The following is a 129,185-nucleotide window of genomic DNA, read 5'->3' as shown; positions in this document are numbered from 1 at the left end:
GAGCTATTCTGACGCTATTATAGCCTACTGATAATCCTCTTGAGCTGTACACCATCTGACATAAGAGAGTTTATCAAGACAATTTACCTTCTAGCTCTCGTAGGCCTTCCGCTTCGCATGGCAGGGGAAGACTTGAAAACAGCATGATTTCAACACAAGTATGCCAGTTGGATAATAATGATAGTTTGTTGACGCTGGATGGTGTGTGCAGGGTGTCCATTCTATCCTGTTTACTTCTTGCCTGTTCTTATGTCGGGAGTTTATACTGGGACACAGCAGTCCCAGTCCACACAGCAGTCTGTCAATAGTGTAATGTTGTGTACTAGTGCTATAGCAAAGCAAATTATGTGTACACAGGGACAGTCCCAGTGTGATTAAAAGGCGTTTCACCACTGTGTTGGTGGTCTCTGCTCTGTCACCTCCTGTCTTGAAAGCATGGGCAGATTGGGTGGGCATCATGGTAAATTGCAAAGATAGGAGAACCAAACCTCAGCATCCATCATGTTTTTCAAAGTTGCAATTAAGTCATTGATTATTGTTTATGTAGCCTGCTCTACAATTGTGTAGTCTGTGTACAGATCTATGTGTAAGACTCCTACTTAACTTGAGTTGAGTCAGAAATGTCTGGGTCGGTGGGAAATCAGTACAGTAGGCTTATTGAAGGCTATATTTCTATTCATATTGTCTTCTCTCCCCCTTAAACTGGGCCCCTCCCTGTGGGATGTAATGGGCATTCGACTGGAGGGCTTTGTGCCAGCTGCCACGTTACCCCTCATTCTCACCATGGTACTGGACCTGTTTTACATTAGACCCCCCCCCCCCCACACACACACACACACACACACTCTAAATATGAGTGTGAAAAAATCTACTATGTCAAACACAACTATTTAAATCTGAAACAAAAATCAGGAGGAGTGGTATCTTACTGGTATTGACTGCTATGTTACTGGTACGTTACTGGTATCTTACTTAGAATGTTGCTTGTATATTACTGGTATGTTACTCGGATGTTACTGCTATCTTACTGGGATTTTACTGGTATCTTACTAGTATGTTACTGGTATGTTACTGGTATCTTACGTGGATGTTACTGGTATCTTACTAGTATGTTACTGGTATCTTACTGGTATGTTACTGGTATCTTACTAGTATGTTACTGGTATCTTACTTGGATGTTACTGGTATCTTACTGGTATATTACTGGTATCTTACTAGTATGTTACTGGTATCTTACTCGTATGTTACTGGTATCTTACTGGTATGTTACTAGTATGTTATTGGTATCTTACTGGTATGTTACTGGTATCTTACTAGTATGTTACTGGTATCTTACTAGTATGTTACTGGTATCTTACTGGTATCTTACTTGGATGTTATTGGTATCTTACTGGTATGTTACTGGTATCTTACTAGTATGTTACTGGTATCTTACTGGTATCTTACTAGTATGTTACTGGTATCTTACTCGTATGTTACTGGTATCTTACTGGTGGTATGTTACTGCTATCTTACTTGGATGTTACTGGTATCTTACTTGGATGTTACAGGTATCTTACTAGTGTGTTACTGGTATATTACTTGGATGTTACTGGTATCTTACTAGTGTGTTACTGGTATCTTACTTGGATGTTACTGGTATCTTACTAGTGTGTTACTGGTATCTTACTAGTGTGTTACTGGTATCTTACTTGGATGTTACTGGTATCTTACTAGTGTGTTACTGGTATCTTACTTGGATGTTACTGGTATCTTACTAGTGTGTTACTGGTATCTTATTAGTATGTTACTGGTATCTTACTAGTGTGTTACTGGTATCTTACTTGGATGTTACTGGTATCTTTCTTGGATGTTACTGGTATCTTACTTGGATGTTACTGGTAATTTACTTGGATGTTACTGGTATTTTACTGGTATCTTACTTGGATGTTACTGGTATCTTACTTGGATGTTACTGGTATCTTACTACTGTGTTACTGGTATCTTACTAGTGTGTTACTGGTATCTTACTTGGATGTTACTGGTATCTTACTAGTGTGTTACTGGTATCTTTCTTGGATGTTACTGGTATCTTACTTGGACGTTATTGGTATCTTACTTGCATGTTACTGGTATCTTACTCGTATGTTACTTGTATCTTACTAGTATGTTACTGGTATCTTACTTGGGTGTTACTGGTATCTTACTAGTGTGTTACTGGTATCTTACTAGGATTTTACTGGTATCTTACTAGTATGTTACTGGTATCTTACTTGGATGTTACTGGTATCTTACTAGGATGTTACTGGTATCTTACTAGGATTTTACTGGTATCTTACTAGTATGTTACTGGTATCTTACTAGTATGTTACTGGTATCTTACTCGTATGTTACTGGTATGTTACTGGTATCTTACGAGTATGTTACTGCTATCTCACTGGTATGTTACTGCTATCTTACTAGTATGTTACTGGTATCTTACTGGTATCTTACTAGTATGTTACATCTATTTCACTAGTATGTTACTGGTATCTTACTTGGATGTTACTGGTATTTTACTTGGATGTTACTGGTATTTTACTGGTATCTTACTTGGATGTTACAGGTATCTTACTTGGATGTTACTGGTATGTTACTGCTATTTTACTGGTATGTTACAGGTATTTTACTTGGATGTTACTGCTATGTTACTGGTATCTTACTAGTATGTTACTAGTATGTTACTGGTATCTTACTTGGATGTTACAGGTATCTTACTTGGATGTTACTGGTATGTTACTGGTATGTTACTGGTATCTTACTGGTATGTTACCGGTATCTTACTATTATGTTACTGTATCTTACTAGTATGTTATTGGTATCTTACTTGGATGTTAAAGGTATCTTACTAGTATGTTACTGGTATCTCACTGGTATGTTCCTGGTATCTTACTAGTATGCTACTGCTATTTTACTGGTATGTTACTGGTATCTTACTTGGATGTTACTGGTATCTTACTTGGATGTTACTGGTATCTTACTTGGATGTTACTGGTATCTTACTGGTATGTTACTGGTATTTTACTTGGATGTTACTGGTATTTCACTTGGATGTTACTGGTATCTTACTTGGATGTTACTGGTATCTTACTTGGATGTTACTGGTATACTGCTATTCAATTATGCACTGATCAAATTCCGTGGTCACTTCCAAGTTCATCATTCTAACTCTTCTCTCAGCTGTCTTTTCTTGGTCCCCTGGCCCAGTCAGCTATGGATAACCCCACAGAAATGACATCAAGCCTTGTGAGTTATATCAACCATGTATAAGTGTCAATATGTCTGTGTGCATGCTCCTGTTAGTGTTGGTGTGTATATCCCCAAGAGTTGGCCTGGTGTGAGGGAGTCTGTGCAGTGTGGGTGGGTGTTGATACTCACCCTGCTTCAGACCCCAGGTCCTGGGCGGTGTGTGCGGGGGACCTGGTGGTGGCCCCACTGACTGAGGAGATGGTGTTCCGGGCCTGTATGCTGCCCATGCTAGTACGCTGCACAGAACCCACCGCTGCCATCTTCATCGCTCCTCTCTTCTTCGGCATGGGTAGGGCAATGCAGACGTTAGTAGACAGGTTAGGCCTGTCTCTTATTATTATTGTTTTACTGTTACAGTGGAAAATATCAAAATAAAAGCTTATTCCAAATGAAAAGAACACCCTCACCTCTTTGTCATGGTTTAAACCAGTGAAAGTTGAGTTAGGTTATTTCAATTGCATTCATCTATCTACTCTGCCTGTCTGCCTTTCTCTCTGTCTGTCTTGAGATATCACTAGCGAACTCTTAACATTGTATCAACTGGGTCCTGCCCTCAAGCGAACTTGCAACATTGTATCAACTGGGTCCAGCCACTAGCGAACTTGCAACATTTTTTCAATTTGGCCTTCAGTTTCCCGCGCCAATGAGCCCGATACAGACACCAACAGCTGAATTTGCATCTGTATTTCAGCCTCTTTTCAGGTATGCCGACTTTAATTTGTACAAAAAAGGTAAACCTGTCAGCAAGAAACGTCAATTAATTCACTCTACAAAAGTGTGTCATTACACTTTTTGGTGTTTTGTAACAGATGTTTCGTTCGCAGGTGCACAAATCGCAGGTGCACAGCGCACTGTTTGGATGCTGGAGATACATGCGCAGGTAGCATATTTACTTTTTGAAGTGATTTGTTTGACAATCAGATGTAAACATCATGGCTGATTGTGTTCATTTCATGCCACATTAAAAGGTCATACATTTTTACCGTTAAAATATACCTTTATTATTAGGCCCATTAGGAAGTCCCGTGAAAAAAAAGAGGACTAATACACGTGGATGCAATCTTTGAATTTGAATCGGAATGTTTTTCTCTCTGTCACACTGTTACATCTGTCCATGTTGGTGTGCTTTTGGTCTCTCCTCAGGCCATTTGGTGGGGCCAGTGTTGTGCCACTCCTTCTGTAACAGCATGGGCCTCCCTCCTATCAGCTCTGCCCTGGAGCATCCACAGTGTTGCTTGATGCTGTTCTCCTACCTGCTGGGTGTCTTCTTCTTCCTGAATCTCCTCTTCCCCCTAACTGATCCCTTCTTCGATGGCATAGCACCCATCTGCAACCTAGCGCCTAGCTCACACACTGCATGCTCCTGATGCCACCCTCAGCTCCATAGCAACATGGTTCGTTCAATCTATGTCCGCGGGGAGAGATTTTTTCGATAGCTCAAACCATTGGTACGTTGTCAAGGAAGACGGTCACGTGAGTCTCGAGCCCGGTATGGGGACAGGGACAGTGGAGGAAGCTAAACTGTTAGCAGCACACTGACGTTCGTTTCACATGTTATTTTTCTTTGTTAGAATCTTAATGTTTCGGGTCTTTAGTCACGTCTGCCTAAAACCATTTCTACAATCTCCATCCTATTTGGCCTCATATTCCACTGAAATATACTAGTGAGTTTAGCCCATTATGCTGTTAAAACCATACTCACGTAATGTGTATTCCAGCTCCCAGCATGACCTTTGCTCAAAAAAGAAAACAACTGTTTTCTACTTGGAATATTTATTTGTTGTCTCCAGAGTATTCTAAATGCCCATAACAAATCCATTCAGTTTGCCCAGTAGCTGTTTCACACATATGGTTGTTGGTGCATTCCCCTGAGGCCCCTTAGTGGGGAATAACGTCAGGTTTTACTGTCTGAACAGGGGACAGAGATTTTACCACAGGGTTAGACAGGGTCTAACAGGGTTAGAAACAGAAAACACTAAGGTCAATGGCTAAATTGTTTTCTTACCTAGATTGCCAAAACTGTCTGTAAATACTTGCTTTGCAGCCCTAAAATGATTCCCAAATCTCCAGTTGTATATTTATGCCCCTCTGTCCCCTTAATTGTGCTCATTATAATCAGCATGGCCCAGTGGGCTCCAGTCCTGCTTCTGGGTAGAATATCAGCCACTAGGAAGATTTTTTCTTGAAAAGACACAAAAATGTGGATTATTATACAAGCAGGGCACTAACTTATCCAAGCTGTGCAAGAGCAGACAGTTCCTTCATGTGTTAAAATATTTCCTGTGTCTTGTCCTATTGGAAACCGTACTGTCCGTTACAATGCACCACGGCTGTTGTACAATGACCCTGTGCCATGTACATTCTTTCTCTGCTAAATGGGATGGAATGTTATACACAGTGGTTATCGTGTTTCATTTTTCCTGTGTCAAGCATGTGTTTAGCAGCTGTCCGTTTCTGCCCAAGATGTACTTGTCTCCACAACAGAGTGGTTCACATAAGAATGACACTCATCAATTGACATGGGTTCAAATGACATTCATCGGTTCTGAGTGTCTATAAAGCTCTCTGAATGGACTCAGGTTGAGATGGTTGTTGCCTGGAAACAGGAACATTATTTCCATTCTTTTGATAGAACCTGGCTCCAGGAACGCTCGAGGTCCAGGAAACTTTCATTCCAGCGTCCTCATGAGGCACTGTGGAAACAGTACGAGGACAAAGGCGCCACATCACAGAGAATTAACTGGAGACTGCCTGGAGTTTATTACCATATGGCAACCATCGAGCTAAAGCCCCACTAATAGCCAGTTCACAGGCCAAGGGCCTTCAGAGACATCCTAGTGACCCATAGGCCAAGGGCCCTCAGAGAGATCCCAGTGATCCACAGGCAGAGGGTCCAGGACCACAAGCAGAAAGCAGTGGGGTGACCATGTGCATGCTTCTGTGTGCTTTAGTGTTTTGTAAAAAAAAACAAAAAAACATTTAGTCTATTTGAATAAATGTCCCCTCCCTATTATATGAATTAAACTCCTAAGATCAAAAATAGTATAATTGACTATGGGATGATTTGTGTGTAATGGAGAGAGAGACGTTTAGAGGTATACATATATTAAACAAATCAAGAAAGAACTGTCAACCCCTGTCATCAACAATAAAACAATTATCATCTGGCATATTTACAAATCTACAATGTTGAATGACTAGGTAAGAAATATGCATAGCTAGCACAATCCATCTGGCAGAATATAGTCCTCAAATCAACTATAGGCAAAAGGGTTTCATAATGCCCCACAACCATTGTATATTATTCCACAACCAACAATAAACCGTTACTACAGAAGCATTAACCATTTCAACAGGAGAAACAGAAGCAGAGTAGAGAGAGAACTTGGTCCTTTTGTGTCTCCCAGGGTGACTTAGTACCAGTCTCAAGGGCACCTTCCACCCTGTCCTTTAGAGAGAAAGGCTGTGGACTTCCACAGGCAGTCGTCAAGAGTCTGAGGCTTGGATTCCGGTAAAGCTTTCATGTGGCATTCCCTTTTCCGGGTTCACCTTCTATTGTTAATGCATTTACCAGGATCCAGTCATATTCCTTTGATAATCCTTCACGTTTATACGGCCATTTCTTCCAGCCCTCAGAAAGGCAGTGACAGACACGCTGATATGTGTGAAATATGGAAAAGCTGAGTCTATATCTCATCTGGTAAATGAATGGTCTATGAGTAATTTTGTACTCAGAATATTATCTTACTGCAATTATTCCCTTCAACACTATATAAGCAAGGAGGAATGATAGCCCTTTGAAAAGCACAGTAAGCAGAAGCTGTTACCGCTTCTGCTTACGGATGTAATAATTTGACATGAACATTTATTTATTTAACCTTTATTTTGACTTGGAGTCATGCTGAGGCCAAGGTCTTTTTCACAGATGAGCCCTGTATACACATCAATATACATTATACACATCGCTATACACATCAATACACACTATACACATCAATATACACTATACACATCAATATACACTATTCACATCAATATATACTATACACATCAATATACACATCAATATACACTACACACATCACTATATACATGAATATACACTATAGCCATCAATATACACTATATACTATACACATCAATATACACAACAATTTACACTATACACATCACTATACACTAGCAATACTATACACATCAATATATACAGTCGTGGCCAAAAGTTTTGAGAATGACACAAATATAAATTTTCACAAAGTCTGCTGCCTCAGTGTCGTTAGATATTTTTGTCAGATGTTACTATGGAAAACTGAAGTATAATTACAAGCATTTCATAAGTGTCAAAGGCTTTTATTGACAATTACATGAAGTTGATGCAAAGAGTCAATATTTGCAGTGTTGACCCTTCTTTTTCAAGACCTCTGCAATCCGCCCTGGCATGCTGTCAAATAACTTCTGGGCCACATCCTGACTGATGGCAGCCCATTCTTGCATAATCAATGCTTGGAGTTTGTCAGAATTTGTGGGGTTTTGTTTGTCCACCCGCCTCTTGAGGATTGACCACAAGTTCTCAATGGGATTAAGGTCTGGGGAGTTTCCTGGCCATGGACCCAAAATATTGATGTTTTGTTCCCCGAGCCACTTAGTTATCACTTTTGCCTTATGGCAAGGTGCTCCATCATGCTGGAAAAGGCATTGTTCGTCACCACACGGTTCCTGGATGGTTGGGAGAAGTTGCTCTCGGAGGATGTGTTCGTACCATTCTTTATTCATGGCAGTGTTCTTAGGCAAAATTGTGAGTGAGCCCACTCCCTTGGCTGAGAAGCAAACCCACACATGAATGGTCTCAGGATGCTTTACTGTTGACATGACACAGGACTGATGGTAGCGCTCACCTTGTCTTCTCCGGACAAGCTTTTCTCCGGATGCCCCAAACAATCGGAAAGGGGATTCATCAGAGAAAATGACTTTACCCCAGTCCTCAGCAGTCCAATCCCTGTTCCTTTTGCAGAATATCAGTCTGTCCATGATGTTTACCTGGAGAGAAGTGGCTTCTTTGCTGCCCTTCTTGACACCAGGCCATCCTCCAAAAGTCTTTGCCTCACTGTGCGTGCAGATGCACTCACACCTGCCTGCTGCCATTCCTGAGCAAGCTTTGTACTGGTGGTGCCCCGATCCCGCAGCTGAATCAACTTTAGGAGACGGTCCTGGCGCTTGCTGGACTTTCTTGGGCACTCTGAAGCCTTCTTCACAACAACTGAACCGCTCTCCTTAAAGTTCTTGATGATCCGATAAATGGTTGATTTAGGTGCAATCTTACTGGCAGCAATATCCTTGCCTGTGAAGCCCTTTTTGTGCAAAGCAATGATGACGGCACGTGTTTCCTTGCAGGTAACCATATTTGACAGAGGAAGAACAATGATTCCAAGCACATCAGCACCACCCTCCTTTTGAAGCTTCCAGTCTGTTATTCAAACTCAATCAGCATGACAGAGTAATCTCCAGCCTTGTCCTCATCAACACTCACACCTGTGTTAACGAGAGAATCACTGACATGATGTCAGCTGGTCCTTTTGTGGCAGGGCTGAAATACAGTGGAAATGTTTTTTGGGGATTCAGTTCATTTGCATGGCAAAGAGGGACTTTGCAATTAATTGCAATTCATCTGATCACTCTTCATAACATTCTGGAGTATATGCAAATTGCCATCATACAAACTGAGGCAGCAGACTTTGTGAAAATTTATATTTGTGTCATTCTCAAAACTTTTGGCCACGACTGTACTATACACATCATTAAACACGATACAAATCAATGTACACATCAAAATACACTATACACATCAATATACACAACAATATACACTATACACATCAATATACATTATAAAGGTCAATATACAATATACACATCAATAAACATTATACACATCAATATACACTATATACATCAATATACACTATACATATTGATATACACTATACACATCAGTATACACATCAATATACACTATAACATCAATATACACATTAATATACACATCATTATGCACATCAATATACACTATACACATCAATATACACTATACACATTGATATACACTATACACAACAATATACACATCAATATACACTATACACATCACTATACACAGCAAAATACACTATATACATCACTATGCTTATCAGTATACACTATACACATCACTATACACATCAATATACACAATACACATCAGTATACACTATACACATCAATATACACTATACACATCATAATATACATCAGTATACACTATAAACATCCCTATACATATCAGTATACACTATACACATCAATATACACTATACACATCACTATGCTTATCAGTATACACTACACATCACTATACACATCAATATACACAATACACATCGGTATACACTATACACATCAGTATACACATCAATATATACTATACACATCAGTATACACTATACACATTAATATACACTATACACATCATAATACACATCAGTATACACTATAAACATCCCTATACACATCACTATACATATCAGTATACACTATACACATCAATATACACTATACACATCAGTATACACTGTACACATCAATATACACTATACACATCAATATACAGTACCGTGCAAAAGTTTTAGGCAGGTGTGAAAAAATTCTGTAAAGTAAGAATGCTTTCAAAAAATTACGTGTTAATAATTTATATTTATCAATTAACTAAATGCAAAGTGAGTGAACAGAAGAAAAATCGACATCAAATCCATATTTGGTGTGACCACCCTTTGCCTTCAAAACAGCATCAATTCTTCTAGGCACACTTGCACACAGTTTTTGAAGGAACTCGGCAGGTAGGTTGGCCCAAACATCTTGGAGAACTAACCACAGTTGTTCTGTGGATTTAGGCAGCCTCAGGTGCTTCTCTCTCTTCATGCAATCCCAGACAGACTAGATGATGTTGAGATCAGGGCTCTGTTGGGGAGCCATACAATCACTTTCAGGACTCCTTGTTCTTCTTCACGTTGAAGATAGTTCTTAATGACTTTTGCTGTACGTTTGGGGTCGTTGTCATGCTGCAGAATAAATTTGGGGCCAATCAGATGCCTCCCTGATGGTTTTGCGTGATGGATAAGTATCTGCCTGTACTTCTCAGCATTGAGGAGACCATTAATTCTGACCAAATCCCCAACTCCATTTGCAGATATGCAGCACCAAACTTGCAAGGAACCTCCACCATGCTTCACTGTTGCCTGCAGACACTAATTTGTCTACCGCTCCCCAGCCCTTCGGCGAACAAACTGCCTTCTGCTACGGCCAAATATTTAAAATTTTGACGCATCAGTGAAGAGCACCTGCTGCTATTTTTCTGCGCCCCAATTCCTGTGTTTTCTTGCATAGTTGAGTTGACAGATCTCCCACAAGGCCATAAAAAACGGGGACGCGAACCCTTCAAGATCCCCCCACAGTTGGAGGGTTCGCGATCCCCCCCAATGCACCAACCTTGGGAACTCATGAGGAAAAAGACAAAAGAAAACAATAATCAAAAAAACAAACAAAGGACATCAAGGACAGCTAAATCATAACAGCAAGGCCAACTGTATATGTTTGAATGCATGTCTGGCACTATTTACATATGTGTGTGTCATTGTATGTGTATATGCATGTGTACAAACACCTGCACGGCATCAGCCTCAGGCAAACCGGCATTAGTAGTAAAAACACTGCCCCTCAGTGTCATTCAAACTTACTTTTTTTATACTTTATCTTTGACCATCATTCTATCTCCCGCCCAGCAACTCCACTCCCACTTGTCTCCAATTCCACATCCCAACCCTCAGCTTCCCTCAGCCCATCCCACGTATTTCTGCTGGCCACCCTCTTCGGATTTCTACGCAACATATATATTTCAACTATGATGTTTAACAAACAATTTCAATCTATCTAATCGAATAGAATCCACAGGCTGCAAGTTGAAGATAAATATGTTTACTCCAGATCTCCCAACAGTACTATTTCTAGGGTCAATTTTGGATAATTTTCAGCCATTCCTGAACCTGAAACCAGAAACAGGCTACCTGAGGGCAATACCAAAATAAATGGTCTATTGATTCTGTATCCTCACAACAAAATCTGCAGAGCTTCGATGATTTTATGTCCCAAATATTCACATTTGTTGGTGGCAAGAATTCTATATAATAATTTTAGCTGAAAAGCACAAAGTCTTGAATCTTGCATCATTTTATATATCAACTTATACACCCTGTACCATGGAATCAGTACATCAAAAATCTCTTCCCAATTATTTTGCAATCTGTATGGCACAGTTGTCAACATACTGGTCCTCAAATGAAAATGGTATACTTTCCTATTCATGCTATGTTTATTCCTCTGCCAGTTTTGATCCTTTATATTGGGCAGACAGACCAGTGCCCTACCTCCTCCCGCTGCCACCTGCCTCCTCCATTTTTGGGGTAACGCTGTAATCAATTGGTTGTACTCTTGGATTGAGCAGACCTTCCCGTACAATTCTGATAACTCCATGAAGGACATAACTCTACCATTCCAATTTACAATATAATTTAAGATCAAAATACCCTTTTCAAACATCTTTCCCATAAATACAGGTATTTTATCAACCAGCACATTTGAGTTCAGCCATAATATTTGTTGTAATATTATAGCTGACCTTGTTAGCTGTTTGGCTGTTCCTCACCCAGTTGTATTCCTCCTACACAGCTGTTTCTGTTTCAGTTAATGACTGTGTTTCAACCTACATATTGAATTGATGATCATTAGCACCTGTTTGGTATAATTATTTAATCATACACCTGACTATATACCTACAACATCCCTGACTGTGTGCAAGTGTACCTACAAGAATTGATGCTGTTTTGAAGGCAAAGGGTGGTCACACCAAATATGGATTTGATTTTGATTTTTCTTCTGTTCACTCACTTTGCATTTAGTTAATTGATAAATATAAACTATTAACATGTCTATTTTTGAAAGCTATCTTAATTTACAGCATTTTTTCACGCCTGCCTATAACTTTTGCACAGTACTGTACACTATACACTTCAGTATACACTATACACATCAATATATACTATACACATCAATATACACATCAAAATACACTATACACATCCCTACACACGTCAATACAAGAAAAGCATAACACAATCATAGAAAACAAACAAATGTGTCAGTAAAAAGGTCCACAATCTGAATTTCCCTAGAGGCTTTGAAGATTATTCGATAAATAAAGTGCAAAAAAAGTGAATGGAGATTTCCTTAACTCAGTGAAGATGGAAGGGATCTCCAGAGGTAGCTGAGACGGGGTGTGGTGTCTCCTAAATCTCTATTACTGGTACAGCATAGGGCTAACAGGCTTACTGTAACTCACTGAAATGATAAACCTCTGAAATCTATCCAGTACACAAAACATTAAACACTACATCCCATACTGCACTGTTGTGAAATAAAATATGTGCAACTGTGAGTAGAGCATGTACAGAACTATAAAGATGACATAAACATTTCAGCAAGAGCCCATCTCAAATGAGTTGACAAAATCCCGTGTGGAAAAGAGGTTGTGATGATATTGTTGTAATTGTTGTAATCAGACATTTAAATGACCTCTTCACGGTTGAAAGACAGAACAAATCAGTATACTGCTCAAGTAGGACAATCTTTATAAATCTCAGCAACCCTCACAAACATAAAGCATTACCTAATTTTCCACCAAAGACAAGTCTTGACAGCTAAAAATGTTGATGATGGAAACAGATATACCACACTGTGTCGGATAGAGATTTCAGTGTTGGCCAGGAATATGAGTCTGGTAAAAAAAAAAAACATTCAAACTATCTGGGAAGTATCGAGCACTGCAAGTAGAGGAGGTTCTTCATTTTCCTCTCGTTTTGCAAGAATTGAGACTGAACAGAGTTAAGACTGGGGGTAGTGTCTGCATTTCTGGTGGCTTTCATCTCAGCACTCAAAACATAAACACGTCTCATTACACTATAATATGGTCATCTTTTATAGGCTGTCATTGTAAATACGAATTTGTTCTTAACTGACTTGCCTAGTTAAATAAAAAAAAACAGGTAAAAAAATAGGCAGATATAGCCAGTACCCTCTACTCATATGTCCTAGCAGAAGTCCAGGGGGCTACATGTATTTGTACACTCACTATATCAGCAGCCTCAGCTAGCTGTGTGGACCATAGAGATCCTATCATTTATATGTCATTCTATGGTGTGGACATTAGGGTTGTATTTTATGGAGGTCATTATGACTCTTATGTTGTCACTCCCTCCCTGATGGGACCTCTAGGACCCGGTGGAATAAACAGGGAATTCCACAATGTACACATTAACTCTCTGAAACCTCTGTTCATGGTCAAGGTTTCAGAGTTGAATGACTGCTTGGTCTCTTTTTTAGTAAAGGCCCGTTGCAGTCAAAAACCTTTTATATATATTTCCACACTGTGAAGTTGGAATAATACTGTGAAATTGTAAAAGTTATTTTAATTTCCTTTTAGTGTAAGAGCTGTTTGAAAAGACCGACTGAAATTTCAGCCTGCTTTGGTGGGATGGAGTTTTGCCTGCAAGGTGACATCACCAGGCGGTAAATTAGTTAATAGACCAATAAGAAAGAGAGTTCCAAACCTCTGCCGATAACAGCTAGTTTTCAGTTTCCCCCTCCCCACTCAGACCACTCCCAGACAGTCCTAGAAAAATTATTGCTTGAGAAATTGCTCTTTGGTAAGAAGCTAATTTTATTTTATTTTTTTTACCATTTTAATTTAAAGCAATCACAGTAATGTACTTAATTGTTACCCAGAGATGATTTGATATTGAGATAAAAATGGCTGCATTGGACCTTTAATGCATCTGAATGTGTAATTACAGTGAGCTCCAAAAGTTTTTTTAATGTTGTTTTGGCTCTGTACTGCAGCATTATGGATTTGGAATGAGGTCGGTACTTTAACCTCATAGTCAGTATAGAGCATAGAGACAAAACAACAACATTGTCACTGTCCCAATACTTTTGGAGCTCAATGTATTTGTTGAAAAAGAGGTAGCCTGAAAACATTTGCTTATGAATTGCAAACGGTTTGAGACAGGGTAGTATAAGACGTGGATATAATTATCTTCTTTTTCCTTTACCCCATAACAAAATCAATGGGAATTTGTTCCCTACCATTAGTTGACCACATGGCTGTAGTTAATTGTTTCAGTATGTCTAATGGGAGTCCTCTGCATGGTGCCTGGAAGCCAACATGAAGGACATGGGCGGTCTGACCAACACAAGCAAACAGTGATACGGTTTACATCTATACAAGACGGCTGATTTTGAGCCCGAACTTTGCCTTTTTGTCAGAAGAGTCAAGGAACAAGACACCAGTAAATTAGAATATCCAAATATGAAATTATGAATAAAAGATGACAAAAATGACATGATTTAAAAAAAAAACAACTAGAAAGATCAGCTGAGAATACTGAGACTCAGGGAAGGTCTACTGAGTAACTAAAAACAGGTGGAGCCAGTCTGAGACCCTGAACTACTTTAATACCTCCAGGGTTCATACATACAGTAGGAATAGTTGGACAAAAGCAAGCCATCAATCACATTAAAAGGCAACGTTTTAATCTATTGTGCCTTAGCACTGCACTGCATATCAGACAAGGTCTGAGGTATGTGTAAACTGGCTGCCAGGTCCATAGAGACAGAGGCAACATATGATTTCCACATAAGCAGCAATAAGAGCAACACATGCTACATGCATTAATGGTGAGGACAGAAAGAGGAGGAGAGGGTATAAGAGAGGTCGTGGCAGTTTATACTACACCTGGGACATTTTCAATAGGATGCTAGGTCTCAGCATATTCACATAGAAGTGGAATATATAGAACCATGTCTGTTCTAACTATTGCAATTCCAGAATGCAACTCCAGAACTCCTCACTGAAAACGGCGAAGGCTGGATTTTGGCTCTTTGGAAGCAGGAGGGGCTAACATATCTGAGACTTTCATGCAGACTAATTGGAAAGCCAGGCGGAGTAAGAAATGGAGAAAGAGAGGGAGAAAGAAAGTGAGAAGGAGAGGGAAAAAGAGAGGGAGAAAGAGAAGATGAAAGATTAGCAAAAAGAAAGGGAGAATTAGAGGGAGAAAGAGAAGGGAAAAGAAAGGGAGAAAGAAGGAAAAAGAGAGGGAGAGGGAATAAGAGAGGGAGAAAGAGAAGGGAAAAGAGAGGGAGAAAGAGTGGGAGAAAGAGAGGGAAAAATAGCGTGAGAAAGAGAGGAAGAAAGAACAATCCCTACCACAAGACTCTCTTCCTGCCACAGACAATCTTTCTTTCCTCTGTCTGAGAGCTACGCCAGAGAGGTCCCCGTGGGTCTCTGGGCTCTGTCTGAGAGCTGGTCAGATTTATAAAGTCCTGGTGTCCTCCCTGCTGCTACTGCAACGGTAAGGTCAGGAGGAGAGATGTGGAACTGAACACCCCTTCATTTTTGGTCAGTGTCCCAGAGGGGTATAGATAAATAGTCTAGTCTGGTGTGTACTTGGGCAGAGGTCTGCTCTCAGTGGTTTCATTGTTTTACCATTCCTATTGGTTGGCTAGCTAATTCATAGATTGATCCAAGCCTTAGTTTGGGGAGAAACAAGTCTTTCTTGTGACTAAAAAAGGACAAAACGTTCTCTTTCACACACTGTTCACACAAGTTTACAAAATACAGAATACATTTTAAAAATCAACCACCGTGTTGGGTTTTATTCACACAAACCATAGCGCATTTGAGTCCTGTTACTTCTGTTACTTGGCTCTGTGTTCAACAGTTCAAACATAGCTGGTTCTGGATCACTGGTATTACATAACAGGAATACATGCTGCTGACCTTGTAAATTATGTGTGTCATGTCAGCCAAGCTAAACAAATCCCAAAGAACAGAATAATCTAATCAAATTTTATTTTTAACAATGCAGTTTTAAGAAAAATACAAAAAAAAGTAACAAATAATTAAAGAGCAGTAGTAAAATAACCGTAGCGAGGCTATATACAGGGGTACCGGTACAGAGTCAATGTGGAGGCTATATACAGGGGGTACCGGTACAGAGTCAATGTGGAGGCTATATACAGGGGGTACCGGTACAGAGTCAATGTGGAGGCTATATACAGGGGGTACCGGTACAGAGTCAATGTGGAGGCTATTTACAGGGGGTACAGGTACAGAGTCAATGTGGAGGCTATATACAGGGGGTACCGGTACAAAGTCAATGTGGAGGCTATATACAGGGGGTACCGGTACAGAGTCAATGTGGAGGCTATATACAGGGGGTACCGGTACAGAGTCAATGTGGAGGCTATATACAGGGGGTACCGGTACAGAGTCAATGTGGAGGCTATATACAGGGGGTACCGGTACAGAGTCAATGTGGAGGCTATATACAGGGGGTACCGGTACAGAGTCAATGTGGAGGCTATATACAGGGGGTACAGGTACAGAGTCAATGTGGAGGCTATATACAGGGGGTACCGGTACAAAGTCAATGTGGAGGCTATATACAGGGGGTACCGGTACAGAGTCAATGTGGAGGCTATATACAGGGGGTACCGGTACAGAGTCAATATGGAGGCTATATACAGGGGGTACCGGTACAGAGTCAATGTGGAGGCTATATACAGGGGGTACCGGTACAGAGTCAATGTGGAGGCTATATACAGGGGGTACCGGTACAGAGTCAATGTGGAGGCTATATACAGGGGGTACAGGTACAGAGTCAATGTGGAGGCTATATACAGGGGGTACCGGTACAAAGTCAATGTGGAGGCTATATACAGGGGGTACCGGTACAGAGTCAATGTGGAGGCTATATACAGGGGGTACCGGTACAGAGTCAATGTGGAGGCTATATACAGGGGGTACCGGTACAGAGTCAATGTGGGGGCTATATACAGGGGGTGCCGGTACAGAGTCAATGTGCAGGCTATTTACAGGGGGTACCGGTACAGAGTCAATGTGCAGGCTATTTACAGGGGGTACCGGTACAGAGTCAATGTGCAGGCTATTTACAGGGGGTACTGGTACAGAGTTAATGTGCAGGCTATTTACAGGGGGTACCGGTACAGAGTTAATGTGGAGGCTATATACAGGGGGTACCGGTACAGAGTCAATGTGGAGGCTATATACAGGGGGTACCGGTACAGAGTCAATGTGGGGGCTATATACAGGGGGTACTGGTACAGAGTCAATGTGCAGGCTATTTACAGGGGGTACCGGTACAGAGTCAATGTGCAGGCTATTTACAGGGGGTACCGGTACACAGTCAATGTGCAGGCTATTTACAGGGGGTACCGGTACAGAGTCAATGTGCAGGCTATTTACAGGGGGTACCGGTACACAGTCAATGTGCAGGCTATTTACAGGGGGTACCGGTACAGAGTCAATGTACCCGGTACCCCCTTTAAATCACTGATGAAGGATTTTGAGGCTGATTCCCTGACCTGTCAATGTTTTTAATTTGCTGTTTTTGATATTGTAATACTCTTGTGAATTCATGAATGGTTTTTACTTGATTACTTGTAGTTTTTCATGTTGTCTGTCTGTAATTTTTTGTAATGACTTGGTGCTGCCTATCTTGGCCAGGACGCTCTTGAAAAAGAGATTTTAAATCTCAATGAGCCCTTCCTGGTTAAATAAAGGTTAAATAAAATAAATGTGCAGGCTATTTACAGGGGGTACCGGTACAGAGTCAATGTGCAGGCTATTTACAGGGGGTACCGGTACAGAGTCAATGTGCAGGCTATTTACAGGGGGTACCGGTACAGAGTCAATGTGCAGGCTATTTACAGGGGGTACCGGTACAGAGTCAATGTGGAGGCTATATACAGGGGGTACCGGTACAGAGTCAATGTGCAGGCTATATACAGGGGGTACCGGTACAGAGTCAATGTGCAGGCTATTTACAGGGGGTACCGGTACAGAGTCAATGTGGAGGCTATATACAGGGGGTACCGGTACAGAGTCAATGTGCTGGGGCACCGGTTAGTCGAGGTAATTGAGGTAATATGTACATGTGGGTAGAGTTATTAAAGTGACTGTGCATAGATAATAACAGAGTAGCAGCAGCGTAAAAGGGGGGGTAATATAAATAAATAGTTTGGGGTAGCCATTTGATTAGATGTTCAGGAGTCTTATGGCTTGGGGGTAGAAGCTGTTTAGAAGCCTCTTGGACCTAGACTTGTCGCTCCGGTGCCGCTTGCCGTGCGGTAGCAGAGAGAGAACAGTCTATGACTGCGGTAGCAGAGAGAGAACAGTCTATGACGAGGGTGGCTGGAGTCTTTGACCATTTTTAGGGCCTTCCTCTGACAGCCAGTGTTAGGATAACTTCAATTAGAGCTGCACTCACAGTTTCAAACTATGTCAAGATAAATGATTCAGTGTTGCCAAATCAGTGATAGTCAAGCTAACAAACATTATTTATTTAGTTATTATTAACTTATGAGTAAGTTATTAGTTTTTTTGGTCATGTGTTCATCAACACCAGGTGTGGGCAGCTCAAGCTGCAGAATGGATGTATTCATTTATAAAACAATCAAGAAGAGAACTTGTAAACAAAAAAAATAACTATGAGATTAAAAGGAATGCATGCTCGATAAGCTCTGCAGAGTTGACCTGGAGCAGGAAGTGACCTCATAAGGCTCAAGTTTCCTATTTGTTTGCACTGAAACTCAAGCCAGCAGAGCAGGTCAATCTGATAGACATCTGGAACTCACTGAGCTGATTCCCCAGATGACCTCAATGAGTGTGTAGGCATAGGCCTAAACACTCAGTGATTGGAGGAGCAGACACTGTATTGATCAGTTTCCTATCACTATGTCAACAGACAAGGGCTAACCGAACCTTCACATTGGTCATTCCAAAATGAAGATGAAATGATGACAAAAAAAACAGGATATTCAAACAGTGTTTTGATACTGATCTGTTAAGTGTGTTTTGACATTTGTGGCGTCTCAGAAGGTCATGTGCCTGAAATAACCCACAATACAAATTCACCCAGATGTCAACAGCAGGAAAGACATATTCTTCTATGTGTATTATACTAAGTCCTTGGCACGGTACTGTATCTAGCCTACTAGCATTATGGAAAACACGATCTGGTAGCCATCTGGAAGGATATTGTCCTGAACCAGAATTGTTTGACTTGGAAAAGACCAGTACGATTTCAAACAGTTTGAAACATACTGTATTTTGCCCCAGGGATGGTCAAACATATCAAGCTAGGCTACCTGCTGTGACAGTGATGCAGTAGTGAGTCCCACAATATTGAAAACCAAAGGTGGACTTCATTTAGAGACTGTTGGAAAATAGACAAAGAGAACAAAAACAGCCATTGCTTGAACTCTGTGACTGGTGGATAACCTGTAAACTGGTACAGTGGCTGTTGTATTGGTAACGCCACAGTGAACGTCCTTGCTCCTTTTCATCCTGACCCTAAAAAGCTCTGCACACAAACTATTTGTCTGCATACTTTTCCATTTCCCACAGATTATGTAAACCTGCGTAGTCACACATCTTGGCCCAATCATCCAACACTGTACCAATGTTTCACATCTCGAGGCATCATGAGTGTGTCAAGAATGAACATCTATTCATCATATTTGTTTTTTTTTGTTTTTTTGGGGGGGGGATAAATCCAGCCACACGTAAACTCTATAAATGTAACAGCCAACAAACGTTTGAAAAAGAGAGACGATTTTATACGTGAATCTGGACATGGAATTCAGCACCTGAGATGGTTTGTTTTCACAGTTGAATATACATCAGAAGAGAATGGAAACGACTAGACTGTAGGAAAGATCAGTCTTTAGAACAAAAACAATGATTTGTTTTGACAGTCTCCACTCTTCATCCTTCTGAGAAACTGGGAAAATGAATCAGTTTCCATTATTGTGGCTGGAGCTGAAGTAGTTGTGGTGGGGGGTGGTTGGTAGCAGGGTTACGAGTCATTCCCTTAAAGTTATGAAAACCATACGGCACAAGAGAAAACCATCGTCCGGCACAGCAGCCCCCCCCCCTTCCTCCACACAGTCAGTCATTACTCAGCCCCTCTTCCAAAAACATACAATCCTTTTTCCTTTACGTACCCTCCTTCTTTCTTTCTCCCCTCCCTCCCGTCTCTTTTCTTTCTCCTGCAGATCAGTTAGAATGCTGCTACCAAGGCAGAGGTAGACAAGCAGGAGAAAGGCCTCTGACTAAATGTAAGAGAAGAGTTTTGTTTGGGGGAAAGTTGTGGAGTATTTTTTTTAAAGCAGAAAGAAAAAAAGTATTACTTAGAGAGAGGTGTAGTTAGGTGAGAAAAGACAATGGTACAGATGGGGAAGATGAGCTGTGCCTTGCGCTCCTGTGCTCTTCTGGCAGTCTTGTGTGCCTGCTGGCCTCCCTGGACTCTGGGACAAGAGCTGCAGGAACAAGATGCCCTCTGCACTGCAGATGGCTGCTACGCCGTCTATTTCCAACGTAAGACCTTCCGGGAATCTGCAAGGTTCTGCAAGGACAAACGTGGTTCCCTGGCAACCCTAAAGAGTTCTGAGGAAGCGGCTATGGTCCATGAGCTCCTTTCGTCGGTGGAGCAGCGCGGCCCTCGGGCCAGGGTCAGACTGTGGATTGGGCTCCATCGCCAGCCCAGGCAGTGCTCTGCCACACGCCCACTCAGGGGATTCCAATGGATCACAGGTGAACAGGACACCCAGTACAGAAACTGGCTGAGAGCGGACTCACCTAGTACCTGTGCCGCGCCCCGCTGTGTCGTCATAAGCGTCAACACTGCTGCTGACACCCGGGAGCAGCACGACAACTTCAAGTGGCTGGATGGCTCCTGCTCACTGGCTGTGGATGGATTCATGTGTCACTACACCTACCGGGGGATGTGCCCTTCTCTGAAGAGTGAGGGAGGCGGACCTGCACTGTACACCACCCCTTTCAGCCTGCTCAGCACCATCCTCACTCACATCCCCTTTGGTTCAGTAGCCACCTTGCCCTGCCAAGACCATGAGGACAATGTAGGAGACCAGTCTGTTCTTTGCATTCTGAGAGAGGATGGGAGTGTGGGCTGGTCAAAGGACGCCCCCCTCTGCTCTGATGGCCCCCAGGACTGGTGTGAAGAGGAAAATGGTGGCTGTGAGCATTTCTGTCAGAATGCTGACACACACTATTACTGTGAGTGTTCTGAAGGCTTCACACTGGCAGAGGACGGCCAGACCTGCCAGCCGAACCGTTCCTGTGGCACGGCCAACTGTGAGTTTGACTGTGAAGAGACTACTAAGGGATTCCGCTGCAAATGTCCAAATGGTTACCTGTTGGCACCTGGTGGACGCAACTGCCTGGATGTTGATGAGTGTCTGCAGGCGCCCTGCCCTCATATCTGTGTAAATTCTCCTGGGACATTTGAGTGTCGCTGCAATGAGGGCTACGAGCCCGATGAAGACGGAGAATGTGTGGATGTTGATGAATGCAAAGATTCCAGCAGCTGTGCACACAGATGTGAGAACACCCCTGGTTCCTATGCATGCCACTGCCGCCAAGGCTTCACTGAGCTGCCTGATGATCCAGGCTTATGCCAGGACATCAATGATTGTCAGATCTCCACAAGCTGCCACCAGAAGTGTCTCAACTATGTGGGTGGGTTTGAGTGCTATTGTGAGGCAGGGTACGAGCTGCAGTCAGACCAGTATTCCTGTATGGCCATTCCAGAGGGTGAACATGAGTATTCATCCACAGCTACCTCATCCTACCAAACCTCTTTCTCCTGGGTCCCCGAATTCCCAGACTGGGTTACCGACACCACAGCTTTGGAGTGGCTGACAGAGCAGACCAGCCTTGAGAGGCTTCCTACTGAGAAGACAGCCTCTATGCCGGTTCCACACAGGCCGTCAAATGACCATAACTCACACTGGGATGTTCTCACACGGAGAAAGCCCGCTCAGAACACTATCACACCCTCGCCCAGCTCATCCTCACAGGAAGATGATGTCACTCAAAGCCAAGCAGGTGATCCCTCAGTGGTGTCCAGCGTTAGTGACAGCCACCACCCAGCAGTCCAGAATGACAGGGGGGCTGGGGGAGTGGTAGAAACCCCAGACAGTAACTCTGAGGTTAAGGCCGCCACCACCCCCACCATCACACCCAGAGTCCCACTTCCAGCCCAAACAACAGCATTCGCATTAGGGTCAGAGCGGCCTGACAGTAAGGGCAAAAGGAAGCAGGACAAGAGCTGGCTTCTCGTAGCACTCCTGGTGCCCCTGTGTGTTTTCATTGTGGTGATGCTGGCTCTGGGGATTGTGTACTGCACTAGCTGTGCTGTAGAACAAAACAAGAGAATCACTGACTGTTACCGCTGGATCGTCACCTCCAAATCAGAGGACAAGAACAAGGCGAAATCTCCTGCTTGACCAATAGAGGGCATACTGACTTTTTAATGAACAGTTCTGAATAGGGGGGTGAATAAAGGGTTAAATAAAGGACAGGATCCAGACCACCCATCTGATGGCCTCTGCTGCTCTTACAGTGAAACTGAACCCCTGCGGAACATTCTAGTGTCTCTGTCTGAAGTTCATCTACAAATAGTGCTTATTAATTATGACAACATAAATGAAGTGCTGTTTTTTTTTAGGTATTGTAAAGATCTGATAAACGCTTCTGAAGACAGGGGAGATGACTTTATCGAGAGAAAGGGGTTCATATTTCACTGCTAGTGCTTCTGAAGACAGGGGGGATGACTTTATCAAGGGGAAGGGGTTCATATTTCACTGCTAGTGCTTATTTCGCCACCATCAGAAAAATGTCTTAAACAATTATTAATTTAGCAGGTGCTAAAGTGTATTGTAGACCTCGTTATTGAGGTTAATCATAATAAACAGAATAAACGTCAGAGTATTAATTTAAGAAACCTAGATGAGAAACAAGCCCATACATTTATTGAGAAGAAACACTGTGCAAGCAAAATGCTCCAATTGCAGAATATTTGGATATGTTGCCGTTTGTAATGTGTACCCACTTTTGTTAGTTAGGCCTATATTGAATTATGTCCTTCTAGATTCGTTGCACTGAGTATGCATTGGATTTGAATAAAATCAATGAACCACTTCTGTTTTGTTTGACTGATACACCTCATGCCGTGAAAAGGATGATGAATAGAGCAAGCCAGCTTGTAGTCCGAAAAACAGAAATGAGTTACCTCTGGTTTGTTCAGCCATTTCTATGGGGAAAATGAATGGGGAAAGAAGATGGTTTGGGGATAAACACCAAATATAAGGTCTAGGCTTAGGAGATCTTATATTTTTTTGTTCTATGAGATAATATAAGTCAGTTAACATGTCCTTTATGAATTATGAAGCCTTTATGTGCTTTTCTTTATAACATAAATGCTTCAACATTCATAAAGAGTGAAGTTGGCTGATGAAAATGATCGCATGGAACAAAATGTATAATAAGATCTCCTAAGTCTGTGTTTACCACCGACCTTATTTTCAGCGTTTATCCAAAAACCCTACAAAAACGCCATTCATTTCTCCATGGGCTTTGTCCAACGAACCAAATGTACACATACATGTTATTCAATCATTGCACCCACACTGCTTGCGCGAGTCAACGAGCATCTGAGTAGCCAGGCGCTAAAATAGAACTTGGTTCTATTTGTGAGCTTAATGCGGTGCAAGTCCCGCCTCTCCCATCTCCTCAATGGTTTTTAGGAGCATATACCCATGTGGGTGATTGAAAGATGAACTGAGCTCCACACTCCAGTCTATAGTGGTAATGCACCTTTAAGTTGGTTGCCAACCGCCATATGAAGTCCAAAGAAGAAGAAGCCTGAGGAAGGAGAGATTATTAGAAAACAAACTTTTACCCTTGTATCTGTGGATTAATTGTCTTGTGCATTTTAGGTAAAATAACAACCCAATGTTTATATTCCAGGACAAATGACCTAGCAACAACAAGCTAGCTAGCTAAATTGCCATAAATGTTGAATGCTTTTCGACCTGTCCCCAAATTAATATAGTTGGTCTGGTGTGGGGGGCCACAATCAACATACGCGCGATGGCACACGCAGACGCACGCGCGCGTGAGGTCTGGTCAGCTTGTTTTAGTGGCTACAGAAAGAGTCCGTTACAATTTCTCTATACCTGCCTCCTTTTGCCTTTTATTGGGTAATAGCGCCCCCACGCAGTTAGGGTTTAGGCCTACTTTTGTCAAATATGAATATTTCCATGTTTTCTACTGTGACATACAGATTAAAAACTGTATCACTTTCACTAACAAAAAAATGTGGGTGTCTCTTCGAACCATTTAAGATTAAACATAAACACAATCATCAGGACTTTTACTCAGCCTATACATAATAGTGTTGTAATAGGTTATCATATCCATATTCTTCTTTTTCCTAATTTTGGTAACACTTCCTATGAATACCGTATTATACGGATATCTGCATTATATGGACATTTAGAATGGTTATAGTATGCAAGCATTTAGAGTACTATATGAACAGGTTGTATAAAGCCTTAACTTGTCTTGCTTTATAATACAAATACTCTTATTATTCATAATTCACCGTTATTCTTGTGAAAAAATTGTAGATTCTTCGCAATACTTGCAAAAGTAAGCCTAATGGAGAAAAGGGTATTTGTCGACGAGGATGGGATTCGAACCCACGCGTGCAGAGCACAATGGATTAGCAGTCCATCGCCTTAACCACTCGGCCACCTCGTCGGTTGGAATCTTTGCGGAAAATATCTATGTTTATCCGTAGAAAATAATTTCGTGCGCGTTAATAATTAGCTATCATACTCAGCTTTTCGATTTATTTGCACCAGTTTACTACTGTAGTGAATATACCATTCCAAAAGTACGTTTAGTTGCTTTGGATTTATACAACATGAGGTGGGATTAGTCCCCATCTCCCAGACAGGTGCGATCGTAGCCACTCCATGGTGAAAAAAAGTTTAATCATAAACTTCCTTCACCGAAACTTTCACCATGGAGTGTGGTTTAGTCCGCTAGCGAAAACCTTTGACTGAAAGGCTAGCTCACATTAGCTGATAGCTAGCTAGCCAATGTTGTAAAGAAGTTCAGTAAATTCAAATGTAACTTGTTTTGAGATAAATATATATTTTTAACACAAATATGTTAGCTCGTGACCTGAGATTCACTTAAAAATACCTATCTTGAAGGTTGTGGTCGATGGTAGCTGGTAGGCCAGGTAGGATGATGTGCAATAGGCCTAAAACAGCAGAGAATCTTTGTATAACAGAGCTAGCTATATATGGCAGTTTTTGCCTGCAGAATCCGCGTGGATAAGAAAAACTCAAATAGATTGTAACTTGTATGGGCACTGTACAGTAAACAAAACAAAGATAACAGTTTTAATATTGATCATTGTAATAATGTGCTGTATTTAATAACTAGGCTATGCATCCACGTTTGTTAGTTAAATTGCCAGTAAAAGTCACAATATAGGCCTAGTTCAGGAGAGATTGGCACAATTCGTGGGAGAATCAAGTTCATGTTATCCATTCAGCATACGATGTCGATGTGCCAGAGCTGACTTCAATAGCTGATCTGGGTGCGTAACAAGGATGGGCATATTGGGTGGAGAGCTGATTTATGCCCCATGTTGTCATGTGTAAGAATCTGGAGGGGGCCTGGTCCAGGACTGAGGTGATCTCTGACCCCTGAAGCAGGCAGCTGGTTGGCCCCAGAGTGACCTCACAGTCCAGCCTGCTCAGTACTGGCAGGCTGAAAGGAACATGGCATGTTGACATCTCATCTATATGATTGGTAGGTGGCTGAAGGCCTGTGCTTGGGATTTTGGGCTGCTGTGTGTATTTCCACAACCCTTGCCTTGATCCACACAAGCAAGTGGATCCATCTTGTGGGTGAATGGGGAAATATTCCACGGTCCGGTAAGGCAGCCTAGCAGCAGCAGTCATGAGTACCTGTGGATGTCTACAGGACATGTGTTTCTCACTCCACAGTTCGTTCGGGACAAGGCCCTCCAATCCGGCATGGTCAGGGCCCTCCTTGAATACAGCACTGCCTCCTCTATAGACTGACTTCATATAGTCCCTGGAGAAAGAGCAGATGTTATATAGGACCAAGAAACATCTGAAATGGCAAACAATGACACAAGGATATGATGGTATGATTCCCTATATCCAAAGAAAACAATCAGCAACAATTATGCCACTGATGAACGGTTAAAGGAACAGTTCACCCAAATTACAAAATTGTTTCTTCACCTTGACAGCAATCCGTGATTTTGTTTAGTTTCCCTGGCACTGTTTCCAGAGTTTGAGCATTTGTGGCAAAAATCCCATCCAAGTACTGGTATCGATATTAGCATTTTTCACACATCATGTCCAAAAGTATCTCAAATTGATTGTGAAGCTCAACAAAGTCACTTATAGATGATTTTAACATGATGCAGCAAAAATGCTAATATCGATACCAGGACTTGCTTACACCTATTCCTTTAACATGCTTATACATGTTGACTGAGACTAGAAGCTTGTGCCCACACACAATGGTGCTTACCCGAACTCTGATTCTTTGACTGTATGTGATCCCCCTGAGTCACAAGGGGGCTCTATCTGCAAGGTTTTCATTTGATGTGTGGTGAAAGAACCAGCAGATATAGGGAACTTCCCCAAGGAACAATGGCCCTCCAAACCAGATGGAAGAACAGGACCTTCTATCATGGCCAAGATCCCATCTAAAACTGGAGTAAGGAGGAAGTCTTCTCCATCCATGGGTATGTATGGAGCCAACGAGTCCAGGTCCAGCTCACATAGTTCCTGCAGGGAGGAAATATGCAATTAAAAAAGGGATCGAAAAAGTCCACCATTGATGCTACCAATTTCAGCCCAGGTTTTACCCATGAGCAAAGAGATAGGTCTACTTACAGAGAGTGAGTTCATGTTCATTTGATCCTCTAGGTTGAGCTCTGCATATCCCTCATAGGTTTGGATCTCATTTTTGTGTTCTAGATCAGATTGGGAGGAACGTAACAATTCAATGCCACAAGTCTCTTAACACCTCTTCGGTTAGATGCAAATAATCGTCAGCTAAAGGGACAGACCTGGAGTTGGTATTTTTGTGTTGCGTAGATGACCAGCTGTCTCTGCTGCAGGATAGGCCTCATTCTGCAGGGTGGGCCCCACCTCAAGTTCAGAGTAACAGGGCCTCAGTAGCGGTTCTATTTGCTGCAGTGAGAACACCATCTCTGGTAGCTCCACCTCACTGTGGTGAGACAACGAGATAGGGCAAACGGAAAAAGGACAGAGAAGATATCTTTACACCAGATACGGTGCATACAACTTGGTAGCACAAGTAACAAGGCATTTTACTCGTAAACAGCTGAACAGATATCTATTCTAACCAACTTCTTATCCACACAGTCTTGGTAAGAGTTGTCATTCATTAGATGCTTTCATTGGACCCCGACCCCAACATCACTTCTCACCTTAGGATGTAGTTGATGCAGACAACACTCTGGGGCTGCCCAGTCTGGTTGTTGTACACCACCGATGCATCCGTCTCTGCCCACACATAACCACCACCTTTCAGCAGCAGACGGTACCTGCCCATGGAAGCCTGTCCCTTAGAGAGCACTGTCCCAGACACATGATCACATATCAATTTAACATGGTCAGAACATACTAGTGATATTAACAATATTTATATACACCTCATGATTCGAGGTAACTCACAGCTCTGGTGTGCTTTGTGAATGTGCTGGCAGTCAGATGTGTGGTAATACTGATACACAGACTGGCCCAGAAGTTCTGTTTCTGTATATCCAGTCAGCTCCTTGACACTAGAAACAAAATCATATGAAAAACAGTATGAAAAGTATTATGTAATATGCTTGTATTACTCGTCTCGTTTCATTAGCGTCACCAGATGAGTGTCGAGTTAGTGACTGTACCCTGAATGGCAGTAGGTGAACCTCATGTCCGGGCGATGTCCGCTCAGGAAGGTCTTGTGATTCAAGCTGGCATCCCTGATGATGCATTGTGAGATGGGTAAGGGTCGGCACAATAGGACAAGACAGGCTGACTCTGGAAGGTGAGATTGTTTCTTAACCCCAACGCAGTGAATCACCTGTGTGTGTGTGAGGGACAGAGAGAAAAGAGAAAGTGAAGTGTGTATTTCTACAACAGAGAAGAATAAAACTCAACATGTTAATACTCTGCTTCAAACTAGCATGAAGTACCGACCTTCAACATGTTAACACTCTGCTTCAAACTAGCATGAAGTACTGACCTTCCATCGTGTGTGTCTGTTGTTGACAGCTCGACCCTGAGAGGTCAGAGTGCTCTTCACACGGAGGAGGAAGTCACACTGCTGTTGTCTCTCAGTATCTGATAGAAAGACACGATACAGAAGATAAACAATATGCCTCTTTGCTAACTAATATCTTGTTTAAAATATGTGAAGTCCCCTTTACCTATCATTTTTGAGAGGATATCTCTGACTTCCCTCTGGTCACAGTGGTGCATGAAGTCAAACAGACTCCTACCAATCAGATCCATCTACACGTGAAATAAAAACATTTGTTGTTTAGAAAAATATTTGTCATCCATCTGTTTTGCCTTCAGTTCCAGTACAATATGAACACTCAACATACAGTTGAAGTCGGAAGTTCACCATAGCCAAATACATTTAAACTCAGTTTTTCACAATTCCTGACATTTAACCCTAGTAAAAATTGTCTTAGGTCAGTTAGGATCACAACTTTATTTTAAGAATGTGAAATGTCAGAATAATAGTAATTTATTATAATAATTTATTTCAGCTTTTATTTCTTTCATCACATTCTCAGTGGGTCAGAAGTTTACATACACTCAATTAGTATTTGGTAGCCTTGCCTTTAAATTGTTTAACTTGGGTAGCCTTCCACAACCTTCCCACAATAAGTTGGGTGAATTTTGGCCCATTCCCCTGACAGAGCTCATGTAACGGGGTCAGGTTTGTAGGCCTCCTTGCTCGCACACGCTTTTTCAGTTCTGCCCACAAATTTTCTAGAGGATTGAGGTCAGGGCTTTGTGATGGCCACTCCAATACCTTGACTTTGTTGTCCTTAAGCCATTTTGCCACAACTTTGGAAGTATGCTTGGGGTCATTGTCCATTTGAAAGACCCATTTGCAACCAAGCTTTAACTTCCTGACTGATGTCTTGAGATGTTGCTTCAATATATCCACATAATTTTCCACCCTCATGATGCCATCCATTTTGTGAAGTGCACCAGTCCCTCCTGCAGCAAAGTACCCCCATAACATGATGCTGCCACCCCCGTGCATCACGGTTGGGATGGTGTTCTTCGGCTTGCAAGCGTCCACCTTTTGCCTCCAAACATAACGATGGTCATTATGGCCAAACAGTTCTATTTTTGTTTCATCAGACCAGAGGACATTTCTCCAAAAAGTATGATCTTTGTCCCCATGTGCAGTTGCAAACCGTAGTCTGGCTTTTTTATGCCAATTTTGGAGCAGTGGCTTCTTCCTTGCTGAGCGGCCCATCAGGTTATGTCGATATAGGCCTCGTTTTACTGTGGATACAGATACTTTTGTACCTGTTTCCTCCAGCATCTTCACAAGGTCCTTTGCTGTTGTTCTGTGATTGATTTGCACTTTTCGCACCAAAGTACGTTCATCTCTAGGAGACAGAACGCGTCTCCTTCCTGAGCGGTATGATGGCTGCATGGTCCCATGGTGTTTATACTTGCGTACTATTGTTTGTACAGATGAACCAGGGCGTTTGGAAATTGCTCCCAAGGATGAACCAGACTTTTGGAGGTCTACAATTTTTTTTCTGAGGTCTTGGCTGATTTCTTTTGATTTTCCCATGATGTCAAGCAAAGAGGCACTGAGTTTGAAGGTAGGCCTTGAAATACATCCAACGGTGCACCTCCAATTGACTCAAATTATGTCAACTAGCCTATCAGAAGCTTCTAAAGCCATGACATCATTTTCTGGAATTTTCCAAGCTGTTTTATGGCACAGTCAACATAGTGTATGTAAACTTCTGACCCACTGGAATTGTGATACAGTAAGTTATAAGTGAAATAATCTGTCTGTAAACAATTGCTGGAAAAATGACTTGTGTCATGCACAAAGTAGATGTCCTAACCGACTTGCCAAAACTATAGTTTGTTAACAAGAAATTCGTGGAGTGGTTTAAAAACGAGTTTTAATGACTCCAACCTAAGTATATGTAAACTTCCGACTTCAACTGTATGTACATATACTGAACAAAAAATATAAACGCAACATGAGTGTGTTGGTCCCATGTTTCATAAACTTAAATTAAAGATCCCAGAAACGTTCCATATGCACAAAAAACGTATTTCTCTCAAATCTGGCGCACAAATGTGTACATCCCTGTTAGTGAGAATTTCTCCTTTGACAAGATAATCCATTCACCTGACGTGTGTGGCATATCAAGAAGCTGATTAAACAGCATGCTCATTACACAGGTGCACCTTGTGATGGGGACAATAAAAGGCCACTCTAAAATGTGCAGTTTTGTCACACAACACAATGCCACAGATGTCTCAATTTTGAAGGAGCGTGCAATTAGAATGCTGCCTGCAGGAATGTCCACCAGAGCTGTTGCCAGATAATTTAATGTTCATTTCTCTACCATAAGCCGTTTTAGAGAATTTAGCAGTACATCCAACCAGCCTCACAACCACAGACCACGTGTAACGACGCCAGCTCCACATCCGTCTTTTTTACCTGCAGGATCATCTGAGACCAGCCACCCAGACAGCCGATGAAACTGAGAAGTACAGTGCCTTGCAAATGTATTCATCCCCCTTGCCGCTTTTCCTATTTTGTTGCATTTCAACCTGTAATTTAAATGTATTTTTATTTCGATATCATGTAATGGACATACACAAAATAGTCCAAATTGGTGAAGTGAAATTTAAAAAATAAAATTTTTCAAAAAAATAAAAAACAGGCATATGTATTCACCCCCTTTGCTATGAAGCCCCTAAATAAGATCTGGTGCAACCAATTACCTTCAGAAGTCACATAATAAGTTAAATAAAGTCCACCTGTGTGCAATCTAAGTGTCACATAATCTGTCACAAGATCTCAGTATATATACACCTGTTCTGAACGGCCCCAGAGTCTGCAACACCACTAAGCAAGGGGCACCACCAAGCAAGCGGCACCACGAAGACCAAGGAGCTCGCCAAACAGGTCAGGGACAAAGTTGTGGAGAAGTACAGATCAGAGTTAGGTTATAAAAAAATATCAGAATCTTTGAACATCCCACGGAGCACCATTAAATCTATTATTTTTTTTAAATGGAAAGAATATGGCACCACAACAAACCTGCCAAGAGAGGGCCACCCACCAAAACTCACAGACCAGGCAAGGAGGGCATTAATCAGAGAGGCAACAAAGAGACTTGCAGCTGTATTGCTGCAAAAGGTTGCTCTACAAAGTATTGACTTTGGGGGGGTGAATAGTTATGCACGCTCAGGTTTTCTGTTTTTTTGTCTTGTTTCTTGTTTGTGTCACAAAAAATATTTTGCATATTCAAAGTGGTAGGCATGTTGTGTAAATCTAATGATTCAAATCCCCCAAAAATCTATTTTAATTCCAGGTTGTAAGGCAACAAAATAGGAAAAATGCCAAAGGGGGTGAATACTTTCGCAAGCCACTGTACTTCTGTCTGTAATAAAGCCCTTTTGTGGGGAAAAACTCATTCTGATTGGGTGGGCCTATACCCACCTGCTCAGTCATGGGAAATTAGGGCCTAATGATTTTATTTCAATTGACTGATTTCCTTATATGAATTGTAACTCTGTAAAATCATTGAAATTGTTGCATGTTGTGTTTATATTTTTGTTCAGTATAATATGACTGTACCTGGTTGATGCCAGTGTGTGTCCTTATGTCCCCTGTAGTGAAGATAACCTGGCCGTTCTGAGACACCAAGAGCATGAAACCCCCAACAGCAGACTCCAGCACTGTCTCCACAGAGAAAATCCCAGCCATTGGGTATCGGCCTAAATAACACAGAGGACAATGCCTTCTACTATATTTCTAAACCCTTGAACACTCTAATAGCCTTGTCATTCCAAACGCCCAACAGAATGTTGTTACCGTGCATGGTGAAGTGGACTGTGTCAGAGCAGACCCTGGTCTCTGGTGTGACATTGTCTCGATGGTCTAGCAGTGCTCTCAGACGCAGGTAGTCCAGTGTGAGTCTGACGATAGAAGCCTTGTCTATGTGGCCAGTCAGACCAGAGGGCAGAGGTAGCCATGCTGCCAGCTCCCCAAACAAACGGCTCTCTCTCTCCCTCCTGCTCTTAGCTGCAACACGGGACTGGGCCCGCAACCGCTCCGTACTCACCCTGTGGTACAAGCAGTGTCATAAGCAGTGTCATACCATTAAGAGAGAACATTTCTGAAAATATTATGCAGTTGAGAGGAATGAAGAAATAGAACTACAGAGAGAGATAGGAAGTGAAGGGGCCTAAGGAGCAGGGGTTGGAACAGGTTCAGGGAACAGAACAGAAAACCGGAGAATAAATACATTTTTCAAGGAACAGAAACAGAACTTGGAATGAAAGTGATTCATACTGTTCTGGAACCGAACCATTATTTTTTTTAAGCATGGGAACCGGTTAATGGCTTTCTTTTACGTTCCAGGCATTTTTTTCTAGTCCCACAACAAAACGCAACAAAGCTCCTATGCAAAGCCCTCACTCTGTCACTCAGAAACTTATGCCCTGTTTACGTGACGTATTTAATCTTTCATCTTCACGGAGTCTTGACTGAAAAGTGTAGAGTTTGTAATTCAAGCTGGAGTAGAGCCTGTCTCTTGTCAGAGATCAAATTTATTTTAGAAGATTGCAAAATATGATCTGTTCATTCAAGACAGGATAAATATATTGTTTCTGGTAATAATAAAACATGTTTTGTTTAGTTACTTTTTCCTCAACTTGTTTCTCTACCTTTATAGCAAGTCAAGCTAGCTTGCACTGCAGAGCAGCTGGCTAAAATCTAGGCTAGGTTAAAGATACCACCGTAGCTAGCAACTTCCACCTAATAATTATAATAAAAAACAAACGTAATTGCAATAAACTTAAACAGGAGGCAACAGTCATATAATACACATTGGCTGTTAACACATTACTATTAAAATAGTACTTATAGGATAGGGTGACCAGACATCCCCGTTTTCCGGGGACAGTCCCCGTTTTTGGTGGCCTGTCCTCGGAAATGTCCCTGTTTTTTACAGTGCATTAAAAACAGACTGCAAAGTGAAATAATATTTTACGTGGCAAGAAAGACCGGGCAGTAGAGCCTACCAGTTGACTTCTCAATCGCGTTGTGCTTGTTTCGTCCAGCAGAGGAGGCTGCTCGCTATAGCAGCTTCATTCACTCTTCTTCTTCTACTAACTACTTGCTCCCGCTAGTTTTAGAGAAAACTGCTGTGGAAAACTCGGCCAGAAGCTAGCAAGTGTCAAGTGAATCCACAACATCACCACAAACGTCTTTTCAAGCCAGGTAAGTTACAATCGTTTGAGATACTAGCTAGTGATGTTAAAATGTCACAATTTATTATATAGATAGATGATCTGCTCTATAAGGTTTTAAATAGGTTATGCTAGCTAACATTAGCTATGTCGACTAAGTTATCTAGCTAGGTTAGCTAGCTACTGTCTTGGTAGCTAGGTTAAACAACGTTCACATGTAAACATGATTATATTAAATGAATGCACAATTAATTATGAGAATATTTAATATTTATTTGTAGATTACAATTTTAATGGTTTGGCATTATAATAAGTAACGTAAACTCACCCCATTCCGTACAAATGTGCGCAACCGCGACATTCAAACGAGCCTGCAAAGAAAACGAATGGGACTGTAGCGACTGTGTTGACTTCAAAATCTGGGGTGTGAACTACGTTTCTATTCAAGCGTTGATCGACATGGTAATGGCTCTATAGTATTGGAGAAAAGTTGAAAAAACGGACCCTCCATTACAGGTGTAGCACTTCGCTCATCGTTTAAAAACAAGAAATGGACAGTGACGGGGGTAAGGGGGGGATACCTAGTCATTTTTTGCGTCATCACTGCATGCGATCATGACTCTCAAAGCCGCTGTTACCTTCTGAAGATCACTTTAGCACCGCCCTGAAAACCCTTCAAATAGGTATGTAATGATACATTATATAAACTCTTTATAGTGTTTTGTTTACATTGTAGAGGCAATAAGGGGGATAAGTTGGACAGATCGAGTGAAAAAAAGCAGTTTTCCCACACGATAACTGTCCTTCTCACTATCACGCATTAGTTTCGCTTCCCCACCCGCCATTTTTAAAAAGACCCGATGGAGCTCATTGCCTTGTTGAATTATGCAGAAACGGGCAGCGTGGAGCTCATGTCATTGATTTTGTTTGAAAGGGGAGAAATTGTGCTTTACAATGATATTGACATTACAGTTGATCTGGAAGTATTACGTATTTGGGCCGCTAAAATAAGGTAAATTGTACGGACCAAGGCGATGTACAAAAGTGAGTGAGTTTACATTAGTGTGAAAATATATTTTGAAATTTTCATGGATAACATTAGCATAATATTTTCTGATAGAGTGGAGAGGAGGAAGACGATAGAAAGAAGAGTGAAAGAGAGAGGAGGAAAAGTAAAGATATGATTACAAAGCCTGCAAATGTATTATTCCAACCAATGGGAATCTGTTAACCAAAGTTTTTTATCTAATAGTGTACTATTTATTATTAAACATTGGAGAGGAAGGAGAAGGAAAAATGAAGGGTGTAAAAAGAGTGAAGCGAGGAGAGTGTATAAGAGTGAGGTGGAATGGTAAATAGAAGGAAGACGAGTGAAGAAAAGAGGAGAAAGATTGGAGCAGAAGAAAAAGTTAAGAGAGTAAGAAAAGCAGACAGAGGAGGTACAGGAAAAGGCGGGCCGAACAGGCCCCCAAACAAACAGGGAGTAGCAGCAGTGTATGGGTGGGGGGGTCAATGTAAATTGTCCGGTGGCGATTTTTATGAATTGTTCAGCAGTCTAATGGCTTGGGGGTAGAAGCTGTTGAGGAGCCTTTTGGTCCTAGACTTGGCTGTCCGGTACCGCTTGCCATATGGTAGCAGAGGAAACAGTCTATAACTTGGGTGACTGGAGTCTCTGATAATTTTATGGGCTTTCCACTGACACCGCCTATTATATAGGTCCTGGATGGCAGGAAGCTTGGCCCCAGTGATGTACTGGGCCGTTCGCACTCCCTCTGTAGCGCCTTACATGCTGACCAGACCGGACACGTCGCGTGCGCGAGCGTCGCAAAATAAATTTAGAAATCCATGTTATTCAATTATTGCACCCACACTGCTCGCACGGCCAACGAGCGTCTGCGACGCCAAGGGCTAAATTAGAACTCATTCCTATTTCTGACGCAGATCGCGCTACAAGTCCTGCCTCTCCCATCTCCTCATTGGTTTATAGAAGCAGGTACCGACGTGCCATCTCTTCATTGGTTATACCCACGTGGGTGATAGAAAGACGAACTGTTTTGCCGGTAGTCGTGGTAATACAATGAAAGTTGAGATGCGATCACCATATAATTTAAACAATGAAAAAGCCTGGAAGGAGGAGAGATGACTAGAAACGATTCGGTTGGCCGTTTTATGTGTGGATTAATTGTCGGAGTAGAGATCCTTGTGCAATTCAGGTAAAATAAAAACTCAATGTTTATATCCCAGGACAAATTAGCTAGCAACAGCAAGCTAGCTAAATAGGACAAATTAACGTTAGCTAGCAAGTGCAAGCTAACTAGCTAAATTACCATACATGTTTAATGCTTTTCGACCTGTCCCCAAATTAATGTCATTGGTTCAGAGTTTGTTTTGATATTTTAACCTGCGTGTCGTGATCGCGTTTGGTGTGGGGGGGCAAAATACATTTATGCATGATAGCGCACGATGGCGCAAGCGCGCAGCCGGTTTAGGCAAGGTGTTACGGTCAGATGCCGAGCAGTTGCCATATCAGGCGATGATAGAACCTGTCAGGATGCTCTCGATGGTGCAGCTGTAGAACCTTTTGAGGATCTGGGGACACATGCCAAATCTTTTCAGTCTCCTGAGGGGGGTAAAAAGGGCACGACTGTCTTGGTGTGTTTGGACCATGATAGTTCGTTGGTGATGTGGACACCAAGGAACTTGAAACTCTCGACCCGCTCCACTACAGCCCCGTTGATGTTAATGGGGGCCTGTTCGGCCCGCCTTTTCCTGTAGTCCACGATCAGCTCCTTTGTCTTGCTCACATTGAGGGAGAGGTTGTTGTCCTGGCATCACACTGCCAGTTCTCTGACCTCCTCCCTATAGGCCATCTCATCGTTGTCGGTGATCAGGCCTACCACTGTTGTGTCGTCAGCAAACTTAATGATGGTGTTGGAGTTGTTTGGCCACGCAGTCGTGGGTGAACAGGGAATACAGGAGGGGACTAAGTACACACCACTGTGGGGCCCCAGTGTTAAGGATCAGCGTGGCAGACGTGTTGTTGCCTACTCTTACCACCTGGGGGCGGCCCGTCATGAAGTCCAGGATCCAGTTGCAGTGGGAGGTGTTTAGTCCCAGAGTCCTTAGCTTAGTGATTAGCTTCGTGGGCACTATGGTGTTGAACGCTGAGCTGTAGTCAATGAACAGCATTCTCACATAGGTGTTCCTTTTGTCCAGATGAGAAAGGGCAGTGTGGAGTGCGTTTGAGATTGCATCATCTGTGGATATGTTGGGGCGATATGCGAATTGGAGTGGGTCTAGGGTGTCCTGGAGGATGCTGTTGATGTGAGCCATGACCAGCCTTTCAAAGCACTTCATGGCTACCGACGTGAGTGCCCCGGGGCGGTAATCATTTAGGCAGGTTACCTTCGCTTCCTTGAGCACAGGGACTATGGTGGTCTGCTCAAACATTTCAGGTATTTCAGACTCGGTCAGGGAGAGGTTGAAAATGTCAGTGTCTTGACAGTTGATCCGCGCATGCTTTGAGTACACGTCCTGGTAATCCGTCTGGCCCAGTGGCTTTGTGAATGTTGACCTGTTTGAAAATTTTGTTCACATCGGCTACCAAGAGCGTTATCACACAGTCATCCAAAACAGTTGGTGCTCTCGTGCATGCTTCAGTGTTGCTTACCTCGAAGGGAGCATAAAAGACATTTAGCTCGTCTGGTAGGCTCGCGTCACTGGGCAGCTCGCGTGTGGGTTTCCCTTTGTAGTCCGTAATAGTTTTCAAGCCCTGCCACATCCGACGAGCATCAGAGCCGGTGTAGTAGGATTCGATCTTAATCCTGTATTGACGCTTTGCTTATTTGATGGTTCGTCTGAGGGCGTAGCGGGATTTCTGATAAGCGTCCGGATTAGTCTCCCGCTCCTTGAAAGTGGCAGCTCTAGCCTTTAGCTTGATGCGGATGTTGCCTGTAATCCATGGCTTCTGGTTGGGATATGCACGTACAGTCACTGTGGGGACGACGTCATCGATGCACTTATTGATGAAGCTGATGACTGAGGTGGTGTATTCCTCAATGTCATTGGATGAATCCTGGAACATATTCCAGTCTGTGCTAGCAAAACAGTCCTGTAGTGTAGCATCCGCGTCACCTGAACACTTCCGTATTGAGCGAGTCACTGGTACTTCCTGCTTAAGATTATGCTTGTAAGCAGGAATCAGGAGGACATGCTGATAAATATTTGGTAAAACTGATTTAAGTTTGCCTGCATTAAAGTCCCCGGCCACTAGGAGCGCCGCTTCTGGGTGAGCATTTTCTTCTTTGCTTATGGCCTTATAGAGTTGATTGACAGCGGTCTTAGTGCCAGCTTCACTTTGTGGTGGTAAATACGAATAATACAGATGAGAACTCTCTTGGTAGATAGTGTGGTCGACAGCTTATCATAAGGTACTCTACCTCAGGCAAGCAATACCTCGAGACTAGCAATACCTCGAGACAAGCTAGCTTGATAGTTAGTGAAACGGTGTGCCTCCCACCTGCTGTGTACTGGAGTCCTCCTTAGGACTAGCTAGCACACAGTGTCCTTCGCTCCCGCCTGCCGAACACCTGCCATCGTTAACAGAACTGTGCGAAAACAATGCCTGACAGGTGGGGGCGAAGGACACTGTTTACCAGTGTATGGCTAGCTAGCTACCGTTGTCGCCCCCGCCACTTCTATGTGGTTTATCAGTGGCTGGCATCCAAAGTTATTGTGCATTAACACCACCTACTGTACTGGAGCAGCTCCGCCTCCCACCTGTCCTACTTAAAAATTGGCGAATAGAAGCAATAAGAGGGGTTCCTGCAGATGAAGGGGGGAGGGATATTTTTAATTAGCTAGAGAATCATGGATTAACTTCTTCACTGCTAGTTATGGATAATATAGGCGTATTTATCCCGTTTCACCTTGGATGTATTAACTAGAAAAAGGCAAGACGTGTTTTTAATTCTGGTGCAGCTCTGCACTCACAAACGTATGAGCTAACTAGCTCATGCTTGTTAGTTATCTAGCTAGCTCAAAGGACATTAAAAGTTCCTACAAAGAAGCCGCTCCTCCTAGGTATAATTCTGTGGACGTCATTCAGATAATGCATGACATAACAAGATGCCCAGCGCTTCAAGCCTCCTCCTCAAACAACCCTCTCAAGCTCTTCCCTACCCACAAAATTTCAGTCGCATCTTGCGCCAATAGTTAGGTTACACTTGTCTGTCCATCACGCATGTGAACACCTAGGTTGCCTGCTCTGTCCGCACTGATTGGGGAAGTCATTTAATGAGCTAAATGTAAAAACTGTAGATTTCAGAAAGGAATGATATAAAATGGTACATTTTTGGGGTTCGAACCGGTTCAGAACTATATTTTGCTGGTCGGAAGAGTGGAACGAAACAAAAAAAAATAGTGGTTCTGTTCACAACAAAATTATTGGAAAATAATTGTGTTTCCAACCCCTTCTAGGGAGAAACAAAAACAATGAGGGGATGTTTACATAACACTACAGTTTCCATGACATACATTCTATAGTTATCAAGCCCAAATCACAAATCACTCTTTGCCAGAGGGAAGCTGAGTGTGAACCTCCTGAGGAGATAAAGGGCGACTTTCAGCCATGGGGGGCAACAACATCACAGCTACGTCATGCTAGCTTATCACAACCAGTCTTGGTTGTCTGCTTCCAGAGATACAGCAACTAACTACTACGCTGTAGCATATCTGGTATAGCTAACTCTTGCAAAATGTTCTGAAGTGCATTAGAAATGTACCGAATTGTTTTGATCATATACAGTCAGGTCCATAATTATTGGCACCCCTGATAAAGATGAGGGGGGTAAAGTATAAAATAAATAAATAATACAAATACTGAGCTATATTGTATGAAACAAAAAAAGGGGGAATTATATTATTTTATACTAATAAAGCTGCTCAGAGAAAGAGGTTTTGTTTAACAAGTTATCAAGTCTGGAGACTGAGATAGCCATTGCAAAATGTTGATTTTGTGGTCAATTAACCATTTCTTTGTGAATTTGATGTGTGCTTGGGGTTATTGTCTTGCTGGAAGATCCACTTGCTGCCAATAGTCAGCTTCCTGGCAGAGGCAACCAGGTTGTGGTATAAAACATCCTAGTACTTGGTAATGTTCATGATGTCGTTGACCTTAACAAGGGCCACAGGACCAGTAGAAGCAAAATAGCCCCATCAAGGGTGCCAATAATTATGGACCTGACGGTATATGACCAAACAATCATTTCTAATGCAAATAAACAATGTTTTGTCAGTTAGTGATCAGTTAGTGCTAAATCCACTCCTGACTTTCCCATGTCTAAAATAAAAACCTTAGTAAAGTGGTGTGTTTGTTTTGTTTATTAGAGTAATTCATTAGAGAAGTAACTCACCTGCTTCTCTTCTGTCCATTAATTCTGTCCTTCTGTCTCTTTGTTTTGTGGAGCTTTTGATCACAAGCATCTTCCAGAGAATTTCCTAAATGAGGAAACATTATCCAAAATCTCTGAATGGACACTTGCTAGTAATCACAGATACATGCCAGTCATGCGGTCACAAGCATTTCGTCCCACTTGTACTTTTGGAGGTTGAACTAGAACAGGTTCCTGAACCAATGTCCAGTGGCAAGTCATTCATCTTTCTCCTGAGACTCCTCCTCTTTTGGACATGCCACCTCCCACCAGGGAGGGAATCTCATCCACTTTGTTTACAAACAATCTCCTTTGGGCACAGAATTATCAGTTAATGACCATTTACCAAATATATTACAGTAGAAGAAATGAACACGGTAGCATTTATCAATACATTAGTGGATTCTATCGTGAAGTAGATGTTTATCCTTTCTTAAAGTGAAAACTAAATACTAACTTGCTTAATGGTATTTTCTTTTAAATGTTGTCTTACCCATGAGGTGATGGACTAGGGTAAAGTTGGCACAGACATTGACCAACCCTAATTTTTGTGTTTTAAAAACATTTAGCAGGACATCTGGCATGATTCCTGATCCTAAACTGTGGCGCCAGTTGCATGCCTTATGCTGTAAACACTTCCTCCACCCACCCCACACACAAGGGTACAGACATACACATTATCTGCCTAATGTTGTGCAAGTGAAGTAAACACATACTAAGTAAACATTATAAACTGGGTGGTTCGAGCCATGAATGCTGATTGGCTGACAGCCATGGTATATCAGACCGTATACCACGGGTATGACAAAACATTTATTTTTACTGCTCTAATTATGTTGGTAACCCGTTTATAAGGCAACTCGGGTGTTTGTGGTTAATGGCCAATATAGCACGGCTGAGGGCTGTATCCAGGCACTCCGCGTTGCGATGCGCGTAAGAACAGTCCTTAGCCGTGTTATATTAGCCATATACCACACTTCCTTGTGCCTTATTGCTTAAGCATACTATAAAAAAGACACACTTTTATATAATTAACACTGACCACTAGATATCAAGGGCTGTTACAGTGTCTTTCCTTTATATCCAATCAACTTGTTAAAACAGAATTTATTCCAAAGGGATACAGTGGCTCAAAAAGGTTTCATAAAAGTGGCCAATTTATACAAGGCTGTCATCTCTGTAAGTTGTTTAAATCAATACTCAATTTGACAGATGTAATACATACACAAGCTGCTTTACACTTTCTTTTTCTTTGGTTGTCCACTGAATGGAGTCTTCTCACACTGGATGCTTCATGATCAAAGAGGAGCACTTCAGTCTCATCCCGTACAACAGGTTTTTAATAAAGGCAGCGATTAAAAAAAGCCATCTCCATCTGTTCTTTCTTTCCTTTCTTCTGCTTATTTCATCACGTCTTGAAACTGTGTTCATTATCCTTGGGATGTACCGTGAAGTACAATGTAAGTCCAGATGAGTCCATTATGAGTATACCCTGGTTATCCAGAAATCTGCAGGGACAAGTGAAGTAGTCATATAAAGAACATAGAATATAAAATATAGAACATAGACGTCTCCATCCATCTCTATTCCGCATCCAAAGAACTACTGCATTTCTGTCGCTGTCTTTCTCTGTCAGTCTGCAACAGTGTGCAGAGGCAGTGGGAAGCTCGGCTGTCTACCATTCCAAAAATATGTCAGGTAGTGGTGATTAATGGAGAGTGTCTTCCTGTGGTCAGCTTGGTTGGCATGCCTCAGTTTCAGTCCAACGCGGTGCACAACCCATAAAGCCGGATCTCTTTTGAGACTGGATCCTTGATACTTGTAGGTGATTCCATACACTGAACGCAAGGGTATGAGTCTTAGACAAGAGTAAGAAATATGTCAATAGCCTGGGGACAAGGGAAGCCAATCAAGCTGGTAGAGCCACTTGAACCAATATGCCTTCAACTAATGAGAGCAGCAGAATAAATGATGAGGGGTAAAACAGCTCAACAGCTCATAGGCCTGAGGTGCTAAAGCTCTGTTACAACAGGTCACAGACCATGCTCGGGTCATCCACTGGTTGGTCATGTAAAGTTATTGGCATCTGGAGCTGATGCAGTGTTTGTAGGATGGGAGAACGTGATGCCCCACACTGCAAAAGCGCCTGGTGCCATAACCGCCCAGGCCCGGAATCAACACAGAAACGGCATGACGGATGGGTATCGTGCCACCCTCGCTTCTATAACAAGTCACCTAGGGACCAGTCTGAGGGCCACAAGTCACGGTTCTCTCTTATCAGCATCCAACAATTAGCTAACAGAATGTTCCTAGGCAGAAAGTAACCCATGGAAAAGGCAGTCATCTATGACAAAAATACCTACTGTCATCATGAGAGAGAAAAGAACGACCACTTCATGAGCAGGCAGGCATGAGCGGTGTTTACTTATTAGAAACAGGTTGGAGAACTTACTTTTTTATAATAAGAAAATAGTATATTTGAAGACCCTGAAGGCATGTTGTCCTCCATACTGACGTGATGTCTACTGTACCAGTGAGTGGGATGAATGAGGTAGGGAGCAGCTGATTGTCACGATCGTCAATGGGAGAGAGAGAGGACCAAGGCGCAGCGTGTGGAAAATACATCTTCTCTTTAATTGGAAGAAGGACAACGAAACAAAACAACAAACGTGAAGCTATCAAAAGACTAAGTGCAAACATGCAACATAGACACAGACAATTACCCACAAAAACCTAGTGCCTATGGCTGCCTTAAATATGGCTCCCAATCAGAGACAATTAATGACATCTGTCTCTGATTGAGAACCATTCAGGCAACCATAGACACAGCTAGACTTCTATACTAAACATAAACCCAACTACTCTAATAAACCCCCTAAACCTTACAACCACCCTAGACACTACAAAAAACACATACATTCCCCATGTCACACCCTGACCTAACTAAAATAATAAAGAAAACAAAGAATACTAAGGCCAGGGTGTGACAGTACCCCCCCCCAAAGGTGCGGACTCCGACCGCACAAACTGACATAGAAAGGGGAGGGTCCGGGGTGGGCCCCATCATGGCGGCGGCTCGGGTGCGGGACGTGGCCCCCACTCCACCATTGTCCATACCCGCTTTGGTAGCCTCCTCCAAATGGCCACCCTCCAAATACCCCCACCTAAAATAATAGGCCTCAGCAGGACAAGGGGCAGCACCGGGACAAGGGGCAGCACCGGGACAAGGGGCAGCACCGGGACAAGGGGCAGCCCCGGGATAAGGGGCAGCTCCGGACTGAAGGACGGCAGCTCCGGACTGAGGGGCGGATCCTGGCTGGCTGGCTCTGGCGGATCCTGGCTGGCTGGCTCTGGCGGATCCTGGCTGGCTGACGGCTCTGGCGGATCCTGGCTGGCTGACGGCTCTGGCGGATCCTGGCTGGCTGACGGCTCTGGCTGGTCTTGGCTGGCTGACGGCTCTGGCTGGTCTTGGCTGGCTGACGGCTCTGGCTGGTCTTGGCTGGCTGACGGCTCTGGCTGGTCATGTCTGGCTGGCGGCTCTGGCTGGTCCTGTCTGGTTGGCGGCTCTGGCTGGTCCTGTCTGGTTGGCGGCTCTGGCAGATCCTGTCTGGTTGGCGGCTCTGGCAGATCCTGTCTGGTTGGCGGCTCTGGCAGATCCTGTCTGGTTGGCGGCTCTGGCAGATCCTGTCTGGTTGGCGGCTCTGGCAGATCCTGTCTGGTTGGCGGCTCTGGCAGATCCTGTCTGGTTGGCGGCTCTGGCAGATCCTGACTGACGAATGGCTCTAGCGGCTCCTGACTGACTAACGGCTCTGACGGCTCGGGACAGACGGGCGGCTCTAATGGCTCTGTGCAGACGGATGGCTCAGATGGCGCTGGGTAGACGGATGGCTCAGATGGCGCTGGGTAGACGGATGGCTCAGATGGCGCTGGGTAGACGGATGGCTCAGATGGCGCTTGGCAGACGGATGGCTCAGATGGCGCTTGGCAGACGGATAGCTCAGATGGCGTTGGGCAGACGGACAGTTCAGACGGCGTTGGGCAGACGGGCAGTTCAGGCGCCGCTGGGCAGACGGCAGACTCTGGCCGGCTGAGACGCACTATAGGCCTGGTGCGTGGCGCCGGAACTGGAGGTACCGGGCTAAGGACACGCACCTTTAGGCTAGTGCGGGGAGCAGCAACAGGACGCACAGGACTCTGGGGACACACAGGAGGCTTGGTGCGTGGTGTAGGCACTGGTGGTAATGGGCTGGAGACAAGCACCATAGGGCTAGTGCGTGGAGGAGGAACAGGGCTCTGGAAACGCACTGGAAGCCTGGTGCGTGGTGTAGGCACTGGTGGTACTGGGCTGGGGCGGGGAGGTGGCGCCGGAAATACCGGACCGTGCAGGCGTACTGGCTCCCTTGAGCACTGAGCCTGCCCAACCTTACCTGGTTGTATGCTCCCCGTCGCCCGACCAGTGCGGGGAGGTGGAATAACCCGCACCGGCCTATGTAGGCGAACCGGGGACACCATGCGTAAGGCTGGTGCCATGTAAGCCGGCCCGAGGAGACGCACTGGTGGCCAGATGCGTTGGGCCGGCTTCATGACATCCGGCTCAACGCTCAATCTAGCCCGGCCGATACGTGGAGCTGGAATGTACCGAGCCGGGCTATGCACGCGTACAGGAGACACCATGCGCTCTACTGCGTAACACGGTGTCTGCCCGTACTCTCGCTCTCCACGGTTAGCCTGGGAAGTGGGCGCAGGTCTCCTACCTGCCCTCGGCCCACTACCTCTTAGCCCCCCCCCCCAAGAAAATTTTGGGTTGTACTCACGGGCTTCCAGCCTTGCTTCCGTGCTGCCTCCTCATATCGCCGCCTCTCTGCTTTCGCTGCCTCCAGCTCAGCTTTGGGGCGGCGATATTCTCCTGGTTGAGCCCAAGGTCCCTTACCATCCAATTCGTCCTCCCATGTCCAGAAATCCTGTGTAGGTGGGTCCTGTTGCCGCTTGACACGCCACTTGGTCCGATTTAGGTGGGTAATTCTGTCACGATCGTCAATGGGAGAGAGAGAGGACCAAGGCGCAGCGTGTGGAAAATACATCTTCTCTTTAATTGGAAGAAGGACAACGAAACAAAACAACAAACGTGAAGCTATCAAAAGACTAAGTGCAAACATGCAACATAGACACAGACAATTACCCACAAAAACCTAGTGCCTATGGCTGCCTTAAATATGGCTCCCAATCAGAGACAATTAATGACATCTGTCTCTGATTGAGAACCATTCAGGCAACCATAGACACAGCTAGACTTCTATACTAAACATAAACCCAACTACTCTAATAAACCCCCTAAACCTTACAACCACCCTAGACACTACAAAAAACACATACATTCCCCATGTCACACCCTGACCTAACTAAAATAATAAAGAAAACAAAGAATACTAAGGCCAGGGTGTGACACTGATGAGAATTGGAGGTGCATTCTTAGAAAAAAAAGGTGCTATCTAGAACATAAAAGGGTTCTTCGGCTGTCCCCATAGGATACACCTTCGAAGAGCCCTTTTTGGTTCCAGGTAGAACCCTTTTGGTTCCATGTAAAATCCTTTCCACAAAGGGTTCTACATGGAACCCAAAAGGGTTCTACCTGGAACCAAAAGGGTTCTCCTATGGAGACAGCTGGAAGAACCCTTTTGGAACCCTTTTTTCTAAGAGTGTAGATCAGAGACCTGGGTGGTCAAGGTGTGGTTCAATAGTTGATTTTGTGTCATTTCCTGTTTATGGATGCACTTTTGAGAGTTTTTATTACATTGTGAAAACAGAATCAAGAAAGGAGGCATTGTAGTCTGCAATGTGATACAGGGAAAATACAAAAAATGATGAAAAGTTATCAGGAAAATGCTGCAAAGAACATAATGTACTGTATGTCAATCTTCATAAAAGCAGCACTATAGTTCACCAGCTTTGTGTCTCTGCATGACGTTTTATCACACTAGCTCAAGATAGTATAGCCTGATTAAATTGTGGTCTACAGATGTATGCTCTTAATTTGAGGAGTTTAATCCTGCAGCAACAGGAAATTTGAATTATTGTGTGGATTATAAAAATTTACATTTGTGTAGGGTTTGATACATTTTTGCTATAGCAAATAAAGTCTGAAATGTTAAAGTGGAAATTACAAACTTTAGAACCCTTTTTAAACCTTGAATACACAACAAGTTAGCATTTTCTGAAGTGCAGGAAATGTTCTTGCAACAACAGGGTCACCACATTAAGATCCTACACCTGTATGTTTCTGTGTCAAAGCCCTGCCACAGACTTCCTTCTGGTGCATGTACCCTTTTTCAGTAGAAAAAAGACAGATGATGTAGCTGATGAATTCTGGCAACTTAATTGAAGCTTAAGTAGTGAAACTGACACTAACTGGAACTTTAAAAAAATATTCATTTTTTTTTTTTTTACACAGGAACTTCTCATTTGCTTCAAGTTAATCAGTATCACCACAATGCATATTTATAGACAGCCTACTTTAAATTCAAAAGGATATACTATACTAAATGTTTGTTTTTACTCACTTTTGATTGTTAACAAACATTGGATTAAGTGTTATTTATAATCTAATTATGTACAAAGCTTCTGTGTTTATCGCTTACCTATTGGCTGTTAGTGAACGTGCATAGTTAATTTACTTTATAGTTGTAGATTATTAATGGTCTGTACAATCCCCCTGCAATGTTCTTTTCTGTAGTTTGTCTTTCTGTGTTTTTCATAGATTGAAGGAGGTGGCCAGTGGAACAGGAAATGTAACACACGGCTGTTTAAAAAAAAGTTAAACTAAAGGGGATAAAAGAGGAAGTCACTGAGCAGCCATACACAAATACATTAGCGTATAGCTAGTTACGTTCATTCCCACTGTCATCCATTTTGACATGAAGATGGTTGGAAGCTGGTTGTTTCTCCTCATCTCTCTCCAAGGATATGAGGCTCCCTCCACCCCCAGTAAGATTGTCCTGTTGGATGCTACACCTGTGATATTAATTTTAATGTTCATTTATTCAACTTGTTTAAGACCTGGTGCTACGACAACACATCCGGCCAATGTGCCCTCAACTTTTGATACTGTTTTTAATCTTGGAGAATCTTTGTAGGATTTATTATAATTTGTACATGTATTTGTGTTAATAAGATAGTGAGGTTTAGATTGTCTTCTGATCATTTTATCGTGTACTCATGTTGATGGATGGTTTCCGCTCAGTTGACATTTGTCTTGAATTTTTTTTCAATGTTCACATAAGTGTGTCAGCAAATTATATATATATATATTTTTCTCCAGTTATTAATAATTGTTTTAGACTATGACATATAGGAAATATAACCGTTACATTTCAAAAACTCTCAAGTTTTTGGTTGAGCTATATTTATTGAATTGATGTACATCGACTTACCTCGTACGTAATGTAATTACATAATGCCAATTTAATTACCTTTCTGTTTCTTTGGGAGTCATCAAATAATAAATAAATTACACTTTATACCAGGTATTATAGCAATTTATTTGATCAAACTATTACATAACTACCTAGAAACACAAAATAATCTGAAAAGTAAAGTTTCATGTGCCATTTCTATTGCTGATGCGACACCAAAAGTCCCCTGCTAGTCTGAGATTGACGTCAACTACTTTGGGGTTTCCTGTAACATGGCCATCCATCTTGTCGTATACATTCACATACTGATAAAATGATTAATTTCATTCAATGTGATGGTGGAAAAGTACTCTAGTCATGATATACATGAAGGTATAGACCCCTTAATATATGTTATCTGATTTGTCTCTTAAAAAACTGTAAACACCCAATGTAATTATGCAACTCATCTTGATATCATACCACATCTCCCATTTAAACAGATTTTCAATTTCTGTTCCATTTTTTCAGATGTAAACTGCCTGATCATTAATCTGGATTATGTCAACTGCATCTGGAGTGAACAGAGGATCCCAGAGGTCAACTTCACCTTTTTCAGCAACAGGTTAGTGCAATGTGATGGGTGTTGAGGTCTTTGTCCAAAATGCTTGCCGTGCATCACTGTGATGTGGTGTCACACATTGGTGGTGGTTGAGGTGAGTTTTCCCCTTACAATGAAAAGTACTTTGAGACTCTCTATATGAATTAATATATTATTGTTATTACACTCCTTACCATATGTATTTGTGGACAGTGAAGCTACCATTTTAAATGTGGCTCTAAACTCCAGCATTTTTAATTTTAGAACAAATGTTTCACATGAGGTGACAGTACAGAATGCCACATTTTATTTGAGGGTATGTTCATACAATACATACTGTATCTTTTACCATTTACAAATGAACACTTTATGTACAGGTAACTGCCAAAATAATTAAAACACTTGAGTAAATGAGGGATACAAAGTATATTGAAAGCAGGTGCTTCCACACAGGTGTGGTTCCTGAGTTAATTAAGCAATTAACATCCCATCATGCCATATTTTGACCACTATTTTGGCTACCATGGTAATGCCCCAATATGATGAAAATACCCTTATCCACAGGGCACACGTCACTGATTGGTTTGATGAGCATGAAAACAATGTAAACCATATTTCATGGCCGTCTCAGTTACCAGATCTCAATCCAATTGAACACTTATAGGAGATTCTGAAGTGGCGAATGAGACAATGTTTTCTACCACCATCAACAAAACACCAAATGATGGAATTTCTCGTGGAAGAATGTTGCCACATCCCTCCAATAGAGTTCCAGATACTTGTAGAATCTATGCCGAGGTGCATCAAATGTGTTCTGGCTCTTGATGGCCCAATACCCTATTAAAACTTCTCTAGGGTAGGGGGCAGCATTCGGAATTTTGGATGAAAAGCATGCCCAAATTAAACTGCCTGCTACTCAGGCCCAGAAGATATGATATGCATATAACTGGTAGATTTGGATAGAAAACACTCTAAAGTTTCCAAAACTGTTAAAATAGTGTCTGTGAGTATAACAGACCTGATTTGGCAGGCGAAAACCTGAGAAAAATCCATTCAGGAAGTAGTTTTTTTTGTTGGTTTTGTAGTTTTCTAATCAATGCCATTACAGTATCCATTGACTTAGGACTCAAATTGCAGTTCCTATGCCTTCCACTAGATGTCAACAGTCTTTAGAAATTGTTTCAGGCTTGTATTCTGAAAAATGAGGGAGTAAGAGCAGTCTGAATGACTGGACCCTGCCCGTGTCACAGAGCTTTTTCATGCGCGTGTGCCTTTCTTGTTTACCTTTTATATTGACGACGTTATTGTCCGGTTGAAATATTATCGATTATTTAGGCTAAAAACAACCTGAGGATTGAATATATACATCGTTTGACATGTTTCTATGAACTTTACGGATACAATTTGGATTTTTTGTCTGCATGTTGTGATTGCGTTTGAGCCTGTGGATTACTGAAGAAAACGTGCGAATAAAACAGAGGTTTTTGGATATAAAGAGACTTTATCGAACAAAAGGAACATTTATTGAGTAAATTATTGAGTAAATGAATGTCTGCTGAGTGCAACCATATGAAGATCATCAAAGGTAAGGGATTAATTTTATCTCTATTTCTGACTTGTGTAACTCTTCTACTTGGCTGGTTACTGTTTGTAATGATTTGTCTGCTGGGCTATGTTCTCAAATAATCGTAAGGTATGCTTTCGCCGTAAAGCATTTTTTAAATCTGGCACCGTGGTTGGATTCACAAGAAGTTCATCTTTAAACCTATGTAAAATATGTTTTGTTTTCTGAATTTTTATAATGAGTATTTCTGTATTTGAATTTGGCACCCTGCAGTTTCACTGGCTGTTGAAGAGGTGGGACGCTACCGTCTCACGTACCCTAGAGAGGTTTTAAGACACTTTATGTTGATGTTTCCTTTATTTTGGTCGTTACCTGTATTTAGTCCCCCCATTTGAAGAAATTTGGACAAATTCAATTGTAGTGTATTAAAGTAGTCAGAAGTTTAGTATTTGGTCCCATATTCCTAGCACTCAATGACCACATCAACCTTGTGACTCTACAAACTCGTTGAATGCATTTGCATTTTGTTTTGGTTGTATTTCGGATTATATTTAGCCCAATAGGAACTGAATGGTGAATAATGTATTATGTCATTTGGAGTAACTTTTATTGTAATTTAGAATAGAAGATGTTTCCGAACACTTCTACATTAATGTGGATACTATGATGATTATGGATAATCATGAATCCTGAATAATGATTAGTGAGAAAGTTACAGAGGCACAAAGATCATACCCCCTAAAAAATGCTAACCTCCCCTGTTATTGGTAATGGTGAGAGGTTAGTATGTTTTGTTGTAGCTTCTATAACCTTCTCACTCATCACTATTCATGATTTATTTTCTTAATCATGGCATTATAAGGATTAATTTAGAAGTGTTCACAAACATCTTATCACAGAAAGAAAATTACTCCAGTCATCATTCACCATTCAGTTGCTATTAGGCAAAATATAACTCAAAACACAACCAAAACAAACTGCAAATGCATCCAACAAGTTTGTTGAGTCACTTTTGACTACTAACTATAATACATAAGTTAATTTGCCCAAATACTTATGACTTCTTCAAATGGGGGGACTAGATACATAAAATGCTTTCATTTCTAAACTGTAAAATACATACATTATGTTTGAAAATACCCTTGAATAAAAATTGACATTCTGTACTGTTGCCTCATAGGAAACATCTCAAATCCAAAATATTGGAGTATAGAGCCCAAAACATTTATAATTGCTTCACTGTCCGAATACATACGTAGGGGAGTGTATCTCTGTCAAATCTTAAATATCCGTACTTTGGTACTAATTCTCATCCATCATTTTCACATGGTATGTGTTTAGGTTCATCAAAGATAATATGGAGGAGTGCACAACATATCTACAGGAGAAGAGTTATTCTGTGGGATGTAGACTGTCCTATGACAAGTCTGACAGGTTTAGAACACTGACAACCAAGCTGGTCCATCAGAACAACAGTTATGTGCAGACCCATAACCTGAAAAGCATGGGTAGGTTCTTTTTCTCAATCAAATCAGAACCTTACATACAGAACAGCATGTAACATGAAGAACAATAGTCATCTTACTTTAGGCTTTTTAACGCGTGTTTTTCCTATTTCAATCTTCATTTGATTGAAATGTCGTTAACATTTGACCCTCCTTAATGCTTTTTCTAGTGAAGCTTTACCCTCCTGTTAACCTGTCAGTTGAGATGAACAAAGACCCAGAGCTGAATCTGTACTGGAACAACAGCAAGAACACCTACTGCATTGAGAGTGAAGTTCGCTACAGAATAAACAGCGAGAAGTGGAAGGTGGGGATGGGTCAGGACTCAGGAGTTGGACCACTGTTTGGACACTGTAGCCTACTGGTCATTTTTCAACAAAATACTGGACAAATGTTTGAAAAAACTATCTCTCTCTCCTCCACTCTCTCTTTGTTCCTTTCTTCAGACATCTACTCCAAGCAAGGAACAGAAGTATGCTGTGGCTTTTCCGTTAAAGAGCAGTCGTTATGAGTTTCAAGTGAGAGCACGAGTAAACGACATGTGTGGCGAGTCCAAGTTCTGGAGTGAATGGAGTCAGCCCATTCAATGGGATTCCATGAAGGGAAATAACTTCACAGGTAAATACATACAAAATCTCTGCTTTGCTTTATGGTTATAAAGTTGTGCTCAGACTTCTGTCAGGACTTTGTCATGTCAACCTTTCTCTTTGGCCTAGACATATCTGGCAGCTCAATGTCTGTGTGGAAGCCAGTACTGTCATTAGTGGGTACCATGACACTCTTCATATTGGCCTGCATGCTGGTCTACAGGGAAAGGTGGGTTTGCCAACAGAAGTTAACACCACACTTACACCCCAAATAAAGACTAAAATCAAGGGGTATAGTTTACATTATAAAAAAATCAAAGTCTCCTCCATTCTTCCTCTGAAAAAAAGTGATACTCTGATTTTGAACTAACCCTATCTCTTTGTAGAGAACGACTGAGATTCATCCTCATTCCCATTGTGCCTAATCCAGGCAAGAACCTAGATGAGAATGTAGAGGTAATATTTATCCCTGGTCCCATGCATTGCACTTCATTATAATCTTTGTTTCTCTATTACTGTTATCTACAGTTTAAATCCCATCTTATATCTCACATATTACATGTAACCTTTACCTTTAAAGGCCTGGCTTCCCATCTCCAAGGACATTTGCTTCCAGCCTAACTTCACTGAGTTTGCCTGTCCTGTTCGTGAGTACAGTCTGGTTCCCCAAACTGGCAGCGTCAGCGAATCTGAGAGCAACTTCTCCATCCTAACAGACCAGTCAGATTGCCTGTCCACGTGTTCCTCCTCAGCTTCCACTTTTCCTGTCACAAGTGAAAATGAACAAGCTGGTATTGAGTGAGACTTACAAAGGCTGCATTCTAATTACCCTTCTCCCCTAGGTGTGCACTTCCTTGATCCCCCTCATTGATAATACGTATTAGATTGGTGTATGCATGGGCTAAAGGGAGTTTCTATCAGATTTCTTTTTAGAATTTTAACATATGAACATCCTTAATATTACGGTAATAAATCCAAGCATTTTTGTTTGATGTTCAACCATTTGTAAGATTTTTAAATGCATCGATTTTTGAGAGAGAATACAACATAAAATGCTCTGAACATTGCAATAATGACATACCCTCCTTGTATTGCGAGAAAAAAAGCTGTTAATTACACAAACTGACCACATACAATATAGTAGCGTTATGAGCTAGGCTACTTATGAGCGTGCATGTCTAAAATGTTTCTAATAATGTCATAAAAAAAAGATATCTATAGCATATACAAGCTAATGAAAAAATGATCTTAGCAGCTGAAATGATGGGCACAGGGTTAAACATGATTCAGCTGACAGTTTTAATATTATAAACAATCCCTTGTGAAATTTAAATTGTACTATTGCACACTGTATCTCGTTGGAATAGAGTGAGCATCTGAAATGTTGAATATTAGCCTATACTTTCATTAAAATGGTATCTTATACTAGCTTGTATTTACATTTATTAGGGATACCCACTGCTCTTCCTGTGGTCCAAACACATTAAGGCACTTACATTAAATATAAAACAAAAGGTAAAACAGTACATCATACCACATTATTACACCACTGCATATCTACATTACAAAATGTATAATACCACCATACAACAATTTTACAATGTACATGTGTGGAGAGTGTGTGTGCTAGCGGTTGTGTGCGTATGCGTGTGTCTGTACCTTTGTGTATATTTCTTCACAGTCCCCGCTGTTCCATAAGGTATATTTTAATCTGTTTTTTAAAATCTGATTGTAATAGTATTTTCTTTAAATTTGGTTTCCGAGCGGGGGCTACTGCTATAAAAATTACTATAGGCTATTGGCCTATTTCCTCTTAAATAAATATGATAAACGTTGCCTCCTAATGTTGCATGATATCCTGTAATCCTACCAGTGGCGACCTGTCATTCAGGGCAGGTGCCCCACCTGTTTTAAGTCATGTCAGTTTGCAAACAATGTAAAAAAAAAAAAATAACATAGTCATTGAGATAATAAAGCTGCAGACAAACATGGTCTCTTTTTTTGCTTTCTTGAGTAACATGCTGACCACACCGCTCGTGTCACGTCCTCGAGCTTTGCAAAATAATTTTACACATACATGTTATTCAATCATTGAACCCACACTGCTCGCGCGAGTCAACGAGTGTCTGTGTAGCCAGGCGATAAAATAGAACTTGGTTCTATTTGTGACACTTGATGCGCTGCAAGTCCCGCCTCTCCCATCTCCTCATTGGTTTTTAGGAGCATATACCCACATGGGTGATTGAAAGATGACCTGAGGTCCACATTCCAGACCAGTTGGTGGTGACAATGCACCTTAAAGTTGCTTGCTAACCGCAATATAAAGTCCAAAGAAGAAGAAGAGCTCTGAAGGAGGAGAGATGACTAGAAATGAACTCGGTTTACCCTTTTATCTGTGGATTAATTGTCGGAGTAGAGGACCTTGTGCATTTCAGGTAAAATAATAACCCAATGTTTATATCACAGGACAAATTAGCTAGCAACACCAAGCTAGCTAGCTAAATTGCCATAAATGTTTAATGCTTTTTGACCTGTCCCCAAATTAATATAGTTGGTTCAGAGTTTGTTTGATATTTCAACCTGCGTGTCCTGATTGTGTCTGGTGTGGGTGGACAAAATCAACATGTGCACGATGGTGCATGCATGCATGCGCACGAGCGGTCTGGTCAGCATGTAAGGCAGCTCCAAAATGCAGGTGTTTCAGCCTAGCTCAGGGCTTTCTGTGGTGGTGGGGCAGCCAGCAGAAAATATGGAGCGTAGGGTTTGTTAAGGTTCTCTAGTTGCGTCGTGATTGGTTCAGTGTTTTGTCAGTCATGGGGACACTACATCACCACAAAATCTACGGGTAGAGCTAGAAAATTCTAGCCCCTTGGGTGCTGCCATAGAGTTACATTAGAGGTGCCCGTTCCAGGCATTTTTTTCTAGTCCCACAACAAAACGCAACAAAGCTCCTATGCAAAGCCCTCACTCTGTCACTCAGAAACTTATGCCCTGTTTACGTGACGTATTTAATCTTTCATCTTCACGGAGTCTTGACTGAAAAGTGTAGAGTTTGTAATTCAAGCTGGAGTAGAGCCTGTCTCTTGTCAGAGATCAAATTTATTTTAGAAGATTGCAAAATATGATCTGTTCATTCAAGACAGGATAAATATATTGTTTCTGGTAATAATAAAACATGTTTTGTTTAGTTACTTTTTCCTCAACTTGTTTCTCTACCTTTATAGCAAGTCAAGCTAGCTTGCACTGCAGAGCAGCTGGCTAAAATCTAGGCTAGGTTAAAGATACCACCGTAGCTAGCAACTTCCACCTAATAATTATAATAAAAAACAAACGTAATTGCAATAAACTTAAACAGGAGGCAACAGTCATATAATACACATTGGCTGTTAACACATTACTATTAAAATAGTACTTATAGGATAGGGTGACCAGACATCCCCGTTTTCCGGGGACAGTCCCCGTTTTTGGTGGCCTGTCCTCGGAAATGTCCCTGTTTTTTACAGTGCATTAAAAACAGACTGCAAAGTGAAATAATATTTTACGTGGCAAGAAAGACCGGGCAGTAGAGCCTACCAGTTGACTTCTCAATCGCGTTGTGCTTGTTTCGTCCAGCAGAGGAGGCTGCTCGCTATAGCAGCTTCATTCACTCTTCTTCTTCTACTAACTACTTGCTCCCGCTAGTTTTAGAGAAAACTGCTGTGGAAAACTCGGCCAGAAGCTAGCAAGTGTCAAGTGAATCCACAACATCACCACAAACGTCTTTTCAAGCCAGGTAAGTTACAATCGTTTGAGATACTAGCTAGTGATGTTAAAATGTCACAATTTATTATATAGATAGATGATCTGCTCTATAAGGTTTTAAATAGGTTATGCTAGCTAACATTAGCTATGTCGACTAAGTTATCTAGCTAGGTTAGCTAGCTACTGTCTTGGTAGCTAGGTTAAACAACGTTCACATGTAAACATGATTATATTAAATGAATGCACAATTAATTATGAGAATATTTAATATTTATTTGTAGATTACAATTTTAATGGTTTGGCATTATAATAAGTAACGTAAACTCACCCCATTCCGTACAAATGTGCGCAACCGCGACATTCAAACGAGCCTGCAAAGAAAACGAATGGGACTGTAGCGACTGTGTTGACTTCAAAATCTGGGGTGTGAACTACGTTTCTATTCAAGCGTTGATCGACATGGTAATGGCTCTATAGTATTGGAGAAAAGTTGAAAAAACGGACCCTCCATTACAGGTGTAGCACTTCGCTCATCGTTTAAAAACAAGAAATGGACAGTGACGGGGGTAAGGGGGGGATACCTAGTCATTTTTTGCGTCATCACTGCATGCGATCATGACTCTCAAAGCCGCTGTTACCTTCTGAAGATCACTTTAGCACCGCCCTGAAAACCCTTCAAATAGGTATGTAATGATACATTATATAAACTCTTTATAGTGTTTTGTTTACATTGTAGAGGCAATAAGGGGGATAAGTTGGACAGATCGAGTGAAAAAAAGCAGTTTTCCCACACGATAACTGTCCTTCTCACTATCACGCATTAGTTTCGCTTCCCCACCCGCCATTTTTAAAAAGACCCGATGGAGCTCATTGCCTTGTTGAATTATGCAGAAACGGGCAGCGTGGAGCTCATGTCATTGATTTTGTTTGAAAGGGGAGAAATTGTGCTTTACAATGATATTGACATTACAGTTGATCTGGAAGTATTACGTATTTGGGCCGCTAAAATAAGGTAAATTGTACGGACCAAGGCGATGTACAAAAGTGAGTGAGTTTACATTAGTGTGAAAATATATTTTGAAATTTTCATGGATAACATTAGCATAATATTTTCTGATAGAGTGGAGAGGAGGAAGACGATAGAAAGAAGAGTGAAAGAGAGAGGAGGAAAAGTAAAGATATGATTACAAAGCCTGCAAATGTATTATTCCAACCAATGGGAATCTGTTAACCAAAGTTTTTTATCTAATAGTGTACTATTTATTATTAAACATTGGAGAGGAAGGAGAAGGAAAAATGAAGGGTGTAAAAAGAGTGAAGCGAGGAGAGTGTATAAGAGTGAGGTGGAATGGTAAATAGAAGGAAGACGAGTGAAGAAAAGAGGAGAAAGATTGGAGCAGAAGAAAAAGTTAAGAGAGTAAGAAAAGCAGACAGAGGAGGTACAGGAAAAGGCGGGCCGAACAGGCCCCCAAACAAACAGGGAGTAGCAGCAGTGTATGGGTGGGGGGGTCAATGTAAATTGTCCGGTGGCGATTTTTATGAATTGTTCAGCAGTCTAATGGCTTGGGGGTAGAAGCTGTTGAGGAGCCTTTTGGTCCTAGACTTGGCTGTCCGGTACCGCTTGCCATATGGTAGCAGAGGAAACAGTCTATAACTTGGGTGACTGGAGTCTCTGATAATTTTATGGGCTTTCCACTGACACCGCCTATTATATAGGTCCTGGATGGCAGGAAGCTTGGCCCCAGTGATGTACTGGGCCGTTCGCACTCCCTCTGTAGCGCCTTACATGCTGACCAGACCGGACACGTCGCGTGCGCGAGCGTCGCAAAATAAATTTAGAAATCCATGTTATTCAATTATTGCACCCACACTGCTCGCACGGCCAACGAGCGTCTGCGACGCCAAGGGCTAAATTAGAACTCATTCCTATTTCTGACGCAGATCGCGCTACAAGTCCTGCCTCTCCCATCTCCTCATTGGTTTATAGAAGCAGGTACCGACGTGCCATCTCTTCATTGGTTATACCCACGTGGGTGATAGAAAGACAAACTGTTTTGCCGGTAGTCGTGGTAATACAATGAAAGTTGAGATGCGATCACCATATAATTTAAACAATGAAAAAGCCTGGAAGGAGGAGAGATGACTAGAAACGATTCGGTTGGCCGTTTTATGTGTGGATTAATTGTCGGAGTAGAGATCCTTGTGCAATTCAGGTAAAATAAAAACTCAATGTTTATATCCCAGGACAAATTAGCTAGCAACAGCAAGCTAGCTAAATAGGACAAATTAACGTTAGCTAGCAAGTGCAAGCTAACTAGCTAAATTACCATACATGTTTAATGCTTTTCGACCTGTCCCCAAATTAATGTCATTGGTTCAGAGTTTGTTTTGATATTTTAACCTGCGTGTCGTGATCGCGTTTGGTGTGGGGGGGCAAAATACATTTATGCATGATAGCGCACGATGGCGCAAGCGCGCAGCCGGTTTAGGCAAGGTGTTACGGTCAGATGCCGAGCAGTTGCCATATCAGGCGATGATAGAACCTGTCAGGATGCTCTCGATGGTGCAGCTGTAGAACCTTTTGAGGATCTGGGGACACATGCCAAATCTTTTCAGTCTCCTGAGGGGGGTAAAAAGGGCACGACTGTCTTGGTGTGTTTGGACCATGATAGTTCGTTGGTGATGTGGACACCAAGGAACTTGAAACTCTCGACCCGCTCCACTACAGCCCCGTTGATGTTAATGGGGGCCTGTTCGGCCCGCCTTTTCCTGTAGTCCACGATCAGCTCCTTTGTCTTGCTCACATTGAGGGAGAGGTTGTTGTCCTGGCATCACACTGCCAGTTCTCTGACCTCCTCCCTATAGGCCATCTCATCGTTGTCGGTGATCAGGCCTACCACTGTTGTGTCGTCAGCAAACTTAATGATGGTGTTGGAGTTGTTTGGCCACGCAGTCGTGGGTGAACAGGGAATACAGGAGGGGACTAAGTACACACCACTGTGGGGCCCCAGTGTTAAGGATCAGCGTGGCAGACGTGTTGTTGCCTACTCTTACCACCTGGGGGCGGCCCGTCATGAAGTCCAGGATCCAGTTGCAGTGGGAGGTGTTTAGTCCCAGAGTCCTTAGCTTAGTGATTAGCTTCGTGGGCACTATGGTGTTGAACGCTGAGCTGTAGTCAATGAACAGCATTCTCACATAGGTGTTCCTTTTGTCCAGATGAGAAAGGGCAGTGTGGAGTGCGTTTGAGATTGCATCATCTGTGGATATGTTGGGGCGATATGCAAATTGGAGTGGGTCTAGGGTGTCCTGGAGGATGCTGTTGATGTGAGCCATGACCAGCCTTTCAAAGCACTTCATGGCTACCGACGTGAGTGCCCCGGGGCGGTAATCATTTAGGCAGGTTACCTTCGCTTCCTTGAGCACAGGGACTATGGTGGTCTGCTCAAACATTTCAGGTATTTCAGACTCGGTCAGGGAGAGGTTGAAAATGTCAGTGTCTTGACAGTTGATCCGCGCATGCTTTGAGTACACGTCCTGGTAATCCGTCTGGCCCAGTGGCTTTGTGAATGTTGACCTGTTTGAAAATTTTGTTCACATCGGCTACCAAGAGCGTTATCACACAGTCATCCAAAACAGTTGGTGCTCTCGTGCATGCTTCAGTGTTGCTTACCTCGAAGGGAGCATAAAAGACATTTAGCTCGTCTGGTAGGCTCGCGTCACTGGGCAGCTCGCGTGTGGGTTTCCCTTTGTAGTCCGTAATAGTTTTCAAGCCCTGCCACATCCGACGAGCATCAGAGCCGGTGTAGTAGGATTCGATCTTAATCCTGTATTGACGCTTTGCTTATTTGATGGTTCGTCTGAGGGCGTAGCGGGATTTCTGATAAGCGTCCGGATTAGTCTCCCGCTCCTTGAAAGTGGCAGCTCTAGCCTTTAGCTTGATGCGGATGTTGCCTGTAATCCATGGCTTCTGGTTGGGATATGCACGTACAGTCACTGTGGGGACGACGTCATCGATGCACTTATTGATGAAGCTGATGACTGAGGTGGTGTATTCCTCAATGTCATTGGATGAATCCTGGAACATATTCCAGTCTGTGCTAGCAAAACAGTCCTGTAGTGTAGCATCCGCGTCACCTGAACACTTCCGTATTGAGCGAGTCACTGGTACTTCCTGCTTAAGATTATGCTTGTAAGCAGGAATCAGGAGGACATGCTGATAAATATTTGGTAAAACTGATTTAAGTTTGCCTGCATTAAAGTCCCCGGCCACTAGGAGCGCCGCTTCTGGGTGAGCATTTTCTTCTTTGCTTATGGCCTTATAGAGTTGATTGACAGCGGTCTTAGTGACAGCTTCACTTTGTGGTGGTAAATACGAATAATACAGATGAGAACTCTCTTGGTAGATAGTGTGGTCGACAGCTTATCATAAGGTACTCTACCTCAGGCAAGCAATACCTCGAGACTAGCAATACCTCGAGACAAGCTAGCTTGATAGTTAGTGAAACGGTGTGCCTCCCACCTGCTGTGTACTGGAGTCCTCCTTAGGACTAGCTAGCACACAGTGTCCTTCGCTCCCGCCTGCCGAACACCTGCCATCGTTAACAGAACTGTGCGAAAACAATGCCTGACAGGTGGGGGCGAAGGACACTGTTTACCAGTGTATGGCTAGCTAGCTACCGTTGTCGCCCCCGCCACTTCTATGTGGTTTATCAGTGGCTGGCATCCAAAGTTATTGTGCATTAACACCACCTACTGTACTGGAGCAGCTCCGCCTCCCACCTGTCCTACTTAAAAATTGGCGAATAGAAGCAATAAGAGGGGTTCCTGCAGATGAAGGGGGGAGGGATATTTTTAATTAGCTAGAGAATCATGGATTAACTTCTTCACTGCTAGTTATGGATAATATAGGCGTATTTATCCCGTTTCACCTTGGATGTATTAACTAGAAAAAGGCAAGACGTGTTTTTAATTCTGGTGCAGCTCTGCACTCACAAACGTATGAGCTAACTAGCTCATGCTTGTTAGTTATCTAGCTAGCTCAAAGGACATTAAAAGTTCCTACAAAGAAGCCGCTCCTCCTAGGTATAATTCTGTGGACGTCATTCAGATAATGCATGACATAACAAGATGCCCAGCGCTTCAAGCCTCCTCCTCAAACAACCCTCTCAAGCTCTTCCCTACCCACAAAATTTCAGTCGCATCTTGCGCCAATAGTTAGGTTACACTTGTCTGTCCATCACGCATGTGAACACCTAGGTTGCCTGCTCTGTCCGCACTGATTGGGGAAGTCATTTAATGAGCTAAATGTAAAAACTGTAGATTTCAGAAAGGAATGATATAAAATGGTACATTTTTGGGGTTCGAACCGGTTCAGAACTATATTTTGCTGGTCGGAAGAGTGGAACGAAACAAAAAAAAATAGTGGTTCTGTTCACAACAAAATTATTGGAAAATAATTGTGTTTCCAACCCCTTCTAGGGAGAAACAAAAACAATGAGGGGATGTTTACATAACACTACAGTTTCCATGACATACATTCTATAGTTATCAAGCCCAAATCACAAATCACTCTTTGCCAGAGGGAAGCTGAGTGTGAACCTCCTGAGGAGATAAAGGGCGACTTTCAGCCATGGGGGGCAACAACATCACAGCTACGTCATGCTAGCTTATCACAACCAGTCTTGGTTGTCTGCTTCCAGAGATACAGCAACTAACTACTACGCTGTAGCATATCTGGTATAGCTAACTCTTGCAAAATGTTCTGAAGTGCATTAGAAATGTACCGAATTGTTTTGATCATATACAGTCAGGTCCATAATTATTGGCACCCCTGATAAAGATGAGGGGGGTAAAGTATAAAATAAATAAATAATACAAATACTGAGCTATATTGTATGAAACAAAAAAAGGGGGAATTATATTATTTTATACTAATAAAGCTGCTCAGAGAAAGAGGTTTTGTTTAACAAGTTATCAAGTCTGGAGACTGAGATAGCCATTGCAAAATGTTGATTTTGTGGTCAATTAACCATTTCTTTGTGAATTTGATGTGTGCTTGGGGTTATTGTCTTGCTGGAAGATCCACTTGCTGCCAATAGTCAGCTTCCTGGCAGAGGCAACCAGGTTGTGGTATAAAACATCCTAGTACTTGGTAATGTTCATGATGTCGTTGACCTTAACAAGGGCCACAGGACCAGTAGAAGCAAAATAGCCCCATCAAGGGTGCCAATAATTATGGACCTGACGGTATATGACCAAACAATCATTTCTAATGCAAATAAACAATGTTTTGTCAGTTAGTGATCAGTTAGTGCTAAATCCACTCCTGACTTTCCCATGTCTAAAATAAAAACCTTAGTAAAGTGGTGTGTTTGTTTTGTTTATTAGAGTAATTCATTAGAGAAGTAACTCACCTGCTTCTCTTCTGTCCATTAATTCTGTCCTTCTGTCTCTTTGTTTTGTGGAGCTTTTGATCACAAGCATCTTCCAGAGAATTTCCTAAATGAGGAAACATTATCCAAAATCTCTGAATGGACACTTGCTAGTAATCACAGATACATGCCAGTCATGCGGTCACAAGCATTTCGTCCCACTTGTACTTTTGGAGGTTGAACTAGAACAGGTTCCTGAACCAATGTCCAGTGGCAAGTCATTCATCTTTCTCCTGAGACTCCTCCTCTTTTGGACATGCCACCTCCCACCAGGGAGGGAATCTCATCCACTTTGTTTACAAACAATCTCCTTTGGGCACAGAATTATCAGTTAATGACCATTTACCAAATATATTACAGTAGAAGAAATGAACACGGTAGCATTTATCAATACATTAGTGGATTCTATCGTGAAGTAGATGTTTATCCTTTCTTAAAGTGAAAACTAAATACTAACTTGCTTAATGGTATTTTCTTTTAAATGTTGTCTTACCCATGAGGTGATGGACTAGGGTAAAGTTGGCACAGACATTGACCAACCCTAATTTTTGTGTTTTAAAAACATTTAGCAGGACATCTGGCATGATTCCTGATCCTAAACTGTGGCGCCAGTTGCATGCCTTATGCTGTAAACACTTCCTCCACCCACCCCACACACAAGGGTACAGACATACACATTATCTGCCTAATGTTGTGCAAGTGAAGTAAACACATACTAAGTAAACATTATAAACTGGGTGGTTCGAGCCATGAATGCTGATTGGCTGACAGCCATGGTATATCAGACCGTATACCACGGGTATGACAAAACATTTATTTTTACTGCTCTAATTATGTTGGTAACCCGTTTATAAGGCAACTCGGGTGTTTGTGGTTAATGGCCAATATAGCACGGCTGAGGGCTGTATCCAGGCACTCCGCGTTGCGATGCGCGTAAGAACAGTCCTTAGCCGTGTTATATTGGCCATATACCACACTTCCTTGTGCCTTATTGCTTAAGCATACTATAAAAAAGACACACTTTTATATAATTAACACTGACCACTAGATATCAAGGGCTGTTACAGTGTCTTTCCTTTATATCCAATCAACTTGTTAAAACAGAATTTATTCCAAAGGGATACAGTGGCTCAAAAAGGTTTCATAAAAGTGGCCAATTTATACAAGGCTGTCATCTCTGTAAGTTATTTAAATCAATACTCAATTTGACAGATGTAATACATACACAAGCTGCTTTACACTTTCTTTTTCTTTGGTTGTCCACTGAATGGAGTCTTCTCACACTGGATGCTTCATGATCAAAGAGGAGCACTTCAGTCTCATCCCGTACAACAGGTTTTTAATAAAGGCAGCGATTAAAAAAAGCCATCTCCATCTGTTCTTTCTTTCCTTTCTTCTGCTTATTTCATCACGTCTTGAAACTGTGTTCATTATCCTTGGGATGTACCGTGAAGTACAATGTAAGTCCAGATGAGTCCATTATGAGTGTACCCTGGTTATCCAGAAATCTGCAGGGACAAGTGAAGTAGTCATATAAAGAACATAGAATATAAAATATAGAACATAGACGTCTCCATCCATCTCTATTCCGCATCCAAAGAACTACTGCATTTCTGTCGCTGTCTTTCTCTGTCAGTCTGCAACAGTGTGCAGAGGCAGTGGGAAGCTCGGCTGTCTACCATTCCAAAAATATGTCAGGTAGTGGTGATTAATGGAGAGTGTCTTCCTGTGGTCAGCTTGGTTGGCATGCCTCAGTTTCAGTCCAACGCGGTGCACAACCCATAAAGCCGGATCTCTTTTGAGACTGGATCCTTGATACTTGTAGGTGATTCCATACACTGAACGCAAGGGTATGAGTCTTAGACAAGAGTAAGAAATATGTCAATAGCCTGGGGACAAGGGAAGCCAATCAAGCTGGTAGAGCCACTTGAACCAATATGCCTTCAACTAATGAGAGCAGCAGAATAAATGATGAGGGGTAAAACAGCTCAACAGCTCATAGCCTGAGGTGCTAAAGCTCTGTTACAACAGGTCACAGACCATGCTCGGGTCATCCACTGGTTGGTCATGTAAAGTTATTGGCATCTGGAGCTGATGCAGTGTTTGTAGGATGGGAGAACGTGATGCCCCACACTGCAAAAGCGCCTGGTGCCATAACCGCCCAGGCCCGGAATCAACACAGAAACGGCATGACGGATGGGTATCGTGCCACCCTCGCTTCTATAACAAGTCACCTAGGGACCAGTCTGAGGGCCACAAGTCACGGTTCTCTCTTATCAGCATCCAACAATTAGCTAACAGAATGTTCCTAGGCAGAAAGTAACCCATGGAAAAGGCAGTCATCTATGACAAAAATACCTACTGTCATCATGAGAGAGAAAAGAACGACCACTTCATGAGCAGGCAGGCATGAGCGGTGTTTACTTATTAGAAACAGGTTGGAGAACTTACTTTTTTATAATAAGAAAATAGTATATTTGAAGACCCTGAAGGCATGTTGTCCTCCATACTGACGTGATGTCTACTGTACCAGTGAGTGGGATGAATGAGGTAGGGAGCAGCTGATTGTCACGATCGTCAATGGGAGAGAGAGAGGACCAAGGCGCAGCGTGTGGAAAATACATCTTCTCTTTAATTGGAAGAAGGACAACGAAACAAAACAACAAACGTGAAGCTATCAAAAGACTAAGTGCAAACATGCAACATAGACACAGACAATTACCCACAAAAACCTAGTGCCTATGGCTGCCTTAAATATGGCTCCCAATCAGAGACAATTAATGACATCTGTCTCTGATTGAGAACCATTCAGGCAACCATAGACACAGCTAGACTTCTATACTAAACATAAACCCAACTACTCTAATAAACCCCCTAAACCTTACAACCACCCTAGACACTACAAAAAACACATACATTCCCCATGTCACACCCTGACCTAACTAAAATAATAAAGAAAACAAAGAATACTAAGGCCAGGGTGTGACAGTACCCCCCCCCCCAAAGGTGCGGACTCCGACCGCACAAACTGACATAGAAAGGGGAGAGTCCGGGGTGGGCCCCATCATGGCGGCGGCTCGGGTGCGGGACGTGGCCCCCACTCCACCATTGTCCATACCCGCTTTGGTAGCCTCCTCCAAATGGCCACCCTCCAAATACCCCCACCTAAAATAATAGGCCTCAGTAGGACAAGGGGCAGCACCGGGACAAGGGGCAGCACCGGGACAAGGGGCAGCACCGGGACAAGGGGCAGCCCCGGGATAAGGGGCAGCTCCGGACTGAAGGACGGCAGCTCCGGACTGAGGGGCGGATCCTGGCTGGCTGGCTCTGGCGGATCCTGGCTGGCTGGCTCTGGCGGATCCTGGCTGGCTGACGGCTCTGGCGGATCCTGGCTGGCTGACGGCTCTGGCGGATCCTGGCTGGCTGACGGCTCTGGCGGATCCTGGCTGGCTGACGGCTCTGGCTGGTCTTGGCTGGCTGACGGCTCTGGCTGGTCTTGGCTGGCTGACGGCTCTGGCTGGTCTTGGCTGGCTGACGGCTCTGGCTGGTCATGTCTGGCTGGCGGCTCTGGCTGGTCCTGTCTGGTTGGCGGCTCTGGCTGGTCCTGTCTGGTTGGCGGCTCTGGCAGATCCTGTCTGGTTGGCGGCTCTGGCAGATCCTGTCTGGTTGGCGGCTCTGGCAGATCCTGTCTGGTTGGCGGCTCTGGCAGATCCTGTCTGGTTGGCGGCTCTGGCAGATCCTGTCTGGTTGGCGGCTCTGGCAGATCCTGTCTGGTTGGCGGCTCTGGCAGATCCTGACTGACGAATGGCTCTAGCGGCTCCTGACTGACTAACGGCTCTGACGGCTCGGGACAGACGGGCGGCTCTAATGGCTCTGTGCAGACGGATGGCTCAGATGGCGCTGGGTAGACGGATGGCTCAGATGGCGCTGGGTAGACGGATGGCTCAGATGGCGCTTGGCAGACGGATGGCTCAGATGGCGCTTGGCAGACGGATAGCTCAGATGGCGTTGGGCAGACGGACAGTTCAGACGGCGTTGGGCAGACGGGCAGTTCAGGCGCCGCTGGGCAGACGGCAGACTCTGGCCGGCTGAGACGCACTATAGGCCTGGTGCGTGGCGCCGGAACTGGAGGTACCGGGCTAAGGACACGCACCTTTAGGCTAGTGCGGGGAGCAGCAACAGGACGCACAGGACTCTGGGGACACACAGGAGGCTTGGTGCGTGGTGTAGGCACTGGTGGTAATGGGCTGGAGACAAGCACCATAGGGCTAGTGCGTGGAGGAGGAACAGGGCTCTGGAAACGCACTGGAAGCCTGGTGCGTGGTGTAGGCACTGGTGGTACTGGGCTGGGGCGGGGAGGTGGCGCCGGAAATACCGGACCGTGCAGGCGTACTGGCTCCCTTGAGCACTGAGCCTGCCCAACCTTACCTGGTTGTATGCTCCCCGTCGCCCGACCAGTGCGGGGAGGTGGAATAACCCGCACCGGCCTATGTAGGCGAACCGGGGACACCATGCGTAAGGCTGGTGCCATGTAAGCCGGCCCGAGGAGACGCACTGGTGGCCAGATGCGTTGGGCCGGCTTCATGACATCCGGCTCAACGCTCAATCTAGCCCGGCCGATACGTGGAGCTGGAATGTACCGAGCCGGGCTATGCACGCGTACAGGAGACACCATGCGCTCTACTGCGTAACACGGTGTCTGCCCGTACTCTCGCTCTCCACGGTTAGCCTGGGAAGTGGGCGCAGGTCTCCTACCTGCCCTCGGCCCACTACCTCTTAGCCCCCCCCCCCAAGAAAATTTTGGGTTGTACTCACGGGCTTCCAGCCTTGCTTCCGTGCTGCCTCCTCATATCGCCGCCTCTCTGCTTTCGCTGCCTCCAGCTCAGCTTTGGGGCGGCGATATTCTCCTGGTTGAGCCCAAGGTCCCTTACCATCCAATTCGTCCTCCCATGTCCAGAAATCCTGTGTAGGTGGGTCCTGTTGCCGCTTGACACGCCACTTGGTCCGATTTAGGTGGGTAATTCTGTCACGATCGTCAATGGGAGAGAGAGAGGACCAAGGCGCAGCGTGTGGAAAATACATCTTCTCTTTAATTGGAAGAAGGACAACGAAACAAAACAACAAACGTGAAGCTATCAAAAGACTAAGTGCAAACATGCAACATAGACACAGACAATTACCCACAAAAACCTAGTGCCTATGGCTGCCTTAAATATGGCTCCCAATCAGAGACAATTAATGACATCTGTCTCTGATTGAGAACCATTCAGGCAACCATAGACACAGCTAGACTTCTATACTAAACATAAACCCAACTACTCTAATAAACCCCCTAAACCTTACAACCACCCTAGACACTACAAAAAACACATACATTCCCCATGTCACACCCTGACCTAACTAAAATAATAAAGAAAACAAAGAATACTAAGGCCAGGGTGTGACACTGATGAGAATTGGAGGTGCATTCTTAGAAAAAAAAGGTGCTATCTAGAACATAAAAGGGTTCTTCGGCTGTCCCCATAGGATACACCTTCGAAGAGCCCTTTTTGGTTCCAGGTAGAACCCTTTTGGTTCCATGTAAAATCCTTTCCACAAAGGGTTCTACATGGAACCCAAAAGGGTTCTACCTGGAACCAAAAGGGTTCTCCTATGGAGACAGCTGGAAGAACCCTTTTGGAACCCTTTTTTCTAAGAGTGTAGATCAGAGACCTGGGTGGTCAAGGTGTGGTTCAATAGTTGATTTTGTGTCATTTCCTGTTTATGGATGCACTTTTGAGAGTTTTTATTACATTGTGAAAACAGAATCAAGAAAGGAGGCATTGTAGTCTGCAATGTGATACAGGGAAAATACAAAAAATGATGAAAAGTTATCAGGAAAATGCTGCAAAGAACATAATGTACTGTATGTCAATCTTCATAAAAGCAGCACTATAGTTCACCAGCTTTGTGTCTCTGCATGACGTTTTATCACACTAGCTCAAGATAGTATAGCCTGATTAAATTGTGGTCTACAGATGTATGCTCTTAATTTGAGGAGTTTAATCCTGCAGCAACAGGAAATTTGAATTATTGTGTGGATTATAAAAATTTACATTTGTGTAGGGTTTGATACATTTTTGCTATAGCAAATAAAGTCTGAAATGTTAAAGTGGAAATTACAAACTTTAGAACCCTTTTTAAACCTTGAATACACAACAAGTTAGCATTTTCTGAAGTGCAGGAAATGTTCTTGCAACAACAGGGTCACCACATTAAGATCCTACACCTGTATGTTTCTGTGTCAAAGCCCTGCCACAGACTTCCTTCTGGTGCATGTACCCTTTTTCAGTAGAAAAAAGACAGATGATGTAGCTGATGAATTCTGGCAACTTAATTGAAGCTTAAGTAGTGAAACTGACACTAACTGGAACTTTAAAAAAATATTCATTTTTTTTTTTTTACACAGGAACTTCTCATTTGCTTCAAGTTAATCAGTATCACCACAATGCATATTTATAGACAGCCTACTTTAAATTCAAAAGGATATACTATACTAAATGTTTGTTTTTACTCACTTTTGATTGTTAACAAACATTGGATTAAGTGTTATTTATAATCTAATTATGTACAAAGCTTCTGTGTTTATCGCTTACCTATTGGCTGTTAGTGAACGTGCATAGTTAATTTACTTTATAGTTGTAGATTATTAATGGTCTGTACAATCCCCCTGCAATGTTCTTTTCTGTAGTTTGTCTTTCTGTGTTTTTCATAGATTGAAGGAGGTGGCCAGTGGAACAGGAAATGTAACACACGGCTGTTTAAAAAAAAGTTAAACTAAAGGGGATAAAAGAGGAAGTCACTGAGCAGCCATACACAAATACATTAGCGTATAGCTAGTTACGTTCATTCCCACTGTCATCCATTTTGACATGAAGATGGTTGGAAGCTGGTTGTTTCTCCTCATCTCTCTCCAAGGATATGAGGCTCCCTCCACCCCCAGTAAGATTGTCCTGTTGGATGCTACACCTGTGATATTAATTTTAATGTTCATTTATTCAACTTGTTTAAGACCTGGTGCTACGACAACACATCCGGCCAATGTGCCCTCAACTTTTGATACTGTTTTTAATCTTGGAGAATCTTTGTAGGATTTATTATAATTTGTACATGTATTTGTGTTAATAAGATAGTGAGGTTTAGATTGTCTTCTGATCATTTTATCGTGTACTCATGTTGATGGATGGTTTCCGCTCAGTTGACATTTGTCTTGAATTTTTTTTCAATGTTCACATAAGTGTGTCAGCAAATTATATATATATATATTTTTCTCCAGTTATTAATAATTGTTTTAGACTATGACATATAGGAAATATAACCGTTACATTTCAAAAACTCTCAAGTTTTTGGTTGAGCTATATTTATTGAATTGATGTACATCGACTTACCTCGTACGTAATGTAATTACATAATGCCAATTTAATTACCTTTCTGTTTCTTTGGGAGTCATCAAATAATAAATAAATTACACTTTATACCAGGTATTATAGCAATTTATTTGATCAAACTATTACATAACTACCTAGAAACACAAAATAATCTGAAAAGTAAAGTTTCATGTGCCATTTCTATTGCTGATGCGACACCAAAAGTCCCCTGCTAGTCTGAGATTGACGTCAACTACTTTGGGGTTTCCTGTAACATGGCCATCCATCTTGTCGTATACATTCACATACTGATAAAATGATTAATTTCATTCAATGTGATGGTGGAAAAGTACTCTAGTCATGATATACATGAAGGTATAGACCCCTTAATATATGTTATCTGATTTGTCTCTTAAAAAACTGTAAACACCCAATGTAATTATGCAACTCATCTTGATATCATACCACATCTCCCATTTAAACAGATTTTCAATTTCTGTTCCATTTTTTCAGATGTAAACTGCCTGATCATTAATCTGGATTATGTCAACTGCATCTGGAGTGAACAGAGGATCCCAGAGGTCAACTTCACCTTTTTCAGCAACAGGTTAGTGCAATGTGATGGGTGTTGAGGTCTTTGTCCAAAATGCTTGCCGTGCATCACTGTGATGTGGTGTCACACATTGGTGGTGGTTGAGGTGAGTTTTCCCCTTACAATGAAAAGTACTTTGAGACTCTCTATATGAATTAATATATTATTGTTATTACACTCCTTACCATATGTATTTGTGGACAGTGAAGCTACCATTTTAAATGTGGCTCTAAACTCCAGCATTTTTAATTTTAGAACAAATGTTTCACATGAGGTGACAGTACAGAATGCCACATTTTATTTGAGGGTATGTTCATACAATACATACTGTATCTTTTACCATTTACAAATGAACACTTTATGTACAGGTAACTGCCAAAATAATTAAAACACTTGAGTAAATGAGGGATACAAAGTATATTGAAAGCAGGTGCTTCCACACAGGTGTGGTTCCTGAGTTAATTAAGCAATTAACATCCCATCATGCCATATTTTGACCACTATTTTGGCTACCATGGTAATGCCCCAATATGATGAAAATACCCTTATCCACAGGGCACACGTCACTGATTGGTTTGATGAGCATGAAAACAATGTAAAACCATATTTCATGGCCGTCTCAGTTACCAGATCTCAATCCAATTGAACACTTATAGGAGATTCTGAAGTGGCGAATGAGACAATGTTTTCTACCACCATCAACAAAACACCAAATGATGGAATTTCTCGTGGAAGAATGTTGCCACATCCCTCCAATAGAGTTCCAGATACTTGTAGAATCTATGCCGAGGTGCATCAAATGTGTTCTGGCTCTTGATGGCCCAATACCCTATTAAAACTTCTCTAGGGTAGGGGGCAGCATTCGGAATTTTGGATGAAAAGCATGCCCAAATTAAACTGCCTGCTACTCAGGCCCAGAAGATATGATATGCATATAACTGGTAGATTTGGATAGAAAACACTCTAAAGTTTCCAAAACTGTTAAAATAGTGTCTGTGAGTATAACAGACCTGATTTGGCAGGCGAAAACCTGAGAAAAATCCATTCAGGAAGTAGTTTTTTTTGTTGGTTTTGTAGTTTTCTAATCAATGCCATTACAGTATCCATTGACTTAGGACTCAAATTGCAGTTCCTATGCCTTCCACTAGATGTCAACAGTCTTTAGAAATTGTTTCAGGCTTGTATTCTGAAAAATGAGGGAGTAAGAGCAGTCTGAATGACTGGACCCTGCCCGTGTCACAGAGCTTTTTCATGCGCGTGTGCCTTTCTTGTTTACCTTTTATATTGACGACGTTATTGTCCGGTTGAAATATTATCGATTATTTAGGCTAAAAACAACCTGAGGATTGAATATATACATCGTTTGACATGTTTCTATGAACTTTACGGATACAATTTGGATTTTTGTCTGCATGTTGTGATTGCGTTTGAGCCTGTGGATTACTGAAGAAAACGTGCGAATAAAACAGAGGTTTTTGGATATAAAGAGACTTTATCGAACAAAAGGAACATTTATTGAGTAAATTATTGAGTAAATGAATGTCTGCTGAGTGCAACCATATGAAGATCATCAAAGGTAAGGGATTAATTTTATCTCTATTTCTGACTTGTGTAACTCTTCTACTTGGCTGGTTACTGTTTGTAATGATTTGTCTGCTGGGCTATGTTCTCAAATAATCGTAAGGTATGCTTTCGCCGTAAAGCATTTTTTAAATCTGGCACCGTGGTTGGATTCACAAGAAGTTCATCTTTAAACCTATGTAAAATATGTTTTGTTTTCTGAATTTTTATAATGAGTATTTCTGTATTTGAATTTGGCACCCTGCAGTTTCACTGGCTGTTGAAGAGGTGGGACGCTACCGTCTCACGTACCCTAGAGAGGTTTTAAGACACTTTATGTTGATGTTTCCTTTATTTTGGTCGTTACCTGTATTTAGTCCCCCCATTTGAAGAAATTTGGACAAATTCAATTGTAGTGTATTAAAGTAGTCAGAAGTTTAGTATTTGGTCCCATATTCCTAGCACTCAATGACCACATCAACCTTGTGACTCTACAAACTCGTTGAATGCATTTGCATTTTGTTTTGGTTGTATTTCGGATTATATTTAGCCCAATAGGAACTGAATGGTGAATAATGTATTATGTCATTTGGAGTAACTTTTATTGTAATTTAGAATAGAAGATGTTTCCGAACACTTCTACATTAATGTGGATACTATGATGATTATGGATAATCATGAATCCTGAATAATGATTAGTGAGAAAGTTACAGAGGCACAAAGATCATACCCCCTAAAAAATGCTAACCTCCCCTGTTATTGGTAATGGTGAGAGGTTAGTATGTTTTGTTGTAGCTTCTATAACCTTCTCACTCATCACTATTCATGATTTATTTTCTTAATCATGGCATTATAAGGATTAATTTAGAAGTGTTCACAAACATCTTATCACAGAAAGAAAATTACTCCAGTCATCATTCACCATTCAGTTGCTATTAGGCAAAATATAACTCAAAACACAACCAAAACAAACTGCAAATGCATCCAACAAGTTTGTTGAGTCACTTTTGACTACTAACTATAATACATAAGTTAATTTGCCCAAATACTTATGACTTCTTCAAATGGGGGGACTAGATACATAAAATGCTTTCATTTCTAAACTGTAAAATACATACATTATGTTTGAAAATACCCTTGAATAAAAATTGACATTCTGTACTGTTGCCTCATAGGAAACATCTCAAATCCAAAATATTGGAGTATAGAGCCCAAAACATTTATAATTGCTTCACTGTCCGAATACATACGTAGGGGAGTGTATCTCTGTCAAATCTTAAATATCCGTACTTTGGTACTAATTCTCATCCATCATTTTCACATGGTATGTGTTTAGGTTCATCAAAGATAATATGGAGGAGTGCACAACATATCTACAGGAGAAGAGTTATTCTGTGGGATGTAGACTGTCCTATGACAATGTCTGACAGGTTTAGAACACTGACAACCAAGCTGGTCCATCAGAACAACAGTTATGTGCAGACCCATAACCTGAAAAGCATGGGTAGGTTCTTTTTCTCAATCAAATCAGAACCTTACATACAGAACAGCATGTAACATGAAGAACAATAGTCATCTTACTTTAGGCTTTTTAACGCGTGTTTTTCCTATTTCAATCTTCATTTGATTGAAATGTCGTTAACATTTGACCCTCCTTAATGCTTTTTCTAGTGAAGCTTTACCCTCCTGTTAACCTGTCAGTTGAGATGAACAAAGACCCAGAGCTGAATCTGTACTGGAACAACAGCAAGAACACCTACTGCATTGAGAGTGAAGTTCGCTACAGAATAAACAGCGAGAAGTGGAAGGTGGGGATGGGTCAGGACTCAGGAGTTGGACCACTGTTTGGACACTGTAGCCTACTGGTCATTTTTCAACAAAATACTGGACAAATGTTTGAAAAAACTATCTCTCTCTCCTCCACTCTCTCTTTGTTCCTTTCTTCAGACATCTACTCCAAGCAAGGAACAGAAGTATGCTGTGGCTTTTCCGTTAAAGAGCAGTCGTTATGAGTTTCAAGTGAGAGCACGAGTAAACGACATCTGTGGCGAGTCCAAGTTCTGGAGTGAATGGAGTCAGCCCATTCAATGGGATTCCATGAAGGGAAATAACTTCACAGGTAAATACATACAAAATCTCTGCTTTGCTTTATGGTTATAAAGTTGTGCTCAGACTTCTGTCAGGACTTTGTCATGTCAACCTTTCTCTTTGGCCTAGACATATCTGGCAGCTCAATGTCTGTGTGGAAGCCAGTACTGTCATTAGTGGGTACCATGACACTCTTCATATTGGCCTGCATGCTGGTCTACAGGGAAAGGTGGGTTTGCCAACAGAAGTTAACACCACACTTACACCCCAAATAAAGACTAAAATCAAGGGGTATAGTTTACATTATAAAAAAATCAAAGTCTCCTCCATTCTTCCTCTGAAAAAAAGTGATACTCTGATTTTGAACTAACCCTATCTCTTTGTAGAGAACGACTGAGATTCATCCTCATTCCCATTGTGCCTAATCCAGGCAAGAACCTAGATGAGAATGTAGAGGTAATATTTATCCCTGGTCCCATGCATTGCACTTCATTATAATCTTTGTTTCTCTATTACTGTTATCTACAGTTTAAATCCCATCTTATATCTCACATATTACATGTAACCTTTACCTTTAAAGGCCTGGCTTCCCATCTCCAAGGACATTTGCTTCCAGCCTAACTTCACTGAGTTTGCCTGTCCTGTTCGTGAGTACAGTCTGGTTCCCCAAACTGGCAGCGTCAGCGAATCTGAGAGCAACTTCTCCATCCTAACAGACCAGTCAGATTGCCTGTCCACGTGTTCCTCCTCAGCTTCCACTTTTCCTGTCACAAGTGAAAATGAACAAGCTGGTATTGAGTGAGACTTACAAAGGCTGCATTCTAATTACCCTTCTCCCCTAGGTGTGCACTTCCTTGATCCCCCTCATTGATAATACGTATTAGATTGGTGTATGCATGGGCTAAAGGGAGTTTCTATCAGATTTCTTTTTAGAATTTTAACATATGAACATCCTTAATATTACGGTAATAAATCCAAGCATTTTTGTTTGATGTTCAACCATTTGTAAGATTTTTAAATGCATCGATTTTTGAGAGAGAATACAACATAAAATGCTCTGAACATTGCAATAATGACATACCCTCCTTGTATTGCGAGAAAAAAAGCTGTTAATTACACAAACTGACCACATACAATATAGTAGCGTTATGAGCTAGGCTACTTATGAGCGTGCATGTCTAAAATGTTTCTAATAATGTCATAAAAAAAAGATATCTATAGCATATACAAGCTAATGAAAAAATGATCTTAGCAGCTGAAATGATGGGCACAGGGTTAAACATGATTCAGCTGACAGTTTTAATATTATAAACAATCCCTTGTGAAATTTAAATTGTACTATTGCACACTGTATCTCGTTGGAATAGAGTGAGCATCTGAAATGTTGAATATTAGCCTATACTTTCATTAAAATGGTATCTTATACTAGCTTGTATTTACATTTATTAGGGATACCCACTGCTCTTCCTGTGGTCCAAACACATTAAGGCACTTACATTAAATATAAAACAAAAGGTAAAACAGTACATCATACCACATTATTACACCACTGCATATCTACATTACAAAATGTATAATACCACCATACAACAATTTTACAATGTACATGTGTGGAGAGTGTGTGTGCTAGCGGTTGTGTGCGTATGCGTGTGTCTGTACCTTTGTGTATATTTCTTCACAGTCCCCGCTGTTCCATAAGGTATATTTTAATCTGTTTTTTAAAATCTGATTGTAATAGTATTTTCTTTAAATTTGGTTTCCGAGCGGGGGCTACTGCTATAAAAATTACTATAGGCTATTGGCCTATTTCCTCTTAAATAAATATGATAAACGTTGCCTCCTAATGTTGCATGATATCCTGTAATCCTACCAGTGGCGACCTGTCATTCAGGGCAGGTGCCCCACCTGTTTTAAGTCATGTCAGTTTGCAAACAATGTAAAAAAAAAAAATAACATAGTCATTGAGATAATAAAGCTGCAGACAAACATGGTCTCTTTTTTTGCTTTCTTGAGTAACATGCTGACCACACCGCTCGTGTCACGTCCTCGAGCTTTGCAAAATAATTTTACACATACATGTTATTCAATCATTGAACCCACACTGCTCGCGCGAGTCAACGAGTGTCTGTGTAGCCAGGCGATAAAATAGAACTTGGTTCTATTTGTGACACTTGATGCGCTGCAAGTCCCGCCTCTCCCATCTCCTCATTGGTTTTTAGGAGCATATACCCACATGGGTGATTGAAAGATGACCTGAGGTCCACATTCCAGACCAGTTGGTGGTGACAATGCACCTTAAAGTTGCTTGCTAACCGCAATATAAAGTCCAAAGAAGAAGAAGAGCTCTGAAGGAGGAGAGATGACTAGAAATGAACTCGGTTTACCCTTTTATCTGTGGATTAATTGTCGGAGTAGAGGACCTTGTGCATTTCAGGTAAAATAATAACCCAATGTTTATATCACAGGACAAATTAGCTAGCAACACCAAGCTAGCTAGCTAAATTGCCATAAATGTTAATGCTTTTTGACCTGTCCCCAAATTAATATAGTTGGTTCAGAGTTTGTTTGATATTTCAACCTGCGTGTCCTGATTGTGTCTGGTGTGGGTGGACAAAATCAACATGTGCACGATGGTGCATGCATGCATGCGCACGAGCGGTCTGGTCAGCATGTAAGGCAGCTCCAAAATGCAGGTGTTTCAGCCTAGCTCAGGGCTTTCTGTGGTGGTGGGGCAGCCAGCAGAAAATATGGAGCGTAGGGTTTGTTAAGGTTCTCTAGTTGCGTCGTGATTGGTTCAGTGTTTTGTCAGTCATGGGGACACTACATCACCACAAAATCTACGGGTAGAGCTAGAAAATTCTAGCCCCTTGGGTGCTGCCATAGAGTTACATTAGAGGTGCCCGTTCCAGGCATTTTTTTCTAGTCCCACAACAAAACGCAACAAAGCTCCTATGCAAAGCCCTCACTCTGTCACTCAGAAACTTATGCCCTGTTTACGTGACGTATTTAATCTTTCATCTTCACGGAGTCTTGACTGAAAAGTGTAGAGTTTGTAATTCAAGCTGGAGTAGAGCCTGTCTCTTGTCAGAGATCAAATTTATTTTAGAAGATTGCAAAATATGATCTGTTCATTCAAGACAGGATAAATATATTGTTTCTGGTAATAATAAAACATGTTTTGTTTAGTTACTTTTTCCTCAACTTGTTTCTCTACCTTTATAGCAAGTCAAGCTAGCTTGCACTGCAGAGCAGCTGGCTAAAATCTAGGCTAGGTTAAAGATACCACCGTAGCTAGCAACTTCCACCTAATAATTATAATAAAAAACAAACGTAATTGCAATAAACTTAAACAGGAGGCAACAGTCATATAATACACATTGGCTGTTAACACATTACTATTAAAATAGTACTTATAGGATAGGGTGACCAGACATCCCCGTTTTCCGGGGACAGTCCCCGTTTTTGGTGGCCTGTCCTCGGAAATGTCCCTGTTTTTTACAGTGCATTAAAAACAGACTGCAAAGTGAAATAATATTTTACGTGGCAAGAAAGACCGGGCAGTAGAGCCTACCAGTTGACTTCTCAATCGCGTTGTGCTTGTTTCGTCCAGCAGAGGAGGCTGCTCGCTATAGCAGCTTCATTCACTCTTCTTCTTCTACTAACTACTTGCTCCCGCTAGTTTTAGAGAAAACTGCTGTGGAAAACTCGGCCAGAAGCTAGCAAGTGTCAAGTGAATCCACAACATCACCACAAACGTCTTTTCAAGCCAGGTAAGTTACAATCGTTTGAGATACTAGCTAGTGATGTTAAAATGTCACAATTTATTATATAGATAGATGATCTGCTCTATAAGGTTTTAAATAGGTTATGCTAGCTAACATTAGCTATGTCGACTAAGTTATCTAGCTAGGTTAGCTAGCTACTGTCTTGGTAGCTAGGTTAAACAACGTTCACATGTAAACATGATTATATTAAATGAATGCACAATTAATTATGAGAATATTTAATATTTATTTGTAGATTACAATTTTAATGGTTTGGCATTATAATAAGTAACGTAAACTCACCCCATTCCGTACAAATGTGCGCAACCGCGACATTCAAACGAGCCTGCAAAGAAAACGAATGGGACTGTAGCGACTGTGTTGACTTCAAAATCTGGGGTGTGAACTACGTTTCTATTCAAGCGTTGATCGACATGGTAATGGCTCTATAGTATTGGAGAAAAGTTGAAAAAACGGACCCTCCATTACAGGTGTAGCACTTCGCTCATCGTTTAAAAACAAGAAATGGACAGTGACGGGGGTAAGGGGGGGATACCTAGTCATTTTTTGCGTCATCACTGCATGCGATCATGACTCTCAAAGCCGCTGTTACCTTCTGAAGATCACTTTAGCACCGCCCTGAAAACCCTTCAAATAGGTATGTAATGATACATTATATAAACTCTTTATAGTGTTTTGTTTACATTGTAGAGGCAATAAGGGGGATAAGTTGGACAGATCGAGTGAAAAAAAGCAGTTTTCCCACACGATAACTGTCCTTCTCACTATCACGCATTAGTTTCGCTTCCCCACCCGCCATTTTTAAAAAGACCCGATGGAGCTCATTGCCTTGTTGAATTATGCAGAAACGGGCAGCGTGGAGCTCATGTCATTGATTTTGTTTGAAAGGGGAGAAATTGTGCTTTACAATGATATTGACATTACAGTTGATCTGGAAGTATTACGTATTTGGGCCGCTAAAATAAGGTAAATTGTACGGACCAAGGCGATGTACAAAAGTGAGTGAGTTTACATTAGTGTGAAAATATATTTTGAAATTTTCATGGATAACATTAGCATAATATTTTCTGATAGAGTGGAGAGGAGGAAGACGATAGAAAGAAGAGTGAAAGAGAGAGGAGGAAAAGTAAAGATATGATTACAAAGCCTGCAAATGTATTATTCCAACCAATGGGAATCTGTTAACCAAAGTTTTTTATCTAATAGTGTACTATTTATTATTAAACATTGGAGAGGAAGGAGAAGGAAAAATGAAGGGTGTAAAAAGAGTGAAGCGAGGAGAGTGTATAAGAGTGAGGTGGAATGGTAAATAGAAGGAAGACGAGTGAAGAAAAGAGGAGAAAGATTGGAGCAGAAGAAAAAGTTAAGAGAGTAAGAAAAGCAGACAGAGGAGGTACAGGAAAAGGCGGGCCGAACAGGCCCCCAAACAAACAGGGAGTAGCAGCAGTGTATGGGTGGGGGGGTCAATGTAAATTGTCCGGTGGCGATTTTTATGAATTGTTCAGCAGTCTAATGGCTTGGGGGTAGAAGCTGTTGAGGAGCCTTTTGGTCCTAGACTTGGCTGTCCGGTACCGCTTGCCATATGGTAGCAGAGGAAACAGTCTATAACTTGGGTGACTGGAGTCTCTGATAATTTTATGGGCTTTCCACTGACACCGCCTATTATATAGGTCCTGGATGGCAGGAAGCTTGGCCCCAGTGATGTACTGGGCCGTTCGCACTCCCTCTGTAGCGCCTTACATGCTGACCAGACCGGACACGTCGCGTGCGCGAGCGTCGCAAAATAAATTTAGAAATCCATGTTATTCAATTATTGCACCCACACTGCTCGCACGGCCAACGAGCGTCTGCGACGCCAAGGGCTAAATTAGAACTCATTCCTATTTCTGACGCAGATCGCGCTACAAGTCCTGCCTCTCCCATCTCCTCATTGGTTTATAGAAGCAGGTACCGACGTGCCATCTCTTCATTGGTTATACCCACGTGGGTGATAGAAAGACAAACTGTTTTGCCGGTAGTCGTGGTAATACAATGAAAGTTGAGATGCGATCACCATATAATTTAAACAATGAAAAAGCCTGGAAGGAGGAGAGATGACTAGAAACGATTCGGTTGGCCGTTTTATGTGTGGATTAATTGTCGGAGTAGAGATCCTTGTGCAATTCAGGTAAAATAAAAACTCAATGTTTATATCCCAGGACAAATTAGCTAGCAACAGCAAGCTAGCTAAATAGGACAAATTAACGTTAGCTAGCAAGTGCAAGCTAACTAGCTAAATTACCATACATGTTTAATGCTTTTCGACCTGTCCCCAAATTAATGTCATTGGTTCAGAGTTTGTTTTGATATTTTAACCTGCGTGTCGTGATCGCGTTTGGTGTGGGGGGGCAAAATACATTTATGCATGATAGCGCACGATGGCGCAAGCGCGCAGCCGGTTTAGGCAAGGTGTTACGGTCAGATGCCGAGCAGTTGCCATATCAGGCGATGATAGAACCTGTCAGGATGCTCTCGATGGTGCAGCTGTAGAACCTTTTGAGGATCTGGGGACACATGCCAAATCTTTTCAGTCTCCTGAGGGGGGTAAAAAGGGCACGACTGTCTTGGTGTGTTTGGACCATGATAGTTCGTTGGTGATGTGGACACCAAGGAACTTGAAACTCTCGACCCGCTCCACTACAGCCCCGTTGATGTTAATGGGGGCCTGTTCGGCCCGCCTTTTCCTGTAGTCCACGATCAGCTCCTTTGTCTTGCTCACATTGAGGGAGAGGTTGTTGTCCTGGCATCACACTGCCAGTTCTCTGACCTCCTCCCTATAGGCCATCTCATCGTTGTCGGTGATCAGGCCTACCACTGTTGTGTCGTCAGCAAACTTAATGATGGTGTTGGAGTTGTTTGGCCACGCAGTCGTGGGTGAACAGGGAATACAGGAGGGGACTAAGTACACACCACTGTGGGGCCCCAGTGTTAAGGATCAGCGTGGCAGACGTGTTGTTGCCTACTCTTACCACCTGGGGGCGGCCCGTCATGAAGTCCAGGATCCAGTTGCAGTGGGAGGTGTTTAGTCCCAGAGTCCTTAGCTTAGTGATTAGCTTCGTGGGCACTATGGTGTTGAACGCTGAGCTGTAGTCAATGAACAGCATTCTCACATAGGTGTTCCTTTTGTCCAGATGAGAAAGGGCAGTGTGGAGTGCGTTTGAGATTGCATCATCTGTGGATATGTTGGGGCGATATGCAAATTGGAGTGGGTCTAGGGTGTCCTGGAGGATGCTGTTGATGTGAGCCATGACCAGCCTTTCAAAGCACTTCATGGCTACCGACGTGAGTGCCCCGGGGCGGTAATCATTTAGGCAGGTTACCTTCGCTTCCTTGAGCACAGGGACTATGGTGGTCTGCTCAAACATTTCAGGTATTTCAGACTCGGTCAGGGAGAGGTTGAAAATGTCAGTGTCTTGACAGTTGATCCGCGCATGCTTTGAGTACACGTCCTGGTAATCCGTCTGGCCCAGTGGCTTTGTGAATGTTGACCTGTTTGAAAATTTTGTTCACATCGGCTACCAAGAGCGTTATCACACAGTCATCCAAAACAGTTGGTGCTCTCGTGCATGCTTCAGTGTTGCTTACCTCGAAGGGAGCATAAAAGACATTTAGCTCGTCTGGTAGGCTCGCGTCACTGGGCAGCTCGCGTGTGGGTTTCCCTTTGTAGTCCGTAATAGTTTTCAAGCCCTGCCACATCCGACGAGCATCAGAGCCGGTGTAGTAGGATTCGATCTTAATCCTGTATTGACGCTTTGCTTATTTGATGGTTCGTCTGAGGGCGTAGCGGGATTTCTGATAAGCGTCCGGATTAGTCTCCCGCTCCTTGAAAGTGGCAGCTCTAGCCTTTAGCTTGATGCGGATGTTGCCTGTAATCCATGGCTTCTGGTTGGGATATGCACGTACAGTCACTGTGGGGACGACGTCATCGATGCACTTATTGATGAAGCTGATGACTGAGGTGGTGTATTCCTCAATGTCATTGGATGAATCCTGGAACATATTCCAGTCTGTGCTAGCAAAACAGTCCTGTAGTGTAGCATCCGCGTCACCTGAACACTTCCGTATTGAGCGAGTCACTGGTACTTCCTGCTTAAGATTATGCTTGTAAGCAGGAATCAGGAGGACATGCTGATAAATATTTGGTAAAACTGATTTAAGTTTGCCTGCATTAAAGTCCCCGGCCACTAGGAGCGCCGCTTCTGGGTGAGCATTTTCTTCTTTGCTTATGGCCTTATAGAGTTGATTGACAGCGGTCTTAGTGACAGCTTCACTTTGTGGTGGTAAATACGAATAATACAGATGAGAACTCTCTTGGTAGATAGTGTGGTCGACAGCTTATCATAAGGTACTCTACCTCAGGCAAGCAATACCTCGAGACTAGCAATACCTCGAGACAAGCTAGCTTGATAGTTAGTGAAACGGTGTGCCTCCCACCTGCTGTGTACTGGAGTCCTCCTTAGGACTAGCTAGCACACAGTGTCCTTCGCTCCCGCCTGCCGAACACCTGCCATCGTTAACAGAACTGTGCGAAAACAATGCCTGACAGGTGGGGGCGAAGGACACTGTTTACCAGTGTATGGCTAGCTAGCTACCGTTGTCGCCCCCGCCACTTCTATGTGGTTTATCAGTGGCTGGCATCCAAAGTTATTGTGCATTAACACCACCTACTGTACTGGAGCAGCTCCGCCTCCCACCTGTCCTACTTAAAAATTGGCGAATAGAAGCAATAAGAGGGGTTCCTGCAGATGAAGGGGGGAGGGATATTTTTAATTAGCTAGAGAATCATGGATTAACTTCTTCACTGCTAGTTATGGATAATATAGGCGTATTTATCCCGTTTCACCTTGGATGTATTAACTAGAAAAAGGCAAGACGTGTTTTTAATTCTGGTGCAGCTCTGCACTCACAAACGTATGAGCTAACTAGCTCATGCTTGTTAGTTATCTAGCTAGCTCAAAGGACATTAAAAGTTCCTACAAAGAAGCCGCTCCTCCTAGGTATAATTCTGTGGACGTCATTCAGATAATGCATGACATAACAAGATGCCCAGCGCTTCAAGCCTCCTCCTCAAACAACCCTCTCAAGCTCTTCCCTACCCACAAAATTTCAGTCGCATCTTGCGCCAATAGTTAGGTTACACTTGTCTGTCCATCACGCATGTGAACACCTAGGTTGCCTGCTCTGTCCGCACTGATTGGGGAAGTCATTTAATGAGCTAAATGTAAAAACTGTAGATTTCAGAAAGGAATGATATAAAATGGTACATTTTTGGGGTTCGAACCGGTTCAGAACTATATTTTGCTGGTCGGAAGAGTGGAACGAAACAAAAAAAAATAGTGGTTCTGTTCACAACAAAATTATTGGAAAATAATTGTGTTTCCAACCCCTTCTAGGGAGAAACAAAAACAATGAGGGGATGTTTACATAACACTACAGTTTCCATGACATACATTCTATAGTTATCAAGCCCAAATCACAAATCACTCTTTGCCAGAGGGAAGCTGAGTGTGAACCTCCTGAGGAGATAAAGGGCGACTTTCAGCCATGGGGGGCAACAACATCACAGCTACGTCATGCTAGCTTATCACAACCAGTCTTGGTTGTCTGCTTCCAGAGATACAGCAACTAACTACTACGCTGTAGCATATCTGGTATAGCTAACTCTTGCAAAATGTTCTGAAGTGCATTAGAAATGTACCGAATTGTTTTGATCATATACAGTCAGGTCCATAATTATTGGCACCCCTGATAAAGATGAGGGGGGTAAAGTATAAAATAAATAAATAATACAAATACTGAGCTATATTGTATGAAACAAAAAAAGGGGGAATTATATTATTTTATACTAATAAAGCTGCTCAGAGAAAGAGGTTTTGTTTAACAAGTTATCAAGTCTGGAGACTGAGATAGCCATTGCAAAATGTTGATTTTGTGGTCAATTAACCATTTCTTTGTGAATTTGATGTGTGCTTGGGGTTATTGTCTTGCTGGAAGATCCACTTGCTGCCAATAGTCAGCTTCCTGGCAGAGGCAACCAGGTTGTGGTATAAAACATCCTAGTACTTGGTAATGTTCATGATGTCGTTGACCTTAACAAGGGCCACAGGACCAGTAGAAGCAAAATAGCCCCATCAAGGGTGCCAATAATTATGGACCTGACGGTATATGACCAAACAATCATTTCTAATGCAAATAAACAATGTTTTGTCAGTTAGTGATCAGTTAGTGCTAAATCCACTCCTGACTTTCCCATGTCTAAAATAAAAACCTTAGTAAAGTGGTGTGTTTGTTTTGTTTATTAGAGTAATTCATTAGAGAAGTAACTCACCTGCTTCTCTTCTGTCCATTAATTCTGTCCTTCTGTCTCTTTGTTTTGTGGAGCTTTTGATCACAAGCATCTTCCAGAGAATTTCCTAAATGAGGAAACATTATCCAAAATCTCTGAATGGACACTTGCTAGTAATCACAGATACATGCCAGTCATGCGGTCACAAGCATTTCGTCCCACTTGTACTTTTGGAGGTTGAACTAGAACAGGTTCCTGAACCAATGTCCAGTGGCAAGTCATTCATCTTTCTCCTGAGACTCCTCCTCTTTTGGACATGCCACCTCCCACCAGGGAGGGAATCTCATCCACTTTGTTTACAAACAATCTCCTTTGGGCACAGAATTATCAGTTAATGACCATTTACCAAATATATTACAGTAGAAGAAATGAACACGGTAGCATTTATCAATACATTAGTGGATTCTATCGTGAAGTAGATGTTTATCCTTTCTTAAAGTGAAAACTAAATACTAACTTGCTTAATGGTATTTTCTTTTAAATGTTGTCTTACCCATGAGGTGATGGACTAGGGTAAAGTTGGCACAGACATTGACCAACCCTAATTTTTGTGTTTTAAAAACATTTAGCAGGACATCTGGCATGATTCCTGATCCTAAACTGTGGCGCCAGTTGCATGCCTTATGCTGTAAACACTTCCTCCACCCACCCCACACACAAGGGTACAGACATACACATTATCTGCCTAATGTTGTGCAAGTGAAGTAAACACATACTAAGTAAACATTATAAACTGGGTGGTTCGAGCCATGAATGCTGATTGGCTGACAGCCATGGTATATCAGACCGTATACCACGGGTATGACAAAACATTTATTTTTACTGCTCTAATTATGTTGGTAACCCGTTTATAAGGCAACTCGGGTGTTTGTGGTTAATGGCCAATATAGCACGGCTGAGGGCTGTATCCAGGCACTCCGCGTTGCGATGCGCGTAAGAACAGTCCTTAGCCGTGTTATATTGGCCATATACCACACTTCCTTGTGCCTTATTGCTTAAGCATACTATAAAAAAGACACACTTTTATATAATTAACACTGACCACTAGATATCAAGGGCTGTTACAGTGTCTTTCCTTTATATCCAATCAACTTGTTAAAACAGAATTTATTCCAAAGGGATACAGTGGCTCAAAAAGGTTTCATAAAAGTGGCCAATTTATACAAGGCTGTCATCTCTGTAAGTTATTTAAATCAATACTCAATTTGACAGATGTAATACATACACAAGCTGCTTTACACTTTCTTTTTCTTTGGTTGTCCACTGAATGGAGTCTTCTCACACTGGATGCTTCATGATCAAAGAGGAGCACTTCAGTCTCATCCCGTACAACAGGTTTTTAATAAAGGCAGCGATTAAAAAAAGCCATCTCCATCTGTTCTTTCTTTCCTTTCTTCTGCTTATTTCATCACGTCTTGAAACTGTGTTCATTATCCTTGGGATGTACCGTGAAGTACAATGTAAGTCCAGATGAGTCCATTATGAGTGTACCCTGGTTATCCAGAAATCTGCAGGGACAAGTGAAGTAGTCATATAAAGAACATAGAATATAAAATATAGAACATAGACGTCTCCATCCATCTCTATTCCGCATCCAAAGAACTACTGCATTTCTGTCGCTGTCTTTCTCTGTCAGTCTGCAACAGTGTGCAGAGGCAGTGGGAAGCTCGGCTGTCTACCATTCCAAAAATATGTCAGGTAGTGGTGATTAATGGAGAGTGTCTTCCTGTGGTCAGCTTGGTTGGCATGCCTCAGTTTCAGTCCAACGCGGTGCACAACCCATAAAGCCGGATCTCTTTTGAGACTGGATCCTTGATACTTGTAGGTGATTCCATACACTGAACGCAAGGGTATGAGTCTTAGACAAGAGTAAGAAATATGTCAATAGCCTGGGGACAAGGGAAGCCAATCAAGCTGGTAGAGCCACTTGAACCAATATGCCTTCAACTAATGAGAGCAGCAGAATAAATGATGAGGGGTAAAACAGCTCAACAGCTCATAGCCTGAGGTGCTAAAGCTCTGTTACAACAGGTCACAGACCATGCTCGGGTCATCCACTGGTTGGTCATGTAAAGTTATTGGCATCTGGAGCTGATGCAGTGTTTGTAGGATGGGAGAACGTGATGCCCCACACTGCAAAAGCGCCTGGTGCCATAACCGCCCAGGCCCGGAATCAACACAGAAACGGCATGACGGATGGGTATCGTGCCACCCTCGCTTCTATAACAAGTCACCTAGGGACCAGTCTGAGGGCCACAAGTCACGGTTCTCTCTTATCAGCATCCAACAATTAGCTAACAGAATGTTCCTAGGCAGAAAGTAACCCATGGAAAAGGCAGTCATCTATGACAAAAATACCTACTGTCATCATGAGAGAGAAAAGAACGACCACTTCATGAGCAGGCAGGCATGAGCGGTGTTTACTTATTAGAAACAGGTTGGAGAACTTACTTTTTTATAATAAGAAAATAGTATATTTGAAGACCCTGAAGGCATGTTGTCCTCCATACTGACGTGATGTCTACTGTACCAGTGAGTGGGATGAATGAGGTAGGGAGCAGCTGATTGTCACGATCGTCAATGGGAGAGAGAGAGGACCAAGGCGCAGCGTGTGGAAAATACATCTTCTCTTTAATTGGAAGAAGGACAACGAAACAAAACAACAAACGTGAAGCTATCAAAAGACTAAGTGCAAACATGCAACATAGACACAGACAATTACCCACAAAAACCTAGTGCCTATGGCTGCCTTAAATATGGCTCCCAATCAGAGACAATTAATGACATCTGTCTCTGATTGAGAACCATTCAGGCAACCATAGACACAGCTAGACTTCTATACTAAACATAAACCCAACTACTCTAATAAACCCCCTAAACCTTACAACCACCCTAGACACTACAAAAAACACATACATTCCCCATGTCACACCCTGACCTAACTAAAATAATAAAGAAAACAAAGAATACTAAGGCCAGGGTGTGACAGTACCCCCCCCCCCCAAAGGTGCGGACTCCGACCGCACAAACTGACATAGAAAGGGGAGAGTCCGGGGTGGGCCCCATCATGGCGGCGGCTCGGGTGCGGGACGTGGCCCCCACTCCACCATTGTCCATACCCGCTTTGGTAGCCTCCTCCAAATGGCCACCCTCCAAATACCCCCACCTAAAATAATAGGCCTCAGTAGGACAAGGGGCAGCACCGGGACAAGGGGCAGCACCGGGACAAGGGGCAGCACCGGGACAAGGGGCAGCCCCGGGATAAGGGGCAGCTCCGGACTGAAGGACGGCAGCTCCGGACTGAGGGGCGGATCCTGGCTGGCTGGCTCTGGCGGATCCTGGCTGGCTGGCTCTGGCGGATCCTGGCTGGCTGACGGCTCTGGCGGATCCTGGCTGGCTGACGGCTCTGGCGGATCCTGGCTGGCTGACGGCTCTGGCGGATCCTGGCTGGCTGACGGCTCTGGCTGGTCTTGGCTGGCTGACGGCTCTGGCTGGTCTTGGCTGGCTGACGGCTCTGGCTGGTCTTGGCTGGCTGACGGCTCTGGCTGGTCATGTCTGGCTGGCGGCTCTGGCTGGTCCTGTCTGGTTGGCGGCTCTGGCTGGTCCTGTCTGGTTGGCGGCTCTGGCAGATCCTGTCTGGTTGGCGGCTCTGGCAGATCCTGTCTGGTTGGCGGCTCTGGCAGATCCTGTCTGGTTGGCGGCTCTGGCAGATCCTGTCTGGTTGGCGGCTCTGGCAGATCCTGTCTGGTTGGCGGCTCTGGCAGATCCTGTCTGGTTGGCGGCTCTGGCAGATCCTGACTGACGAATGGCTCTAGCGGCTCCTGACTGACTAACGGCTCTGACGGCTCGGGACAGACGGGCGGCTCTAATGGCTCTGTGCAGACGGATGGCTCAGATGGCGCTGGGTAGACGGATGGCTCAGATGGCGCTGGGTAGACGGATGGCTCAGATGGCGCTTGGCAGACGGATGGCTCAGATGGCGCTTGGCAGACGGATAGCTCAGATGGCGTTGGGCAGACGGACAGTTCAGACGGCGTTGGGCAGACGGGCAGTTCAGGCGCCGCTGGGCAGACGGCAGACTCTGGCCGGCTGAGACGCACTATAGGCCTGGTGCGTGGCGCCGGAACTGGAGGTACCGGGCTAAGGACACGCACCTTTAGGCTAGTGCGGGGAGCAGCAACAGGACGCACAGGACTCTGGGGACACACAGGAGGCTTGGTGCGTGGTGTAGGCACTGGTGGTAATGGGCTGGAGACAAGCACCATAGGGCTAGTGCGTGGAGGAGGAACAGGGCTCTGGAAACGCACTGGAAGCCTGGTGCGTGGTGTAGGCACTGGTGGTACTGGGCTGGGGCGGGGAGGTGGCGCCGGAAATACCGGACCGTGCAGGCGTACTGGCTCCCTTGAGCACTGAGCCTGCCCAACCTTACCTGGTTGTATGCTCCCCGTCGCCCGACCAGTGCGGGGAGGTGGAATAACCCGCACCGGCCTATGTAGGCGAACCGGGGACACCATGCGTAAGGCTGGTGCCATGTAAGCCGGCCCGAGGAGACGCACTGGTGGCCAGATGCGTTGGGCCGGCTTCATGACATCCGGCTCAACGCTCAATCTAGCCCGGCCGATACGTGGAGCTGGAATGTACCGAGCCGGGCTATGCACGCGTACAGGAGACACCATGCGCTCTACTGCGTAACACGGTGTCTGCCCGTACTCTCGCTCTCCACGGTTAGCCTGGGAAGTGGGCGCAGGTCTCCTACCTGCCCTCGGCCCACTACCTCTTAGCCCCCCCCCCCAAGAAAATTTTGGGTTGTACTCACGGGCTTCCAGCCTTGCTTCCGTGCTGCCTCCTCATATCGCCGCCTCTCTGCTTTCGCTGCCTCCAGCTCAGCTTTGGGGCGGCGATATTCTCCTGGTTGAGCCCAAGGTCCCTTACCATCCAATTCGTCCTCCCATGTCCAGAAATCCTGTGTAGGTGGGTCCTGTTGCCGCTTGACACGCCACTTGGTCCGATTTAGGTGGGTAATTCTGTCACGATCGTCAATGGGAGAGAGAGAGGACCAAGGCGCAGCGTGTGGAAAATACATCTTCTCTTTAATTGGAAGAAGGACAACGAAACAAAACAACAAACGTGAAGCTATCAAAAGACTAAGTGCAAACATGCAACATAGACACAGACAATTACCCACAAAAACCTAGTGCCTATGGCTGCCTTAAATATGGCTCCCAATCAGAGACAATTAATGACATCTGTCTCTGATTGAGAACCATTCAGGCAACCATAGACACAGCTAGACTTCTATACTAAACATAAACCCAACTACTCTAATAAACCCCCTAAACCTTACAACCACCCTAGACACTACAAAAAACACATACATTCCCCATGTCACACCCTGACCTAACTAAAATAATAAAGAAAACAAAGAATACTAAGGCCAGGGTGTGACACTGATGAGAATTGGAGGTGCATTCTTAGAAAAAAAAGGTGCTATCTAGAACATAAAAGGGTTCTTCGGCTGTCCCCATAGGATACACCTTCGAAGAGCCCTTTTTGGTTCCAGGTAGAACCCTTTTGGTTCCATGTAAAATCCTTTCCACAAAGGGTTCTACATGGAACCCAAAAGGGTTCTACCTGGAACCAAAAGGGTTCTCCTATGGAGACAGCTGGAAGAACCCTTTTGGAACCCTTTTTTCTAAGAGTGTAGATCAGAGACCTGGGTGGTCAAGGTGTGGTTCAATAGTTGATTTTGTGTCATTTCCTGTTTATGGATGCACTTTTGAGAGTTTTTATTACATTGTGAAAACAGAATCAAGAAAGGAGGCATTGTAGTCTGCAATGTGATACAGGGAAAATACAAAAAATGATGAAAAGTTATCAGGAAAATGCTGCAAAGAACATAATGTACTGTATGTCAATCTTCATAAAAGCAGCACTATAGTTCACCAGCTTTGTGTCTCTGCATGACGTTTTATCACACTAGCTCAAGATAGTATAGCCTGATTAAATTGTGGTCTACAGATGTATGCTCTTAATTTGAGGAGTTTAATCCTGCAGCAACAGGAAATTTGAATTATTGTGTGGATTATAAAAATTTACATTTGTGTAGGGTTTGATACATTTTTGCTATAGCAAATAAAGTCTGAAATGTTAAAGTGGAAATTACAAACTTTAGAACCCTTTTTAAACCTTGAATACACAACAAGTTAGCATTTTCTGAAGTGCAGGAAATGTTCTTGCAACAACAGGGTCACCACATTAAGATCCTACACCTGTATGTTTCTGTGTCAAAGCCCTGCCACAGACTTCCTTCTGGTGCATGTACCCTTTTTCAGTAGAAAAAAGACAGATGATGTAGCTGATGAATTCTGGCAACTTAATTGAAGCTTAAGTAGTGAAACTGACACTAACTGGAACTTTAAAAAAATATTCATTTTTTTTTTTTTTACACAGGAACTTCTCATTTGCTTCAAGTTAATCAGTATCACCACAATGCATATTTATAGACAGCCTACTTTAAATTCAAAAGGATATACTATACTAAATGTTTGTTTTTACTCACTTTTGATTGTTAACAAACATTGGATTAAGTGTTATTTATAATCTAATTATGTACAAAGCTTCTGTGTTTATCGCTTACCTATTGGCTGTTAGTGAACGTGCATAGTTAATTTACTTTATAGTTGTAGATTATTAATGGTCTGTACAATCCCCCTGCAATGTTCTTTTCTGTAGTTTGTCTTTCTGTGTTTTTCATAGATTGAAGGAGGTGGCCAGTGGAACAGGAAATGTAACACACGGCTGTTTAAAAAAAAGTTAAACTAAAGGGGATAAAAGAGGAAGTCACTGAGCAGCCATACACAAATACATTAGCGTATAGCTAGTTACGTTCATTCCCACTGTCATCCATTTTGACATGAAGATGGTTGGAAGCTGGTTGTTTCTCCTCATCTCTCTCCAAGGATATGAGGCTCCCTCCACCCCCAGTAAGATTGTCCTGTTGGATGCTACACCTGTGATATTAATTTTAATGTTCATTTATTCAACTTGTTTAAGACCTGGTGCTACGACAACACATCCGGCCAATGTGCCCTCAACTTTTGATACTGTTTTTAATCTTGGAGAATCTTTGTAGGATTTATTATAATTTGTACATGTATTTGTGTTAATAAGATAGTGAGGTTTAGATTGTCTTCTGATCATTTTATCGTGTACTCATGTTGATGGATGGTTTCCGCTCAGTTGACATTTGTCTTGAATTTTTTTTCAATGTTCACATAAGTGTGTCAGCAAATTATATATATATATATTTTTCTCCAGTTATTAATAATTGTTTTAGACTATGACATATAGGAAATATAACCGTTACATTTCAAAAACTCTCAAGTTTTTGGTTGAGCTATATTTATTGAATTGATGTACATCGACTTACCTCGTACGTAATGTAATTACATAATGCCAATTTAATTACCTTTCTGTTTCTTTGGGAGTCATCAAATAATAAATAAATTACACTTTATACCAGGTATTATAGCAATTTATTTGATCAAACTATTACATAACTACCTAGAAACACAAAATAATCTGAAAAGTAAAGTTTCATGTGCCATTTCTATTGCTGATGCGACACCAAAAGTCCCCTGCTAGTCTGAGATTGACGTCAACTACTTTGGGGTTTCCTGTAACATGGCCATCCATCTTGTCGTATACATTCACATACTGATAAAATGATTAATTTCATTCAATGTGATGGTGGAAAAGTACTCTAGTCATGATATACATGAAGGTATAGACCCCTTAATATATGTTATCTGATTTGTCTCTTAAAAAACTGTAAACACCCAATGTAATTATGCAACTCATCTTGATATCATACCACATCTCCCATTTAAACAGATTTTCAATTTCTGTTCCATTTTTTCAGATGTAAACTGCCTGATCATTAATCTGGATTATGTCAACTGCATCTGGAGTGAACAGAGGATCCCAGAGGTCAACTTCACCTTTTTCAGCAACAGGTTAGTGCAATGTGATGGGTGTTGAGGTCTTTGTCCAAAATGCTTGCCGTGCATCACTGTGATGTGGTGTCACACATTGGTGGTGGTTGAGGTGAGTTTTCCCCTTACAATGAAAAGTACTTTGAGACTCTCTATATGAATTAATATATTATTGTTATTACACTCCTTACCATATGTATTTGTGGACAGTGAAGCTACCATTTTAAATGTGGCTCTAAACTCCAGCATTTTTAATTTTAGAACAAATGTTTCACATGAGGTGACAGTACAGAATGCCACATTTTATTTGAGGGTATGTTCATACAATACATACTGTATCTTTTACCATTTACAAATGAACACTTTATGTACAGGTAACTGCCAAAATAATTAAAACACTTGAGTAAATGAGGGATACAAAGTATATTGAAAGCAGGTGCTTCCACACAGGTGTGGTTCCTGAGTTAATTAAGCAATTAACATCCCATCATGCCATATTTTGACCACTATTTTGGCTACCATGGTAATGCCCCAATATGATGAAAATACCCTTATCCACAGGGCACACGTCACTGATTGGTTTGATGAGCATGAAAACAATGTAAACCATATTTCATGGCCGTCTCAGTTACCAGATCTCAATCCAATTGAACACTTATAGGAGATTCTGAAGTGGCGAATGAGACAATGTTTTCTACCACCATCAACAAAACACCAAATGATGGAATTTCTCGTGGAAGAATGTTGCCACATCCCTCCAATAGAGTTCCAGATACTTGTAGAATCTATGCCGAGGTGCATCAAATGTGTTCTGGCTCTTGATGGCCCAATACCCTATTAAAACTTCTCTAGGGTAGGGGGCAGCATTCGGAATTTTGGATGAAAAGCATGCCCAAATTAAACTGCCTGCTACTCAGGCCCAGAAGATATGATATGCATATAACTGGTAGATTTGGATAGAAAACACTCTAAAGTTTCCAAAACTGTTAAAATAGTGTCTGTGAGTATAACAGACCTGATTTGGCAGGCGAAAACCTGAGAAAAATCCATTCAGGAAGTAGTTTTTTTTGTTGGTTTTGTAGTTTTCTAATCAATGCCATTACAGTATCCATTGACTTAGGACTCAAATTGCAGTTCCTATGCCTTCCACTAGATGTCAACAGTCTTTAGAAATTGTTTCAGGCTTGTATTCTGAAAAATGAGGGAGTAAGAGCAGTCTGAATGACTGGACCCTGCCCGTGTCACAGAGCTTTTTCATGCGCGTGTGCCTTTCTTGTTTACCTTTTATATTGACGACGTTATTGTCCGGTTGAAATATTATCGATTATTTAGGCTAAAAACAACCTGAGGATTGAATATATACATCGTTTGACATGTTTCTATGAACTTTACGGATACAATTTGGATTTTTTGTCTGCATGTTGTGATTGCGTTTGAGCCTGTGGATTACTGAAGAAAACGTGCGAATAAAACAGAGGTTTTTGGATATAAAGAGACTTTATCGAACAAAAGGAACATTTATTGAGTAAATTATTGAGTAAATGAATGTCTGCTGAGTGCAACCATATGAAGATCATCAAAGGTAAGGGATTAATTTTATCTCTATTTCTGACTTGTGTAACTCTTCTACTTGGCTGGTTACTGTTTGTAATGATTTGTCTGCTGGGCTATGTTCTCAAATAATCGTAAGGTATGCTTTCGCCGTAAAGCATTTTTTAAATCTGGCACCGTGGTTGGATTCACAAGAAGTTCATCTTTAAACCTATGTAAAATATGTTTTGTTTTCTGAATTTTTATAATGAGTATTTCTGTATTTGAATTTGGCACCCTGCAGTTTCACTGGCTGTTGAAGAGGTGGGACGCTACCGTCTCACGTACCCTAGAGAGGTTTTAAGACACTTTATGTTGATGTTTCCTTTATTTTGGTCGTTACCTGTATTTAGTCCCCCCATTTGAAGAAATTTGGACAAATTCAATTGTAGTGTATTAAAGTAGTCAGAAGTTTAGTATTTGGTCCCATATTCCTAGCACTCAATGACCACATCAACCTTGTGACTCTACAAACTCGTTGAATGCATTTGCATTTTGTTTTGGTTGTATTTCGGATTATATTTAGCCCAATAGGAACTGAATGGTGAATAATGTATTATGTCATTTGGAGTAACTTTTATTGTAATTTAGAATAGAAGATGTTTCCGAACACTTCTACATTAATGTGGATACTATGATGATTATGGATAATCATGAATCCTGAATAATGATTAGTGAGAAAGTTACAGAGGCACAAAGATCATACCCCCTAAAAAATGCTAACCTCCCCTGTTATTGGTAATGGTGAGAGGTTAGTATGTTTTGTTGTAGCTTCTATAACCTTCTCACTCATCACTATTCATGATTTATTTTCTTAATCATGGCATTATAAGGATTAATTTAGAAGTGTTCACAAACATCTTATCACAGAAAGAAAATTACTCCAGTCATCATTCACCATTCAGTTGCTATTAGGCAAAATATAACTCAAAACACAACCAAAACAAACTGCAAATGCATCCAACAAGTTTGTTGAGTCACTTTTGACTACTAACTATAATACATAAGTTAATTTGCCCAAATACTTATGACTTCTTCAAATGGGGGGACTAGATACATAAAATGCTTTCATTTCTAAACTGTAAAATACATACATTATGTTTGAAAATACCCTTGAATAAAAATTGACATTCTGTACTGTTGCCTCATAGGAAACATCTCAAATCCAAAATATTGGAGTATAGAGCCCAAAACATTTATAATTGCTTCACTGTCCGAATACATACGTAGGGGAGTGTATCTCTGTCAAATCTTAAATATCCGTACTTTGGTACTAATTCTCATCCATCATTTTCACATGGTATGTGTTTAGGTTCATCAAAGATAATATGGAGGAGTGCACAACATATCTACAGGAGAAGAGTTATTCTGTGGGATGTAGACTGTCCTATGACATGTCTGACAGGTTTAGAACACTGACAACCAAGCTGGTCCATCAGAACAACAGTTATGTGCAGACCCATAACCTGAAAAGCATGGGTAGGTTCTTTTTCTCAATCAAATCAGAACCTTACATACAGAACAGCATGTAACATGAAGAACAATAGTCATCTTACTTTAGGCTTTTTAACGCGTGTTTTTCCTATTTCAATCTTCATTTGATTGAAATGTCGTTAACATTTGACCCTCCTTAATGCTTTTTCTAGTGAAGCTTTACCCTCCTGTTAACCTGTCAGTTGAGATGAACAAAGACCCAGAGCTGAATCTGTACTGGAACAACAGCAAGAACACCTACTGCATTGAGAGTGAAGTTCGCTACAGAATAAACAGCGAGAAGTGGAAGGTGGGGATGGGTCAGGACTCAGGAGTTGGACCACTGTTTGGACACTGTAGCCTACTGGTCATTTTTCAACAAAATACTGGACAAATGTTTGAAAAAACTATCTCTCTCTCCTCCACTCTCTCTCTTTGTTCCTTTCTTCAGACATCTACTCCAAGCAAGGAACAGAAGTATGCTGTGGCTTTTCCGTTAAAGAGCAGTCGTTATGAGTTTCAAGTGAGAGCACGAGTAAACGACATCTGTGGCGAGTCCAAGTTCTGGAGTGAATGGAGTCAGCCCATTCAATGGGATTCCATGAAGGGAAATAACTTCACAGGTAAATACATACAAAATCTCTGCTTTGCTTTATGGTTATAAAGTTGTGCTCAGACTTCTGTCAGGACTTTGTCATGTCAACCTTTCTCTTTGGCCTAGACATATCTGGCAGCTCAATGTCTGTGTGGAAGCCAGTACTGTCATTAGTGGGTACCATGACACTCTTCATATTGGCCTGCATGCTGGTCTACAGGGAAAGGTGGGTTTGCCAACAGAAGTTAACACCACACTTACACCCCAAATAAAGACTAAAATCAAGGGGTATAGTTTACATTATAAAAAAATCAAAGTCTCCTCCATTCTTCCTCTGAAAAAAAGTGATACTCTGATTTTGAACTAACCCTATCTCTTTGTAGAGAACGACTGAGATTCATCCTCATTCCCATTGTGCCTAATCCAGGCAAGAACCTAGATGAGAATGTAGAGGTAATATTTATCCCTGGTCCCATGCATTGCACTTCATTATAATCTTTGTTTCTCTATTACTGTTATCTACAGTTTAAATCCCATCTTATATCTCACATATTACATGTAACCTTTACCTTTAAAGGCCTGGCTTCCCATCTCCAAGGACATTTGCTTCCAGCCTAACTTCACTGAGTTTGCCTGTCCTGTTCGTGAGTACAGTCTGGTTCCCCAAACTGGCAGCGTCAGCGAATCTGAGAGCAACTTCTCCATCCTAACAGACCAGTCAGATTGCCTGTCCACGTGTTCCTCCTCAGCTTCCACTTTTCCTGTCACAAGTGAAAATGAACAAGCTGGTATTGAGTGAGACTTACAAAGGCTGCATTCTAATTACCCTTCTCCCCTAGGTGTGCACTTCCTTGATCCCCCTCATTGATAATACGTATTAGATTGGTGTATGCATGGGCTAAAGGGAGTTTCTATCAGATTTCTTTTTAGAATTTTAACATATGAACATCCTTAATATTACGGTAATAAATCCAAGCATTTTTGTTTGATGTTCAACCATTTGTAAGATTTTTAAATGCATCGATTTTTGAGAGAGAATACAACATAAAATGCTCTGAACATTGCAATAATGACATACCCTCCTTGTATTGCGAGAAAAAAAGCTGTTAATTACACAAACTGACCACATACAATATAGTAGCGTTATGAGCTAGGCTACTTATGAGCGTGCATGTCTAAAATGTTTCTAATAATGTCATAAAAAAAAGATATCTATAGCATATACAAGCTAATGAAAAAATGATCTTAGCAGCTGAAATGATGGGCACAGGGTTAAACATGATTCAGCTGACAGTTTTAATATTATAAACAATCCCTTGTGAAATTTAAATTGTACTATTGCACACTGTATCTCGTTGGAATAGAGTGAGCATCTGAAATGTTGAATATTAGCCTATACTTTCATTAAAATGGTATCTTATACTAGCTTGTATTTACATTTATTAGGGATACCCACTGCTCTTCCTGGGGTCCAAACACATTAAGGCACTTACATTAAATATAAAACAAAAGGTAAAACAGTACATCATACCACATTATTACACCACTGCATATCTACATTACAAAATGTATAATACCACCATACAACAATTTTACAATGTACATGTGTGGAGAGTGTGTGTGCTAGCGGTTGTGTGCGTATGCGTGTGTCTGTACCTTTGTGTATATTTCTTCACAGTCCCCGCTGTTCCATAAGGTATATTTTAATCTGTTTTTTAAAATCTGATTGTAATAGTATTTTCTTTAAATTTGGTTTCCAAGCGGGGGCTACTGCTATAAAAATTACTATAGGCTATTGGCCTATTTCCTCTTAAATAAATATGATAAACGTTGCCTCCTAATGTTGCATGATATCCTGTAATCCTACCAGTGGCGACCTGTCATTCAGGGCAGGTGCCCCACCTGTTTTAAGTCATGTCAGTTTGCAAACAATGTAAAAAAATAAAAATAACATAGTCATTGAGATAATAAAGCTGCAGACAAACATGGTCTCTTTTTTTGCTTTCTTGAGTAACATGCTGACCACACCGCTCGTGTCACGTCCTCGAGCTTTGCAAAATAATTTTACACATACATGTTATTCAATCATTGAACCCACACTGCTCGCGCGAGTCAACGAGTGTCTGTGTAGCCAGGCGATAAAATAGAACTTGGTTCTATTTGTGACACTTGATGCGCTGCAAGTCCCGCCTCTCCCATCTCCTCATTGGTTTTTAGGAGCATATACCCACATGGGTGATTGAAAGATGACCTGAGGTCCACATTCCAGACCAGTTGGTGGTGACAATGCACCTTAAAGTTGCTTGCTAACCGCAATATAAAGTCCAAAGAAGAAGAAGAGCTCTGAAGGAGGAGAGATGACTAGAAATGAACTCGGTTTACCCTTTTATCTGTGGATTAATTGTCGGAGTAGAGGACCTTGTGCATTTCAGGTAAAATAATAACCCAATGTTTATATCACAGGACAAATTAGCTAGCAACACCAAGCTAGCTAGCTAAATTGCCATAAATGTTTAATGCTTTTTGACCTGTCCCCAAATTAATATAGTTGGTTCAGAGTTTGTTTGATATTTCAACCTGCGTGTCCTGATTGTGTCTGGTGTGGGTGGACAAAATCAACATGTGCACGATGGTGCATGCATGCATGCGCACGAGCGGTCTGGTCAGCATGTAAGGCAGCTCCAAAATGCAGGTGTTTCAGCCTAGCTCAGGGCTTTCTGTGGTGGTGGGGCAGCCAGCAGAAAATATGGAGCGTAGGGTTTGTTAAGGTTCTCTAGTTGCGTCGTGATTGGTTCAGTGTTTTGTCAGTCATGGGGACACTACATCACCACAAAATCTACGGGTAGAGCTAGAAAATTCTAGCCCCTTGGGTGCTGCCATAGAGTTACATTAGAGGTGCCCATCCAATAAGGGTCAAGGTATTGGCCTGACTTGCCTAGTTAAATAAAGGTTAAATAAAAAATAATTATAATAGTTGGCCACAGATAAATGACGTCAAATCACGTTAAATCTACCGTAGCTTTGATTGGACTGATTATGTCAACATCATACTTTCAAAATCTTAGCTAGCAAGCTGGCAAATCCTTTTCAATCCTTGTCATATGAAGAAAAATGATGAATAGAAAGGTATCGGTGCTCATAAGCCAGTGGACAAAAACATTACACAACAAGTTAGAAATCACAAATTCAACAATGAGTGGTTTGAAAGGAATCAGTGGTTAACTGCAAGCGTTGCAAAGCAATCACTAGCCTGCTATTAAGTGGAGTGGGTGTGTGGTCTGGGTTTAAGGGTCTCTTTCCAAGCTTAAAAGGATAAACATTCAACAATGGAAATGCTGTCAATCCAGCATGATTTCTGCCACATTCAAGACAACTAGAAACTCGGAACTGGGAAATCTCAGACTTCAGTGAGTTCAAGTCAATTGGGAACTTGGAAAAAAACTAGCTCCGATTGGGAAAATACGTTTTGAACAGTCATCCAACTCGGAATTCCAAGTCGAGAACTCGGGCCTCTTTCTAGAGCTCCGTCCTGAAAATCACTGATGTCATGATTCAACCTTCTTTTTTTCCGAGTTCCCAGTTGTCTTGAAAGCACCATAAATCCAGAGAATGCCATACTTTGATGACAAAATTTGCCCATGAAGGACCCCTGTGCCACCTTTCTGTTCAAGTGAGCACAGAACAACAAGGTGAGTCCAAAAATGTCTTGTATGCTGCCGCATAAATTATGTAATATGCCAGGGAGATATGTATACTGTAGCTAAAAAAGTAATACTAAGTGTGTGTTGTGTAGTAAACTGTTAGTAGCCCATGTGCCTCACCCTAATAATTTGATACCGTTCCCCCTCAAAATTTTGCCTACTGTTCTGACTTTGTGGTGCAAATGTAGCCTATAGCTTGTTTTAGAGTAATGTAATCATTGACTATTGTAAAAGCTTTCATTGTCTGCTCATATGTCCCCCATTGTTATTATTATACATTTTTCTAAAGGCAGTAAATGAGGCTAAATTAACTGTTTTGCTGCCATTCAAGGCTCCGCTGATAGCCAGGTGTAGCAGTGGTAATTTCAACATTTCAACAAGAATCTTACAAATTCTTGGTAGCAGACCGAGTAGTTTAATTGAAGTTCAGTTTATGAACATTGAGAACAAAATTCTCTTAACATTTCTTAACTAACTTGCCTAGTTAAATAAAGGTTAAATACAAATTTTTTTTTTTTTCAAATGTAAAAAATGTGGGGAGTTGACCCCACCAAGATTTACATGCTAAAATCGCCACTGAATCCAAACATTGGAATTGACTGACCAGCTGACACTTCATATACAGTATATCAAATAATGTTGTAAATTGAATCTGATATTGTATCTAACTTAATTTGTTTTCAAGAATGTATTCAAATCAAATCAAATTTTATTTGTCACACGCGCCGAATACAACAGGTATAAAAAGGAATACATTCTAAAAGCTTTAACAAGAGCAAGGTATTGCGTTTCATTTGAAAACAGCATAACAGTTTGTAAAAGCAGAATATTTCAGGTCATCCCACCCCGCTAACCTTTGAACCCCTAACAGCTAATTCCATGGGTGAAAGCACATGATACTTGTTTTTACTGACAACAGAGCATGAGAAGAGGGCCAACATGAAGAGACCTGCATTACCTCATTTCTATCAGCATCTTAAATGTGCAACCAGAGGGAAAAAAACTCTAGACCACCTTTACTCCACACACAGAGACGTGTACACAGCTCTCCCTCGCCCTCCATTTGGCAAATCTGACTATAATTCTATCCTCCTGATTCCTGTTTACAAGCAAAAGTGACCAGTGACTCGGTCAATAAGAAAGTGGTCAGATGAAGCAGATGCTAAGCTACAGGACTGTTATGCTAGCACAGACTGGAATATGTTCCGATGGCATTGAGGAGTACACCACATCAGTCACTGGCTTCATCAATAAGTGCATCGATGACGTCATCCCCACAGTGACTGTACATACATACCCCAACCAGAAGCCATGGATTACAGGCAACATCCACACTGAGCTAAAGAGCTGCCGCTTTCAAGGAGCGGGACTCTAACCCGGAAGCTTATAAGAAATCCCATCCGACGAACCATCAAACAGGCAAAGCATCAATACAGGACTAAGATTGAATCGTACTACACCTGCTCCGATGCTTGTCGGATGTGGCAGGGCTTGCAAACTATTACAGACTACAAAGGGAAGCACAACCACAAGCTGCCCAGTGACACGAACCTACCAGACGAGTTAAATTATTTCTATGTTCGCTTCGAGGCAAGTAACACTGAAACATACATGAGAGCACCAGCTGTTCCGGACGACTGTTTGATCACGCTCTTCATAGCCGATGTGAGTAAGACCTTTAAACAGGTCAACATTCACAAGGCCGCTGGGTCAGACGGATTACCAGGACGTGTACTCCGAACATGACCAACTGGCCAACTGGCAAGTGTTTTCACTGACTGAGTCTGTAATATCAATATGTTTCAAGCAGATCACCATAGTCCCTGTGCCCAAGAACACTAAGGTAACCTGCCTAAATGACTACTGTCGTGGAGAATTGTTTCAGAAATGTAACACTCTTACAAGAACTTGTGAATTCAATATAGACTTTAATACAAAGTAGCAAAAATGAGCCCTTCCATGGAAGGACCCTATCACAAACGTAACAGAGCCGAGCCCCTCCATGGAAAGAGACTAAATTCTCATATTACAGAGTCCTGCCCTTATAGGATTCTGTCTTTGCATAACGTATAGAGTCCCCTCCCTCTATATGAAAATAGCTTCCCTTGACCTTTCTCCATTATTTTATTTTAATCTCAGAGCTTGTTTGTTCACGCCCACTAACGCTCATATCTGCTTTTGGTTAGGTTATAATGATGGTAGAACCCTTTTCACATGCTTATGTTTCACGTGTCAGTCATCAGTTATTTTGCTTCCATCCTTCTTCCTGTATCCTTCTGACCATAGTACATCCAGCTGTCATAAATGTACGTATGGCCTTGGTTAATGTACTCTTTCAAAAATAGAGTATAGTCTGGGTGTCATATGGCCTGGGTGTCATCTTCTCTTAATGTGCATGTCCTTGCTTCTTAAGCCTTGCAACTAGACCTATTTATATTTAATGCTTAGCTCTCCTTAACGCTCAGCTCCAACACTACCAACCCATAGCACTCACGTCTGTAGCCATGAAGTGCTTTGAAAGGCTGGTCATGGCTCACATCAACACCATTATCCCAGAAACATTAGACCCACTCCAATTTCCCATGTGGCTCAGTTGGTAGAGCATGGCGCTTGCAACGCCAGGGTTGTGGGTTCAATTCCCACGGGGGGACCAGGGTTCAATTCCCACGGGGGAACCAGGATGAATATGTTTGAACTTTCCAATTTGTAAGTCGCTCTGGATAAGAGCGTCTGCTAAATGACTTAAATGTAAATGTAAATGTAATTTGCATACCACCCCAACAGATGCACAGATGATGCAATCTCTATTGCACTCAACACTGCCCTTTCCACACCTGGACAAAAGGAACACCTATGTTAAATTGCTATTCATTGACTACAGCTCAGCATTCAACACCATAGTGCCATCAAAGCACATCACTAAGCTAAGGACCCTGGGACTCAACACCTCCCACTGCAACTGGATCCTGGACTTCCTGACGGGCTGCCCCCAGGTGGTAAGGGAAGGAAACAACACATCCGCCATGCTGATCCTCAACATGGGGGCCCCTCAGGGGTGAGTGCTCAGTCCCTTCCTGTACTCCCTGTTCACTCATGACTGCATGGCCAGTCACGTCTCCAACACCATCATCAGGTTTGCTGATGACACATCAGTGGTAGGCCTGATCACCGACAACGATGAGACTGCCTATAGGGAGGAGGTCAGAGACCTGGTTGTGTGGTGCCAGGACAACAACCTTTTCCTCAACGTGATCAAGACAAAGGAGATGATTGTGGACTACAGGAAAAAGAGGACCGAGCACGCCCCCATTCTCATTGACGGGGCTGTAGTGGAACAGGTTGAGAGCTTCAAGTTCCTTGGTGTCCACATCAACAACAAACTATCATGGTCCAAACACACTAAGACAGTCCTGAAGAGGGCACGACAAAGCCTATTCCCCCTCAGGAGACTGAAAAGATTTGGTATGGGTCCTAAGATCCTCAAAAGGTTCTACAGCTGCATCATCGAGAGCATCCTGACTGGTTGCATCACTGCCTGGTATGGCAACTGCTTGGCCACCGACCACAAGGCACTACAGAGGGTAGTGCGTACGGCCCAGTACATCACTGGGGCCAAACGTCCTGCCATCCAGGACCTCTATATCAGGCAGTGTCAGAGGAAGGCCCTAAAAATTGTCAAAGACTCCAGCCACCCTCGTCATAGACTGTTCTCTCTGCTACCGCAGTCATAGACTGTTCTCTCTGCTACCGCACGACAAGCGGTACCGGAGCGCCAAGTCGAGGTCCAAAAGGCTTCTTAAAAGCTTCTACCCTCAAGCCATAAGACTCCTGAACAGCTAATCAAAGGGATACCCAGACATCTCTTTTACGCTGCTGCAACTCTCTGTTTATAATCTATAAGTAGTCACTTTAACGCTACCTACATGTACATATTATCCCAAGACAAGACAACAACATAGCATGGCAGCAACACATGACAACACAGCAAGGTAGCAACACCACATGACAACATGGCAGCAGCACAAAACATGGTACACACATTATTGGGCACAGACAACAGCACAAAGGCAAGAAGGTAGAGACAACAACACATCACGTGAATCAGCTAAAAAATGCTTACTTATAAGCTCTTAACCAACAATGCAGTTTTAAGAAAATAGAGTTATATAAGCAATTGTTATAATTGGCTAATTGCTCTGTTTGCTTATTTTACACCTATATTTGAATACATCTATGTTTGAATTGTGTCTCATGTGTTCAAAATAATATCACATTTGATCCCTGCTTTCTTTAGCCCCCCCAAGAGTGCGTTTATCTGACAAATAACAAACTTCAACTGAAAACACTGCATGACATGTTTGTCTAAAGTTTGAGGCGTTTGAATCTATTTTATGACATTTCCAGAATGGACGTACTCATCACTGATCGCATTAGATACTGGGTGGGGCACGTTCAGTCAGTGTGGGGATTCTATTAATTCCCCGGGCAAAAAAAAGTCGCACGTGGAGTAATTTGTAGGATTCTGTTTTCACGTGCAAAATGTATTGCTCTTTTTAAAGTCTTTATCTACCTTCCCAATGAAAACTAGTTGGAACATTTGAGCATATATTTTAAGGAAAGGAGATATTGTATGTTTTTGAACGATACATATTGTTGCTTTGTTGATAACACATGACCGACTGGCGCAGATTACTGTTCCATTTGAGAGGGCGCTCCTCGACACCGCTTTTACCCTTTTTACGTCACGGGCCATAGCCCCGGTACACTTAATCGAACTCCCTCAGTGTGGCTGGGTGTGTGTAGCGAGAGAGGGCACAGGGTGGCCCTCTAAATCAGGGTAGATTCATTTACACCACATTTAAATTTGCATACCACATCAAATTAATGAAAGGGGAGATCTAATAATTATTGCTCAGTATTGAGTGTTCTGACGTGAACTCACTGGGTTGTCGGATAAGGAAAATGTCAGATCCCACAGTGGCTGATACTCGCCGGTTAAATTCAAAGCCTCAGGACCTGACGGATGCTTATGGTCCCCCCAGCAATTTTCTTGAAATTGACGTTTATGACCCACAAACTGTTGGAGTCGGGCGGAACCGTTTCACAACTTACGAAGTCCGTATGCGGGTAGGTTGCTGAATATAGATGTCTGTCGTTACATATCTAGCTAAACCTACAAACATTTTCAGCTAGCTAATTAGTTATAGCTTACTAACGTTAGGTGGATGAAAATCGAGGCCCAGGATTTAGTCCGGCCTACTCACTGAGGTATTAAGAACGGGCCTACTAGCTAGCTAACCTAGCATTGTCAGCTAGGGAAGTTATTAAAATAGCTTTTGAGGTAACGTTAACTTTCTAGCCCTTTTAGGCTAACAGGGTTAGCTAACGTTAGTTATACTTGTTGGCTGTCTCTTGACGAGAATATTCTTGTTTCTGTTTTCATTAAATGCAGACAAACCTGCCGATTTTTAAGTTGAAGGATTCCATTGTGCGAAGAAGATACAGTGACTTTGAGTGGTTGAAGAATGAGTTGGAGCGAGACAGCAAGGTGAGTGAAAGATTATCTATTTGTTTTTGGGTAGAATTTATTTTGGGTAGGACCTATATTGATGGACTATAATATATACTGTATCTACATATCATTACAGTAGGGTTTTCCTCAATGTTGACGTCTACATAAGTTGCTTATTACATTAATGTCATTAGAGGAATAATTATGTAATTAATTAGTCATGGTTAAGTTAATCAGCTATTTTAACGGCTATGGACTAAATACATTGCTATTGATTTATTCCAGATTGTAGTGCCGCCCTTGCCTGGGAAGGCACTGAAGAGACAGCTACCTTTCCGTGGGGATGAAGGCATTTTTGAAGAGGCTTTCATCGAAGAGCGACGTGTGGCTCTTGAGCAGTTCATCAACAGGTGGGTCTTAACTTACTAAACATTAGAGGATCATCTTGAGACAACCGATGCCAGGAAAAAACATACATTTTGAGCTAACCAAGATCAACCTTTTTGTAATAATGTGAAGTAAGCTGAAAGTGTTGTGGTGGCAGATTTGGAATTGGCTTCTGCTGGTGTTGATAACTAAAAGTCATATTTTTAGACACCATTTTTGAAATGCACAGTCGGCAAGATGTTTAAATGCATATCTTTTTTTATAAATTCATGTCTTTCTCTTTTTTTCTAGAATTGCAGGTCATCCTCTCGCTCAAAACGAGCGCTGTCTTCACATGTTTTTGCAGGACGAGAGCCTTGACCGTAACTACATTCCCGGAAAGGTACGGCCGTTGGGTTTGGACTTGGGTTTGACATTGGGGTGTGGAAATGACTGCTTTCTGCTCTTCTGCCTTGCTCTGCTCTCCTTCTCTCATTTGTTATTTTTCCATTGAGCTCTTTGCCATTCAAAGTAGTGCAGTACTTGTTTTATTTGATATGTTGTATATACTACTGTGTATGGTGAATTGAGTGGTGTGTTTACTGATTCTATTTATTCTCTTTTTATACAGGTATGAAGTAAGTTTGACTGTTTATTTACATTTTAAACACTAAAATCTTTTGGAAGTCAGATGATAGCATGGCCACAATCTTGTGATGTTAGTGACAGTTCACACAGCTATTATATCTGTGCTGCCTAATTAGTTTATTTTTAAATCTGACCTGACTTTACACAATGTGTGGAACATCTCTTTCACTAATGGAAAGACGATATCTGATCATATGTGGCACAATTGTTTGGGATCCAGATCCAGTGATCCAGAGGCGAGATGTGCATAGCACCGGCCAGAACCCGTCTGATTTATCACCTCGTCCCGATAAAGCATACAGAGCCCTATCCCCATCGCAGCCGCAACCACCTCTGACAGCTGCCTCTGTCTCTCTAATGCCTTGTACTGTATATACATGTATATTCTTCTAGATACCCCAGCAACACCGGTTCACGGCCCTCCGCAGCCCTATAATGTGTGTGTAGCCAAGCGCACTAAATGGGGTGTGTTACAGGGAAGTTAGTACATTGTTGCAGATTTACATATAAACAGAATTTTTTTTTTTTTTTTTTTATCTGTATCTGACTGAATTTTCCCCCTAAAAAAACATTGCATTTGGCACTGTAGTTGAGTCCACCTCTATATATCAATTCCAGCTATGCCTCATAATCTGCCCAACCTCCCAGCGACATTTGTTTCACTTGTCTTTGTTCCTCCCTCAATAAATTATTTTCTTGAATGATTTAATCCACAAATCACAATCTCTCTCTCTAATGATCTTCATCCATAGAAGACTGGCTGTGTCTACGTGTAAAGTATATATGATAACCTAATAGAAAATACATAGCTGTTTGAGAGGGAATTGGTATACTCTCTCTGCCCAGCATAGCCTAAAGGATTATATGTTCATGGTTCTGTCATTACAGTTAATGAGTTACCCATTTTTTTTTGCACATCAATAAAGAAAAAAAACCTATTTCTGTCATTCCTTCTGGAGACGTTTCACTTTTGTAATAGTCTGATTTCTTACATTATGATTGAATACTTAAAGGTATATCTCTCCCTTGGTACCCACAGTAACCAAAATTGTTTCTCCAATTGTATGATTAAAATCTCTGATGTATGTCAGTAAACAATGGTACCTTCCAAAGTTAAGTAAAATGTAGCATCATTGTAAAAAATGTTTTTTAAAGGGAGATCTTCCCATAGTTTTCCTCTAACATGACATTCCATGTTTCTTTGCATTTTCCATTGAAATAAGAATTTGTGGCTTTCCAACATGCTCATGCAGTTAGATTTTTCTATTATGAATACTTTTTATTATCAGATTTTCTTTCTAACATTGCCTTGAATTGTTCATTATCAGTCTTTGCATCGTCTTCAGTCTGTTTATGGGAATGTAATGTCAGGTAATCAAACCACTGTGAAAACAAGGGGCTGATGAATAATCCACACATTTTTATTGATAAAGAAGCTTTTGGCATGAAGTTTGACCTAAAGTATTTCTTGAATGCCTTTTTTGTCATATGTAATTTGTCTTCATTATTATCATGTACATTTAATCTCCGTTTTCAGAAGAGCTGCCTTGTTTGTACCATAAATAAAATTCCCTCTGCCTGCAGGGCTATGTCCAGTTGTCTCTTTTAAATGGTCTGTTCAAATTCATGTCGGGATATGTGTTTCCTAATGCATCTTGTACAGGACCATACTGTTTATTTTCTGAATTAGATTTTTAACTAGAATGTCATTTCTTAGGTCGCCTCGTATGTGTCCAGCTGATTACGGAAGTAGAATAGGCCCTGTTGCTCCAAGAGATTAGTTTATGGAAACATAGTTCTTAGTCGAGAGCAAGTCATATTTTCTAATAAACCAGGTATTTTCCAGCAATCATAATCCATGTTAAAATGTAAACTCTTGGTATAACTTAAAACATAGGTCTGCATGGTTATATAAGATTACACTCCATGGACAACCAAAGTACTGAGTGCTGTAGTTTGGTGGGTGGATGAGACTGTCTGTGTCTCGACCTAGGTTGGGCCGAACTAAACATGGCGGTGTTCGCTTTAGCAATCTCACTAGAATAAAGACCTCCTCCATTCCTGCCATTATTGAAAGAGATAATGATACCTCACATCTCAAAATAGGGCTACTTCATGTTAGATCCCTCACTTCAAAGGCAGTTATAGTCAATGAACTTATCACCGATCATAATCTTGATATGATTGGCCTGACTGAAACATGGCTTAAGCCTGATGAATTTACTGTGTTAAATGAGGCCTCACCCCCTGGTTACACGAATGACCATATCCCCCGTGTATCCCGCAGAGGTGTTGCTAACATTTACGATAGCAAATTTCAATTTACGAGAAAATAAAGACGTTTTCGTCTTTTGAGCTTGTAGTCATGAAATCTATGCAGCCTACTCAATCAAATCAAATTCATTTATATAGCCCTTCTTACATCAGCTGATATCTCAAAGTGCTATACAGAAACCCAGCCTAAAACCCCAAACAGCAAGCAATGCAGGTGTAGAAGCACGGTGGCTAGGAAAAACTCCCTAGGAAGAAACCTAGAGAGGAACCAGGCTATGAGGGGTGGCCAGTCCTCTTCTGGCTGTGCCGGGTGGAGATTATAACAGAACATAGCCAAGATGTTCAAATGTTCATAAATGACCAGGATGGTCAAATAATAATAATCACAGTAGTTGTCGAGGATGCAGCAAGTCAGCACCTCAGGAGTAAATGTCAGTTGGCTTTTCATAGCCGATCATTAAGAGTATCTCTACCGCTCCTGCGGTCTCTAGAGAGTTGAAAACAGCAGGTCTGGGACAGGTAGCACGTCCGGTGAACAGGTCAGGGTTCCATAGCCACAGGCATAACAGTTGAAACTGGAGCAGTAGCACAGCCAGGTGGACTGGGGACAGCAAGGAGTCATCATGCCAGGTAGTCCTGAGGCATGGTCCTAGGGCTCAGGTCCTCCGAGAGAGAGAGAGAAAGAGAGAATTAGAGAGAGCATACTTAAATTCACACAGGACACCGGATAAGACAGGAGAAGTACTCCAGATATAACAGACTGACCCTAGCCCCCGACACATAAACTACTGCAGCATAAATACTGGAGGCTGAGACAGGAGGGGTCAGGAGACACTATGGCCCCATCCGATGATACCCCCGGACAGGGCCAAACAGGAAGGATATAACCCCACCCACTTTGCCAAAGCACAGCCCCCACACCACTAGAGGGATATCTTCAACCACCAACTTACCATCCTGAGACAAGGCCGAGTATAGCCCACAAAGATCTCCGCCACGGCACAACCCAAGGGGGGGGGGGGGGCGCCAACCCAGACAGGAAGATCACGTCAGTGACGCACCCCTCCTAGGGACGGCATGAAAGAGCACCAGTAAGCCAGTGACACAGCCCCTGTTATAGGGTTAGAGGCAGAGAATCCCAGTGGAGAGAGGGGAACCGGCCAGGCAGAGACAGCAAGGGCGGTTCGTTGCTCCAGAGCCTTTCCGTTCACCTTCACACTCCTGGGCCAGACTACACTCAATCATATGACCCACTGAAGACATGAGTCTTCAGTAAAGACTTAAAGGTTGAGACCGAGTCTGTGTCTCTCACATGGGTAGGCTGACCATTCCATAAAAATTGAGCTCTATAGGAGAAAGCCCTGCCTCCAGCTGTTTGCTTAGAAATTCTAGTGACAATTAGGAGGCCTGCGTCTTGTGACCATAGTGTACGTGTAGGTATGTACAGCAGGACCAAATCGGAAAGATAGGTAGGAGCAAGCCCATGTAATGCTTTGTAGGTTAGCAGTAAAACCTTGAAATCAGCCCTTAACAGGAAGCCAGTGTAGGGAAGCTAGCACTGGAGTAATATGATCACATTTTTTGGTTCTAGTCAGGATTCTAGCAGCCGTATTTAGCACTAACTGAAGTTTATTTATTTTGATCATCTTGGCCATGTTCTGTTATAATCTCCACCCGGCACAGCCAGAAAAGGACTGGCCACCCCTCATAGCCTGGTTCCTCTCTAGGTTTCTTCCTAGGTTTTGGCCTTTCTAGGGAGTTTTTCCTAGCCACCGTGCTTCTACACCTGCATTGCTTGCTGTTTGGGGTTTTAGGCTGGGTTTCTGTACAGCACTTAGAGATATCAGCTGATGTAAGAAGAGCTATATAAATTTGATTTGGATGTATGGGGTTACTTGCTCTGTTAAACTTGAACTTTAATTTCTTAGTAGCATACTCTAGGAATTTGTGGGATTAACAGGGGGAAGGAAAGTTTAGTCAAGGGGATTAAACTTCTCCCAAAAATACCTGACCTGTATGGTTCATGGCTCAAAAATCTAATTAAAGTTGACTGTAATATGACACAATTGTCCCAAATAACCATCTGTTAAGATTTAATTGAAAGTAGCACTAAGACTAACAGGATTTTCTGCTCCTTTGTAGCCACCCCACATACAGTATGCAGGTGTGGTCAGTTAGGTACTGTAGCAGGGGATAAGATGTGGGTGGACGAAATTATTCACAATGGGCTGTTCATGCTATAAAAGAATGCTTGAGTACAAACACTACATACTTTTTCAGTTAAACATGCTTTAGATAATGTCCCCATGTCATATTTCTTAGAATATAGTGCTAAACAAAAACGATGTATGTGTAAAGTAAAGAGTTGAGTTTTTGGAGAACCCATTACCAAAACTGCAGAGCTTATGTTTGATGTCAATCGAGACTGAGAATATCTACTGATGGCAAAAAAAACAAGCCTCTCTTTTGATCTACAGGCCTTGTCCTGTGCAATGAAAGGGGGCAGAATGGTTGAACTGCATGGGACAGTAGTGAGATTAGCAGTGTTATGTTAATGGTGCAGATGGAGATACCATCCCAGAGCGTAAGGCTAGTGGTGACGACACTTGTTTTATTTAGGGAAACACGCAGTTTTGTTAGCTTGATAAAGTGGAAGTTAATTGAAAGAGCAACTCAATGCCGGCCTTGAGGGAGGCAGACGTCACTGAGCAAGGACAATAGGTTGGGTATTAACCAAAGTTAAACTGAAAATAGTCAAATAGAAAGACTAACCAATTGAAGCATTGTGGGATATAATTAGTCAATGCATATTTTAATTTCTGTTTTATTCTTTCTTATCATGGTCTGTTATGGAGAGTTTGCATGCCCAATGAGATATGAGGACTTGGGAGGCCATATGTCATACATATAGTGACACCACAGAACAATGAGACAGATATTTCACCGGATGTATCAATGTGAAGCATCCGCTTGGCGTTTCCACTCACTACCAAATAGGGAAGCCATGTGTCCGGCAGTGGGAGAAGCTGGAACGAGATGGATTTTGGATGACATTCTGCACATTTTCTCATCGATGAACCATTTGATCTCAATACCGTTTTCTGTTCCCAAAACTAGAATCTGTTACGAACAGAGTGGACTAAGACATGTAGACTTTACCTTTTGCTAAAGTTTTTAAAATGTTATTGTTTCGAAGGAGTGCAAAGGCGAATTGAGTTATTGCAACCGCGCACTTCACAGAGTAGGCGTTCCCTAATGTAAATATGCAAATATATGCTAAAATTCGCCAATAGGATCTCGTAAACGTGTGCTTGGCTCTGCCCACCTCCTTGCTTGTTCTGCCCACATGACTCATTTGTTTCCATTTGGTTTAGTTGTAATGATATTTGGTGACACCATCAGTATGACCTCATTTAACATGGTCATTGCACCTCTAACACTCCACACAAGGGCATTGGGGGCAGAGATGAATAACCTTTTTTCTTCTATTCATCTGGGTGATAAAGCTACAGAGGATATCGTGGAAAGTCCTTGGCGCCAGGTCAGTGGCTGGAGTGAAAGATCTTGAAAAGAGAATGACCCTCTCTTTCCATACTTGGGTAAGCCTCTTTTGGGGATGGCAGGCTGCTGCCTGAACCAGTATTTGGGCGAAGGAGACATGAATATGATGAGTTCTCCTCTCTCAATTAAATTCAATTTAAAGGGCTTTATTGGCATGGGAAACATATGTTCACATTACCAAAGCAAGTGAAATAGATAATAAACAAAAGTGAAATAAACAATAAAAAATGTACAGTAAACATTACATTTACAAAAGTTCCAAAAGGATAAAGACATTTCAAAAATTATATTATGTATATATACAGTGTTGTAATGATGTGCAAATTGTTAAAGTACGAAAGGGAAAATAAATAAACATAAATATAGGTTGTATTTACAATGGTGTTTGTTCTTCACTGGTTGCCCTTTTCGTGTGGCAACAGGTCACACATTTTGCTGCTGTGATGGCACACTGTGGTATTTCACCCAATAGATAGTTTATCCAAATTTGATTTATTTTCTAATTATTTGTGGGTCTGTGTAATCTCTCTCTCTCTCTCACACACACACACACACACACACACACACACACACACACACACACACACACACACAGAGGAAGCCACTTTAGAATATTGAGAAGCACCCTGGAATTCATGAATAGTTTGCTCCACCCCTCAAAGAAGGGTTCCTGCTATCTAGAATCCTTGGGACGTCCATACCCCCCTTTGAAGTTGAAATGTAAAATGGTTAGGTAACGGTTAAGGGTGTGGAGGTCCAAAGAATCCCTGATAGCACTGCCCCATAAAGAAGGGCTTGTTTATACTATGATTTATACGTCACTGGCTCCGCCCTCAAATCAAAACGTCCACAAGGACATTTGACCAAGGAAATTGGGATGTTTCATCAGCCTATGGAAGTCAGCAGTATTTTGTCGTGCCGAACACTTCAGAGTGAAGAGCAACGTAAAGTATGTCTGCTTTATACCTTTTGATATCGTGGTCCATGTGTTTGCATGAACTGCACGAGCCTCCGTAGTCTTTTACTAAAACTCTGACGCAATTATTTCTCATGTGCCGTCAGATGTACTCCTGTTACTCGTTTTTGAAACAATACATTCATGGTTATTGTTTTGGTATTAGAATGATCGGTGGTATTTGTTTGAAACCAATAGATGTTTACCTAACCTAACATCTTACAACGAACGTTACCAGCATTGCTCGCTAGGCGGTTGTTTTAGACGATAGCTAACTAGCATATTGCTAATATTGTATTGTAATGATCAATTTCATTAAATACGTGCAGTTTAAATTTACATTACTGCAACTGTTTGCCGTGTGAAAAAGTGTCAATTAATTATTGTTTAGCCAGCTCGTGCTAGCTAGCAAACAAACATTCTTGAGTCAACTAGCAAACGTTATCTAACGTTCGTTAACAATGTAATGTATATATTTAACTAGCTAACTAGGAAACTACACATCAACGCACTGTGTGGATGTGTGTAGCATACATATGGAAGCGTTCGTAAATTCGCTCTGGAGTGCGCTCTGGGCGTTGGTAAATTCAGAGTGTTTCGCTCTCGGAGCGTTCAATTGGACGCTCTGGCCTAGGAGTAGCGTTGATCCGAGCGTCCTGACCACACAGAGGCTAACAAGCTACGGTTGGCTAGCTTGTTAGCTACTTCGAGACAAAAATGAGAGAACACCTCACTCTGACCATTTTACTCGCCCAAGCAGAGCTGGTTAGTCTGTTTCCATGTTATCCAGAGCGTTGGTGTATGTAACTGTGTAACAGATTTTTTTTGTCGATGTTTACTGGCACCGCCCATATTCAACGGGTGTTGGGCGTTAGTCATCAATTATTCTGCGCTCTGGCACGCTCAGACGAGAGTGCTCTGAAATCGGAGTAGATAGCCAGAGTGAATTTACCAACGCGTACTAAGGTAGCTAACTAGCAAACCGATCATAGACAACTTTCACAGGTTAGTGTAATAAACTCACCAAAAGAAGAAACGTCCTCTCATCATCAACTGCGTTTATTTTCAGCAAACTTAACATGTGTAAATATTTGTATGAACATAACAAGATTCAACAACTGAGACATAAACTGAAGAAGTTCCACAGACATATGACTAACAGAAATTGAATAATGTGTCCCTGAACAAAGGGGAGGTCCAAAGTAACAGTCAGTATCTGGTGTGGCCACCAGCTGCATTAAGTACTGCAGTGCATCTCCTCATGGACTGCACCAGATTTGCCAGTTCTTGCTGTGAGATGTTACCCCACTCTTCCACCAAGGCACCTGCAAGTTCCAGGACATTTCTGGGGGGAATGGCCCTAGCCCTCACCCTCCGTTCCAACAGGTTGTGCTCAATGGAATTGAGATCCCGGCTCTTCGTTGACCATGGCAGAACACTGACATTCCTGTCTTGCAGGAAATCATGCACAGAACGAGCAGTATGGCTAGTGGCATTGTCATGCTGGAGGGTCATGTCAGGATGAGCCTGCAGGAAGGGTACCACATGAGGGAGGAGGATGTCTTCCCTGTAACGCACAGCGTTGAGATTGCCTGCAATGACAACAAGCTCAGTCCGATGATGCCTCAGACCATGACGGACCCTCCACCTCCAAATCGATCCCGCTCCAGAGTACAGGCCTCGGTGTAACGCTCATTCCTTCGACGATAAACGCGAATCCGACCATCACCCCTGGTGAGACAAAACCGCAACTTGTCAGTGAAGAGCACTTTTTGCCAGTCCTGTCTGGTCCAGCGACGGTGGGTTTGTGCCCATAGGCGACGTTGTTGCCTGTGATGTCTGGTGAGGACCTGCCTTACAACAGGCCTACAAGCCCTCAGTCCAGCCTCTCTCAGCCTATTGCAGACATTCTGAGCACTGTTGGAGGGATTGTGCGTTCCTGGTGTAACTCAGGCAGTTGTTGTTGCCATCCTGTACCTGTCCCGCAGGTGTGATGTTTGGATGTACTGATCCTGTGCAGGTGTTGTTACACGTGGTCTGCCACTGCGAGGACGATCAGCTGTCCGTCCTGTCTCCCTGTAGCGCTGTCTTGGGCGTCTCACAGTACGGACATTGCAATTTATTGCCTTGGCCACATCTGCAGTCCTCATGCCTCCTTTCAGCATGCCTAAGGCACGTTCACGCAGATGAGCAGGGACCCTGGGCATCTTTCTTTTGGTGTTTTTCAAAGTCAATAGAAAGGCCTCTTTAGTGTGCTAAGTTTTCATAACTGTGACCTTAATTGCCTACAGTCTAAGTTGTTAGTGTCTTTAATGACCGTTCCACAGGTACATGTTCATTGTTTATGGTTCATTGAACAAGCATGGGAAACATGTTTAAATCCTTTACAATGAAGATCTGTGAAGTTATTTGGTTTTTTACAAATTATCTTTGAAAGACAGGGTCCTGAAAAAGGGAAGTTTTCTTTTTTTGCTGAGTTTAGTAGCCAATAGACAGGTCCTTGGGCTTGGCATGACTGTTGTCCGTTAGCTGTAGCTAGCACTTTTTGATGTGTTGCATCAGTTTGGGCTACTGGCAGGTAGCTTACGCTATCTTGATGGCTGCATTTTACAGTTGTAGCTAGCCACTTCAGCAGCAACATTTTTTACATTTAATTTTCAAATTGAGGATCATGTGTTGACAGTTGTGATGTTTTGACTTCAGTCACATGTCAGTTGTGCATGGACAGGATGGTGTCACTTCTATAAACAGGATGATATCACTCTCATTTTCAATAGGCCTATTCTTGTTCTTCCCACCTGTTTTAGAATGGTTTAGCTGGCAATAGGTTTCAATTTTTATTTGCGCTCACTGAGTTTGATGTTCAGGTTGGTCATTATGCAGAGGACAAATTGTTATTTTTTTGCACCTTCTGACTCTTTCATGGGGTCGCTCTTTGCATTGGAGGTGTTTATTTGTTCACCTTAGTATTCTAAGCTGATCGATGGAAATAAAAATGCTTTCGTCATGATAATTACAGGGACATTTTCAGAAATTTTTGGGATTTGCCCCTAGCCTGGTGTATTTCCTAGACTGGTCAGTTGTCATAGGGAATGTATTGGACCTTGAGGAAGGAGGGAGGGACCCTGTTGGCTTGGTTCCATTGGTTTGAGGTTGCGCAGTTCACTCACAGCAGTATGTCCTTCTTTGCCTAGAAAACAGATTGTTCCATAACTTCAAACAGCTGGACAACTATTGACAATGACATATGAAATGTAGCCGCCCATCACGTAGCTCCAAGGGTGAGCTACCCACTGAGATTAGAATGCTGAAAGGACACTCTTGAATTCCCCACACTGACAGAGTGCCGCATTTGTACAAACCTCTTAAAAAGTATCCACTCCCCAATTAACGCTACTCTACCCGCATTACACAGTGACCCGGTTTGTCACGTGATTCTTCTGGTCATGAAGTCTGCAGTCATTAGTCAAACATGAAATGTAGGGCTGCAATTTTCTGATCCAGTCATGTTGAACAGTGTACCCATTAATGGGTATGTTTGTTACAGTTAAAATGTGTTTTTTTAAGAGTAGAGAAAAATCAAAGTTTATTAGTTACTTGCATAACTCTCCTCAACAATGTAGTACAATATTGATCAAGCTGTGCAATCTCTCTACAAATCCCCCTTTTAGAGACTGGTGAGGGCAAGTGACCGGCAGAACAACCCGTCGACCAACCCTCTTCTCTATCCCACACGCCGGGACTGAGAGAGACAATAAATCCCCCATACCATACTACTTCCACCTTAATATTATCTCTGTGGGTCTTCTCATCTACATTGTGTGTAAGCCTAATGGTAGTCAATATCTATGTATTTCAGTGTCTATGACTGCCATGTGGGTTTAAAAAGAAGAATAGTGAACTTTACCAGTGGGCAGGAACACTGTCTATAATCACTAAGGGAACCCACTCTTTCCATTTACTTGTACACTATAATAACTAAGCGAATCATTTGGTCTTCAGTGTGTTTGTTTCGTGTGTTATCTTTTAGCACTAGCAAGTTTAGGACACCATGATAACAAAAAACAGTCATACTGGCAGAGAAGGGGCTACACATGAAGTAAACAGACATGTTGTTGACAGTGAGAGTCAAAACAATAACATGCTTTGTGTAGAGTGAGCAACAGTCCCTAATGAGATTAACAGGTTGGTTAGTCTTGGGATAATCCTTTTAGATATGTTTACAAAAGCTCAGCGAGGCACCTAATATTCACTACCTACTGTACTACAGAGGGAAGGTGGGGGGCTAGTAAAAAGCACCACAGCAAAAGGCTAAATGCAATCCAAATGGTATTACGCCAATTAGCCCAGGCCTAGTAATTTAGGTCTGCTGAAGTAGTCCTATCCATTGTATACTACAGCCTACCTATTACAGAAAAGGGCAGATGGACACTAAACCCTTTCAGCCTGGAGGCTCCAACGAGCATGTCTGATTTTGAGCTTTCAGACGTAACATTAGAAGAGTTGAGCATTAGCTTCTTCACAACCTGGTTTCACACATCCACTCAATCATACACACAAGCCAGCCACCCTGCGTCACTCAGACCAAAGAGGCTATCTCGAGAGCTTATTGTGTGGGCAGAACAAAAGACTAAACCTCTCAGGCACTGCGCATGAATCGCTGGCAGGGAGATTCCCAGAGGGCACATTCCCAGGGCCAGAGATGCGGCCTGCCTAACTCTAAAATGGCTACGTTTACATTTTGAGTAATTTAGCAAATGCTCTTATCCAGGGAGGGATAAGTGCCTTGCTCAAATGCACATCAAGAGATTATTCACCTAGTCTGCTCGGGGATTCGAACAAGTAACTTTTCGGTTACTTGCCCAAGGTGGGTAATTGCTAGTTTAACTCTTCACGGCGAGCAGAGCACACTCGGTATCTGTTTCAGCATGTCAGTCTTGCGTAACTATTCAGTTGTTAAATCAACCCCTAGAGAGCACAGTCATGCTTTCCGTGTTTTAGAACAGTGGTTTAAGTTACAAGGTGGACATGCCAAGCCCATGCAGACTTAAATGAGGGAAGCCATTGTGCGTGTCCAAGTAAAGGAGACAGTATTGTTGGCTGCAATTATTTTCTACTTGGCCCCATACCAGCACCATCCTGATCCAATCACGGCTGCTAGCCCGATCAAACCTGCATTGGCTATTTTCCCTGTAGACAGTTTGTGACAGTGACTAATGTGGCAGACGCAATGCCCGAAACATGAAAGTTGTTATTTTTGAACAATTGTTTTAATTTCCCAATACCTTCAGAGGCCAGGGACTATGTTTATTTTATATTGCCATTCCTTTTTTTGTTCTGTGTTTGCAAATAGTTTTCTCAACACTCTTCCGGTGATTGTGCACTGTCTTCTATGGATAACAACATGTAGAATGGGCCTGTACACATGTATTATTATTATTATAGGTCTAAGTGTCACATGCTAAGCTACAAGTCTCCAGGCTTTGTAGAGTGTTTGGGGTGTGCTGCTGAAGAGGCAGTGTCTCAGATATGTAGAATAAGCAGTAGCCATAATGACCTTTAGTACTGTGCAACATGCGTAAGATATACAGGGGTGTGGTAGTGGGCGTGGCCAATGGCACAGTCGCCAAATGGAAATGTTCGATTTTTAAGCTGTTTTAAAGCAAATTTCTTGCAATTCTACACATTGGCGGAGAGACACTTTTACCATTTTAAAGCTAGTTTCCCGCTATTCTACACATTTTGTAATGGGTCTGAACAAAAAAAAATCAATTTTTAAAGCTATATTGAACAAAAATATAAACGTAATATGCAACAATTTCAAAGATTTTACTGAGTTACAGTTCACATAAGGAAATCAGTCAATTGAACTTCATTAATTAGGCCCTAATCTATGGATTTCACACGACTGGGCAGTGGCGGAGCCACGGGTGGGCCTGGGAGGTCATAGGCCACAAAAGGGCTTTAGTACAGACATAAATAATTTTTGTTCAGTATGATTTCCTGCTATTCTACACATTTTGCCATGGGGCTCAAACATGAACAAAATCAGTGGAGGCCCCACGCCATAACATTTTTGTGATTTTTGTTTCTCCGTGACTGTCTGGTTTTTATTTTGGTGATGGCTAGTTCCTAAATACACTGCTCAAAAAAATAAAGGGAACACTTAAACAACACAATGTAACTCCAAGTCAATCACACTTCTGTGAAATCAAACTGTCCACTTAGGAAGCAACACTGATTGACAATACATTTCACATGCTGTTGTGCAAATGGAATAGACAACAGGTGGAAATTATAGGCAATTAGCAAGACACCCCCAATAAAGGAGTGGTTCTGCAGGTGGTGACCACAGACCACTTCTCAGTTCCTATGCTTCCTGGCTGATGTTTTGGTCACTTTTTTTGAATGCTGGCGGTGCTTTCACTCTAGTGGTAGCATGAGACGGAGTCTACAACCCACACAAGTGGCTCAGGTAGTGCAGCTCATCCAGGATGGCACATCAATGCGAGCTGTGGCAAGAAGGTTTGCTGTGTCTGTCAGCGTAGTGTCCAGAGCATGGAGGCGCTACCAGGAGACAGGCCAGTACATCAGGAGACGTGGAGGAGGCCGTAGGAGGGCAACAACCCAGCAGCAGGACCGCTACCTCTGCCTTTGTGCAAGGAGGAGCAGGAGGAGCACTGCCAGAGCCCTGCAAAATGACCTCCAGCAGGCCACAAATGTGCATGTGTCTGCTCAAACGGTCAGAAACAGACTCCATGAGGGCCCGACGTCCACAGGTGGGGGTTGTGCTTACAGCCCAACACCGTGCAGGACGTTTGGCATTTGCCAGAGAACACCAAGATTGGCAAATTCGCCACTGGCGCCCTGTGCTCTTCACAGATGAAAGCAGGTTCACACTGAGCACATGTGACAGACGTGACAGTCTGGAGACGCCGTGGAGAACGTTCTGCTGCCTGCAACATCCTCCAGCATGACCGGTTTGGCGGTGGGTCAGTCATGGTGTGGGGTGGCATTTCTTTGGGGGGCCGCACAGCCCTCCATGTGCTCGCCAGAGGTAGCCTGACTGCCATTAGGTACCGAGATGAGATCCTCAGACCCCTTGTGAGACCATATGCTGGTGCGGTTGGCCCTGGGTTCCTCCTAATGCAAGACAATGCTAGACCTCATGTGGCTGGAGTGTGTCAGCAGTTCCTGCAAGAGGAAGGCATTGATGCTATGGACTGGCCCGCCCGTTCCCCAGACCTGAATCCAATTGAGCACATCTGGGACATCATGTCTCGCTCCATCCACCAACGCCACGTTGCACCACAGACTGTCCAGGAGTTGGCGGATGCTTTAGTCCAGGTCTGGGAGGAGATCCCTCAGGAGACCATCCGCCACCTCATTAGGAGCATGCCCAGGCGTTGTCGGGAGGTCATACAGGCACGTGGAGGCCACACACACTACTGAGCCTCATTTTGACTTGTTTTAAGAACATTACATCAAAGTTGGATCAGCCTGTAGTGTGGTTTTCCACTTTAATTTTGAGTGTGACTCCAAATCCAGACCTCCATGGGTTGATAAATTTGATTTCCATTGATAATTTTTGTGTGATTTTCTTGTCAGCACATTCAACTATGTAAAGAAAAAAGTATTTAATAAGAATATTTCATTCATTCAGATCTAGGATGTGTTATTTTAGTGTTCCCTTTATTTTTTTGAGCAGTGTATATAGCTCCATTATAATTTGTACATACATTATATATGGGTTTAGTCGTTTAAGCTTACACTGAAATCATTTTTACCATGTGTGTCTAAATAAAAATTAAAATTAATTAAAATTATATATATATTTTGGAGTGGAGACAATTTTTTGGCATTGGCGGCCCGCCGCTGCTGAATGAATACAGGGGAAACGCTGATACATGCTCTTGGTGGAATGCAAATGAACCTTGTGACAGTGTTGAACTTGGTAATATATATTTTTTTAATCTATGTAGGCTAAATGCCAAAGTGGTTGTCTTACCACGTGGTATCACTTCATTAGGATAACATTTTTTACTATCTGTATTCTGGAAACTTGATATGGACTTGAATATGTGATAGAATATAGCCTATTAGGTACTAGAGCATAATTAAGCAATAAGACACGAGGGGAAATGTGGTATATGGCTAATATACCATGGCTAAGGGCTGTTCTTATGCGCAACGCGGAGTGCCTTGATACAGCCCTTAGTCGTGGTATATTGGCCATATACCACAAGCCCCTGAAGTGCCTTATTGCTATTATAAACTGGTTACCAATGTAATTAGAGCAGTAAAAATAAATGTTTTGTAAAACCAGTGGTAGATGGTCTGATATACCATGGCTGTCAGCCAATCAGCCTTCAGGGTTGTAACCACCCAGTTTATAATAGACTACACAACAATTGTTTCTGATGACTGAAAGTTGGTCAGCATGTCTTTAACTCAGTAGTCCTCCAGGAAGGTTATAAGGGGATTGCGACGCACAGAGATATTGGTGTTCGCGTCCATGTCTGCTTCTCAAAGCTCTCTCTGTCAGTTTGTTTTTTATTTTCATAAAGCCCTAAGGTGAATAAATGTATTTCTGGGAAGTTCCATAATACCAGCATGCTGTTTCTTAGAAGAATGTGTGGTTTGGTTGTCTGGAAACATGCAGGAGGGAAATTTAAAACATGGACCAAATCCCAAAATGGAAGAATTACTGGAATTACCAGATTAGGAGGAACCACTAGTGTGGCATCAAACACAATTGTAATGTCCCGACTTGACCAAATATTATCCATCTTAGCAGTAGGCTATTCCTTTGCCAGGGCAATTTTCTTGAATGTTCATGTTGTTTGCTCACTAATCAGTTAATCAGTTTGTTATTCCAGAGACAGTTGGTTTGCAAACAAGGATTGCACACAAAACAAAGTAAAAAAAAAAAATCATATTTCATGTCATTAGCAAGAACTAATAGCATACATTTTGCCTATAGACTTTCTTATATACTCATGAATCTGCTTCTCTACTGTGTTTGACCTTAGGATCTCTCCTGCTGCATCTCAGCTCGTGACGCGTTTTCACTGCTCTGATCAGCACCAGCTCCCTCCACAGACAACCATGGTAGAAAAGATGGCCTCCTTCGGCCGGATCCTGCTGCGACGCAGGGCACTGGATTGCTCCGATGAGGGAACCCGCTTTGCCCGCTGCCTCTCCACACTGGACCTGGTAGCCCTGGGGGTGGGCTCCACCCTGGGGGCAGGGGTGTACGTCCTGGCTGGTGAAGTGGCCAGGGAGAAGGCTGGACCTGCCATCGTTCTCTGCTTCCTCATCGCTGCACTCTCCTCTATGCTGGCCGGACTCTGTTACGCCGAGTTTGGGTCCCGCGTACCCAAGACGGGTTCGGCGTACCTGTACAGTTATGTGACGGTTGGTGAGATCTGGGCCTTCATCACGGGATGGAACCTCATCCTCTCCTATGTCATCGGTGAGTTGGTAGATAGGAAATCGGCTTCGCATTGAGCTACTATGTTCATGGATGGAGGTTTGTTTCTAGGATGGCTTATCCTCTTTAGTTTGGTTGATGTTTTGCGTCATGTTAACTTATTCTCCTTGGTCCTCTGTCCTTAAGGTACAGCCAGTGTGGCCCGAGCCTGGAGCTCTACATTTGATAATCTAGTGGAGGAGAAGATCTCCTTCTTCTTCAGGTCTTCCATGGCCATGAAGGTCCCGGGGGGCGTGCTGGCTGAATACCCTGACCTGTTTGCACTCATCATCGTGCTCTTATTAACTGGTGAGGACTCCTCCAGCATTGTCAACCAACATGGATAATGTTGGGGCCCGGGGAGGCAGCACATAACTAATAACCCCGTCATAAAAGCTGTATGTACAGTATTGTAATGTGACTTGGTTTGTCTCACCTAGCTAACTGAAAGATGAAAGCACTAACTGTACATCGCTCTGGATAAGAGCATCTGCGAAATGACTCAAATGACTCAATGTACAAATGTAGATTTGTGTTAATCATGCCATCATGTTGCTTCCTCCAGGACTGCTGGCATTTGGAGTGAGTGAGTCTGCCTTGATCAATAAGATTTTCACTGGGGTCAACCTGGTGGTGCTGGGCTTCATCATCATCTCAGGCTTTGTGAAGGGAGACACAGCCCACTGGAACCTCACCCTGGAGGACTTTGTTAATACCTACCCCAACTACACCAACACCTCCAGCATATCCCAGGAGTGAGTCCTTCATTTAATATGGCTACCAGCTGAGATTTAGCTGTAGATTCCATTATAGACCAATCGTACGGAGTAAATCATGTTTGTATGTGACTAGCTGTGTTTGATCTCTGCATTTGGTTTCAGAAATATAACAGTATAACCATATAATTGGATTTTGTCCTCTCTGCCACTCAGGGTTGTGGATAAGATGTTTGGCTCAGGTGGTTTTGCTCCTTTTGGCCTCAGTGGCATTCTGTCCGGTGCTGCTACCTGTTTCTACGCATTCGTTGGTTTCGACTGCATCGCCACTACCAGTGAGTTACTTACTTTGCTCCAGAGCTAAACAAACTCTTGACAGTTTAATACTTTTCTGAGAAGTAGCCATTATTTACTATTTTACACCTAGGGTTACTATACATAACTTTAACCCATTTTATAAGAGATTCTCCAAAATTAAAATAGTCAAGGTATTTATATATAAATTCTAGTCATACTTTATCAAGTTAATTGAGCTATTTACTTTGCACTAGCGCTAAACATTAGATAGGTCCACCTCGTTTCTTCTCGAGTCACTTACATTCCGTTATTCAAAATGTAACTTTTAAAATGGTTGCCAATTTTAAATAGTTGCTGCCTTGAAGTTCTCTTTGGTGGTCCTCTCTCATAGTGCTGCCTTGTATTTTCCCACAGGCGAAGAGGCTAAGAACCCCATGCGTTCCATCCCCGTGGGCATCGTGGCCTCTCTGCTCATCTGTTTCTTCGCCTACTTCGGGGTGTCTGCAGCCCTCACCCTCATGATGCCTTACTACATGCTGGACACCCGGAGCCCCCTGCCAGAGGCCTTCAACTACGTGGGCTGGTATCCTGCTCGCTACATCGTGGCTGTGGGTTCCCTCTGTGCTCTCTCCACCAGGTCAGTTAGGCTGATAGATCACACTATGGCTACTGTTCTATAGCTCCCTTAACGTATCCACTACGCTCATCGGTACTTAAGTCATTCTGTTTTTGCTATGTAGTCAATGTTTGTTGTTTTCCTAGCCTGCTTGGGTCCATGTTCCCCATGCCGAGGGTGATCTACGCCATGGCAGAGGATGGGCTCCTGTTCCGTGGCCTGTCCCGCATGAACACGCGCACCAAGACCCCCGTGATGGCCACTATCGTCTCTGGCTGTGTGGCATGTGAGTTCGGCCCTCCGCCCTCTCTCTGTTCATACATCTGGTTCTGCTCTACTACCTATGGGTTCCACTGTAGTCATTTCCTGCTGTTCTCTGTGTTCGTGTTTAAGTATGAAAGTAGGAATGTACAGCATGAGGGAAGACCGTAGAAAAATATTCTCTGAACAACGGAATGCTGTTTTTTGTTCCATTGTTTTTGAATAATTAGTGTAAATAACCAACTTCATGGAGTACATTGTCTTTATATAGTGAGAATGATGGTAATGAAGCAACTTCATGGAGTAGATTGTCTTTATGTAGTGAGTATGATGGTAATGCTGATTTTGTCACCTCTCCCTGTAGCTCTGATGGCCTTCCTCTTTGACCTGGCTGCCCTGGTTGATCTCATGTCTATAGGGACACTGCTGGCCTACTCACTAGTGGCCATCTGTGTGCTTATCCTCAGGTAGGTGATGACTTATACCACATTATTTTAAACATACTTTAATACCTAACCTAGCATTTGTGATATTGAAATGGTGATTATCCTCCTATACTGGATTTGCTTATGGTATTTTACATGGCATGCTCAGTGTGAATACCTCCCATGTTCCAGGAGACTGACCTGTCTGTCTGTCCAGGTACCAGCCCGGCACCCTGAGCTCATCCAGTCAGACAGAAAAGCTAGTGGAGCTGGTTGGAGGGGAGAAGGTGGCCCGGGGGGACAGTGGAGATGAGTATGGCCTGGATCTGGAGGACTGCCCCCTCAGGGAAAAATTCACCCCCTGCCTCCTCCTCTTCCCCAGTGGTGCCTTACCCACCAAGACCTCCGGGAACATCGTCTATGCCACCACGGCCATTATCTGTGAGTGACACCTCTCTCACCCACACTTACCGTCTTATGCGGTTGACCATTGGTTGTTTTCAAAGCAGCTCTTTTTGTTGTTGAGAAAGCTACTTTTAACTCGCTCTCTCTTCATCCTTTCTAGCGGTGCTCATCACTGTGCTGTGTGTGGTGCTGGCAGGGAAGCTGGATGAGTTGATGGAGGTTCAGCCTGTGTGGGTCACAGTGTGTGTAGTCTTGGCCCTGCTCTGTGCCCTTTGTGTCATTATCATCTGGAGACAACCAGAGAGCAAGGAAGCTCTCACCTTCAAGGTCAGTTTCTGACTATTTAAACAGGTCCAGTGTTTATTCATGTCTTACAACCAGTTTATAATCCAGCTTGATATGCAGTTAAAGTATGACTAACCTGTCCCTCTTCCCTCTAGGTGCCCCTGCTGCCTTGGCTGCCTCTGTTCAGTGTCTTTGTCAACATCTACCTCATGATGCAGCTGGACCTGGCTACGTGGTGCCGTTTCGCTGTGTGGATGGCCATTGGTGAGTTAACGTGACATTATACACAATAGGAAATGTTTCTAAAGTCACAATAGAATCACATGCTAAGTCTGTTTTTATGAGCAGCAGAATGTTAACTTAATTTGTGTGAACTCCTCTAACCATTCTTCTTACTCCTTCCCTCAGGATTTGCAATCTACTTCTTTTATGGGATTTGGCACAGCAGTGCGGCAGCCAGCAGCACCCCTGGGAAATATGAGCCTGCCCTCCAGACCAAGAAGAAGCCCATCTACCTGGGGGGAGACGAGAGTGAGGTGGAGGGGATGAGCCCCTGAACGGCTGGAGGAAACCCCACACATTATACCTCTGCAGTGAAGGCAGACAATTCAACTGACTGACACTACAATTCATCAGTTTTTTTCTTCTTTCATTTTTGGGATATCTCTGTTTTAAGCTTTATTGGACAGTTGAGGAATGCTATTTTTAACAGTTGAAACATTGCTATTAACATTACTAGTGATTTTATTTATTAGAAGTTAGTCTCTTCCAAGTTTGATTGTGTCTGTGCCTCTAATTGTTAGCCCCTGGTGTCCAGCAGCAATATGAACTTCAGCTGGCCAGGAGTGTTGGTTAGGGCCATGTGTAAACAGAGTACCAGTGTGTCTATGGGGTTTACAATCTTGGTCAGAGCCTCGGTGTACTTTGATCAACAGCACAGGGTTAGTGGATCGCTGGCGTAGACAAACTGTCCTCCATCACCTGTCACAGAGCAATGTATTTAACAGTAGGGCCTTGTATGCCTTGTGGCAGAAACTAGTATTTATTGTTGGTGTCAGCTTGTTCTGTAAGATGAGATATCACCACAGAGACGTGGGAACTAAATATCCTAAAGGCATTTATGAACAATCTGTTGTCAGTGATGTCTTTGTCATTTAAAATGTTTTTAAACATATGGTAAACTAGTCAAAGTAATGATGTAAGTTATTGTCTTCACGGTGGTTAGTCCCTGTGTAACTGAAGCAGTATATGCATATTAGGTTCATCCGAAGAATACATGGAGATATTGTAGCTCTTCCTTAAAGTTGATGAAACGACATCCTGGCACCACTACATTTAGCTGGCTGCTGTGTCATCTTAATTTGATATATTTTGGGCCGTACTGTACTCTTGTACCCTCACCCTTCATGTATCTCTGTTTATCTCTCTGGAGTTTGGCTTTACAAATCAGAACTACCCTTTTTTTTATATGGACATACTTGAGTTTGAGATTTCTGCCTGCCTCGAATGCTTGAGCTGTCTACAGATGTGTAATAAAGACCAGTACCCCGGGGGTCTATTCACTGGCTCTGTGTTGAATCTTAAAGGCAGTGACTTTAGTCCTGGTCATGCACTACCACTGATGTAACTTTAGTTGTAGATGCTTGTGAAAACATGTTAGCAAATGTTTTTTTTTAGTTTCCGTTGAAACTTGTTCTTGGGAGCTTAGCTGTCGAGTTTGCATCATTTTATCTAAGCATTCTATTCTGTAGAATTGTTTTATATGTAGTTCTTTTATGCCTTTCAAATTACATTAATCAAGTAATGTCATTTTATAGATGTTATTGTATTCTTACATGTACAGTTTTTAAAGTACTCTTGATGACCCCCTTTCTTTAATGATTTACTTTATATAGCAAAACTTTTCCACCACCAAATGATTGAGACTTCAACTCGTGATTCCATTTGCTATTAATCACTAGTTGTGGTGCTGCTTGACCAAAATGCAGTGGGCATTGGAGACACTAGGTCAAGGACATAAGGAATTTGACCAGCAAAATCTGCTCTCTAAATCTGAAGTATATTTGTGCTCAGCTGTAAAGACACGAGTTGGTGAGGATAATTGAGTTCTATGGTTTCTTAAAGGAAAATACCATCCAAAAACTGATGCATTATATGATGCAAAATGCATCATACCAACTGTATTTCTGTATTTAGAAAATGATATCTTAACTTGATTGTTGACTTGCAAAAGTTGTTGGGCCGATATCAACAATGGACTAATGAAACAAATACCAAAATAGGATTTGTGTGGAGTTTTCCTTTTAAGTGAGTTGTTGTAGTACAGTAATAACTAATGTACAGTATGTGTATAGCTGTAACATATTTGTATAAAGCTGTATATTATACAAATGGACACTAATTCAAAGGAGGTGTTTTATACTTGTGCTTCTTAACATACATTTTAACAAACTATTGTTTCTTGAGAACTTGTAAGAATCTCAAAAAGAAACCAGTGCCTGAAAATACCGCCCGCCTCAGATACCAGGGGCCGGTAAACCAAGGCTCATATCAGGCCATAGTACTGATTGATCAGTACTACTCTAAATGCTGTCACATAAATATCAATTATATTTTTGGTCTTTGGTTTTATATACTGTGAATATATGCCTGTCATGTAGAAATGAGCTGTATTTTCAATGTCTTTTCTAAATAAATGTTTATTATAATGACATTCTATGCCTTTGTTGATTCTCAACAGTAGATTGAATTATTTAATTTTTTTAATTAATTAAATAAATGTTATAAAAATCAATAAGCTTATCAAACCGAGGGAAAATCCATATCCATTTCCTCCATATCTACAGATTCACAACACTTAAATGTTGCAACTTTTGGAATGGCATTGCATGCCTAATATCTACCTGAAAGTATTTATTTAGGTTCATGTGTTAAACATGACAAGCGTTCAGATTCTCCTGGCCTTGCTCTGTATCCTTTGTGCCATTATCATCTGGAGACAACCAGAGCGCAAGGAAGCTCTCACCTTCAAGGTCAGTTTCTGACTATTTAAACAGGTCCAGTGTTTATTCATGTCTTACAACCAGTTTATAATCCAGCTTGATATGCAGTAAAAGTATGACTAACCTGTCCCTCTTCCCTCTAGGTGCCCCTGCTGCCTTTGTTCAGTGTCTTTGTCAACATCTACCTCATGATGCAGCTGGACCTGGCTACGTGGTGCCGTTTCGCTGTGTGGATGGCCATCGGGGAGTTAACGTTACATTATACACAATTAATAAGAATTGTTTCTAAGTTCACAATAGAATCCCATATGATTTGGCCACTCTATATTTGAACTTTAATGTTCTTGAACTTTTAAATAAGAATTTGTTCTTAATTAACTGACTTGCCTAGTTAAATAAAGGTTAAATAAAATAAAACATTTAATGTTGTGCCTTGTAACCATTCACAAGGTAAATGATTTAGTGTGTGCTGCCCTCTTGTGTTTGTATATGGCATTGTACTAATGGAGACTTCAAACAGTTGTTTCACAGATAGAACAATGAGACGGATGTTTCACCAGATGTATTAATGTGAAGCAGCCGGTTGGCGTTTCCACCCATTACCAAATATGGTGATGAGAGGAAGCCCAGTGGCCGGCAGTGGGGAAAGATGGAGTGAGATGTATTTTGGCCAACCTTCTGCTAATATTCTCATCGATTAAACATTTGATCTCAATACAGTTTTCTTTTTGAGTTATTGCACATGCGCACTTCAAAGAGTAGCCGTTTCCTAACGGAAATATGCAAATACATGCCAGAACGCGGCTTGGCTCTGCCCACCTCCTTGCTTGTTCCGCCCACTATGATTCATTTGCTTCCATTGGAAACGACAGGTTGTGGTCTAACTTTAGTTAATAAAAAAATTATTTGGTTATTTTCTTATCAAGTGTTCACAATTTAATAGGGAGTATATATTATCTTTGTAGTACAAATAGATACATCACTGTCTTAACATTAATGACCAAAAGTATGTGGACACCAGCTTGTCGACCATCTCATTCCAAAATCATGGGTATTAATATGGAGTTGGTCCCCCCTTTGCTGCTATAACAGCCTCCACTTTTCTGGGAAGGCTTTCCACTAGA

General features: G+C 42.3%; 7 protein-coding genes, 2 long non-coding RNA genes and 1 other non-coding gene across 17 annotated transcripts; 6 read left to right on the top strand and 4 right to left on the bottom strand.

The window, feature by feature from the left end:
* Positions 1-20,555: 20,555 nt before the first annotated feature.
* On the top strand, positions 20,556-23,428 carry LOC120021570 (endosialin-like). The gene has a single exon (XM_038965366.1). It carries the CDS (start codon positions 20,656-20,658, stop codon positions 22,738-22,740), a length of 2,085 nt encoding a protein of 694 aa, XP_038821294.1. The 5' UTR covers positions 20,556-20,655; the 3' UTR covers positions 22,741-23,428.
* Positions 23,429-24,012: 584 nt separating this feature from the next.
* hif1al2 (hypoxia inducible factor 1 subunit alpha, like 2) lies at positions 24,013-40,547 on the bottom strand. 2 transcript variants are annotated; one of them, XM_038965531.1, is made up of 13 exons: positions 40,263-40,547; positions 32,471-32,721; positions 32,234-32,373; positions 28,797-28,881; positions 28,613-28,710; positions 28,275-28,450; positions 28,057-28,163; positions 27,810-27,957; positions 27,426-27,586; positions 27,250-27,329; positions 26,882-27,141; positions 26,284-26,413; positions 24,013-24,157 (listed from the first exon to the last, which is right to left on the bottom strand). In XM_038965531.1, exons 1-13 carry the CDS (start codon positions 40,361-40,363, stop codon positions 24,026-24,028), a joined length of 1,869 nt encoding a protein of 622 aa, XP_038821459.1. In that variant the 5' UTR covers positions 40,364-40,547; the 3' UTR covers positions 24,013-24,025. The 2 variants fall into 2 exon arrangements, with proteins under 2 accessions (XP_038821459.1, XP_038821458.1); XM_038965530.1 differs by lacking the exon at positions 24,013-24,157 and having other exon boundaries at positions 25,721-26,413; positions 40,263-40,544.
* trnas-gcu lies at positions 24,976-25,057 on the bottom strand. The gene has a single exon. It is a non-coding gene; the product is annotated as a tRNA-Ser (tRNA).
* Positions 40,548-45,317: 4,770 nt separating the features above from the next.
* LOC120021470 lies at positions 45,318-62,374 on the bottom strand. 3 transcript variants are annotated; one of them, XR_005472514.1, is made up of 3 exons: positions 62,080-62,373; positions 52,498-52,689; positions 45,318-45,366 (listed from the first exon to the last, which is right to left on the bottom strand). It is a non-coding gene; the product is annotated as an uncharacterized LOC120021470 (long non-coding RNA). The 3 variants fall into 3 exon arrangements; XR_005472516.1 differs by lacking the exon at positions 45,318-45,366 and adding an exon at positions 47,797-48,396 and having other exon boundaries at positions 62,080-62,374; XR_005472515.1 differs by lacking the exon at positions 45,318-45,366 and adding an exon at positions 50,559-52,363 and having other exon boundaries at positions 62,080-62,374.
* On the top strand, positions 47,121-52,924 carry LOC120021469 (cytokine receptor common subunit gamma-like). Its single transcript, XM_038965245.1, has 8 exons — positions 47,121-47,261; positions 48,200-48,293; positions 51,175-51,341; positions 51,509-51,645; positions 51,785-51,956; positions 52,055-52,154; positions 52,312-52,381; positions 52,506-52,924. The coding sequence occupies exons 1-8, from the start codon at positions 47,192-47,194 to the stop codon at positions 52,725-52,727; spliced, it is 1,032 nt and encodes a 343-aa protein (XP_038821173.1). The 5' UTR covers positions 47,121-47,191; the 3' UTR covers positions 52,728-52,924.
* A 4,761-nt stretch (positions 62,375-67,135) lies between the features above and the next one.
* On the bottom strand, positions 67,136-84,190 carry LOC120021533. 3 transcript variants are annotated; one of them, XR_005472524.1, is made up of 3 exons: positions 83,896-84,189; positions 74,316-74,507; positions 67,136-67,184 (listed from the first exon to the last, which is right to left on the bottom strand). It is a non-coding gene; the product is annotated as an uncharacterized LOC120021533 (long non-coding RNA). The 3 variants fall into 3 exon arrangements; XR_005472526.1 differs by lacking the exon at positions 67,136-67,184 and adding an exon at positions 69,614-70,213 and having other exon boundaries at positions 83,896-84,190; XR_005472525.1 differs by lacking the exon at positions 67,136-67,184 and adding an exon at positions 73,706-74,181 and having other exon boundaries at positions 83,896-84,190.
* LOC120021532 (cytokine receptor common subunit gamma-like) lies at positions 68,937-74,742 on the top strand. The gene is given in 9 exon segments (XM_038965326.1): positions 68,937-69,078; positions 70,017-70,110; positions 72,992-73,076; positions 73,078-73,159; positions 73,327-73,463; positions 73,603-73,774; positions 73,873-73,972; positions 74,130-74,199; positions 74,324-74,742. Coding segments are annotated over 9 exon segments (1,032 nt in total). The 5' UTR covers positions 68,937-69,008; the 3' UTR covers positions 74,546-74,742.
* A 6,566-nt stretch (positions 84,191-90,756) lies between the features above and the next one.
* LOC120021552 (cytokine receptor common subunit gamma-like) lies at positions 90,757-97,406 on the top strand. Its single transcript, XM_038965344.1, has 8 exons — positions 90,757-90,896; positions 91,835-91,928; positions 94,810-94,976; positions 95,144-95,280; positions 95,422-95,593; positions 95,692-95,791; positions 95,949-96,018; positions 96,143-97,406. Exons 1-8 carry the CDS (start codon positions 90,827-90,829, stop codon positions 96,362-96,364), a joined length of 1,032 nt encoding a protein of 343 aa, XP_038821272.1. The 5' UTR covers positions 90,757-90,826; the 3' UTR covers positions 96,365-97,406.
* Positions 97,407-104,043: 6,637 nt separating this feature from the next.
* On the top strand, positions 104,044-107,377 carry LOC120021576 (sorting nexin-12-like). Of its 2 annotated transcripts, XM_038965373.1 has the most exons (6): positions 104,044-104,393; positions 104,719-104,814; positions 105,064-105,188; positions 105,457-105,547; positions 105,776-105,782; positions 106,013-107,377. In XM_038965373.1, exons 1-5 carry the CDS (start codon positions 104,229-104,231, stop codon positions 105,779-105,781), a joined length of 483 nt encoding a protein of 160 aa, XP_038821301.1. In that variant the 5' UTR covers positions 104,044-104,228; the 3' UTR covers position 105,782; positions 106,013-107,377. The 2 variants fall into 2 exon arrangements, with proteins under 2 accessions (XP_038821301.1, XP_038821299.1); XM_038965371.1 differs by lacking the exon at positions 105,776-105,782.
* A 5,076-nt stretch (positions 107,378-112,453) lies between these two features.
* LOC120021415 (cationic amino acid transporter 3-like) lies at positions 112,454-127,772 on the top strand. Of its 2 annotated transcripts, XM_038965177.1 has the most exons (12): positions 112,454-112,576; positions 121,615-122,057; positions 122,202-122,363; positions 122,620-122,809; positions 122,987-123,105; positions 123,482-123,704; positions 123,830-123,969; positions 124,309-124,411; positions 124,587-124,810; positions 124,935-125,101; positions 125,215-125,323; positions 125,468-125,616. In XM_038965177.1, exons 2-12 carry the CDS (start codon positions 121,691-121,693, stop codon positions 125,614-125,616), a joined length of 1,953 nt encoding a protein of 650 aa, XP_038821105.1. In that variant the 5' UTR covers positions 112,454-112,576; positions 121,615-121,690. The 2 variants fall into 2 exon arrangements, with proteins under 2 accessions (XP_038821105.1, XP_038821106.1); XM_038965178.1 differs by lacking the exon at positions 112,454-112,576 and having other exon boundaries at positions 121,691-122,057; positions 125,468-127,772.
* Positions 127,773-129,185: the final 1,413 nt, after the last annotated feature.

The sequence above is a fragment of the Salvelinus namaycush genome, chromosome 26 (assembly GCF_016432855.1).
Source record: "Salvelinus namaycush isolate Seneca chromosome 26, SaNama_1.0, whole genome shotgun sequence".
Lineage (NCBI taxonomy): Eukaryota > Metazoa > Chordata > Actinopteri > Salmoniformes > Salmonidae > Salvelinus > Salvelinus namaycush.
Note: the sequence above shows the minus strand (reverse complement) of the source record. Positions and strands in the feature narration are given on the sequence as shown.

Excerpts from the sequence above, each read along its gene's own strand:
- LOC120021570 (XM_038965366.1), top strand. The coding sequence starts at position 20,656 with ATGGTACAGATGGGGAAGATGAGCTGTGCCTTGCGCTCCTGTGCTCTT.
- hif1al2 (XM_038965530.1), bottom strand. The coding sequence starts at position 40,363 with ATGTTTCCTCATTTAGGAAATTCTCTGGAAGATGCTTGTGATCAAAAG. Across the intron at positions 28,711-28,796 it reads TATCCTCTCAAAAATGATAG|ATACTGAGAGACAACAGCAG; the intron begins GTAAAGGGGACT and ends TCTTTCTATCAG. Across the intron at positions 27,142-27,249 it reads TGAACATGAACTCACTCTCT|GAACTATGTGAGCTGGACCT; the intron begins GTAAGTAGACCT and ends TCCTCCCTGCAG.
- LOC120021469 (XM_038965245.1), top strand. The coding sequence starts at position 47,192 with ATGAAGATGGTTGGAAGCTGGTTGTTTCTCCTCATCTCTCTCCAAGGA. Across the intron at positions 48,294-51,174 it reads TTCACCTTTTTCAGCAACAG|GTTCATCAAAGATAATATGG; the intron begins GTTAGTGCAATG and ends GTATGTGTTTAG. Across the intron at positions 51,957-52,054 it reads GAAGGGAAATAACTTCACAG|ACATATCTGGCAGCTCAATG; the intron begins GTAAATACATAC and ends TCTTTGGCCTAG.
- LOC120021552 (XM_038965344.1), top strand. The coding sequence starts at position 90,827 with ATGAAGATGGTTGGAAGCTGGTTGTTTCTCCTCATCTCTCTCCAAGGA. Across the intron at positions 91,929-94,809 it reads TTCACCTTTTTCAGCAACAG|GTTCATCAAAGATAATATGG; the intron begins GTTAGTGCAATG and ends GTATGTGTTTAG. Across the intron at positions 94,977-95,143 it reads CCATAACCTGAAAAGCATGG|TGAAGCTTTACCCTCCTGTT; the intron begins GTAGGTTCTTTT and ends TGCTTTTTCTAG.
- LOC120021576 (XM_038965371.1), top strand. The coding sequence starts at position 104,229 with ATGTCAGATCCCACAGTGGCTGATACTCGCCGGTTAAATTCAAAGCCT. Across the intron at positions 104,394-104,718 it reads CTTACGAAGTCCGTATGCGG|ACAAACCTGCCGATTTTTAA; the intron begins GTAGGTTGCTGA and ends CATTAAATGCAG. Across the intron at positions 105,189-105,456 it reads CTTGAGCAGTTCATCAACAG|AATTGCAGGTCATCCTCTCG; the intron begins GTGGGTCTTAAC and ends CTTTTTTTCTAG.
- LOC120021415 (XM_038965178.1), top strand. The coding sequence starts at position 121,691 with ATGGTAGAAAAGATGGCCTCCTTCGGCCGGATCCTGCTGCGACGCAGG. Across the intron at positions 123,970-124,308 it reads CGTCTCTGGCTGTGTGGCAT|CTCTGATGGCCTTCCTCTTT; the intron begins GTGAGTTCGGCC and ends CTCTCCCTGTAG. Across the intron at positions 124,811-124,934 it reads TGCCACCACGGCCATTATCT|CGGTGCTCATCACTGTGCTG; the intron begins GTGAGTGACACC and ends CATCCTTTCTAG.